The sequence below is a fragment of the Vicugna pacos genome, chromosome X (assembly GCF_048564905.1).
Source record: "Vicugna pacos chromosome X, VicPac4, whole genome shotgun sequence".
NCBI classification, from domain to species: domain Eukaryota; kingdom Metazoa; phylum Chordata; class Mammalia; order Artiodactyla; family Camelidae; genus Vicugna; species Vicugna pacos.
In genome coordinates, this window is record NC_133023.1 from 38665210 (window position 1) to 38809388 (window position 144179).

The 144179-nt window shown below is 40.5% G+C and overlaps 2 protein-coding genes, 1 long non-coding RNA gene and 2 pseudogenes across 5 annotated transcripts; 2 read left to right on the plus strand and 3 right to left on the minus strand.

The window, feature by feature from the left end:
- The first annotated feature begins 24833 nt into the window (after positions 1-24833).
- ZNF157 (zinc finger protein 157) lies at positions 24834-38617 on the plus strand. The gene is made up of 5 exons (XM_072956251.1): positions 24834-24914; positions 26724-26875; positions 35637-35763; positions 36061-36156; positions 37083-38617. The coding sequence occupies exons 2-5, from the start codon at positions 26804-26806 to the stop codon at positions 38108-38110; spliced, it is 1323 nt and encodes a 440-aa protein (XP_072812352.1). The 5' UTR covers positions 24834-24914; positions 26724-26803; the 3' UTR covers positions 38111-38617.
- Positions 38618-39673: 1056 nt separating this feature from the next.
- LOC102545078 (rRNA methyltransferase 2, mitochondrial pseudogene) lies at positions 39674-41358 on the minus strand (annotated as a pseudogene).
- A 13591-nt stretch (positions 41359-54949) lies between these two features.
- LOC116277758 (U2 spliceosomal RNA) lies at positions 54950-55090 on the minus strand (annotated as a pseudogene).
- Positions 55091-55895: 805 nt separating this feature from the next.
- ZNF41 (zinc finger protein 41) lies at positions 55896-94354 on the minus strand. 3 transcript variants are annotated; one of them, XM_006213428.4, is made up of 5 exons: positions 94231-94354; positions 78509-78739; positions 70089-70215; positions 69771-69866; positions 55896-59912 (listed from the first exon to the last, which is right to left on the minus strand). In XM_006213428.4, exons 2-5 carry the CDS (start codon positions 78578-78580, stop codon positions 57871-57873), a joined length of 2337 nt encoding a protein of 778 aa, XP_006213490.1. In that variant the 5' UTR covers positions 78581-78739; positions 94231-94354; the 3' UTR covers positions 55896-57870. The 3 variants fall into 3 exon arrangements, with proteins under 3 accessions (XP_006213490.1, XP_015102737.1, XP_015102736.1); XM_015247251.3 differs by having other exon boundaries at positions 70089-70231; XM_015247250.3 differs by lacking the exon at positions 94231-94354 and adding an exon at positions 93465-93948.
- Positions 94180-103973, plus strand: LOC140691882 (uncharacterized). Its single transcript, XR_012067510.1, has 4 exons — positions 94180-94298; positions 100209-100273; positions 101839-102037; positions 103157-103973. It is a non-coding gene; the product is annotated as an uncharacterized lncRNA (long non-coding RNA).
- Positions 103974-144179: the final 40206 nt, after the last annotated feature.

Consider the following 144179-nt stretch of genomic DNA (forward strand, 5'->3'; position numbering starts at 1 on the left):
AGTCCAGACAAAACCAGAAAAATTATAGCCATATTCACCAGTTCACTCAGTAACCAATCCTTTTAATTTTTTAATGAAGCCATCAGGTTTTTCATTAGGATTCTTTAATTTCCTACCCGGTTCAAGGGGTATGATCTGAAACTTATCAGAGATATGTACTTGTCAAAAGGGCCCTTCCTATGAGTTTTCCTGAAGATGAAGCACTTTTGCGAAAGCATCAGAGTACAGTTGAGACAGGAAGGAAGTGGGCAGGGCACTGCCATTCAAGGAATAACACAGCAATCACACCAGGATGGCAGAAGATTCAACCCCCAGTAGGCACTGAGGCTCAAGATGGTGGGAGATTTGACTTCTAGCAGACCTTGAGCTTCATTATGTGCCTATTGTAATATACTAGCATGGTGAATAACACGCCCACAGGCGCCGTGACAGTCCCACGGCTAGCCACAAAAGGTCAAAGAGTGGAAATGGCCAACTTCCTTGGAATCCCAGCTCCTTCCCCAGGTAGTTAGACTGGTCTTTCCACTTACTAGCATATGAAGCTACCGAGCCCATTAAAAAGTGGCAACGCAGCGCCTCCTGGCTGACTTTTTGCTCCCTCCTCTTCAGAGGTGGCCCGTGCTCTGTCTGTGGAGTGTGTATCTACTTTTACTCTAATCTGAGCACCCAACCCCCACACCTCATTGCCTTTCTGTTGCCTTTTGAAACAGTCTACACTCTATGCACTATGTATCTCTTTAAATAAATCTACCGTTACTCAACTGTGGCTCGCTCTCAAATTCTTTCCTGAGTGAAGCCAAGGACGCACACTTGGCAGGGCTCCTCCCAGGGACTCAACCTAGATCTGGGACGGGGCCCTCCTCATGCACCACATCTGTTTTTCTTGCATCACAATCCTAACAGTTTATAAATGACAAAAGACTTAAAAAGGCACAAATACCCAATTACAATGTAATCGATAAAGAAAACTTGGTTACAGTAACAAGTTATGACTGATTATAATCTTAACCCTTAAAAATCTAAAATCTGTGGCAAAAACCAAAAAGCAATTGTTAACTGTTTGTCATACCAGCATTTCCTGATTGAAAAACTTAACGCTTTAGTTTCCGTCTCCTAAGCAAGCAAACTTAGACCCGCCCAGCCATTAATGTTTCAATATTTTATCCTATTTGAAATGACCCAGATAGTCCGTGAATTCTCTTCATTGAACTTAGTTTAGTTTCAAGTGACAAAAATCTAGAGGAACCATTTTAGACAGACATTCCCCAAACATAATTATTCCTATAGGTTTTACCTACAAGCTCTTGTCTTATTTACATTTCAAAGGCACAGGAAGAGAAGTACCAGTTCTTTCTAGAAAGCTAGCTTAAACAATTACAAAAGAATAGCAGAGCTTTTTGGGGCCACCGTTCTCCACATCTCCCAGTGGCCCCCATTCATCAAGGAAGCCACCAAAAGGCCCCACGTGTTAGTGGACAACCCCTGGGGGATTCCCCCACCCCCAAATTTCAGGATCAGCCCCGGAACTTTGGGGCCCCACAAGATATAGATGGTCCCCACAACTTTCCATTCCCCATCCTTTTTTTCCCAACCGCTCCACACTCACAGGAGTTTCCTCAGTTACCCTGGCTGCTCCGCCAATTGTTGGGCTGCACCTCACAGGTCTACAAGCCCTGTACTCACCTGACTTTAGGACCAAAGAAAGAGCCTGGAGTCAGTGACAGAGAAGTCAATAGATTAATGGATGGGGGAGCTTACCTGTCTGAAGCGAGGTCCTGGAACAACTCCTCACTGTGTGCGGTGGATGGTGGGCAGGACACAACAAGGGGAGGTTAGCACTTATAGGGGGAACTGATGTCAGGTGGGCTCATCTGTTACCATGGAAACCAGCAGAGGGGCAGGCCCCTCACCGTCCTTTGATAAGAACAATCACTAGCTGTGGCCTGGGGCGAGTATGTAGGAAGGTGAATCAGGTGAGCAGGGTGTAGGTGCAGCAGGCACTGGTCGAGCAGGGGGATGTACAGAGAGCAAGAGAACAGCCATCTTGGGTGGCCTGACCATACAGGAGGGCACAAAGGGAGTTTCTGGGGGTGCTGGTAAGCTTCTGTGTCTTAATCTGGGTGTCATTATGTGGGTATGTGTTGATTTTGGAACAATCCAGTCAACTGTTCACTTAGGATTTGTGCATTTTTCTGATAAAAGCTTCAATGAAAGGTTTAAAAAAAATCTATGGAAAGAATAAAACATTAATAGGAAAAATGTCATGGGAAAAATGTACTTTATTACAGATAACCTAATCAGGCTCAACACTGTTAGTAGTGTTGACAGAAACAAAACAAAATAAAACAAAACAAAACAAAACAAAACAAAAAACAAACAAAAAAACACAACCTAAAAGTTGAGAATTATGTTTTATTTGGCAGACTTACTAAGGACTATAGCCCAAGATACAGGCACTTAGGCACTCAGGTAGCCCTGAGGGACTTTCCAAAGAGGTAAGGGAGGAGCCAGGGTATATAGTTTTTTGCTGAAAAAACCAACCAACCAACCAACCAACCAACCATGTGGTTGAACTTCAAATATTACTGCTAATCAACACACACACACACACACACACACACACACACACACACACACACACCCCTCCCCCCAAAAAAACCCAGTGGTCTCAAGTTAATGATTTTAATGCTTTTCTATATATGGGATGAAGCAAGAGTCTGGGCTCACTGAAATTATTCCTTTGATATGGGTATTAACTATCTAGCACCATTATCCTATTATTCTCCAGCCTGAATCGCCTCAGGGAACGCTGTCATGATGGGGGGTGGCTGCTGTGGCTGATGGCTTGATGGTGAGCAATATTACCTGTTTCCCAGAATGGCCGCCAACATTCTTTGTTTGCTGAAATGGCAGACAACATTTTTTGTCCGCAGTGTCTCTTCTTGGTCATAAATACAACCAAGGTTTGCGAGGCATTTCATGACCAGTTTGTCTCATGGCGGTAGGAATTCTCATTCCTGTGTCAGATGAGGATTTCATTGACAGGCCACTCCATGTGCTATGTTTTGGTCCTGTTGATAACCTAAAATTTTCTGGATCCTCTGTCTTACTAGTCAATTATGATCCAGGAAATGTTTTCCTTGTTGCTTCTTCCCATATCTAGAGTTGCACTATTAAAATTTTTCTATATAGAGTTACATATATATGATCAATTGCCCGAAGATGTTTAGCCATCATTAATTTTGTTGGAGGCCTGGTTACACATTGGTTAATGCGAGAGACAACGATCTTATAAAATAGACAGGATACAGCTAGTAATATTCATAAAGTAATAGTACAGCAGAGAGAGGCATAAGGCATAAATAATTTGAAAACAACAAGAGAGAACAAATTAAAATCATGATAGTATAATTAGTTGTAATCTGGGAGCCAGCTGGAGAAGCCAAATTCTGGAGGGATCAGGTAAACAGAAAAAGATAAACACTTCACCTTCGTTTATAAGGGTAAACATTATCAACTTGTTGTAGGTCATATTGTAAGAGGAAAGGTTTTCTGGAAAACCAAGACTAAAAACTAGTATATTTCAGAAAAAGTCATAAAACTGTAAATCATATTTATTAGTTTATTCAGTCCCATGTAATTAATTCCTGTTGCTCTCAATGAAATCATCAAGTTTTCATAGAGTTTTATAATTTCTTAATCAGTTCAGTAGTATGATCTAAAAGTCATCAGAAACTTAACATTTGTTAAATAGTTCTTTTTATGAATTTTTTTTTAATATTTTTTACTGAGTTATAGTCATTTTACAATGTTGTGCCAAATTCCAGTGTAGAGCACAATTTTTCAGTTATACATGAACATATAGATATTCATTGTCACATTTTTTTTTCCCTGTGATCTTATGGTCATAAGATCTTTATATATTTCCCTGTGCTATACAGTATAATCTTGTTTATCTATTCTACAATTTTGAAATCCCAGTCTATCTCTTCCCACCCCCGGCCCTTTATGAATCTTTTTGAAGATTTTCATCTTATAAAAGGATCAAAGTAAAACAATGACTGTCTATAAATGACAAAAGACTTAAAATGGCATGGTTTAAGATCTGATTACAATTCAGTTGACAAGAAACTTAGTTATTTATGTGACATACAACATTTTAGGATAATAGCTAGAACATTATAGCATTATATCAGATTTTTAGCAATTCCATATACATTCGGGAATATCTATATTAATGGCATTTATCCATACAATATAGCCTAAGAAGATTTTATCACTACTTATTTGACATTTCCCATATAGTTTAACATACCAAATAAACCTAATTAATTTAATATTTTTCTTCAGGATGTTTCAGTGGCCCTTTGAAGCATCTCAGAGTTAGCTAGAGGTCAAAAAGCTTTATTTAGAATTTGACTTGGGGAAGTTTGTCAAAGATATCAAAAGGTTTTTAAGAATGAGTAGGTGGAGCACAAGGGATTTTTTAGGGCAATGAAATTATTCCATACAATACTGTAGTGGTGGCTACATGTCATTCTGCATTTGTCAAAACCCATAGAATGTACAACATCAAGAGTGAACCCTAATGTAAACTAGGGACTTTGGTTGATAATAATGTGCCCATGTTGGTTCATTGATTGTACCAAATATGCCACACTGATGAGGGATGCTGAGGGGAGGGGAGTATATATGTGTGGGTGGGGAGGGCTATGTGCAAACTCTGTATTTTCTGCTCAATTCTGCTGTGAACCTGAAACTGCTCTAAAAGAATAAAGTCTATTTTAAAAAAGGTTTTAAAAACACTTGGTCTAATAGGATCATAGGTCATTGTGAAATAATACTTATTCATTCAACCGAATGAAGTAACAATAAAAGATTTTTAAGACAAATACAGATCATTTAGAAGGAAAAGAATCTCACAATCTTTTATTAAAAGTAGTTCAACATTCCAAGAAAACTTTGTTCTCTTAACAGAGAGAAAAGCAAACTTGAGTCCTGCAGCAGCTCGCCCTAAATAACAAAATTCGTTTACCTAATTGACTTCAGGCCAGTCCTAGTCCGAACACACACAAAATCCTTCTCTTCGGGCTCCCTTTCCACAAACCTTCCACAACTTCTCGTATCTATATTAGTTTATCTCTCATTTTCCTTCCCATTTAGAAATAACCCACTCTAGTGTTACAGAAATGACAGGCCAGCAAGAAACAAGCACCACACGGAGGGTTGGAGTACTCAGATTTATTACGCCGCCGGCGGGCTCAGAGGGGCTTCTGCTCCGAAGCTCTGAGCACCTCCAAGACGTGCGCGTGGGGTTTTATGGGGTTAATTACAAGCTTGGGGTATTCGGCCAATAGGCATGGAACAGCTTTAGCAGCATCATTATCACAAAAGTAGAGGCAGGGAGGCAGCAAACCAACATTTCAAGGCCAGATATGTCTCTCTGAAAATCCAGCTGGCTAGCAAAAAAAAAAACCAAAAAAAAAAACCAAAAAAAAAACATGAGCAGGGAATCAGCAAACCGACACTTATTAACTTAGATTCACGAGTTAGCCCAGCCTGGCTTTTCCTTCACACTAGGACAAAATTGCTTTCTTCTCCTTAACAAAATGCATTTCCTTTCCTTATGCTTTTTTTTTTTTCCTGAAAATACACATCCTACTTTCCTTGCATACTGAAATGTTTCCCTTATTATCCCGGTAGCTTTAATTACATATATTACAATTTTAATCCTTAAAAACTTTAATCTCCAGTGAAAACTAAGAAGAAAGTAATTGTGAACTGTTTGTCATACCAGCATTTCCTAATTAGCAAATTTAGGAACATTCCACATCCTCTAAAAACACACATCTTTTTTTAGCCTAATTTCTTTTTTTTTTAATATAGTACAAGAGATGTGTCTAATAAACCCAAACATCTTTAGTTTCTCTCTTGTGAGGAGACAAAAGTAGGTAAACTTAGACCTGTTTAGCAGTCAATGTTCCAGTACTTCATCTTATTTTAAATGATCTGGATATTTAATAAATTTCATCATTTAACTTAACTTAGCAAAACTCTAAAGTTTCAAGTTACCAAAAATCGAGAGAAACTATTTTAGATAGATATACCCAAAACATAATTATTCCTAAAGAATTCACCTGAAAACTCTTATTTCATTCGCTCTTATTTTATAACTTATGATAAACTTTGCAACCAGAAATAAAATGGACTTGGGAAGGAGAGTACTGCTCAGCGGTGGAGCACTGTGCTTAACGTGCACAGGGTCCTGGGTTCAGTTCCTAGTACCTCCATTAAGGAAAAAAAAAGAAAGAAAGAAAGAACTTGAACTTACTGAATGAACTTCAGTATCCTAGGTGCAGTAAAGTTACCATTCTCAATGTTGATGACTCCCAAGATACAACAAGTCTAAACTAGCTTTAATACAAGTTAATGTTGAATATTTCCTAGATCATGTGAACCTTAAATTTATTCTGGCCAGTTTCCTTTTTATGTAGAGATAATTCAGTTTGTAAACACTTACTTTTTGGCCCATCCAACCTTAGATAGTGTCGTATCAAACTTTTATTTTAATCCCATTAATGTTCATTTTATTTATCCCATTTCTTAATGACAATCTAAAGATCTCTTTCTTCTTTTGGTATGAGTCCCTTTAAAATTGTCACCTTGTTGGGAAGAGGGCTCTAGACTTTCCATCAGCTTCTTCTTATTCCCTTGTTAATCAACCTAATTAACAATTAATCTAATTTATTCTTGTTGTTAATGGAGGTACTGGGAATTGAACCCAGGACTGTGTGTGTGCTAAGCGTGTGCTCTACCACTATGCTATACCCCCACCTCAGATTAATCTAATGTGCTATTAGCATCTGTAAGACCCATTGAGGGGAAGCTGAGACCACAAATAAGGCTTCCCAAGCCATTTTTTGGTTTGTTTGTTTTAAACTAAGGGAGTTGTTAGGATAGCCATATATATATCTTCTAATTTGTTTTTTCATGGGTACCAATAAAACAGTTGTTTATAATGAGAACTCTCTAAAAAATTACCAATTTAGAAGTTTCTCCAATTTAAAGGATCCATTGTCTGGCCACTGATGAGTAGTATCTTACTATATAGCAATTCAAACCAATAAGACGCAAGACGTACCCTCATAAGAGAGTGCAAAGGATGGAGCCTTCACAAGATCTAAAAAGTTTACGCCCCCAAATAGTTTAAGAAAGCAAAGGGCCTTCACTGTACAGGTGGATGCAATGAAGGTTAAGATGATAAGGGCTCTTTATGGGCTGGGACCACTTATGACAAATTTCCATGTGAGTTAGTACAGCCAGACAAAAAGACTGCTTGGAATCCCAGTCTATTCAACTGGCTGCCAAATGTACACTATATAAATACCTTCCAGATGGCAGAGACCAAGCTCTCAAAACACAGAAATTAAAAAACACTTAAGAAGATTGGTAGAACATTCACATCTCAAAGACACAGGGAGAGAAATGCAAGTTCTCCCTAGAAGGGTTTTTGTTCCTTTAAGGTCAGACATCTGAAAAGGCATTTTATCAAGCTGGCTTTTACTAGATGTGCATACAAAAAAATTAATTTTAGAATGCCAAAAGAACCCCAATTTGGCCATTTTTAGGGTTCAATTTCCTTTAATTCCCAATTAAGCAAGTACTTGTAAGTATAAATTCTGTATATACAAAATAAAATCTTCCCAGGGTCTCTTAACTAAGGATAACCCATTCAGTGTCTTTCAACTGAGCAAAATCTCCCCAGTATCTTTCAACTGAGGAGAACCCAGTTACCTCTTAAGTTTCAAGGAAAACCTACTCCTCCAGCAAGGAGTTTAACACCACTGAATAAAACTTAGAATCATCAGCCAACAATGGGAAATCCAAGACCCAGGAGAGATTCACCTAAATTTTTCTGAAATCTCTAAGGAGGCAGACAGGCATACGAGTCCTCTGCTGGTACCAAGACCCCGAATCTTTGTAGAGGTGAAGGAGAGAAGTCTGCTCTGGGTCCCTTCATGGTCCAAAACTGTTGACTGAAAAAAATGCACAACCTAAAAGTTGCAAGTTATGTTTTATTCGAAGACCTTACTGAGGACGATAGCTCAGGAGACAGCCTCTGAGAAAACTCTGAGGAACTGTTCCGAAGAGGTAAGGAAGTGAAAGAGAAATAATAAAATGGCCATGCTTAGGCTAACTAATTCCTGGCCTTATACTTGCCATTTGCTTTTAAAACGGTTCGCAAATCTGACTGACTGGACACTGCTCCCAGCCCCAGCCCCATTGTTACAATTAGAGTTATAGAGTGATTAATTTCCCTGTTTGTTTCACCTTACTCTGGCAATTGAAATTTACAATCATGTTTGGATTCTGAGTCATTCCCCCAGGAAGGGAGTCACCAGACTACAACCTCAGGAGAATGACCAGACCCTCTGAAGTCCCTCCTGGCACCTAATGAGTCTGATCAGATAAAGAAGGTCGCGGGCTGATGACCCTCCAGACCACCAGATGGTCCCATGATGCCAGACAGACTCGCCAAGATTTAGAGGGAAGCTTCACCAGAGACTCTTGTTGATTGATATCCCTTTTTACTCTCCAATTTGTTCACTATATAATCACTAAGCCCCAACCCTAAGACGGGTTCACAGTTTAGAAGGCACTAGCCTGCTGGGAGTCCCCTTTGCCCGGCAAAGTAATAAAGCTGCCTCTTTTCTTCTAAGCTCCAAGACCTAGTCTTTGGATTATTCGGCTCGTCAGGGACAGGGGCCAATCTTTTGGCAACAGATGGAGCCAGGATACATAGGAGTTGTTCTTTTTTTTTTTTTTAATGGAGACACTGGGGATTGAACCCAGGACCTCGCACATGCTAAGCATGCACTCTACCACTGAGCAATACCCACCCCACCATAGACGTTTTTGCTTAAAAAAAAAAAAAAAGCCCCAGGTGACTGAACGTCAAAAAGATTACTACTAATCACAAAAAAACAGACATCTCCAGTTGATTGTGCTCTTCTAACTACGGGAAGATGCAAGAGTCTGGGATCATTGAAATTATTCCTTTGATATGCATCTTAATGATATAGGACCCATATCTTGTTTTTCTCCAGCCTGAATTCCCTTCAGGGTGCACTGTTGGGGTGGCCTCAGTGGCTGATGGCTTGATGGCAGGCAATATTCATTGTGTACCAGAATGACAAGCAACTTTTTTTGTTCACTGAAATGGCAGGCAACATTTTTTTGGTCTGCAATCCTAAAGATTTTCTCTTACGATCTTTTCTAAAAGTTCTGCAATTTTACATTTTTTTGTGTAAGATCATGTGTAACATTTGAAGCTTCTTTTTTTGGCCTACTGATGTCCAGTTGGTCCAGCACCATTTGTTGAAAAGGCTATCCTTCTCCATTTAATTGCTTTGCAACTTTGTCAAAAATAAATTGGCCATACTTGTGTGGGGCTTTTTCTGGGTTCTCTGTTCTGTTCCATTGATTTCTGTGTCTGTGCTTCCACCAATACCACACTGCCTTGATTAATGAGGCTAAATAGTAAGCATTAATATTTTACTTTCTTCTTTCTCAAAATTGTTTTAGCTATTCGAGTTCCTTTGCCTTTCCATATAATTTTCAGAAAATTATTGTCTATGTCTGCAAAAAACTTTGTTGGGATTTTGATAGGAATTGCATTAAACCTGTGAACAACAACAAAAAAAATACGGCAAACCATATCAGTAAACAAAGAACGCTGAAGCCATCAAGTCATCAGCGGCTGCCGCCACCCCCCAGGGAAGACAAGCCTGCAGCCCGGGCCCTGCAGCCACTCACCATGGTGCACCCTGAGGGGACTCAGAATAAGAAAGGACAGGATACTGGCCCTAGATAGCCAGGTGCTTGTCAAAAAGATGGATTCAATGAGCCCAAAAGTTTGCTCCCTCCCATACAAAGAAAAGCACTAAATTCTTTAACTTGAGATGCCTGGTTTTGGTTTTCTTTAGTTAATAAGTAATCTTTTAACGTTCCAACTACCTGGTCTTTGTTGTAAAGCTCCTACATATCCCTGCTCCTCCCCTACCTCTTCGGAGCAGTCCCTCAGAGCGATCTGAGAGGCTGTCATCCCAGGCTGAGTCCTCAGAAATGTCCACCGAATAAAACATTACTCTCAACTTTTAGGTTGTGCATTTATTTCAGTCGACAAACCTATATATTGATCTGGGGAAACTCGGCATCTTTACTGTGTTGAACCTTCTAATTTCTCTCTCTCTTTTTTTTAAAAAGAGCCATTTGGTATTAAAAACTTAAAAAATTTTTTTTGGTGGTGGGGGGTAATTAGGTTTATTTATTTTTTGATTTTTTTTTTAAAGTGTAAGTACTGGAGATTGAACCGAGGACTTTGCATGCCAAGCATACACTCTACCACTGAGCTCTACCCTCCCCCCCCCCGAACCTTCTAATTCCTGAACACAGCATGCCTCTCTACTTGTCTTTTATCAGCCTTTTGTAATTCCTATCACGTGGATCTTTTACATGTTTTGTCAAGTGTATACCCAGGTATTTCATTTTCTTATGACTGCCTATAAATTGTATTGTGTTTAAGATTTCAGTTTCAGTGTGGTTATGGGGAGTATATAGAAATGTGATTGGTTTTTGCATGCTGATATTGTATCTAGTGACCTTGCTAACTCCCTGATTAATTCTAGAACATTTTGGGGGTAGATTTATTGAGATATTTTACGTAGGCAATCATGTCACTTGCAAATAGGGGTAGTTTTATTTCTCCCTTACAATCCGTATGCGTGAATTCTTTTCCCTGTGTTATTGTGGTGATTAGAACTTCTAGTACTATGTTGAATAAGAATGGTGAGATGAGGTATTCTTGCCCTGTTCCCTAATTTAGGGGGAAACAATTCAGTCTTTCATCAATAAGATGATAGCTGTTAGTTTTTATGTAAATGCTCTTTACCTAGTTGAGGTAATTCTCTATTCCTAATTAGCTGAGAGGTTTTTTTTTAATCAAGAGTGGGTGTTAGATTTTATCAAATACTTTCTGTGCATCAATCAATATGATTGATTTTTCTTCTTTAAACTGTATTGTATAATAAGAAATATATTTGGTCTTTGTGCCTGGTTCCTGGCACAGAACTCCTAAAACCCTTGGAATTTCCTGAGTGACAGGAATGTCTTTTGTTATTCATAGTGAGTCCTTTCCCTCACACCAGAGTTTATTTATGCAAATAGGGTGATTAGGGTGAGCCCCCGTACATATAGCATCAGGATTGGGCTGGTCACCAGAAAAATCAAGTGATTAAACGGTTGGAACTTTCAGTCCCACCTATCAACCTCCAAGAAGGGGAGAGGGGGCTGGAGATTAAGCTCCATAAAAACTCTTGAACAAGGAGATTTAGAGAGTTTCCAGGTTGATGAACACATTGAAATGCTAGGAGTGCTGTGGACCTGGAGAGGGTATGGAAGCTCCCTGCCCACCCTTTACCTTGCCCTATAAATCTCTTCCATCTGGCTGTTCCTGAGTCGTATCCTTTGTAGTAAACCAAGAAATGTAACTAAAGTGTCTCCCTGAGTTCTGTGAGCCATTATAGAAGACCTCAAGGAGGGGTTCATGGGGACTCTCTATTCATAGCCATCAGTCCAAAGGTTAGGCTTATGACTGGCATCTGGAGGGAGGGCATTCTTGAGGGATGGAGCCCTTAAGCTGTGGGGTCTGCGCTAACTCTGGATGGTTAAGTGTCAGAATTAAATGGAATTGTTGGATCCCAGTTGGTGTCCAGAGACTTGGAGAATTGGTTGTTGGTGTTGGTTGAAAATTGATTGATTTTCAAATATTAAACAGCCTTGCATACCTAGAATAAATCCCACTTGGTCATGGTGTATAATTATTTTTATACATTGTTGTATTTAGTTTGCTAATACTTTGTTGAGAATATTTGTGTCTAAGTTTGTGAGGGAAATTGGTTTACAGTTTGATTTTTTTTAAAGAAAATTGGCTCTGTTTTTGTTGTTTGTTTTTTGGTCAGGTAATTCTGGTGTCATGAAATGAGTCAAGAAATATCTTTTTTAATAGACTTTATTCTTTTAGAGCAGTAAGAAATATTTTCTTCTATTTTCTGTAAGAGATTGTGTAAAATTGGCGTTAATTCTTTAAATGTTTGGTCTAAGTCTTCAGTGAAACCGCCTGGATCTGGACATTTCATTTTCTTGAACTTGTAAATTACAAATTTAAGTTATTTAATTGTTGTAAAGCTATTGAGATTATCTGCCTCATCTCAGTTCAGTCTGGGTAGTTTGCGGTTTTCGACCATTTGGTACATTTCTTTTAAGCTGTCAAATTGATGAGTGTAAGGTGTTTTGTAGTATTCCCCTAGTATCTTTTTAATAGCTTCAGGATCTGTAGTGATACCCTCCATTTCACTTCTTATATTGGTGATTTGTGTCTTTTTTCTTTTTCTTTTTGTCAATCTTGCTGACAAAATAATTTTGTAATAGATATAGTTGGGTTGTGTTGTTTTTATGCCATTCTAAAAATCTCTGTCTTTAAATGGTATATTTAGATCCTTTACATGTAAGGTAATTATTGATATGTTAGCACGTGAGTCTTCCATTCTGTTGTTTGTTTTCTGTTTGTTTCCTTTGGTTCTTGGTCCTCTGTTTCTTTTTCTGTTGCCTTGCTGTGGATTACTTGAATATTTTTTAGTTACATCATGATTTATTTAATAGTTCTGAATGTATCTCCTTCCTTGTATAGTTTCATAGTGGTTGCTCTGGGTATTAAAATGCACAAATGGATTTATCACAGTCTACTGTGTGTTAACTATGTCTTTTTATTTTCTGTTTTCTGATTCTTTTGATATCTGGGGCCTTGCTCAGCCTAGAGGGACTGCCTCTCCCAGGATTAGCCAATTCCCAGAGATAATAAGCAACATGCCCCTGAGCATACCTTTCAAATGCTAACCAACCAATCCACAGCTCCTACCCCTAACTACCTCCTTCATCAGACTGTCACACTCCAGGCCACTATTCACCTCCCCTAATCACCCCAGGGCCAGACAGCTAGGGACAGCCCCTACATCCCAGAGCTCACTTCAAACTAGCCAATGTTGAATGTGTTTACCCAGCTTTACCTATTTCTTTCTGTGGAAGCCACAATAAACCTCTGGCTCACTGTATTAACTTCCTAGAGCTGTCATAACAAAATATCATTGACTGGGAGGCTTACAGACATTTATCTTTTCAAGGTTCCGGAGACTAGAAGTCCAAAATCAAGATGCCAGCAGGATTGGTGTCTGGTGAGAGCCCTCCTCTTAGGTTGCAGGTGGTGCCTTCTTTCTGTATGCTCGCACGACCTCTTCTTTGTACAGATGCATGAGAGAGAGAGAACATGAGTGCTCTGGTGTGTGGGGTTTTTTTTTTTTTTTTTGTATAAAGGTAGATTTATTTAGAGAGATATATCAAAAGGCAAGAGAAAGGCCACGAGGTGAGGGGGTTGGGTGCCCAGATTAGAGTAAAAGTAGGTACACACTCCATAGACAGAGTGCAGGCCGTCTCCAAACAGAGAGAGAGAGAGAGAGAGAGAGAGGCTGGTGTCTTTTTTTAAAATATGAAAAATACGTACTTTTTGATTAGTTTTTTGGTTTTTTTTATTTTAAATATTTATTTTTATTGAAATATATTTGACATATAACATGTAAATTTAAGGTGTGCATGTTGATTTGATACTTTTATATATTGTAATATGATTTCCATTGGAGTGATAGTTAGCACCTCATGTCACATAATTGTCACTTCTTTTTTGTGGTGGAAATAATTAAGATCTAGTCTCTATAATCATGATTATAGTACAGTATTGTTGTCTATGGTGTCTCTTATAAGGACATCATTCCTATCAGATCAGGGCCCCACTCTTATAACCTCATTTAACCTCATTTACTTCCTTAGAGGGCCCCCTCTCCAAGTACACACTGGGAGTTAGGGCTTCAACATATGAATTCTGGAGGGACACAAACATTTAGTCCCTAATATCCATGTTTTCCTCTTACTCCCTCTGCCTCCTTACTGACCCTGATGCTTGCCTGTGTGGCTCCCCACCATGGTGTACTGTTCCCCTTCCTCTTGGCTTCTATGAGTATAGCAAACTCTCTTTTCAGTACCAGTTGTCTTCTGATCTGTTGGCCTTACTGTACCTGAATAATAAGAAAACTTCTATTTAAAAAAGTCCTTGTACTAACATTTTACCTCTTTTAGTGAGTTATAGAGACTTCACTTCCATTTAGGTCCTTTCCCTTCCCCACTTTTGTTTCAATCATTAAATACAATATATTAAACTCATGAAGAAAAGTCCATTGTGTGTGTCCATATTTCTGCTCTTTTCCTTGAGAAGAAGCTTCCTGATGCTCCAAGAGTCTTTCTTTTCTCATTTCCTGTTTTTTGAAGAACTTCCTTAGCCAATTGTTAAGGGTAGACCTGCTAGCAACAAATTCTTTATGTTTTCCTTTGTCTGAGTATGTCTTTATTTCATCTATTTACGTGTTTGTTTGTTTATCACTGGTTTACTATAACAAGATATAACTCAGGAACAGCCAGATGGATGCATAGGGTAAGGTATATGGGAAAAGGGTGTAGACCTCTCATGTCCTTCCTGGGTGCACTACTCTCCCAGCACCTCCGCATTTCGCCAACCTGGAAGCTCTCTGAACTCTGCCCTTTTAGGTTTTTAAGGAGGCCTCATCACATTGGCTTGGTTGATTAAATCATTGGCCCCCCCGGTGATTGAATTTACTCCACAGCCGGTCTCCCCTCCCAGAAGTCAGGAGGTAGAACTGAAATTTCCAACCTTCTAATCCCTTGGCAACCAGCCCCCATCCTTAGGTGCAGTCCCAAAGTCACCTCATTCACATAACAAAAGACAACTCTATTGGTCTCATCATTTAGGAAATTCCAAGAGTTTTAAGAGCTTTATGCCAGAAACAGGGGTGAAGACCAAATATTTATTTCTTATTAGAACACACGATATCACAGTCTACCCCCCGGTCTTCAGCACAGATCACTTACAGCAAAAGAATCATAAAAGTCAAAAGATATTAGCACATTATTAGAACCCCATTCAGGCATTAATAACTATACAGTCCATCATCAGATCATACGAAAATGTCTTCCAGGGCGAGGCCGCTCAGGTTTGCAAGCTCCAATTTGATCTTGTCAGATTCTAAAAGCAGGAGTGGTGTCAGCAATATATGGCTTCACCCTTTCAGGCATCTGGTATAATTAAGCTAAGAGACAATATCACCTCTTGCTCTGAACCTCTTTTGAGATGTTAATATAATACTGGATATTCCTCATTACATAACCCATTTATTTATCCATCCCTTTACCCTCAGCTACTATTTTTCCTTCTCTTCATTTATACCCAAACTTTTCTACCTTTGGAAGGGACATTAGATTTGGCCACGGTGCTGGTCCAGGTTGCAGGCAGCAATACCAGTCTAGCAAGCCCTCTCCCCCTCAGTGCACATCTACTCAGATAAGGTCACACAAGTGCAGAACTAGTGGGCTATCTTTACCTCCAGGCAATAGAGCGGCCTTCCCCTGTTGGCCCCAATTTTGCCAGATGGGGTGAAGGCACATCCTGCTCCATCAGGGCCATTAGGAATTCTGATACAAAAGTTAAAAACAGAGTTACAGTTTCTTGCTTAGAAATCACCCCTGCTTCCAGCCTTTGTAGTTGCAACCCTGATTCTGCAACCATTGCATCGAGTAGGAGAGGGAAAAAAAAAGTTGAGGTGATGTGGGGAAGAAAGAATATCAGCCAGCACCTTCCCCATGCCCTTTCCACAGATCCACAAGAAAAACAGAGGAATCTATCCAGTAGGAATGTTACCAAACTGTACTTGGGTCTGTCGCACAGCAAAGCTAATCTACTTACACCAGATTGTGGTGAAGGAAAGTACAGATGTTATTGCCAGGTACGAAGCAAGGAGAATGCACAGCTTATGCTCAAAAGACTGGAACTCCCTGATGGCTTTCAGGGAAGAGGTTTCAAAGACAACATCTGGAGAGAGAGTTGAAACTCATGGAATTTCTTCTTATTGGTTGGTGATGAGGTAACAGAGTGAAGTTTCAAGAACCTTAATTATCAATCTTTTGGTTCCAAGCAGTCTGTAGTCTTCTTGTGGTGAGAATGTAGTCACCATCCTCCACCTGGGTGAGAGTCTTAGTTTCTGCAGAACAACTCAAAGGTAAATGTCAGATGGACACTACTCAGAGTACTAGTTTGATAAAGAATTGGAACAGGCAATTAATACATTGGTTTTCTAAAACAGGGAGAAAAAAGCACGAAGGGCTGGCTTGTATGACTTCCTGAATGTGTGCCCAGACTCAACATGAATATGAATAGAGCAAAAGGAGTGGAGTGTTCCTGAAACTGAGCAGGACCCTGCAGAGCCTTCCAGGGTAGAAAAGCCCCCTCCATATGCCCTGTTTCTTGTTTGTGGAAAAAGACTTTAATCTCCTACACCTTCCTTGAGTCCCAAAGAGTAGTTACTAATTAAGGAAGTGGGAGAGTGCAGAAACAAAGGAAAAGCAGTTAAGCAAGAAAAATAATGATAGCTTAAACTATAGTTCAGTGATAAAACAGTGCTGGCTCTTCCTCAAAGAATATACATAACAATATCTTTAAGTTCTTCCGCAGGAACTAAGCATCCCCCACAATCCCTGCCTCTTGTTTATGGCTGAGCAGAATCTTTGGAGATGGCTTTTTGGGGGGAACACTGGGTCTACCAGATTGCCAGCATTCTGATTAAAAGCAAGTTTCCTTTTTGTTACCAAGGCTGTCGCCCTCAGGATTATACCCCTGTCTCTCCCTCAAATAGAAACCAATCACTCTTATCTATGTCTCAGGAAGCAGCAGCAGAGAAGAAATAAGAACTGGTTAGAACCAACTGAGCCCAAGGTGGCAGAGGATTTGTCTCCCAGTGGACCTTGAGCCTCATTATATGCTCATTGTAATATATTAGTATGCTAAGTGACATATCCACCAGCGCTGTGGCAGTTGATGATTGCCATGACAACAACTGGAAAAGCCCATACAAGGATGGGAATAAAGGCGACTGGCTCCAGCACACCCGGAAGGAGGACATGATGGCAGAAACCTCCCATAAAAGTCCATGTGGCCTAAACCCAGGCCAGAGCTGTCTTGACCCATGGATCTCCGCTTGAGCACCTTCCTTTCCTTTTCCCTGCTCAAGCACTTTCTCTTTCCTCTTCTGAGCAATAAAACAGCCATTCACTTTGTTCCTCTGTCTCTGCTGGGAATTCTTTCACAGCCAGTTGCAAGGATCCACACTTTGGTGGGCTTCCTAATTTAGGTGTCTTTGTATCCGTTAACACCACCAAGGAATCTGCCACGTAGCCATTTGCAGGCTCTGTCTCTTTTGTTGGCAGACAGAACAGTTGTCATTGGCATTTTGTGCCTCAGAGGCTACAAGAGGACTACATCTAGATTCACCCCATCTCTGCATTGCTGTAGTGCCCTCATGTCCACTCATTTCATGGACCAAGTGGCCACGTTAAGCGAGCACGGGGGATATCTGCTTGTCAATTTCAGTCACTTTCCAAACCTGGAAAGGGGTTCTTCTGATGGGGATCAACCTGTCCAACCTTAACATACTTCTCTAATTTCCATATGGCTGTGCCCTATTCATTAATATTTTAAAATTGAAGCATAGTCAGCTTACAGCATTTTGTCAATTTCTGGTATACGGCATAATGTTTCAGTCATACGTATGCATACATATATTCCTTTTCATATTCTTTTTCATTATACGGCACCATTAATTAATAAAGTCCAATAACAAGGTAGTAAGTACCCCTGAAATGGAAATTCAAAGTCCCAGGAGTCATCACTAGGAGATGTTCACAGGCTTTTGCCCAGACTAAGCTTCATGTAGAGCTATTACACAGAGAATTTGTCCCTACCAGCTTCTCTTCTATACTGTGGACTCAGGCAGTCTTACAGATTCCCATTTAACATGTCCAATTACCATAGCTTAAAGGGCAGATTTACATGCCTTCTGTTTTACAATGTTACATAGGGGAAACTTTCCCCTGTCAGATACAATCAGATAAAAAGATGCAGCCACTTCACATAAAGCCTGTTTAAACATACCAATCTATAGACTTTTTTTTTTAGCTTCCTTTGTATCATTAATGTCTTGTTTTTTATGAACTATTTTATTTTTTCTGCTTTTTAAAAATATATTTTTATTGAAGTATAGTCAGTTTACAACGTTGCATCAAAAATTTTTTTGGGGGGTAGGTAATTAGGTTTATTTATTTATTTTAGTTTTTTTAATGGAGGTGTTGGGGATTGAACCCAGGACTTTGTGCCTGCTGAGAAAACACTACCACTGACCTATACCCTCCCTTAGATTTTTATCTTAATTACATTCTGTCTATAAAAAATTAATCATCTTCCCCAAGTTAGAATTCAGGCTCCTTTTATATTAAAAAGGGAGGGAGTACGCTTGGTTGTTGCAAACTTCTTGGTGCAGGAATTCTTTGTTCTTGGAATCCTTTGTTCCTGTAGCTGTCCACGTGGGTCAGATCATGGTGTCCTTGTAAACCTCCAACAAAACAAACATTATTTTCTATTCTGCAATTTGTTATCTTTATATGAATGGAAAAGTGTTAATATCCTGAAAGGTCAGAGCCTTGAGAATAGTCTGTTCTGTATGTTTCAGGCTATAGATAACATTCTTTTACAAAAGGTGCAGAACCAGCAAGACTAAGCCTAGGAAACAGGGCACAGGGTTAAAGTCAAAGGAACAGATCTAATATGGAGTCAGATTTGTTCTTTTACAATGTCAATGAGCCCTGAAAAGGTTCCTTTTCCACCCTCTGACTATTTCACCCATCCTTGTGCAAAAGGCTCAGGGAACACAGCAAACAGTCAATCCAAGGGACTCTGGCCCTTTTGTCAATCTTTAACTTGATTAATATGCCCAATAGCTGCTTGATAGTTGTGTTTAGCAGGAAGGAACAGGGAGAAAATGGGTCTATGCTATCTCATCTGGACTGGAAACTATTTTTTAACCATCAATGCCTCTTAGGTCTGACCTCAAACTCAAGCCTCTGTTAACTCTTCCACTATCAGTGCTACTTCGATCTGTGCTTGAATGTGGGTTTCTGTTAACAATTCACCATCAGGGCTCATCTTTATATATCTTCAATCCTGGTCTCTACCATTCATGCCCATCTGGTCTACAACTCAAAACCATGCCTCTTTTAACTTGACCACCATCAATGGCATATTGCCTAGAGTTGTGCCATTTGACATGGCAAACACTAGTCATATGTGGCTATTGAGCACTTGAAATGGGGTTAATGAGACTGATAATTCATAATTTAAAATTTTATTCGTTTTAATTAATCAAAAATTTAAAATAGATACTCAAGTGGAAGATCCAGTGCTTCAATAAAGTGCAACACAACTTTGGATTAAAAGATCTTTAATGGGGAGTGGAGCGTATAGCTCAGTGGTAGAGTGTGTGCTTAGTATGCACGAGGTCCTGGGTTCAACACCCAGTACCTCCATTAAAAATTTTTAAAAACCTCCATTAAAAAATAAAAAAAGCAAACCTGATTATCTTCCTCCCTCCCCCCAAAAGTAAAAGATTTGAAATGCTGTCCTGTCCCTATTAACCACAAACTGAGCTTTGAGATCAGAGTCACCACCTTTCCCTGGCAAACCTTTCAAATACTTAGCCACCGTTTAAAAGAAAAACTGTTCAAAATGTAACGACATACATTTTGGTAATATTAAACATTTCTTCTGTTAAAAAATACTCAATTCAGTTATTGGAAAACTTTTAAAGTATGTTTGGAACAACTTATGAATATTAATCTACATTTTCATCTGTAAATTTTATGAAGTCTAAATATAAATCAAGTATTTCTCCTGAAAATTTAGCATTCACTTGAGGAGCGTTGTACGTGTAAAATAGACATCTGATTTCACAGACTTTCTCCAACACAAAGAGTGCCAAATATCTCACTAATAATTTAAAAAATTGATTACATGTTGAAATGATAATGTTTTGGATGTGTAATTTAAATGAAATATACTATTAAAGTTAATTTCATTTGTTTCTTTTCCTTTATTGTGTCATCTGTCTGCAGCCCCTCGTGCTAAGTTGCCTCCTCCTCTTCCACCTGTGTTGGATATTGAGGCTGCTGCTCTGTGTCCAAGTGATTTACATTCTCCAGGCAAGAGTGAGAGGTTTCATCCTTCCTGATACAACTGGGAAGAGCAAAGTTATTTCTGCACAGTAACAGGGATGTTCCTGCATTTCACTGGGCAGGGAGACTAAAGTCTGCCTCCCACAGAGAGCCGCTGGCCAGCTGCACCATCTGCCCAAAGAAACCTCAGGTCTTGCTCCCACCCACTTCACTTCCACTTCCACTTCCCTCACGCATCTATGTCTTCTATCTGTCCCCCCTCAGGCTATGCACTGGCTCCCCCTGGCATTGGACAACGAGGACCTCGCTGATTTACAGACCAGGCAGCCTCATGTGACTGGGGAGGCCAGAACCTGATTCTTACTCTGCCATTGACTAACTGCGCCTTTTGTCTACAGCCTCTCAGGTGCCACTTTAGCTGCCTCCTTTCACATGGCAATGGGGGTTACTACCTAGCAACAGTTTAGCATAGGCTGGAGAGGCCAAAGCCCAACTTCTGCAGTCATTGGCTAACCAGTTGCCTGTAGCAACTCAGGCTAGACCCCATGTCTCTCTCACTCTGCACATAGCAACAGGAGCTTCTCCCTAGTAACAGGCTGCTGCTCCATCCCATTGGCCACCAGAAACCATATCCCACCTTTCATACACAGCCATTGGCCAGCTGTACCATCTAACTACAATCCCTCAGACTTGGTCTAGACAAGAGAGCTCAAATTGCCAGCTCCCATTAACTCTTGCATCACCACTGCTCATCTGGTAGGAGTTTGAATTTGTCATTCGTTATTTAATCCATCACCTACGACTCTCTGGTCAAAATCTAAAATCCAGGCTCCTGTTAATATTTCCACTACCTCTGGACCAAATTTCAATCCTATTAGTATTTCTCTAGCCTGACCTATAATCAAGAGCCCTGATAATTCTTTCACTCTTGATGCCCTTCTGGTATTGTTTAGCATTCAGCCTTCAATGAACTATTCCTTCATCACTGGCCCTCTGATCTGAAACTGGAACCCAAGCCTGTTAATTTTTCCACCATCAGTGCATGCTAGGACTGATCTCAAACTTGACCTCTGTGAACCTGTCCATTCCACGTTAATGATCTTGATAAAGGCCATCTGATAAAGCCCACAAGGGCCACATCCATAGTCTGACAGAAATGGGTTTATTAACTTGCTGCAGTAAGGGAGGCCACACATCATAGACCTGTGGAGGATCTCACTTAGGGTGGCCAAATTGTCTCAGTTTTGCCCTGGACTTTCCTGATTTTAGCACTGAAGATCCTTTGTTCCAGTAAATCCCTCAGTCCTGGGCAAACAGGGATGATTGATCACCCTAGTCTCACCAAAGAAAGAAAGATGTAGGATTACTATAGGATGTTGGGGAAGAGTGGAGTTTAGTTAAAATTTAAATGAAGCAATGTTTTGATTAGCCCAAAGCAAAGTAAGTTGGTATGTAAAAGGGTCAGTGTCAAGTCTGGACTGTGAAGTGGATCCAGGGTCCTTTTTATTTAGAAACACTAAATTAAAAATAGATGTGACATGAGGACCTATTGTAGAGCACAGGGAATTATACTCAATTTCTTGTAATAATATATAATGGGAAAGAATCTGAAAAGAAAAAATACATATGTATGTATATGTATAACTGAATCACTTTGCTGTACACCTGAAACTAACATTGTAAATCAACTACACTTCAATAAAATTAGAAAAAAAAATAGATGCAACGTGTTTGCTTCAGATGCCCCTTATTTGAAGCTCTGAACCTGCGTTGGAAATTGAATCTGCTTCTCTGTATCAAAGTGACTTGGATCCTCCAGGCAAGAGTGGAATGTTTCATTCTTACCGATACAATTTCCAATAACAAAGTTTCTGATTGTCTATGATTTTAGAGAACAAGGTTTTTTTTGTTTTTTGTTTTTTGTTTTTTTTAAGCAGGGCTGGGACTAGGGTGAGGCAAGAGAAACACTCACCTCAAAGTGCAAAATTTCAGGGGGCACCAAAAAAAAAAACAAAAACAAAAAACAAAAAACAAAAACACCCTCAGCAATCAAAATAAATGGCATTTTAGTGCAGTACTTTTCAAAGTCAAAATTAATGTAAAAAATCCATGATGAATAAAATACCGAAACTTTTAATGCCTGAATTAGTTATCTATTGCAGCATAAAGAATGACCCTTAAACATAGAAGTTTAAAATAGCAAACATTTATTATTTCCCAGTGTCTGTGGGGTCAGGAATTTGGGGGTGGTTTGGCTGCGTGGTTCTATCTCAGGGTCTCTCCTGACGCTGCAGTCAAGTTGTTATCTGGGGCTTTCTCAGCTGAGGCTGGAGGTTTCAATTCCAAGGCAGCTCATTCACCTGGCTACAGGCTAGAGGCCACAGTTCTTCAGTGGCTATTGGCAGGAGTGCTTGGCACATGGGTCTCTCCAAAGGCTGCTTGAGTGTCACTATGACAGCAGCCGGCTTCTCCCAGAGTGAGTTATAGGAGGGAGACAGAGAGAGAACACAAGATTGAAGTCACAATATTATAATCTAATTTCTGAAGTGACAAATCATTACTTCTGACCTTGAACCTGGGCTTCCGTTAACTATGCCATGTCTGTATCCCAGGAAAATACTAACTTTTCCATCATTAATCTCTCTGGTTTGATCTAAAAATGTCTGTTAATGATTTTCCCAGAAATCACCATCTTGTTTTAGAGGCCACAAGCCCAGGTGTGTAAGCAGAATTCTAACATGAATGAGCTTTAAGCCACAATGGTCCAGTTCTTGAACTTTGTCCTCTGTTAGTCTATAAATATCATTTCCTTTCTGGTTTGAACTTGAACCCATGCACCTGTAACAGAGGTCTGTTTTGGAGGGCTAATCAAAAGGACTATAGGGAGGGTGTAGCTCAGTGGTAGAGTGTGTGCTTAGCATGCACGAGGTCCTGGGTTCAATCCCCAGTACCTCCTCCATTAAAATAAATAAATAAATAAATAAACCTAATCACCCCCCAAATAAATAAATTAAATTAATTGTACAAAAAATTAATGTTCTAAAAGCAAAAACCAAAAACCCCCAAAATACCTTTAAAAAAAGATTAGAGGGGTAAAAAAAAAGGACATTGATGGTAGGAAAGTTAGCCATGGTCCAATAGTTGAGATCTAGACCAGAGAGGCATTGACAGTGGAAAATTAACAGATGCCTAGTTTCTCAGTTGACACAAGAAGGGCACATATGGTGGAAGAGTTAGCAAGCAGTTTGGATTCAGGGTCAATATGCAAGGACACTGATGATTGAATCATTAGTAAAGACCATAAATCCAGATCAGAAAAGTGCAACATAGGTGTTGGGAGAGTTAAGAAAGGCCCAGATTTGAGATCAGCTCAGAGAGGCATTGATGGTGAAAGAGAACAGAGCCCAGGATTTGAGACCAGAAGTCACAAAGATAGTGAGTTTTGGAAATTTCTGTTGATGTGTGTGTGTTACAGCAATGTTCTCACACTTGCCATTCTGTCTTCCATCCAGTTCACAAATACTGCAGGTGGAGACAGAGAAAATGGGATCGTTTGAGAGGCTGACACTCAAATTCTCCAGATTTGTCGAGCTGAGGCCCAGGGAGAGGAAATGAATGTCCTTAGGGTGCCCAGCAAGCCATGCCTAAGCTTAGCCAGGGTCTACCTGCTGGGTTTGAAACACCTTCAGCAGAGTAAAGAGCCTGTCTCATAAGCTTCGTGCAGGAGGGTATATATACTAGGACCAGGCTTTAAAGAATGTGTATAGGAGTTCAGAGGTGAAGAACACCCAGAAATCTCTTCTCCCCCGAGTCAGTAGCAGCTCCAGAATTTCCATACAAGAGAGGCTAACCTGGTTGGCAGGTGTGGGGGGCATGTCTTGATGTATTTTCATCGAGAGTGTGCTTATAACATTTTCTAAATATTTTCCTATTGATAATTTGCTGGAAAACATTAGTTGTCCATATCTAAGGCTAGTATTATTATTCCTAGCTACTATCATTTTAGTGGGGTAAAGGAGATTGAGGGAGATTAAAATCTCCTCCTTACTAATTCCAGTACATCAAAAGGAGACGGCCCCACCTTGGCTCCTCCCCTCTCTTCTCCAGTGGTATCGCCCAGAAGAAGACCTGACTTTACTTACTGCCTCTTCCCCAGTGGTCTCTCCAAGGAGAGGCTTGTACCACCCTGACTCCCCTCTCTTGCCCAGTGGTATCAACCGGGGGGGGGGGGGACTGAACCATTCTAACTTCTTTCCTTAGTGACATCGCCCAAGAGGAACCTGTAGTCCTGACTACACCCCCCCCCCCCAGTGTATCTCCCTCGAGGATCAGGATGGGGTTTGACACTCCTGCTTCTGTAAACTTTGAACAGACCTATAGGACCCCGTTCCAAAGACCAGCAATCTCTCGGAAGCTTGCCTTCAGGAAGTTTTTCACCCCTGACCGACAGCCCCCGGCCCCGCCTTCCATGGAACAGCCCGCTGTACGGCACGGGCCCCAAGATGGCGGCCCCCACGGCGGAAGGGCCCCGGCGCAGCCATGCTCCTCGCCCGGCGCCGCGGCTCCGGGACAAAGTCTCTGCAGCCCCATAAGCGCACCTTGTTCAGAGTGAGTAGACCGCAGCCTCACAGCTCTTGTGTGATCGTGTGCGAAATCAACAGCCCCAGAAGGGGCAAGAGGTGAGGACAGGAAACGGAAGTGGCCCTCGGAGGCTGTTTTAAGTCTTGTTGGCGGGCGCCGCTAAAGCGGGTGCATGAGGGTTTGTGGCGTGACAGTCATCAGTGGGTTTTGAGGTGATGGCTTTGTTGGCTTTTGAGAATGACAGACTGTCAGTTTGTGGGATCAGTTGGTGGAGAAGTAGAGAATCTGGTGAATGGGAATATATGCGAGTCACGGATCCAGGCTTCTGAGGGAGTCAGTTTTTAGATTCCTTGCTGCGTCTTGTCAAGTCCTAATAGTGTGTGCTTTTAGATTTTTCCCTCAGTCGCCCCAGAGATTTGCTAATTTTATTAGCCTTTCCAAAGAATCAACTTTTGGGCTTGTTGATCCATTCTGATGTCCCTTTGTTTTCTATTTCCTTAATTTCTGCTATCTGTACTATTGTCTCTTTATCTAACTTCTTAAATTGGATGTCAATTCTTAATGTTCAGCCTTTCTTTGTTAAAAAAAATTTAAGAACATGAATTTCCCCTTAAGAATCTCTTTAGCTGCATTCCACAAAATTTTATATACACCGTATTATTATTATTGAGCCTTGTATTTAGTTTTTCTTTTTTATTTATTCTTTACATTACTTTACTATAATGATTTTGGGAGGGTTGACATTTTTCTAAAATCTTTTTATCCAGGGATATGGTATGTCTGTGTGACTATTTTAGATTTGTCAGTTCTTAAAAACTTTTAAAACTGTATAGGTGCAGCTCCTTCAAAAAGTTCATTTTACATATTCTATATTTTTCTTGCTGTCATTACGAATGGATTTTTTTCTGTTTTCATTTGATCATTGTTATTACAGAGGGAAAAAAACTATCCGCTCTTATAATATTATCTTGTATCCAGCCCCTTATCAAATTACCCAATGAATTCTGGTAGAGTCTGGTAGCTTTTCTCTGTGTAAAAGCATATCACTACCAAAGAAAGCTACATTTTCACTTCTTTGCAATATTTATTCTGATTATTTCATCTTCTATTGTGTGAGCTGCAGCCAGAAAAACAATGCTGAGTTGGATCAGACATCCCTATCTTTTTATTGATTTTAATGGCCATTGCTTCATCATTTTACTTTTTAGCATAGTATTTCAGGGCTATGTGTTTTGTAAATGATTTTTGTGATATTTAAGTGATTTAATTCTAACTCATTTTAATTTGAGTTTTTATTAGGAATGACTGCTGAATTGTGTCAAATGCTTTTTTTTGGTGTTAGGTTAAAAGCAGCATGTTTCCTACCCCCTCATATTATTAATGTTGCATCGTCTGGAAAGAAGAGGCTGAGAGCTTCCCTGTAGAAGAATTTAAGAGGGATTTTTCACCCTAAAGTGGCAAAATAGTTCAATTGGGCAGAAGAGCTCCCTTTCCTTCAGATTACCAGGTTTCCAGGTTTTCTGCCTCCACCGTCACCCACCAGGGATCCCATGGACAAGTCCTTCCCCTGCCTACCCCATGGGACTTCAGCACCATTCACTGCCTCAGTTCCACCCTCTCCCTCTCCCCAAACCCAGATCTGCCTTGAACCTAGAATTGAGGGATGGGCTGGCTGTGTAAAGTGTGAAGCACTCCCTGTGGAGCCACCAAAGAATGAGACTCTGAGCTCATTAATTTGACTCCAAATCTTATGATTGTTTCCATAGTCCACCCTGACTAATACTCAAGTGAGAGTTGCTGAACTCTGCGGGGTGAATGTGCAATGACACTGATGACATGGATACTGTCCTTTTAAGACTTGGTGTCTCTGTGGAGCTGCTGACTTTTCCCCTTATTGGAGGCTGCAGGATCTTCCATTCAGTCTGACTGCAGCCCACATACAGAGGCCTCTCCAGCTTTGGAAGGTGGGCTGATACCCAGAGTGAACATGCCAGCTAATGGGAAATCACCCCAGAGGTTTCCTGCCCTGGTTCCAGGACAACCTGGCAGATCATTTGAGGTAAGGAGGAGGAGCCTACTTTCCCCCCCTATTTTTCTTTCTTTTATTTTTTTAGACAAACTTCAGTTTTGAGATAATTGTAGATTCAAATGCAATGTATTCTTTACCCAGTTTCCCCCATTGTAACATCTTGAAAAATCTCGGTACAATATCACAGCCAGGAGATTGACATACAGAACATTTCCATCCCCACAAGGATTGCTCAGTGTTGCCCTTTAATAGCCACTTCCCTCCTCCCACTCTCCCTCCTTAACCCCTGGCAACCAATAATCTGTGCCCCAATCCTATAATTTTGTCATTTCAAGAATGTTACATAAATAGAACATACAGTAACCTTTTGGGACTGGCTTTTTTACTTGGCATAATTCGCTGGAGGTTCATCCAGATTGTTGCATATATGAATAATTTCTTCCTTTTTATTGCTGACTAGTATTCCATGGTATGGCTTTACCAGTTTGCTTAACCAGTTACTGGTTGAAGGACATCTTGGTTGTTTCCAGTTTTTGGCTGTTATGAATAAGGATGCTATGATTGTGTAAGATTTTTGTGTGGGATGAATGCACATGAGTGCATTTGCTGGATTGTATGCAAAGAGCATTAAAACAATCAAGTGATTTAATGTTTTAGTACAGTTTTAGATTTACAGAATAATTGAGAAGATATGGTTTCATATACCATTCTGGGCACCACCCCCCTCCTCTGGCACACAGTTTCCCCTATTGTTAATATGTTGTATTAGTGTGGTTCATTTGTTGCAATTAGCCGATATTGATTATTGGCTATTAATTATAGTTGACAGTTTAGAGTAGGGCTCACTTTTTGTGTCTCATATTCTGTGGGTTTTGACAAATGCATCATGACATATATCCATCATGCCAACCTGTTTCATCTGTGCTTTAGCTGTTCATCCGTCCTCTCCCTCTGCCTGAAACTCTGGCATCCACTGATTTTTTAAAAGTATCTCTTAGTTTTGCTTCTTCTAAAATGTCAAGTGGTAGAGCGCTTGCTTAGCATGCATGAGGTCCTGGGTTCAATCTCCAGTAGCTCCTCTAAAAATAAATAAACTAGTTACCTCCCCCCAACCAAAATAAAATAATTAAATAAAATGTCGTATATGGAATCATATGGTCTGTGGTCTTTTCAGATTGACTTTTTTCAGTTAGCAATTTGCACTCAAGTTTCCTCCATGTCTTTTCATGGCTCGATAGCTCATTTATTTTTATCACTGAATAATATTCCACTGTCTGGCTGTACCACAGTTTGCTTATCCATTCACCTATTGAAGGACATCTTATGAATAAAGCTGCTGTAAACATTTATGTCCAGGTTTTTGTGAGGACATAGTTTTCGATTCATTTGGGTAAATAACTAGGAGTGTAATTGCTGGGTCATGTGGTAAGACTGGCTAACTTTATAAGAAACTGCCAGACTGTCTTCCAGACTTTTTCACCATTTTTCATTCTCACCAGCAATGAATGAACGTTCTTCTTGTATCATATCCTCACCAGCATTTGGTATTGTCAGTTTTTTGGATTTTAGCCATTTTATTAATTGTGTTTTGGTATCTTATTATTATTTTAACTTGCAATTCCCTAATGAAAAATGATGTTGTATATGGTTTTACATGCTTATTTGCCATCTGTATATCTTCTCTGATCAAGTGTCTAGTCAGATCTTTTGCCCATTTTTTGATGTGGCTTGTTGTTTTCTTATTGTTGATTTTTAAGAGTTCTTTGTATATTTTATTTTATTTTATTTTATTTTATTTTTCTTTGTATATTTTAAATACAAGTTCTTTATCAAGTATGGGTTTTGCAAGTATTTTTCCCATTCTGTGGCTTTCACAGGGCAGAATTTTAAAATTTTAATGAAGTCCAACTTGTCAAGTTTTCTTTCATGTAATGTACTTTCGGTGTTATATTTGAAAACGTTGCTAAACCCAGAGTCACTTAAATTGTCTCCTGTTATTGGCAGAAGTTTTATACTTTTGCATTTTACATATAGGTCTAACATCCATTTAGAATTAATTTTCATAGAAGTTGTAAGGACTGCGTCTAGAAGTATTGTTTTTTGCATATGGATATTCAATTAGTTTCAGCACCATTTGTTGAAAAGGCTGTCCTTTCGCCGTTGATTTGCCTTTGCTGCTTTGTCAAAGATCAGTTGTCTGTATTTCCCTGGGTCTGTTTCCTGGCTCTCTATTTGTCCCATTGTCTATTTTTACCAATACCATACTTTTATTTATTGTTTTTTAAATTGAGATATAGTTGACTTACAATATTATATTAGTTTCAAGTATACAACATGATTCGGTATTTGTATATACTGTGAAATGACCACTGAGATAAGCCTAGGTGACGTCCATCACCATACATAGTTACGGGGTTTTTTTTTTCTTGTGATGAGAACTTTTAAGATTTATTCTCTTAGCAACTTTCAAATATGCAATACAATATCATTAACTATAGTCATCATGCTGTAGATTACATTCCCATGACTTATTTATTTTATAACTGGAAATTTGTACCTTTTGGCCCCTTTCATGCATTTTACCCACTCCCCACCTCCTACCTCTGGCAACCACCAATCTGTTCTTTGTATCTGTGAGCTTGTTATTTTGTTTGTTTTATTTTGTTTTAGATCCCACATATAAGTGAGATCATATAGTATTTGTCTTTCTCTGTCTGACTTATTTCACTTAGCATAATGCCCTCAAGGTCCATCCAAGTTGTTGCAAACAGCAGAATGTCCTTCTTACTCATGGCTGAATAATATTCCATTACGTACACACACACACACACACACACACACATATATATGTATATACACATACATACATACATATATCACATTTTCTTTATCCATTCATCAGTTGGATGGACATTTAGGTTGTTTCTGCTTCTTGGCTGTTGTAAATCATGCTGCAGTGAACATGGGGGTGCATATATCTTTTCGGGTTAGTGTTTTCATTTTCTTCAGACAAATACCCAGAAGTGAAGTTGCTGGATCATATGGTAGTTCTATTTTTAATTTTTTGAGGAACCTTCATACTGTTTTGCGTAGTGGCTGTCCCAATTTACATTCCCACAGTGCACAAGGGTTCCTTTGTCTCCACATCCTCACCAACACTTGTTATTTGTTGTCTTCTTGATAACAGCCATCCTAACAGGTATAAGGTGATATCTCACTCTGATTCTGATTTGCATTTCACTAATGATTAGTGATGTAGAGCATCTTTTCATGTACAACAGGACATCAGGCCAACAGGCCATCTGTATATCTTGTCTGGAAAAATATCTGTTCAGATCCTGTGTCCATTTTTTAATTGGATTTTTTTTGGCAATTGGGTTGTATGAGTTCTTTATATATTTTAGATATTAACCCCTTATCAGACATATGATTTGCAGATATTTTCTCCCATTCAGTAGGTTGCCTTTTCATTTTGTTGATGGTTTCCTTTGCTGTGCAGAAGCATTTTAATTTAATGTAGTCCCACTTGTTTATTTTTGCTTTGGTTGCCTTTACTTTTGGTGTCAGATCCAAAAAAATCATCACCAAGACTGATGTCAAGGAGCTTACCCCCTATGCTTTCTAGAAGTTTTATGGTTTCAGGTCTTACGTTCAAATCTTTAATCCCTTTTGAGTTAATTTTTTATATGGTGTAAGATAGTGGTCCAGTTTCATTTTTTGCACGTGGCTGTCCAGTTTTCCCACCACTATTTTCTTAAGATACTGTCCTTTTCCCATTGTACAGTCTTGACTCTTTTGTCATAAATTAATTGACCACATATGTGTAGGTTATTTCTGGGTTCTATAGTCTGTTCTGTTGTTTGTATCTGTTTTTATACCAGTACCATACTGTTTTGATTATTGTAGCTTTGTAATATACAATTGATCCTTGAACATCACAGGTTGCTGGTCTTCTTATATGTGGATTATTTTCAATGGCAAATACTACAGTCCTACATGGTTCACAATTGGTTGAATCTGTGGATACAAAGAAACTGGGGATAAAGGGGAACCAAGTATATGGAGGGCCAACTATAACTATATATTTTCAACTGCACAGAGGGCCGATGCCCCTAATCCTGCATTGCTCAAGGGTCAACTAGTTTGAAATCAGAGACTGTGATGCCTCCAGCCTTGTTCTTCTTTCTCAAGATTGCTATTGACACAACATTGTAAACTGACTATAACTCAATAAAAAAAAAAGATTGCTAGCTCGTTGTAATATTTAACTTATAAGTCTTGCTTTTTTAGCTTTGTTAGATTTATACTTAGTGTTTCATACTTCTGAGTGTTTGTAAATGGTTTTATATTTTTTATTTTGGAGCCCATGTTTTCATTGCTAACATATAGCTAACACATTGGTTTTTGTATGTTTATCTTGATTTTTGTGACCTTGTCATTTGGAAAAAGGGACAGTTTTCTTTCTTTCTTTTTATTCAGTATGCCTTTCATTTCCATTTCTTGCCTTATTGCACTGGTTAGAACTTCCGGCATGATGGTGAATAAGGGTTGTGAGAATGGACATCCTTGCCTTGCTCTTGGTCTTCAGTCTTTTACCACTGGGTATAATGTCAGCTATGGTTTTGTTCTTAGATGCTCTTTATCAAATTGAGGTGCTTTCTCTATTTCTATTTCTATTCAGGGTTTTGCAGGAATGAGTGTTAGGTTTCCTCAAGTGCTTTTTCTACACTGATTCATATGATCATGTGACTTTAAAAACCCTGTTAATGTGGTGGATTACATGGATTGATTTTTGAATATTGAACCTGTCTTGCATCCCTGGAATAAACCCCGGTTGGTCGTGGTGTAGAATTCTTTTAATATATTACTGAATTATATTTGCCAATATTTTGTCCAGAAATTTTGCCTCTATACTCATGAGTGATATTGGTGTGTAGTTTTCTTTTTTGTACTGTATTTGATTTTGTAAATGATAGTCAAAAATCTTCCTCTTCACGCTCTAAATAGTAGTGCTATTTGGAGGCTGATGATTCTGGGCAATGCATGGTGACTTTTTCCTGATCAGTACTTTACCCTCCTCTAACTCTTCCTTCCCAGATCTTCCAAAAGAGAGTTAGAAATGGCCACATCCCCAGCCAGTTTTTGTTGGTTCATTTATTTACTTGTTAATTTTGTTTTCCTGTGGTGTTTAGGAAGCTTCTAAATATAAATAGGATAAATATTAGGATAAAAGGAAGTTAACAGAAGAAAATATCAACACAAGTTTTAGAATGTAGGCATGTTGGCCAACAATTGTTTACAACTAGAAACTTTGAAAGTCTAAATTTATTGCTGATATTCTGACATTCCAGTCAGACATATGAATTACAATGCCCTCACAGAGAAATCGATAATTCCTCTCTAGTAAAGATTTCTTGATACTCGAGAGTCCAGAAATCTTTTGCTAGATCTCCATATGAATCATGGAAACCGTGTCTTCTATTATAACCTCGTCATAAATGCTATTACAGATCTCCTGTGGCGTTTTTCTTTTTAAAAGGATTTTTTTTCATTCAGTGTTTAAGTAAGATTAAAACCTACAAGATTTTGTGTCCAGTTAATGAGTAATAAGAGAAGGGCTGAATATGAATTATCATCTGATTGGATAATTAAAATGTGTCTGACCCAGAGTCAAATTACTCAGTGATATACCAGTAACTTTGTGTGGGATTAAGAGTTTTAGAGCAAAATACCTCTAAATAAAGCATGCTGTCTGAAAGCATAGGGATACTGTGTACATGAAATACTGCATAAGAAAGCTGATGGAAGCAAGTTGTGTCTTTAAACTTCTAACAGTTGGTTGCCATATGCAGGAACTTTATTTGTATTACTGTTTGATAATATAAATAATACAAGTATTTCTCAATTCTCTTGTTTTATTTTATGATGTAATTACTGCATGTATATGTTATATTTGGTGTGCTTCTTTCTCTATTGAGTGTTTCCTCTAAATTTTTTTTTGGTAATTAGGAAGGTTTATATTTTTATGCTGGGGGTTACCTTTGTGTTCATCCTTTTTATAGTACTCTTAGTCAACATTATTTTTTTTTAAAGTTACATATTTATTTATCAAATTGTATATATTTAAGGTGTACAACATGATGATTTGATATACATACACATAGTGAAATGATTACTACAGTTAAGTTAATTAACGTATCATCTCCTCACATAGTTACCATTTTTTGTGTGTGATGAGTATACACCAGAAATTTACTCTCTTACCATATTTCCATTGTTCAATACAGTATTATTAAGTATAGCCATCATGCTTGTACATTAGATCTCTAGACTTTATTCATCCTACATAAATGTGACTTTGTATTCTTTGAACAACATCTCCCCATTTCCCCCATACCTTTGGTAACCACCATTCTACTCTTTGCTTCTGAGTTCAATTTTTTTTCTTAGATTCTCCTATAAGGGAGATCATATGGTATTTGTCTTTCTGTCTTATGTCATTTAGCATAATGTCCTCCAGGTTCATCCATGTTGTTGCAAACAGCAGCATTTCCTTCTTTCTCATGGCTGAATACTATTCCATTCTATATATATACACCAGATCTTCTTTATCCATTCATCCATCACTGTACACTTAGGTTGTTTCTGTATCTTGGCTATTGCGAATAATATTGCAGTGAATATGTGAGTGCAGGTATCTTTTCGGGATAGTGATTTCATTTCCTTTGGATATATACCCAGAAGTGGGATTGCTGGATCATATGGTAGTTCTAGCTTTAATTTTTTGAGGAACCTCTACATTGTTTTCCATAATGGCCGTACCAATTTACCTTTTTCTTTCTTTGTTTGTTTCCTTTTGCGGGGGAGGGTAATTAGGTTTATTTATTTTTAGAGGAAGTACTGGGGATTGAACCCAGGACCTCATGCATGCTAAGCATGCACTTTACCACTTGAGCTATACCCTCCCCTTTACCTTTTTCTTTATTAATCTTTTACCATCTAATTTGTCTCTCATCTATTACCTATACAGCAGTCAATGATTTTATTCAGTTTCCCCCTTTTTCTTTCCCTGCTCCTCCCATATTTTAGTTGCATTTTTTTCCTACTTTGTCAGGACACTTAATGTTTATAGATTATCCTTTAACCTGTGACCCCAGCCTTGTTTTAGCCTTAGCTTTCCAGTTAAATATATGGAATGCCCACTGTCAGTCCTTTGGCCAAAATTTTCCCATTCACTGTTTTTGGTCAAAGCACATCATTTAGTATAGTGCTATCCAATAGAACTTCCCGCAGTGATGGGGATGTTCCGTATCTGTGCTGCCCAGCACTGTAACCAGCCATATGTGGTTATTGAGCATTGGAAATGTGCCTAGTGTGACTGAGAAACTGAATTTTTAATTTTATTCCACTCTAATTCATCAAAATTTGAATTTAAATAGCTACATGTGGTTAGTAGCGACCATATTAGACAGCACAACTCTAGCAAATTCCCTGAGAAGAACACACATATTTTGGCATATTTAAAACTTTGTCTAAAGGCCTTGACACTTGCAGGGTATCTTGCCTGGATATAATTTCTTTTGTACTTTGTTCCCTTAAGTTTCTTGAAGATGCCTTGCTTTGTATGTTGTTTTTGAGAAATTGATGTCAATCTAATTCTTTTGCCTGGAGACCCTGAGGAATTTTTTTCCTTGTCTTTAAATTCTAATAGTTTTATCAGGAGATTATCTCAGAGTTCCAGGTCAATTTTCCTTGGTACCCAGTGGGCCCTTTGATTGATTGTGTTGAAGTTTGTTTTATGATCCAGGATATGGTCTAGCTTGGTGAATATTCCACGTGTACTTGAAGAAACAGTTGATCTCTTAGTTTTTGAGTGGAATGTTCTACAAAGTCATTGGTTGATTGGTGGTGTTCAGTTTTTCAATAGCCTGGTTGATTTTCTGTCTATTAGTTCCTCTTATAAGTAAGAGAGGTGTTGAAAGTTGGCAGCCATATTTGTGGATGTTCCCATTTCTCCTTTCAGTTCTTTCAGTTTAGCTTTGTGTATATTGTTGTTTCCCCAGCAACTGGGACAGGTCTAGGCACATACTGTTAACTTAGTAGTCAGTTGTCTTTCCTTCATGAATTGAAAAATTAATACACTAGCAGGGCTGTTTGGAGTTTTCCTCCCCCAAAGGATAATATCAAGCAAGACAGAGTCAGGCGTCCGGTGCCCGCTAAACACTGGCCCTTGCCATCTGCCTCTACAAAGATTGGGTCACTAGCCACTGCAGTCGCTGACCTTCAACACACCCTGAAAGGAGCTCAGGGTCGAAATGAGAAATGAGGCACTCTGTGCTCTGGGAAAACTTCTCTGGCAGAACAGGCCTTCAGGTAGATATTTTCGGGAAAAGATTTTATGAGCCTAGTTTCTTGCATCTTCTTATATCTAGAAAAGCTTAAAACCATTAACGGAGACATCTGCTCCTCATGGTTAGCAGCAACCTTCTGCCAAAACGTGTGCTTGATGGCACGTATCCCCCTTCAGCAAAATCACATATGTACTGACCTCCCCCATCACCTCTTTGGAGCAGTGCCTCAGTGCTACCTGAGAGACTGTCACCCGGGCTATGCTCCTCATTTGGCCCCCAATAAAACTTAAGTCACAGCTCTCACACTGTGCATTTTTTTTTCCGCTCGACACCAGTGTAGCTTCTTCTAATCAATTGTCAACGGTGCTCTGTTGAAAGAATTAGTTCCCACACATCATTTCCACGCGTCCCATTCTGATCATTGCAGATTGTTGTTACAGGGATCTCTGTCATTCGAAGACGTGGCTGTGGATTTTACCCGACAGGAGTGGCACAGGCTGGACCCTGCCCAAAGGACCATGCACAAGGATGTGATGCTGGAGAACTACAGCAACCTGGCATCTGTGGGTGAGGATTATAGTCCTTGTAACTCCTGGTAGCACACGCTTCCTTTCTTGGTTGCTGTACTGTGTCCAGCCTTTGTAGAGTTCAATGACACTTTAGTTCTAGATTGAAGGCTCACAGACGATTTATCAGTTTGGGGCACCAGGAAGAGTGTGTGTGTGTGTTCTCACTTCCCCCAATGAAAGGTTTAAAAGGGGCCCCCTTCCTTGTGCAGCTCATGAAGATGCACCTTTCTCCTCCATCAGAGGCCCTAAAGCTCAGACAGCTTGGCCCACGTCCTGTGCCATTTCCCATTAACAGGCCTCTGCGTGGCCAAACCAGAGATGATCTTCAAGTTGGAACGAGGGGAAGAACTGTGGATATTAGAGGAGGAATCCTCAGGCCATGGTTACCCAGGTGAGTGAGCAAGAACTGGGCAGACAGAAAATAGGGGAATTAAGAGCTTAGGAATTCAGATCAAAGGTTATGTTCAGGCAGTGTTTTTCAGGAATCTCTTTTCAGAGGCCCTCGCTCTTTGAAAACGACTGGAGGACTTAAGGTCTATATGCTTTAGGTACCTAAATCCCACAATCCAACATCTTGCTCACACTGGAGTGCTCTCTCCTATTTTATCTTGATTCTTCTGGTCATTTACCACTCTTCTCTTTCCCTGCCTGCCTCAGCTTAGACATTTATTTTTAGCTAGTCTGTCTCCCTTTAGTGTTCTCGGTTGCCTTCCTTCCCTCCGTTGCCTTGGATGCCTTCTGTAATCAAGCACTCATTCCTACATTCATTCAGTCATCCACCAAATCTTAAATGAGGGTCTGCTGTACCCTGGTCGCGTTCTAGGTGTGGGGATCCGGTGGTGAATAAACTAATATCCAAGTTCTCTTGGAGCTTGCAGTCTAATGAGGGAAAGAGACCAGAAACAAACAAATACATAGTGTTTGGTGGAAAGAAAATCAGTGCGAGATAAGAAGGGTAGACAGTGATGGGGTTTGTGCTTTTGGGGAATGAGGTCAGGGAAGACTCTTTGGTGGAGTTAACTTTAGTGCGCCAACATCAGTGAAGTGAGAGAGTCAGAGCCACATGGAGTATTCTGGGCAGAGAGAGCAGTAAGTACCAGCCTGGTCTGAGTGATATATTGTAGGAATAACAAAGACGTTTGTGTGGCTTAAGGGTAGGTGGTGAGAGTCTTAAGAGGTGATATCAGAGAATTTTAGCTGGGGCCCAAGTTACGTAGTTTCACAGGCTCTGTTAAGCACTTTTATTTTATACTGTGACAAGGGGAAGCCTATGTTGGGTTTTGAGTGAGAGTGATCTGATCTGATTTGTTTTTAAAGGCTCTCTGTCACTGCTGTGTGCCAACAATTCTGTTGGTGGTAATGCCCTCAGTCATGATAATGACCTTCTTCAGCATCAGAAGATTCAAACTTTGGATCAAACTGTCAAATATAGGAAAGCCTTCTACAAGAGAACGGGCTTTGTTGGACATAAAAAAACACACACAGGAGAGAAAAACTTTGAATGTCACGAATGTGGGAAAACTTACTGCAGGAAATCAAACCTTATTGAACATCTGCGAATACACACAGGAGAGAGACCCTATAAATGTGGTGAATGTGCAAAAACCTTTAGTGCACGATCATACCTCATCGCTCATCAGAAAACTCACACAGGGGAAAAGCCCTTTGAATGTAACGAATGTGGAAAATCTTTTGGCAGGAAGTCACAACTCATTCTACATCGGAGAACACACACAGGAGAGAGACCCTATGAATGCACTGAATGTGGGAAAACCTTTTCTGAGAAGGCAACCCTCACGATCCATCAGAGAACTCACACAGGGGAGAAACCCTACGAATGTGGTGAATGTGGGAAAACGTTTCGTGTTAAGATATCCCTTACGCAACACCAGAGAACTCACACGGGGGAGAAACCCTATGAATGTGGTGACTGTGGGAAAAACTTCCGTGCAAAAAAATCCCTAAACCAACATCAAAGGATTCACACGGGGGAGAAACCCTATAAATGCGGTGAATGTGGGAAATTCTTCAGAATGAAGATGACTCTCAGCAATCACCAGAGAACTCACACAGGTGAGAAACCCTATCAGTGTAACGAATGTGGGAAATCTTTCCGCGTGCACTCATCTCTCGGGATACATCAGCGAATTCACACAGGAGAGAAACCTTATGAATGTAATAAATGTGGCAACGCCTTCTATGTCAAAGCACGCCTCGTTGAACATCAGAGGCTGCATTCAGGAGAGAAACCCTATGAATGTAGCGAATGTGGAAAAATCTTCAGTATGAAGAAATCCCTTTGTCAACACCAGAGAACTCACTCAGGCGAGAAACTTTATGACTGAAGTCAAGGGAGAAATGCCTTCTATGTGAAAGTATGCCTCAGTGACATAATCTTTGAATGTCAAGAATGTTGGAAAGTCTTTGGCCAGAAAACCAACGTCACAGAACATCAGAGAACTCACGGAGGCCAGCCCTTGCCTTGTACTATGGAGGAAGCTTCTCTAAGAAGACTCCTGTCACCATTTGACCAAGCCCTTTGGGCCATCTGATTACCGGGGCACACATAGTGCACCTGTAACAATTTGGCTCCTACACTGGTGTGGAAATTGATTCGATCCCCTTAGGGAATGGCTCGTTTTCATTCCATTTGGATTTCCCTAATTAGTGGTGAGGTTGAACATCCTCCAGCTGTTGACTGACCATTTGTTTTTATTTCTTCTGTGCAATAACTGTTCATAGCCTTTGCTCATTGTTTTCTAATGGGCTGTTTATCTTTTACTTCTTGGTTTAAATGTTGTTTTTGTTGTTGTATTTAATATATGAGAATATAAAAATCCTTTTTTCGGTCATGTGTGTTGCAAATACCTTCTCTCAGACTGTGACTGGTTCTTTAATTTTGCTAACTCTTTTGCTGAGGTTTTTTGGGGAGGGAGGGGAGGTAATTAGGTTTTATTTATTTATTTAAAAAAATTTTTTTTAATGGCGGGACTGGGGATTGAACCCAGGACCTCGTGCATGCTAGGCACGCACTCTACCACTGAGCTATACCCTCCCCACTGAGGTTTTATGTTTTGGTGTTAGTTTCAAGGTGATAATAATCTCCTATACCCTTCTCTAAAGTGAAGGTTTTACTTTGAACATTTTTTTTCTCTTATAGTAATGCAATCTATATGGTTTTATAAAGCTGCTTTGAGTTCCTGAAAGAGGAACTAAAAGAACACAACGTGTTGCTGCTTGCTTTGGCAATTACCTTTAAGTCAAGTCTTTGGAGCCTGGAGTATTACAGTAACATTTCCAGCGGGAATAACAAAGCACAACCACTCCATGCATAATTCATACCAATTCATACTTAATTGCTCTGGGAACTCTCACTGCTTGAAGAATGGACGTACTTCCAGATCATTCGCCAGAGGGAGGAAATAAATCCCCAGGTGGAAATTTCAGATTTTTCTACATTATACTGTACAATCAAAATAATACCTGGAAACCTGTGGGTTGTGTTTTTGGAGCAATGATGGAAACCCGTTTCTCTAATATACTAACAGTGGGTAAAATAAGAAAGTTACATACTAGGTGTCTGTGTGTATGTTTCTCTCCCTCAGGGTGTTTGTTTTCATCCTTCCCTCAGTCTGTCTTTTCATCCTTTTATCTTTGCCTGTCTCTTTCTCACCATAATTTCCTCTTCACAAATCATGTTATGGAGACTTTTTTTTTTATCACGTGTGGTGGCCACTGAATATAGTTTTGTCATATCTTTTTGGCTTAAGAAAAAAAAAAAGGACCCCTATTTGTCCTGCCTTCTGCATCCCGGATCAACCTAGGGTGTGTCTCCCCAGCCACAATTCAGAAAAGAGCTCAGGAGGCTACATTTGCAGTGAAAAAGCATCAGAAATGGCAGAAGCAGCTCAGTCCTTCACAGACCGGCCCCCTTTCCCTCTTTGATACTGCGTGGCCAAGGGGTATATCTCTGATGATTCTTTCCAGCTGGCTTCAGGTTTTATAGCCCTTCTGTTCTGAAACTCCTCTGCCAGTCTCTTCTGTAACCAATGGCTTTGACTTCCAGCCTAAGTTTTACAAAGGAATGTTCCCCCAGGATGCAGGATGTCTGGAGCCAGAAAGGGCCATCACAGGCTAATGAGCCTGTCATGGCCGAGCCTCTGGGTCTCGGTGGCATTGGGTGCTGTGTCATTAAGAATCACATCTGCTCTCCTACTGGGAAGCAGTTCTCGAGTTCTCTGGACAGTTCTTGGGTCAGTCACATCAGCAGGGCACAGAAAAGTTGCTCCTTCCAGGGGTAATATGTGAAGATCTTCCCCAAGCACGAAGCCAACAGGAGCACTGGGATCTGTGCCATGCCAGGAGCCGCCTACAGTCTAACACCCGGAGGCCTGGCCGCAGGCTCTGGTGCCTCTAATTCAGCTCCAAGAGCTGCAAGGTGCTTCGACACCAGTAATTCTCCGCCTTCACAGCCTTCACAGCCTTCACAAACCAGCCCTTCAAATGTTGTGTCAGCCACAGATGCTAAGCGCCAGTGTGACCCTTGTCGCAACTCCCAGCGGTGTGGAACCTTTGATGCTGAAGAGAAGCCCACACCAGCTTCAAGGACGTGATACAAAGTTTCACTGGGCTCTGAAAGACTTGGACAAAACCCCAGGAGGACAGGTCCTTGCCTCGCTTAGTTCCATGACTTCGGCGGCTAGCACAGGGTCTGACCCAACTGTCACAATTCTTAATAAAATCGACCTCAACCTGTGTGTAATTGAAGGGCAATTTCCAAGTCTCTGTGGAAAAGTGGGGTTTTTAAACAGTTTATCAACTGCCATGAGCTATCCACACCTCCTTTCATGTAACTCTCAGAACCACCCTACAAAGTAAGCTCTATATCCATTTTCTGATGAAAACAAAACAAAACAAAACAAAACAAAACAACTATCACTATCCCTGTGGCTCCAGGCTGAAGTTCCTTCAGTGCAAAAGCCTGCTGATGAGATTTGGAGGCAATGTTATCAGGAATCGATGCTTTCAAAAGCCGTAAGGAGTCTCAAGGGGAGAGGGCATGGAGTGGTCCTGGGCGTCAGAACTAATTCCAGAGGTGGGTGGAGGGGCGGAGAGTGGAGATACACACCCCAAATCCGCCCCATTTGGGCAGCTGACCTCCAGCCCCATCCCGTGTCGTGGATTCAGCCCCATCGGCCTCCCCGTTCTCGGAAACCCGTGCCACAGGCTTCGGGCCTGCGGCGCCCACCTCCCTTGCCCCCTCCTCGTTCCAAGGCCCTCCACCTGCAGAGCCCACCTCACCTGCGCCTTTCCAAGGCCCTCTCCAGCTCTCTGTCTGACCGTCGCTCCTCTGGAGCCTTGGCCAACTGTTTACTTCACGTTGGCAGTTCTCACCTAGTCACCTAGCTGGGGCTGACCGCGTCCGGGCCTGGACGAGCTGGGCCCCTGAGCCCCCTTTCGGCCTGGAGACCTGGGGCCGGCCCCTGGCCACTCCCCCCCCCCCCACGCGTGCAGTAGGTGCAACATAAATGCCCACCGCCGCGCCCACCCACCGCCCCGCTGGCCGCCCGGCTCACCCGGCCATGGACGCCATCCTGCTCCAGACACCGGAAGTGCGGGCTCACTTCCGGCTCCTAACTTTCAACATTTACGATTTTAATCCACCCTAAGTTTTTTCTGTATAATGTAAAGTCTGCAATATATAATGCTGTATTTCCTTTAAATCCTTTACATCATATTGTTTTTAAAGTCATGAGGCTTGCTTTTTTTCATAGAATGTTACCTTTCCAAAATCTATCCATGTTGATAAATATAGGTCTGGTTTATTTATTTCTCTCTCCATTCCCCTAGTGAAAGATGTTTGTATCGTTTCTGTGCTTAGTGTTTAAATCTAGAAGTGGCAACGATGGGTCATAGGGTGTAGGCAGTATGCCAGTTATTAAGCTATTGTGCCCCAGCTCCAAACCCAACCTTCTATACTGTGCTTCGTGATGCTGTGGCCATGACTCTAGAAAACACATTTCTGTCTTGTCAGCTGCTGCTTCCTGTTGGACCTTGCCCATAAGAGATACTCAAAATGACTGTTGAGCCTGGGGAAGGAAAAAGGGACATGATCCTTTTTCCCCCTTCCTGTTGGCTCCCTGTTCATCTGATTGTCAGCCCAGCATTCCTTCTTCACTTGGGTAGCAGCCATTCCTCATGTTAGCAGCAATTTAATCTAGTTTTCAGTTTTCCAGCACTAACAGCTTTATGGTACCCCCCCCCCGGAGACACTAGCGATAGCTGGCTGGTGCCACCTCCTTAGAGGTATGAGTCCCAGTCACAGGAGACTCTGCTTCCAACCTTCTATGTTTAAATTCCGGTTTCTTCCCTTGTTACCCTAGCCCAGCTGCTTTCTGCAGTTGCTATCTCCATAATAATTTTAATGTTCTCCTTTTGTCTCTTAAGTTATATGATTAATAACTTCATAACTAGTTAAAAATTCATTATAATAAGTTCTCTCTGTTAAAATAACTGGTATGGTTTCTGTCTCCTAGCTGGGTTCTGATTGATACAGAAGTTTTTCAACTTGACTAAATATTGAAGTTTTAAAAAAAAATTGTACTAGTTTACACTGTCACAAGCAGTTTGGGGAAAAGTTTACATTTTCACGCATATTCACCAGGACTTATTCTCTGTTGTTTTTTAAGTTGTTGTCAATCTGAAAGGTGTAAAATGGCTTTAGGCCCTTCCATCCATGAATGTGGTGTGTCTTTTTATTTTTTTTAACTCATCTTTTTAATTTTAAATAGTATTTTATGGTTTTTTCCAAGAAATTGTCTTTGAAAGTTAATCTTTTAATAGAAAATTTGCTCAGATACATGTATATACATACATTAAAAATGTAATGATGTATTATGGGGTATATATATTTATATGTAATATACATGTGTGTATCTATATGTATGTATCTAAGTGTGTGTGTGTGTGCACCTCCCCAGAAAACACTTTTGTTTTATATGTTTATTTCATTTTATCCACCTATTCACCACTTTGGCTAGTCTTCATTCCTTTCTGCGTTTCTTCCAGGATCCTTTTCTTCTTTGCCTGAAAAATACCCTCCAGAGTTTCCTTTAGTGGAGGTCTATATAGTGACAAAACTCTCAACCTTGTGAATGTTTTCTCTTGTACTTTTCTTGATAAGCAAAAGTGAATTCTTCACCTTTAGTACTTGGTAGCACTATGCCATGGTACACTGATGTTAAATTAAGTACTTGTTTTGCTTTTTTTCCCCTGAGCATTCCATAATGATTATGACTACCCAGGGTATTTGAATTAATCACCAGATGCCCCCCAATACAGCATACATTTGAATATATATATATTACACTTTCTGCACTTTGTATATAGCATGCCGTCACCCTCATTTACTAAGTGTTAGTTAAATTTATCAAGATGCCATCCCTTAGTTCTTCCAATCTGCAGTTCATCCATTAAGAAAAATAAATTTGATACTTTAAAATTCTTCTTATTATGGAAAATATCAAACATAAATAAAAGTAATCTATTGTGACAGAAAGCAGATCAGTGATTGTCTCTGGGGTAGGAATTAACTCATAAGAGGTAAGAGGGAACTTCCCAGGTGATGGAAATATTCTGTATCTTGACTGGAGTGTGTGTGGATGGGGTTACACAATTGTTATCAAATGAGTAAACCTAATAGGGGTACACAATAGTTATCAAATGAGTAAACCTAAGATTTGTGCAGTTTATTGTATGTAAATTAAGTCTCAATTAAAAAACAATAATAAAAAATTCCCCGTTCCCATACCAGGAGTCAGATGCGGGCTGCCTGGGAGAAAACCAAGAATCTCGACTGCTAAATCAGATGAAAGACACTGGCAATGGGAGACTGATCCTCCCAAGGCTTTAGAAATGGTTTTGCTCCACGAACATGACCTTCACTAAGGTCTCATGATGGGTTGTGCTGGCCCTCCATTAGCTACCATCCTACCATCACTTATGTGGTGATCCCTACTGGCCAACACTACTGAGTGTGTTTGCCTTCCAATAGCCTAAGTGCAGTCTCTCCTGATCCTCCATTTGCTAACCATGACGCAGTTTTTACCCCCACGACATGTCAGCACCATGTCTACTAACACCTCGTTAGCTTATAGCAGTTCTTATCACTGCCTTTAGTCAAGAGCACAATGTCTGCTGATCTACCATTAGCTCACCGCATCTTGTCTTATCACAACTCTTTGTTGCAACAGTCTGCTGACCCCCATTAGCCCAGAGCATCATGTCTCACCACCCCTTTTAGTTGCCATTACAATTTTTGCTGACACTCATTTGCTCACAGCATAGTGTCTTTTCACTCCTTTAGCCTCCAGCTTAGTGACTGATGATCTTCTATTAATTCAGTATTATGTCTTTTTGCCCTCCTGTAGACTCAGCCTACTGACTACTGACCTCTTGTTAGTTCCCAGCGATGTGTCTTATCACCTTTCTTTAGACCTAATGCAGTGGCTATTGACCTCATGTTGCCTCTCACCATTTTCTGTTCATTCCCCATTGGCCACCATATAGTATATTTAACCCAATGAGTTCTAATCACAGTGTCTGCTCATTCTACATTAGATCCCATCCCTGTGTCTGCTGATTTTTTATTAGCCACCAATAGTGTCTTTGATGACCATGAACCCACAACACAGCAAAGTTGTACCAATATTTATCAGCTGTTCCCCAATTAGCCACCAATATGGTGACAGATCCTCTTGAACCCCACTGAAGTGTCTGCAGAACTCACATGAATTTGTCACTCTATCTTCTGATCCACCGTTTACCAAGTTCCAAGTTTTTAACCTGAGGAGCCAGCAGTGTCTGCTTTCCTTTAAATAGCCCATGTCTCTGTGTCTTCTGACCTTACGTTATAGCCTATCAGTGTATCTGCTGACCATACATTAATGTCATCTGATTTGTTAGACACCTGCACAGAGTACGACCTCCTTGAGGACCCAGCACCATGTTTTTTGTCCTTAACAGCAGCCGAATCCCTGTGTTTGCTGCTAAATCCCCCTCCCCCATCTTTAACCACAAGTCTTGTGTCTTTGACCCGTTGAGGCCTGAGTAGAGTCTGCCGACCTTAAATTAGCTCCCAGCACAGTGTCTGTTGATCCTCCATTAGGCAGTAGTACAGTTTCTTCAATATGCATGAGGTCCCAGCAGTGTATTTGCTGATCCGACCTTAGCTACCATCACTCTCTGCTATTCCCCAATTAGCCACAAGATCGGAGACTAACCTCCATGAGCTTCCATCACAGTATCTGCTGAATCCACACTGGTCTCACCTTGCTGACTGTGCATTAGCAATGCGTACAATGTCTTTGACCTTCATAAGTCCCAGTCACAATGTTGCTGACCTTGCACTCACCATCATCAATCACTGTGCCTGTTGGTCCCCCATTACCCACTAATACAGTGTCTGAATGCAGTGATGCCCCAGTACGGTGCACGCTGACCATACACTGGAACCCATCACTGTGTTTGCTAACTCTATACTAGCCTCAACACTGTGACTACTGACTACCAGCCACTAGTTTAGAGTCTTTGCCTCCTGTTTCTCAATCACAGTATCTATTGCTGATAGTATATCAATTAGTGTCTGCTAATCTTGGTCACAAGGAGAGTGTCTTGGATCTTCATAAAAAATCCAACTAGTCTCTGCTGACCCCACATTAGTACTTTATCGCTCTGCTGATGAGCCATTAGCCACCATTAAAGTGACTTTATCTCTATCCCAGCATCAGCCCATTCGCCACCCCCATCCCTGTGGATGCCAGTCCCTCAGCCCCTAATACGATATATTGACCTCATGAGACCCAGCATAATATCTGGGACTCATGAGAGCCTACCCTACATTAGAGCCTTCATGGTTTCTGATGATCTTGTATTAGCCACCAGTAGTGTCTCTGACCCATGTGAGTCCCCATAACCATATTTGCTGGTGCTATATTAGCTCCTATGACTGTGTCTGCTGAATTCCTGCTTGTCAATATGGAATATTTGAGCTGTGATTACTCCCCACAGTTTCTGATGACCGTATATTGGGATCAGTCATTGTTCACCAATTTCTGTACATTGGTTTATTGGCTGTTTCAATTACTGTAATTGTTCCTTAGACTCTGGTGGCCCCCCAGTCCTTCAGACTGCTTTCTTACTTTTTTGCTCCCTGCACTCTCTTCCTTGGTGTTTTTCGCCTGATCCTCAGGGTCTATTCCCTGTTGCTCTGGCTCTTTTGTAGCCCCTCTGTCTTTCAAATACAAGGTCTGTTTTGTGGTCTCGCCAGATGTTTGACGATCCCTCTGTTTCTCAGGTCCAGACACTATCCTCTTGACCTTCCAGCTGTTTCCTTGTTTTTCTGGCTGTTCCCGCAGCTCGAGAGTGTTCCCTTATCTCCCTGGCTGTCTCCTAGCTATTTCTAGCTGTTGTGTGACACTTAAGGATGTCTTCTTCTTCCATTTGGCTGTTCTAGAGTCTCTCTGGCTGTCCTCTAACTACAAGGACTGTTTTCCGGTCTTCTGGCTGTTTGATAGTTTCTCTGACTGTTCACATCACTGCCGTGACTTTTCCCTGGTCCCTGGGGCAATTTCCTAGTATCCTGGGATGCTTCCTCAGCCCTGACCTATTGTCTGGAACCACAGACTGGTCCTGTTTCTTCTGGCAGTTCCCCAATATCTGAAATAGGTTACTTTACCCTCTCCGTTGTTACCTCAATTCTGGGTATGTTCACACTTTCTATTACATTTTTTTTCTGGTTTTGCCAACTGTTTCTCAACACCAAGAGCTGTTATACACACTGGATGTGGCCGGGAGCAAGTGGGAGTCGCAGGCCCCAGAGGGAGTACCTTCCTTTAAGGTAGATCCCTTTAGAGGTGGCTGCCATGGAGAAGCAGACCCTACAGAGAGGCTGTTTAATTCAGAGTCCTGGTGTGACTCCTGGCAGGATATCTGTAGTCCTGGAATCACTGTGTGTCCTCTCATTACCCTTCTAGAAGATCCATTAAGGTGAGTAAAATGAGTTACCCACCCCCCAGCATTCCGTGTGCCTGTATGTGATTCTCTGCTTGGCAGAGACTCTCTGATGGCCAAGAGGAAGCTCGTGGGGGTGGTGGCCCTGCGTGATGTGCAGTGTGGGGTCCAGCTCAATGGACTGGCCCTTTCCTCACCCAAGCCTCAGTACTTCTCCCTAAAAAATGGGTCTCACAGTCCCTACCCAGAATCCTTTTGAGATCTGTGCTAGGTTTGGAGGATGGTTCATGGAGGTATTCACCCCTTGGATTTTTTTTCAGGTCAAAACACAAAACTCTTATAATAATAATTTCGTGTAGTATTACTAACAGTGATTTAATTGCTAGAAAAGCAATGTAGTGTAATGATGAGCATGAACACTGGAGCCGAATCTGTATTCAAATCCTGCCCCTTAATGGCTTCTTAGATATGACACCAAAAGCACACACTATAAAACAAAACGGAAATAAATTGGACTTCATCAAAATTAAAAACTTGTGTTGCAAACAATACTGTCAAGAAAGTAAAAAGTCAACCCACAGAATGGGAAAAAATATTTCCAAATCATATAGCTGATAAGGAATTTGTAGCTAGAATACATGAAGGACTCATAACTCAATAGTAAAAACATATATAAATAACCCAACTTAAAAATGGGCAAAGGATCTGAATAGGCATTTCTCCAAATGAGATATACAAATGGTCTAAGCACATGCAAAGCTACACAACATCATTAGGTATTAGGGAAATGGAAGTCAAAACCACAATGAGATAATACTTCACAACAACTAGTATGGCTAGAATAAAAAAGATAGATAATAGCAAGTGTTGAAGAGAATGTAGAAAAATTGGACTTGTCGCACATTGCTGATGGGATGGATGTAAAGTGGTGCAGCTGTTTTGGAAGAAAGTTTGGATGTTTCTTAAGACGTTAAACATAGAGTTATCAATAAGATGATCTAGGAATTCCATTCCTGGGTGTCCAACCAAGAGAAAGTAAAAGATATGTCCATACAAAAACTTATACACAAATGTTCACAGCAGTATTATTCATAGTAGCCAAAAGGTATAAACAACCCAAATATCCACTAGCTAATGAATGGATGATCAAAATGTGGTATATCCATACAATGAAGTATTATTTGGTAATAAAAAGGAATGATGTACTGATACATGCTACCAAATGGATGAACTTGGAAAATATGTTACTTGAAAGAAGCCAGTCACAAAATACCATATATTATATGATTCCATTTATATGAAATGTCCAAAATAGGTTAAAACTATGGAGGACAGAAAGTAGATTAGTGGTTGTCTAGGGCCATGGTGGGGGGAGGTGGGAGAAATGGAGAGTGATTGCTAATGGGTTTCTTTTGGGGATGATGAAAATATTCTAACATTCTATGGTGATGGTTGCACAACTCTGTGAATATACTAAAATTAATTTAATTGTCATATTAAATTGGTAAAATGTATTGTATGTGAAATGCATCACAATAAAGTTTAAAAAATATTATAAAAATAAAAAGATATTAACTAGATCAGTATTTTAAAATTTGATTCCTTGTAATATTTTTACAGAAAAATATTATTTCCTGCTTACAATTTTGAGAAAAAAGTCCTGCCTTTTCCTCGTCCTAGCTGCATATTCTTGGGGAAGTCATATTACCTCTCTTTGCCTCAGTTTCTATATCTTTAAAATGGGAATAAAAATAATACCTAATTCATAGGGACAATGTGAATATTAAATAACATCATATACATAAAGTGCTTAAAACAGAGCTAGGCACCGAGTCAGCTCTCTGTATTAGTTATTACTATTACTAATAACTAATTAGTACTAATAATTACTAATTAGTAATAATAATGGTAAATATAATTTAACTTATAACAGTAGTGATAAATCTTAGTAATACTCCTTTATTGTCAATAATGTTTTATTAGGAATGATAATTTACAATATTGGAAACAATGTATAATATTAGTAGTAATAATTTCATGCCCCCAGCACCTTTAATTCAACTCATAATTTTGACACTCTCTCCCAAAGACATTACAAATATTTAAAATGCTCATTTGTAATGTTCTTCTTATGATGAGGCTCATACACTAATTTCTAGTGTACAAATCCCCCGACTGACAAATACCAACATTTTCAAAGACTTCTGAAGACAGCCACTCCCCAAGTGATAATATTCCTGCTCCTATTTCCAAGTAAGGTTACATTCTGAGGTGCTGGGGTTAGGTATCTTTTTGAAGGACACAATCCAATCCATCACAGTTCCTCATTATGCAGTCCTCACTGTGGACAAATCCCCGTGTTTATAAATCTCTGCTATTGCCAAGAACAGATGACAAATCACCAAGCTTTCTGTAAATAATTCCCTTGAAAAGTACCTTCTCTTCTGTGTGGCATGTCCCCTCTTTCACAAATACCGAATAGGAAAAATACTGTATTAGTTCTCTATCGCTGTGTAACAAATTACCACAAACTTAGCAACCTAAAACAGCACCCATTTAGTTAGGTCAGAAGTCCAAGTGAGCTTGGCTGGGTTCTCTGCTTAATGGTCTCACAAAAACAAAGTCAAAGTGTTGGCCACACTGGACTCTTCTCTGGAGGCACTTAGGAAGAATCCATTTCAACCTTATTCATGTGATTGGCACAATTCAGTTCCTTGCAGTTGTAGCACTGAGGTTTCCGTTTCTTTGCTGGCTGTCAGCCAGTGGTGGTTGCTCTCTGCTTCTAGAGGCCAGCTGCCTGCCTCGCCGCCACGTGGGCCTCTTTGTCTTCAAACTCAATGAGGGCATGCCAAATGCTTCTCATGCTTCCAATTTCTCTGGCACCCTTTTCTGCCACCAGCAGGAGAAAACGCAACATTTCTAAAGGGCTAATGTCCTTAATTAGATTAGGCTCACCTGGATAATCTCCCTATTTTGAGATAGACTGATAAGTAACCTTAATTACATTGGTAAGATCCCTTTTGCTATGTAATGTAATATAATCATGGAACTACATCACATTCACAAGTTCCATCCACAATCAAGGGGAGGAGCTTATACAAGGCTGAGATGGATATTGGAGGTCATTCTTAGAATTCTGCCTTACTGCAACCACTTTTGCCCTATCTTTCTATTCACAAATATTCCACTGGCATATCTCCACTGATGATCCCCATTGGCAAATCTCCCCATTCACAAATATCTTCTCAGAAAATCTTTCATTCATTAACCTGTTGGGAAAAAAATCACCCTATTTAAAAACAACCATTAAAAGATCTCCATTTATGACCCCTCTTGGCAAATCTCACCGAGAAATAAAAACAATTGACATGTCACCAGTACCTGTCTGCCACTGAAAAATCTTAAGCATAAACATCCATTGAAATCTTTCTTATTTTTAATCCCTGTTGAAAAATCTTTTTATAAATAACCTCCCTAATGCATACTCCACTGTTGTTTGCCTATTGAAAAATCTCTATATTGTTAAACATCCACCTGATGGTATGACCTATCCGTGACCTTTGATGACAAATTGCCTTGTTTTTAAAACACTTGCCTATTGGCATATGTCGTATTGTCCACCTCATTTTCCAAATATACCCATTGTAAATACCCCTGTTGATATACACCCCACTGACAATACCTATTGTATATCTCCTCATTTATATACACTCATCAATGTATCCTCGATTGATAGCTCCACATTTACCAGTATCTATATTTATAAGTACCTCTCCCCACCTAAACAGGTATTCCTCCACTGATGATCACTGGTGACAAATCTCTTTATTCTTAAATACTCACCAAAGGCATATCACTCACTGACAATTGAATTTACAAATCTCCTCATTTGCAAATACCTGCCCACTGGAATTTTTTTTACATTGGAAATCCCAGTTGAACATCAGTTTTCACCTACTGGAGACTTCTCTCTCATTGACAGCCTCCATTGACATATCTCCCCTGTCTTAAATTCTTCTCAGTATATCCCACACTGATGAGCACTTAATAGATACAAGTTCCCCATTTATCGATACAGGTTCATTGGCATGCTTGTCTCAGACTCAGACTACACTATTCCTCATTCATAAAAATGGCACCAACCCAAACATAGCTCTTATTGATGACTTCTGTTGACAAATCTCCATTTATAAATACCCACCTGTGACTTCTTTCAGCCAAGATGGAGTCCTAGGGACTGGATTTACCCTCATGCCTGGAATGAATAAACAGCACAGAAATCGGACAAAATACATTGAGGGAAAAAAAAACCCATACTTTCTTGAGAGGGTTTCTAGGGCACTACACAGAAAGGGGAAACTGAGGAAGAGACTGGTGAATTCCCTAAGTTGAGAAGGAACTGGGAGTCTAGGGAGAGCAAGGCAGCTAGAATTTGTATACGCACCACTAGAGTGGAGAAGACTGCACAGAGCGAAGCCCCAGGTGATCTGCCTAGGGTCCTCCTTGGGTATTCAATAGAGTACCACCCATCACACGTGTGTGAGGAAACTGAGGCTAGGGAGGGAACCATCTGATAAGATAAGAGGAAATGGTGGTCTGATGCTCACACAGGGCTGTGAATAGTGCCTGTTCTCAACAGCCAGACTGGAAAAATAGGGCATTAGGCAGAGAATTCAGGAAGCTATTGCCTCAATAGCAGGGAATAATTAGCCTCAGGCTGAGCTCTGCTCCAGATACACCTAAAAATTACATTCGCAAACTCTCCAAGGATCAAACTGTTTCCAAGTAACTTAGCTGTGTCCCAGAACAAAACTCCACATGATTTATAGATATGCATAAAGATCCAGTATCCAGCAAAGTAAAATTCACAATGTCTGGCATTCAATCAAATATTACCAGGCATGAAAAGAGTTAGGAAAACAGGAAACATAATGAGAATAATCAAGCAATCAACCTACCCAGAACTGACACAGAGGTTAGTATTAGCAGACGAGGACATTTAAAAAGTTATTGTAAATGTATTCCACGTGCTCAGAAAGTGAGTTGAGACATGGGAAATGTTTTAAAAGACCCGATTATAAGACTTCCACTTCTGGAAAAATGGAGCAGGTACTTTTCCCTATTTCTCCTGCTAAGTACAATGAAAAACTCTGGAAATGATATTTATAAAACAAACATAAGATGACTTTGGAAGGTAGAGTGAAGAAGGCAGACTGGATAGGGACCTCAGGACCCAAGAGAAAAGAGCACATTGGTTCCATGGGTTTTCTTTTTGCCTCATACATCCAAGACTCTGCTGGAGAACCTGGCAACCTAGAAATGCCAGTGGGCTTGGGAACAAGAAAAAAGACCCCACAAAAGCCTGTTTTCGCTAGTAAAAGAACCAGGAAACGGGCAGCCTAACAATGCGGTAAACTTCCAGAAGATGGTTGCTTTACTGCATTCAAACAGTATAGAAAAAAAAGTGACCCCACTCCCACCCATGTCAACAAACGCCAACTGAGTTTATATTTTCACCCTCAACAGACTGTAAAAGTCACGCCAAACCCCTGCCGAAGTGATGTCAGAAAAAATGATGGAGCCAGGAAGTTCGTCCTCAGTGGGCAGTAATAAGCCGTCCCCTGCATGGTGTCAGCAGAGACCATGCGGGGAGCCTAGACTTCCTCTCTCACATGTCAGTATCGAGGCACGCCTCTCCTTCCTCCCAGGGGGTGTCATTGGAGGCCACGTGGAAAGCAGCAAGGAGGCACTGCTTCCCCTTCCGGCCAGGGAAACATCAGTGGAGCCCTACTTGGTGGTGGAACTCCTAGCCTTGCCCTGCAGTAGCAAGGAGCCTCCCTGCTCTGTTATGAACAGAGGCTGAGTTGGGGGAAGCTAGACTTCCCGCCATAGTTGGCAGACTTCCTAAAGGCCTAATGTAATAAATTGTGCCTTCACCCCATCTGGCAAAACTGGGGTTGACAGTGAATACAGCTGTATTGCCTAGTGGCTGAGATGGTCCCTTAGTTCTAGATATATGGAATGATACCCTATCTAAATGGGAGGGGGCTGAAGGGGAAGCATTCGCTAAACTGGCGTTGCTGCTGGCAATCTGGGCCAGCACAGTGGCCGAACCTGTTGTTGGCAACAGTCCATGCTATTGTCACACGTCAATGCCAGGAGAGTCATGCTGTCTTGATTCCATGGGAAGAGGGCATCTTTTCCCTTAGTTGATTTTCATTTTAATTTGTACCTTTTCCCTGTAAGAAACTGTAACCATGAGTATAATAGCTTTCGGTGAGTTCTGTGAGTCCTTCTATCAAATTCTCGAAAGTGAGGGTGGTTTGGGGAACCCCCTGAACTTGCAATTGCTGTTAGTGGTGACAGTGGTCCTGTGTGGACTCTTCCTTCTAACTGCTGCACAAGAGAAACATATAAAGATCAACTGCTTTTCTATATACCAGTAATTAACAATAAGAAATTGAAATTAAAAATGAATACCACACAATAAAGTGGAAATAAGACAACAACAAGTAAAATAGCAGCAAAAATATGAAACACTTAGGGAATAATTTGTCAGAAGGTGGGAAAGACCTGTACATGGAAAACTACAAAATACTGTTCAGAGAAATTGAACAAATGGAGAGATATACCTTATGTATGAGTCAGAAAACTCAATATTGTTAAGATTTCAATTCTCCTCAAATTGATCTATAGATTTAAACCAATCCCAAAAAAAATCACAGCAGCTTTTTGGTTATTGCCGAAATGGACAAACTTATTTTACAATTTATCTGGAAATGTAAAGGACCTACAATAGCCAAAACAACTCTGAAAAAGAAGCAACTTCACTGAAGCATAATTTAGGTTCCACATTTAAATCGTACAGTTCAATAAACTTTAAAAAAACTTTATTCTTAAATGTACAATAGACTCCAAGACACCACTTCATTCTAGATTTAGGTGGCAACAAATGTTATGGCAGGGAACGAAGATGTTTAAACAGGAATGGAATTAATGATCACCTCAATGACCTTTATTAAATTTACCTAGTAGTGCGACCATCACCACAACCAAGTTCTAGAACATTTTTATCACCCCAAGAAGATCCCTTGTACTGATTAAGTTAATGACGATTCCCATTCTTACCCCCAGACGACCACTAATTCATAGATCTCTATAAATTTTACTTTTGTGGACATTTCATATAAATACAACATGCAAACACAATATTAGATCTTTTTGTGTCTCGCTTCTTTCACTTAGCATAATATTTCTGAAGTTCACCCATGTTGTAGTATTTATTAGTAGTTGTTCTTTTTTATTGCTGAATATACCATATTTTGCTTATTTCTACTTACCCATTGATGGACATTTGGATTGTCTCTGCTTCTTGTCTTGTATGAATAATGCTGTTACGAATTTTCAAGGGCAAGTGTTTGTGCGAACATGTATTACTTATCTTTTGGGTAGATAATAGAGGTGGCACTGCTGGGTCCTAGGTAAATTTATGATCAACTTCTTAAGAAACTGCCCAATTTTTCCAGAGTGGCTCTATCATTTTAATGCAGTCATACCAGAAATGTAGGAAGGTTCCTGATTCTCCATACCCTTGCCAACATTCATTGTAATTATCTTTTTTATTAATAGCCACTTGAGAGCATGCAAAGTGGTACTTCCTTGCGGTTTTAATTAGAATTTCTCTAATGACTAATACATTGGGCATCTCTTCATGTGCTTATTTGTATATATATTTTTGGTGAAATAGCTCTTTAAATCTTTTTGCCCAGTTTTAAGCTGGGTTGCTTGTTTTCTTTCTATTGAGTTGTAAGAGTTTTTTATATATTCTGGATACAAGTCCTTTATCAGATACACGGTTTACAAATATTTTCTCCCAGTCTGTGCTTTGTTTTTTCATCTTCTTAATGGTATCTTTTGAAGCTTAAACCTTTTTAGGTTTGACGAAGTCTAATTTATCATTTTTTCTTTATGGAGCATGCTCTTGGTGTTCTATATAAGAATTCCTTGCCTAATGCGAGGTCACCGAGATTTTTCTCCTATGTATTCTGCTAAAACTTTTATAGTTTTAGCTTTTATATTTATGTCTCTGATCCATTTTGAGTTAATTTTTACTATAGTGGGAAGTAAGACTTACATTCATCTTTTTGCATGTGGCTATGCAATTATTCCTATACCAAATTTTGAAAAGACTTTTCTTTACTCAATGAATTGCTTTCACACTTTTGTAAAAAAAAATATGTTTACCATAAGCATCAGGGTTTATTCCTGGACTGTCTGTTCTACACTTGATCTTAGCCAAAAGGCCGAGAAGCGATTGGACTCTCTGTTCTATTTCATTGATCTATGTCTCTATCCCCATGCCAGTACCACACTCTCTTAATTGCTGTAGTTTTATAATAATTTTGAAATTGGGAGGTGACTGTCCTCCCACTTTGCTTTTTGGCAAATTCCTTTTTGCTATTCCTGATCTTTTCTATTTCATATAAATTTCAGGATTAGCGTATCAACTTCTGAGGCAGAGAGCCTGCTGGAAATTTAATAAAATTGTATTGAATCTGTAGATCATGTGATTTTTCTTCTTTACTCTGTATATATAACATGGTAGATTGCATTGACTGATTTTTGAATGTTGAAGCCGTCCTGCATTACTGGAATAAACCTCACTTGGTCATGATGTATAATCCTTTTATTTGTTGCTACATGTAATTTGCCAATATTTTGTTGAAGATTTTTACATCTATATGCATGAGGAATGCTGGTCTGTAGTTTTCTTTTCTTGTGATGTGTTTGTATGGCTTAAGTATCAGGGTTATACTGGCTTCATAGAGTTGAGGAGTATTCCTTTCTCCTCTATTTTCTGAAAGATTTTGTCGAGTGTTGATATTATTTTTCCTCAAGTGTTCAATGCAATTAACCAGTTAAACCATGAAGCTTTGGGCTTTTTTTTGTGTGGGAAGATTTAGAGTCATGAATTGCTTAATGTTGCTGGTGGGATGTAAAATGGTGCAGTCATGTGAGGGCCATGCCTGGGGTTCAGATCTGAGATATCAGTCAACTGTCTTGGGAAGATCAATGGTGGAATTGGAGGAGAAGGAAATAAAATTAAAACCACACTGAGAATAATCTTTAATGAAAAAATATGAAAATGAATATATGTATGAATAGGCATGACTGGGACATTGTGCTGTACACCAGAAATTGACACATTGTAACTGACGGTACTTCAATAAAAAAAAACCCCTCTACACTGAGATATCACTGTACACCCACCACAATAGCTACAGTAAAAAAGATGGAAAATACCAAGTATTGGCAAAGATGTGCATCAACTAGACTCGTATACTGTGCGGGTGGGAGCGTACACTGGTGCAGCTACTTGGGAAAACCGGTTTTATGAACTAAAGCTGAGCATATGGATACCATATGACCTGGCAGCCCAAATCCTAGATATATACCTAACAGAAGTTCATAAATATGTTCACCAATAGATAGGTACTAAAGTATTTATAGCAGCACTATTCCTAATAGCTCCAAGCTACAAACAACACAAACGTCCATCAACAACAGAATGGATAAACGTATCACAGAATATTCACAGAATGGAATATAATGCGACAATAACAATAAATTAGCTATAACTACATTCAATAACGTGGATGAATCTCACATTTATAATGTGAATGAAAGAAGATAGATATTAAAGAGTGTATTACTAAAATATAAAATATAATTGTTCGACTCAATTTATATAAAATACCAAGCAGAGAAAACTATTTAAGTCAGAGTAGTGTTTACCTCTGGGGGAGGTGGACAGTAAGGCCTGGACGGGGAGCACAGGGAGTTTTTCTGGGGTGCTGGTCATGTTCTGTTTCTTGATCTGAGTATGTTCATTTTGAGAGAATTCAATGAGCTGTATGCTTATGATATATACATTTTCTGTATGCATTATACTTTGATAAGAAGGGTTTAAAAACAAAATAAAATTACATGCTAGAAAGCCCCTTTTCTTATGAATATTGTAAAAAAATATTTAAGGGAAAATGAGAAAGGGTCTATATACCTGTGCTTAAAAAAAAAGCAATGCTCTTTCTAGAGAATTCATCCAGTTATTCAACTATAATAAAGTACAGTTATATCTTAGGCTCACCAACTATTATCCAACATGGCTTTATCCCATAGAAATCTATACAAAATTACTCTTAATGTGCATGTAGAAAATGAACATATCAAGTTAACTAAATTGGAAAAAAAAACAATCAAAACTTGATGCATTGAAACCCAATTTCTTAACTATTCTTTTACAAAGACGAATCCCAAAGAAAGTGGAAGCTTCAGTGGAGGACACTGGAAGTCCAGAGTACTTGGCTCAGTTTCATTGTCTTAGGGTCAGTTACTAAGGGGACCAGAAGTCTACGGTTGGAGGCATAGGTTAGAAGGTATGCCTCCTGCTTTCAAGTGTGAGTCACCTGCTGCCACAGTATGGAATTAATGAGGGAACAATTGCCACCTTTTCTGTGTCTTAAATGTCAATGATCACAATACCTCCGGGCTTCTACTCACAGGTTTCCATTCCCAAATAGGTTTTTGCCTTGAATTCAGTGCCCTGGAGGTGTTTGGACAATGAACACTCTTCTCCCCACCCTAGAAATCTGAACAAAAAAATGTGGCCAATATTGAGTACTTTTACATACCAGGGTATGAAGAACCAATCAGTGCTGAATTTATAAAGTCCTTTATCCAAAAAGCAAAACATAAGAGATAACAAGTCATCTCCTAGGGGGTCTCCATTTCTACCATTTGCAGGAGATTGAGAGTCCCTGTGTGAATCATGAAACCAAACAGGGCTATCACTCAAATGCTTTATCGAAGCATCTCCCTACGCATACAGTTGCATATCAACAGTGGTGATGCAGGTACTTGTATTTCCAACTGGCTGAAGGAGACTTGGCTTTGTCTGCCTTTTCTTCACTTAAGCTGCCTGTAGAGTGTCACATCTACTTCCCCCCTGCACAATGACTGCAGCGCCAGGCACCCCTCTTCCCCGCTACGAGACAGCCGATGCTTATCCAGTTATGACTTCCAGCTGAAGGCATTTTCAGTCGCTGGCTTTATAGAGTTTTTCTCCACTGTGAGTTTTCTGGTGTTTAATGAGATTGGATCTGTCATTGAAGGCCTTCTGGCATTCTGTACAAGCATAGGGTTTCTTTCCCGTATGAATTATCTGATGCATACTTAGCGTTGCTTTCTGGATGAACGCTTTTCCACATTTAGTGCATTCATAGTGTCTCTCTCCAGTATGAGATTTCTGATGGATAGTGAGGCGTGACTTCCAGGTGAAAGTTTTCCCACAGTCACTGCATTTATAGGGTTTCTCTCTAGTATGGATCTTCTGGTGTGTTATGAGATTTGACCTATCCGTGAAGGCCTTTCCACATTCAGCACATATATTGGGTTTCTCTCCTGTGTGAATTTTCTGATGCACCCGGAGCTGTGATTTCTTAGTGAAGCATTTCCCACAGTCACTGCATTCATACGGCTTCTCTCCAGTATGAATTCTGTGATGTGCAATGAAGTGTGATTTCTGGATGAAGGCTTTTCCACACTCGGGGCAGGCGTAGGGTTTCTCTCCTGTATGGATTCTCTGATGCACGCTGAGTGTTGATTTCTGGATAAAGGCTTTTCCACATTCGTTGCATTCATAGTGTCTCTCTCCAATATGAGATTTCTGATGTATTTTGAGGCGTGACTTCCATATGAAGGCTTTTCCACAGCCATTGCATTTATAGGGTTTCTCTCCCGTATGTGTTTTCTGGTGTTTAATGAGATTTGACTGATCACTGAACGCCTTCCCACATTCAGCACACATATAGGGTTTCTCTCCAGTATGAGTTTTCTGATGTGTGGTGAGATTTGTCCTATGAGTAAAGACCTTTCCACATTCTGTACATATATAAGGTTTTTCTCCTGTGTGAATCCTTTGATGCACGTGGAGCTGTGATTTCTTAATGAATGATTTGCCACAGTCACTGCATTCATAAGGTTTTTCTCCAGTGTGAATTCTCTGATGTGTATTGAAATGGGATTTCTGGATGAAGGCCTTCCCACATTCAGTGCAAACATAGGGTTTCTCTCCTGTGTGAATTCGCTGATGCATCCTCAGGGCTGATTTCCTTGTGAAGGCTTTCCCGCATTCACTGCATGCGTAGTGTTTCTCTCCAGTATGAGTTTTCTGATGGATATTGAGGTCTGAATTCTGGGAGAAACCTCTTCCACATTCACTGCATTCGTAAGGTTTTTCTCCGGTATGAATTCTCATATGTCTAAAGAGATATGATCTGTGGAAAAAGGCTTTTCCACATTCACTGCACGTATAGGGTTTCTGCCCGGTATGAATTTTCTGATGTGTAATGAGGTTTGACCTGAGAGTAAAGGCCTTCCCACATTGCGTACATATAAAAGGTTTCTCTCTTGTATAAACACTTTGAGGTACCTCAACGTGTGGCTTCTGAGTGAAGATGTTCTCACTTTTGTTGCATTCATGGGATTTTTCTCCAGCACGAATGCTCTCATGATCAAAAAGATGTGACTTTTGGGTGAAGCTCTTTACGTATTCAGGACATATGTAAAGTTTCTCTCCAGTACGAATTTTCTGATGGTGGGTGAGAACTTGTTTGTGGCCAAGATGTTTTTCACATTGATGAAGTTCACATGAATTAGCAGTCTCATTCCTTGCAGAGGAAGAGTTAGGGGCAAAACTGTTACCATTTCCAAATCTCTTATCAAAGTTCTTTGTTCCACTGCTTTTATTATGATTATGTAAGTTTAGAGTGTGCTTCAAACTCTTTCCAAATGTGTCAGAGTTATGGAGCCTTTTAATTGAAGGAACAAGCCTGGTCCCCACATGAATTATTTTTTCAAGGTTTTTACATTCATAGCCCCTCTCCTTAATCAATACTTTCATGTGACTCAAAGGGTTCTTTTGGTTTTCTTGATATCTCTCTAGCTGGTCATTATCTTGCCACAGTTCTTCTACAATGGAACACAGTGAATCTTTTCCTATGGACTGACCAAATTTCTCACAGTGGAATGAAGCTTCTCCAGAAGTTCTCTGTTGTTGGCTTTGCCCCATATCCTCATCTAAAACGAAAGAGAAAAAAATGAAAATGACTCAAGAACACTTAGCAGAGAATAGAGGGTACGTGTAGTTTGGACAGGATGAGCACAGAGAACTGGAAGAGTCCATGTGACAATAATGAAAATAGCAGTAATGTTGTAATGTGCCATTCTTCTAGAACGCTTACCAGATGCAAAGCGATTATATACCATTTATGAGGCACCAGGCACTGTTCCAAGTGCTTTACACAAAATAGCTCCTTTAATCCTCACTAAACTCTAAGAGGTAGCTATCATTATCAACCGTGTTTCATGGATGAGAAAACAGAAGCACAGAGAAGTTATGTAACTTGCTGAAGATCAAATGGCTAAATAAGTAAGAGATGGGATTTGAACGCTGGGAATCCATATCCAGTATGTAGGAAGTCTGGATGGTGAGGAGAATACTCAGAAGAAGCATGCCTGTTGAGGGTAAGCCTGCATGGAAGAAATAGTTCAGAATATATGTCCTTATTGCATATTAGCTCTAAAACCTTACTAATCTCTCTGCTTCCTCTTGCTTTTCCTTCTGAAAACCATTATGAGCATCCACATTAAATTTATATTCCTCTGTATCTACAGGAAAAATATATACTTCCAACAAGTGTCAAATAGAAGAGGGCAAAACATCTATGGCAGAAACTGCAAGCCATCCACCAAAGTCTATCCGCCTCTTCTTTTACAGTAATAGAACGCAGCTGGGCGTCACATTTACAAGTCTCACTTTGTTCTCACCCGTGGAGTATGAGCAGAAGTGATATGAGCCACACTAGGGCCAGGCCTTAAGACAGTGGACCAATCTCCTCCATTTCCTCCTTCCCCAGCCCGGAGGACTCAACAGTGACCCAACATCAACCAGACAGCTGACAACAACGCCCTAGGAGATGGCAGAGCAATGACTTGGAAATGTGGTCCGTGAGTGACCCATCAGGATCAGAGTTGACTTGTTGAACGGACCCACTCACCTCAGAATTCTTATGTAAGAGGGGCTATACGGAAGTATTAAGCTTGTTGTTTTGCTCCTCTGTGAATATTCAAAACATACTGTCCTTGATATCAGCTCCAAATTCAGTACACCCCTAGGGAGGTTATATCTGCTGTAAGTGTATAAAGCAGACATGGTACCACTCATATTGCTACTCAGCTTGGCACAGTTTTGTGTTATAACAGAAAGAATTAACACACAAAGGCTGAAGTGGTGAACATTTCATGCAGTTGTCTTTCCCTTTCAAATATAATCTATGGTCCTTTAAATTCCCCTGAGCAGACACTTGAAGAATCCTTCTGAAAGAGAGCAAAATCTCCTCCTCTGCCTCTCTCTCCAAATTCATTAAAATGAAGTTTACTATTTTCCACGTTTGGCCTCAGAAAACTGAAGAATACGTGTTCCAGTTCATCGATTTATTGTCTTTCAACCCCAGATTCACCCTTCCTTGCCTGCTCTACAAAAATGGATCCGAGTCTCTTTTCCTTTGCCATCTGGCGTGACATTGAACCTTCCCAACACGGGGTGATGGAGAAACACTGGAGGGAGGGGTTTTGCTTCTTGGTTCTCGTGGGCTCACTCAGCAGGCTCCTCTGGCAAGGGCAGCTTGTCTAGCACCGGGGTCCTGCAGTGTGGTGGCTTCACCGACATCTGGCTCCTGATGCCCACACAGCTCCTCAGGCATGCTGATCTTGCAGTGTAGGAGACTTCTGTAGCACCCAGCTTCCGCAGCTCATAGGGCTTCCCAAGCACCCAGCTTCTGCAGTGCATTACAGCCAGCAGCACCCAGCACCCTGCAGTTTACCCGGGCACCCCTCTCAGATGATGTGTAGTGGAATCTTTCCGATGAGACACTTCTCGATGATTGGCTTTCTCTGGAACCACAGCAGGGCAGATTTCCAGCAAGTTCTACCAGTGCGGCATGACAGCAGCTCTTCTGCCATGCTGTGAGCCATGGATGTGCCCTCCCTACAAGGTCTGGATTCATCCCTGGGAAAAAGGGGAGATGCTTCCTTGGGTGTGCCTTCACACCCCTTGAGGTGCTCTCCCTCACTAACCTACTATTCCTTTATCCTTTAGACTTCTCTTTACTTTTACTAGGTAATCCCTTGTTCCTTCAATCCCACTATAGCTAATAATTCTTTTTTTTTTGTAAACAACTGTTTAGCGTATTTACATAAATAAAATATGAGGTCAAAATATCCATAGAGAACAGAAAACTGTTTCAAAAATGACCCAGATTTAGAAAGAAAATATAACTTAGGGAATAAAAAATATATGTAATTAAAATGAAAATGTCCCTGATGCATTTAACTGCAGCTTAGACATAAATGGAGAATTATTTTACCTGAAAATAATTTGAAAGAGAAATATTTATTCTAAGTGGTAAATTTGTTCGCATAAAGTTGTTTATAATATTGTCTCATCCTCTTACTGTTTTCAGGCTCTCTTGTTGAAACAGAGCAAGACTTCGTGGGGTCCTCCTGGGTACAAATCCTTCCTATGTCCGTCCTTCCTTCCTTCCTTTCTTTTCTCCCTTTCTTTCTTTCATTTTTTGGTGGGGGGAGGTAATCAGGTTTACTTATTTATTCACTGTTAGAGGAGGCACTGGGGATTGAACCCAGGACCTCACGCATGCTAAGCATGTGCTCTACCACTTGAGCTATACCCTAACCCCCCACATCCCACCCTCCACCCTGGTTCTTGACTCCAGGAAATTGGCTTCATTCAGCTTCCTTGACCTTCCCTGAGTTTTAAAGGGCAAATTCAAATAGTTGCTTATCAGGAAGGGGAGGAAATGCAGAAACAAAGGAGGAGCAGTCAAGAAACAATAGTGCAGGGGGACTGACATTCGGGTTGTTTCTAGTTCTTGGCTGTTATGAACTACTGCTGTGAACATTCTTGTACGTGCATCCTTGAACACCTGTATGCAGGTTTTCTAGAATAAGTATCCAAGAAGTAAAATTGCTGGGTCCTAGAGGAAAACACATCTGTATACAATCACAGAGGCTGCATCCTGTACAAGCAGAGGTGGTACCACTTCTATAGATAAGGATGTGAATGGAGCCTTTGGGATTGTATACAGATGTGCTTTCCTCTAGGAAAAGTGTGGTGACTTTGACAGAAAATGTGTATTTCAACTTCAGAAGAAAATGCCAAACATTTTTCCAAAGTGACTTACCAATATATATTCCCACCATTAATATATGAGAATTCCCACTTTTCTACATCTTAACCAATTTTTGATGAATCAGATTTTTAATTTTTTTTTGCCAGTAGAGTGTATAGAACTATTCATGTGGCTTTAATGTTTATTTCTCTGATTGCTAATGAAGTTAAACATCTCTCCTTTGTTTACCGGCCATTTGTATTTCTTTTTTGAGGTGCTTATGTCTTTTGTTCATTTTTCTATTGGACTGTCGGTCTTACTGATTTATAAGGGTTATTTATATACTCTGGACAAGAGCCATTTAACAGTTATATCTGTTACAAATGTCTTCTTCTAGATCCTCTTTCCATTTTCCTCTACTTTCTTTATATGAACTGAAGAACCTAATTTTAATATAGAGAGTAGAGTTAGAGATGTAGAGATTCCAGTTAGTGCTCTTTGTGTCTCATGGAATCTTTCTCCAGTCACAAGTTGTAAGGTTATTCTCCTGTATTATCCTACAGCTGTATGGTTTTGCCTTTCACATTTCATCTAATATACCTGGAGCTGTTTGATTTTTTTTAATGTGGTATGAGTGAAGGACTATTTTATATTTTCCATTATGGATCCCCAGTTGTCTCAGCACCATTTATTGAAAAATCTCTCCTTTCCCCTCTACTCATAGTGCTACCTCTGCCATAAATCGAATATCTATGTGTGAATGTGTCTATGACCAGACTCTCTTCTATTCTTTTGTTCCAGTTGTCTCTCTGCACTAGTGCCCCTCTGTCTTCCCGTGTATTTCTTTTTTGTTAATTGCAGTACGGTCAATTACAATGTGTCAATCTCTGGTGAACAGCACAATGTCCCAGTCATACATATACATACATATATTCGTTTTCATATTTTTTTCCATTAAAGGTTATTACAAGATATTGAATATAGCTCCCTGTGTTATACAAAAGAAACTTTTAAGAAAATCTATTTTTATATATACTGGCTAACATCTGTAAATCTCAAACTCCCAAATTTATCCCCTCCCACCCTCTTTCCCTAGGTTTACTATGTCTGCAAGTCTGTTTCTGTTTTGTAGATGAGTTCATAGTGTCCTTTTTGTTTTTAGATTCCACATATGAGTGATATGGTATTTTTCTTTCTCTTTCTGGCTTACTTCACTTAGAATGATGGTCTCTAGGTCCATCCATGTTGCTGCAAATAGCATTATTTTATTCTTTTTATGGCAGAGTAGTATTCCATTGTATAAATATATCACAACTTCTTTATCCAGTCATATGTCGATGTACCCCTCATCCTCATTATTTTAACTTTAAAATAAATTTTGTGGTCCAGTTGAAAAAAAAAGAGAAAAGAAACAACAGTGCAGCCATGGTGCAGGGTCTGGGTTCCTCCTCAAGGAACATACATAACAAAATACCTTTGCATTCTTCTGCGGGAACAAAGACTCCCACCCAGTATAGCTAATATTTCTTTATGTTAAACTTTCCCTGTTCAAATTGGTATGTGATTTCTCTCTCCTGATTAGGAAACCACAATAAGTTATACAATAAGAAACAGGCTCTTAATTATACAATAAAAAACAGGCCCTTAATTCTGGGAACTTTCGAAAAACAGAGAGCTAAAAGCCTTAGTTACCACAGTCTAAAATCTTGTGCTTTTCTCTGAGTTCTGTGGGATAGAGGATGAGGGGGAAAAAAGGGCCATGCATTTTGGAGTAACTGAGAGCCATTTCATGAAATAGGGAAATCTGCTCACAAGGTGAAAATGTATCATCTGAGTAGCTAGAGTACAGAATAGAGAGTCAGATTCAGGGAACACTATCAAATATGGCAGACATCAAGAAAATGTTGAAAATACACAGCAAAAGAAATAATAAAAAGAAAAGGCAACCTATGGAATGGGAGATGATATTTGCAGATCACATATCTAATAAGGGGTTAATATCCAAAAATATATAAAGAACTCATACAACTCAATAGCAAAAAAGAAACTGATCAAAATATGGACAGAGGAATGGAATAGACAGTTTTCCAAAAAAGATATACAAATGGCCAATTGGTACATGAAAAGGTGCTTGATATCAGTAATCATCAGGGAAGTGCAGGTCAAAACCACAATGAGATGTCACCTCACACCTGTCCAAATGGCCATCATCAAAAAGCCAAGAGACAACAAATGCTGATAAGGGTGTGGAGAGAAGGGAACTCTTGTGCACTGCTGGTGGGAATGTAAACTGGTGCAACCATTATGGACAACAGTATGGAGGTTCCTCAAAAAATTAAAAATAGAACTACCATATGGTCCAGCAATCCCACTTCTGGGTATATATCCAAAGGAATGGAAATTCAGATCTTATAAAGATATCTGCACTCCCATGTTCATTTCAGCATTATTCCCAATAGTCAAGATATGGAAACAACCCAAGTGTCTGTCAGCGTTGAACGGATAAAGAAGATGTGGTGTACATATACAATAGAACATTATTCATCCATGAGAAAGAAGGACATTGTGCCATTTGCTACCACTTGGCTGAACCTTGAGGGCATCATGAAATAAGTTGGAGAAAGACAAATACTGCATGGTAGCATGTGCAATCTAAAAAAGCCAAACTCAAAGAAACAGACAGTTGAGTGGTGGTTACTGAGGACTGGGGGGTGGGGAGAGTGGAGAGATATTGGTCAAAGGGCACAAACTTCCAGTAATAAGATGAACAAGTTTTGGGGATCTAATGTGCAGCATGGTGACTATAGATAATGATATTGCATCATATACTTGGATGTTGCCTGGATAGTAGATCTTAAATGCTTTTACCACAAAAAAGGTAACTATGTGGTGGCATGGAAGTGTTGGCTAAGGCTGTGATGGTGATCAGTTTTCAACATATGGATGTATCAAATCAACATGCTGTACACCTTAAACCTACACAATGTTATATGTCAATTATATGGCAATAAAGCTTGGTAAAAATATCATAAAATACAGTATACTTCAGGATAAATCTGAAAAAAGATGCACAAGACCTGAACACTAAAAGGTAGAGGACATCACTGAGAGAAACTAAAGAAGACCCAAAGAAATGGAGACATGTTAATGGATTGGAAGAGTCAATAATGTTAAGATGTAATTCTCTCCAAACTGATCTATAGAGTCAATGTAATCACAATCGAAATTCACCTTTACAGAAATAAAAAAGAACTGACTGTAAAATTCAAATGGGTATACAAAATACTTAGAATAGCCAAAACAATTTGAAAGAGAAGAATGAAGTTGGAGGATTCCTACTATATGATTTCAAGTTTATTGCACAGCTACACTAATCAAGACAATGTAGGAATGGTGTAAACATAGATGAATAGGTCAATGGAACAGAATGAAGAGTCCAGAAAGAGACCCACACAGATATGGCAACTGATTTTCAAAAAAGGTGCAAAGGCAATTCAGTTGAGAGGAGGATAGTTTTTTAAATAAATGATGCTGGAATGATTGGATAGCCATGTGCAAAAAAAGAAAAGAAAAAACTCTGATCCACACCTTAAATCACATATAAAAACTAATGCAAAATGCATCACAGAACTGAATGTAAAACCTAATTTTTTGGTGACTTTGGATTAGGTAAAGATTTCTTAGCTACAACACCAAAAGCACGATCCATGAAATAAGAAAAAAGATAAATCAGACATTGTCAAAATTTTAAATGCCTCATGAAAGACACTGATAAGAGAATAAAAAGAAAAAATTTGCAAAACATGTATCTGATAAGTAACTTATTGTGAGAATATATAATGAATTTTCAAAACTCAATAATAAGAAAACAATGTTCCCTGTAGAAAACTGGGCAAAAGATTTGCACAAACACTCCACCAAAGAAGATAGACAGATGTCATGGAAATGCTAATTAAAACCACAGTAAGATACAACTATTCTATTAGAATGGCTAAAATTTTTTTAAATGGACAATTCCAAGTGCTAGTGGGGATGTCGATCATCTGGAACTCTCACACATAGCTGGTTAGAATGTAAAATTGTATAGGCACTTTGGAAAATAGTTTGGTGGTTTTGAATAAAGTTAAACATATACTTATCATACAACCCAGCAATCCAACTCCTAGATATTTACCCAAGTGAAGCGAAATTTTATCATCACACAAAATCTGTAAACAGATGTTTATAGCACCTTTATTCATAATCATCCAAATTTCCTTCAGCTGCTGAATGGATAAACAAACTGTGGTACATCCATACCATGGAATACTACTCAGCAGTACAAAAGGAACAAACTATGGAAGACACAACAGTATGAATGAGTTCTGAATGTATTACGCTAAGTGAAAGAAGCCAGGCCCCAAAAAAGCTTCACACTGTATGATTCCATTTATATGGCATTCTGGAAAAGGCAAAACTATAGAGACAGAGAAGAGATCAGTATTTTCCAGGGCTGGAAGTGGTGGAAAGGAGCAACAACAAAGGGACCTGGGCTAATTTTTGTTCTATATCTGGACTGTAGTCGTGGTTACATAATTCTATGCATATCAAAACTCACAAAATTATTAATATAAATAAACCTCATAGAATCATAAAAAATTGTTAAAAATGGAGTTGAACTGAGGTTATACAAAATATACAAATACATGTTTGAGTTGGAAATACATGGCCATGCTGTTTATTTCTTTGAAAGAAGAGTTTAATTGTCACATACTAAGTCATGGGGAATGATTGTAGTTCATTTCATAAAGCTAATGTCTAGATACACAGAATGCTTTAGGTAATGAAATCTGCCATTAGCATTTAAAATGAATTAAAAAAGAATCAGCAAATGTAATCAATAATAGAAAAATTATAATCCAGGCATAAAAAATATGGAGCTATACATACATATATATATATATGTATAGCTCCATATTTATAAAACTGAATCACTTTGCTGTATACCTGAAACTAACAGGGCATTTATAAATCAACTACACTTCAATAAAAAATAAATTAAAAAAATAAAAATATAGAGCTGGCTTTGGGTGATATTAAGGGAACTGAGAAGATGAACTGAGAACTAAAAATGATATTTGTAAGAACAGAAAAGCAGTAGGAACGGCAGCGTGATTAATTAAACAATGAAAGATTCATGAAACACTGACAGAATGTGATAAAACTTGGAAGGTGAGGAGGGTTTCTGATATGTGAGGTGATGATTGCAAGTTCTGATGTACTAAGGATCAAGAGAAACATCTCAAGGGAACTTTCTGGGTAGCAAAATGTAGTACTAAAGTACCACAGAAAAAAACAGATGTTTTTCTGTCAAAGCTCATGAGGAGATGTCAAAAGCAGAGTCATCAGAATTTCAGGATGGATGAATCCTTGCATGTATATAAAGACAAGACAGGTGAACAGTAGACAGGGTCTGTAGGGTGACCTCATTTATGGGGATAATGAAGAAGAGAAGGCTGGAAAAGGGGGCAAATATTATACTGGATGTAAATCAGGCTGAAACAGACAAGAAACTCAATCAAAACAAGGGGAACTGGAGCAAGGTCACTTACAGGAGGGAAACTCAGAGACTGCAATAGGTCAATAATGAAACGCTCAAACTAGGTATTGGAGAAATGCCAAATACAAAATGATACCACCTCATACCCACTGTTGGCCAAAAAATGAGAAACTTTGGTATTACTAACTGTTGGCAAAAACTCTAGGAAAGCCAGAAGCCTCGTGCACTCTTGCTGGCACGAGTATAGATTAGCATGGCCAATCCAAGAATAACATGGTGGTGCTCAGCCAAGTTTAGGATCAGACTAGGCAATGACCAGGCAGACCCTCTCTTCTATATACAACCTTGAGAAATCCCCACACTCCATGAAGGAACATTTATGTGCAAATTTATTGTAGAGTTGTTTGTCTGAGCTGGAAGTTCATGAAAATCATCAGGTGAATGGTTAAATAAGATGTGGTGCTGGCACACTGTGGAATACCGTGCAGCCATGTGAAGGAAGGAAGTCAGATGAACACACTGCAATAGGTTGCTTTTTTGGTTTTTTTTTTTTTTGGAGTGGTAGGTAATTAGGTTTATTTATTTATTTTTATTGGAGGTACCGGGGATTGAACCCAGGACCCTGTGTGTACTAAGCACACACTCTACCACTGAGCTATACCCTCTCCCCCATTACAAAAGGGACAGACCTTAGGGATGAGTTAACAAAAAAAGGAACAGAATTAAGACACATAGCACAATGTAATTTATATATTCTAAAAATACATACTTATATACCAATACTCAGGCTTTAGGAGAATACCACACAAATTCAAGGATCAAACACAATGGATCAGTTGCCTGTGGGAAGAGGCATAAGGGATGGATATGGGGAATTGGAATAAAAGGGAAGAAATTTAGAAATACTCAAATGTAACAAGGAAAGAACCTAAGATAAGGGGGTGGGAGTGGAGTAGGAAGAATAAATAGTTCCTAGATAAGATAGGGAGGTATTTACATGACACAGGGTACAGAGATTAGGGACAGCTCTCTTGTCAAAAAGCCAAGCAGAGAAGACAATGGATATTGGCAAGAGTCATACTTGGAGATGGCATCTAGGTATTGAAGGGGCTTCTGTCAACTCTCTCCAGGTTATCTTCAGAGCCTTTCAAAGGCTATCAGCCTCTCCTAGAAGAACTGACATCCACTTCCATGTCCCCCATCACGCACCTGAGCAGCTCTGATGTGGGGTTTCCTCCTCCAACGTCCATGGACCTTCTCCTTGCTCCAACTTGAAGATGACCTCTGGTTTGGGAACTTGGTACCCTGTTAACAGGACACAATACATGATTGGGTCCAGCTAATTTGGTTTTAGGGGCCTTTCAATGACACTGCCATTTGCTCTTCAGGGAAGTAATCCCATTTCACTGGGAATAGAGTAATAATCACAGAAGTGCAAAAGGACTGAAGAATCTCAGGTAAATCAAGGGCGACGCCATCCCACACTCTAGAGCACTCGGTCCCAGGTGCACAGGGCAGCTTGCTTACCCACTGAGCACAGGTGGCTGTAATTCTCCAGGGTCACATCCCGGTACAGGCGCCTCTGAGCGGGGTCCAAGTGCTGCCACTCCTCCCTGCTGAAGTCCACGGTCACGTCCTCAAAGGACACGGAGACCTGGAACAACACAATCCTGTTCAAGGTGACAATGGGCAGCACTGGTGGATGGAAGTTGTTTTTAATGACTTTTACCATCATGTATCATGTAGGGTTTTTACTCATTATCTAGTTTTGCATTTTAGTTTGTGACAGAAAAAAAAACTTATTGAACTATCTTAATAGTCACTGTGAATTACATTCATTCATTTATTCACTCAGTCCTTCTCTTTTTCAAGAATGAGGATTAAAATCGACTCTCTTTAGTGCTCAAATTAACGTAGGAACTATATACAATACGTTTACTGGTTGATTATGTGCCAGGCAATGGCAGTATAGAATTGAATAAAACATAAAACAACCAACATAGGGAGACACAAAGGGGGCTAAAAGGCATTTGGAAGGAACACATAGGGGGGAAGGCAAAACAGTACAGCCTTTAAAAGATAACATAGAAAAAACATAAAATATACAAATATCTCCATGATCTTGGATCTAGGCAGTGTGGAGGTTCCTTAAAACACTAAAAATACAACCACCATATGATCTAGAAACTCCTGGGTATATATCTGAAGAAAATCAAAAACACTAATTCAAAAAGATACATGCACCCCAATGTTCACAGCAGCATTATCTACAACAGCCAAGACACTTAGAAGCAACCCAAATGTCCATCAACAGATGAACAGATAAAGATGTGGTGTGTATATATATACACAATGGAACACTACTAAGCCATAAAAAAGAATAAAATTTTACTATTTGCAACAACATGGATGGACTTGGAGGGTATTATGCTAAATGAAATAAGCCAGACAGAGAAAGACAAATACTGTATGATATCACTTATATGTGGAATCTAAAAAATAAAACAGACTAGTGAATATAACAAAAGACAAACAGAGTCATAGATATAGAGAACAAACTAGTGGTTACCAGTGGGGAGAGGGAAGAGGGGAGAGGAAATGGAGGGGTAGGGAATTAAGAGGTACAAACTAATGGGTTTAAAATAAGCCACAAGGATATATTATATAGCACAGAAAAATAGTCAATATTTTATAATTGTAAGTGGAGTATAACATCAAAAATTGTGAGTCACTATGTTTGTACACCTGAAACTTATGTTATAAATTAACTACATTTCAATACAAATTGTTTTTTAAAGACTAGCAATATGAAGTATTGAAGAGAATGTGGTGCAGTGAGAACTCTCATGTTGCTGATGGTGGTGTAAATTGGGACAAGCATACTGGAAAGCATTTGTGACTTTACCTGGTTATGCTGAAACATGCATACACACGGACACAGTGATTCCAACCACAGAAATATGCTCAGTTGGAATATGTTGTGCTCATGTGCAACAAGAGGCATGTTCAAGTGTATTTATAGCAGCATTATTCAAAATGTGTGCAATATTTCATGCTAAAGAAGTTTAAAATTAATAGTAATTAAAAATCAGTGTTCAACCTAAAAGTAACCCTATCCTACTATCTTTGGGAGAAAAATATTAAGGATATTTTCTTAGCTGGTTTTATTTGTATAATCTCTAAGCATATAAAACCCATCCACACACTCACGAACTAATCAAGACGGGTATTTGGTTAGGGAGATCTGGGGGATAAAGGGAGAGGACCATGTGAATGTATTACCTATTAAAAATTAAGTTAAAAATTACCAATGGGTCCAAAATGGAATAGATACAATTCTCCCTACTTCTCCTGCTATGTACAGCTAAAAGCTCTGGACGTTATGTATAAAACAAAGATAAGAAACTGTCCTTTGGAGAGAAGGAGGCTAACTGGCTAGGGATCTTGGAAACTCAGGAATGACACAACAGTAATTTCCCTGAGTTTTTTCTTTTTGCCCCATATATCTTGGACTAGGTGCTAGAGAAGCTGGCAACCCAGAATGCCAAATGATGCGGATAAAAACAGCCCCCCCCCGCAGAAGCCTGCTCTCTCTAGCCAAAGGACCAGGAAAGGGGCAATGGAGCAAGACAGAAAAAATTTAATTACTGCCCTACTCCAGCCAAGCATCACAGGAAAAAAAACCAAAACTGTGGCCCCCATCCTCATTCCCATCAGCGAAGGCTGAGTGGGGAGCCTAGATTTTCATCCCTGCCTGCAGATAATGAGGCCCCTCTCCCACAGTATCAACTTAGGCTATGCCGGGATCTTGAATTTCTACCCCCCAACCCAAAAGCCTTTTTGTCTCCCCACGTGGGTGATGTCAGAGGCCAAGTAGGGAACCTGGCACTAAGAAGGAGATTCTCCCCTTTTTTTTTTAAGCAGAACAGCATTGGAGAGAGCCTGCTAAACACAAGATTTAAATGATATCCAGAGTCTCATCGTTCCCAAAATACCCAGGACATAACTGAAGATCAGGCAGGAAATCAAGATATTCTCAGATGAAGGCGAACTAAGAAAATCTGTTGTCGGCAGACCTACTCTAAAAAAGAATGGCTAGAGGAAGTTCTGTAAACAGAAAGGAAATGATAAAGGGAGAAATCTTGGAACATCAGGAGAGAAGAAAAATGGAAGCAGAAAAAATATGAGTCAATACAATACTTTCCTCTTCCTCTTGAATTTTCTAAATTATATTTGAAGGTCAAAGCAAAAAATCTAACATTTTCTGATGGGGATCTCTGTGCATGTAGAGGAAATATTTAAGACAGTTATAAACTGGCCAGGATAAAGGGACTTAAAGGGAGGTTAAGTTTTCTACACTTCACTCTAACTGGTAAGATGTCAACACCAGTAGAGATCTCTGTGGTGATGGAATAGTTCTGTATCTGGTTTATTGCACAGGAATCTACATGTGTGTAAAATGGCAGAGAACGACACACCACAGCAATGTCGGTTTCCTGTTTGTGACACTGTACTTTAGGGATGCAGGATGTAATCGTTAGGGGAAACTGGCTAAAAGGCAACCTGAGACCTCTCTGTACGATCTTGGCAACTTCCTGTAAATTTACAATTATTTCAAAGTAAAACATTTGAACAGACTACCAAATGATCCCTGGAAAGATTGGAGTAGGGGACACAGCAAAAAAAGATTGAGATGCTATTAAAAAGGAGCATTCACTTCTTTCTTATCTCTCTGCCCACCTATGTACCTACCTAATAGTGTATGGACGGGTCACTTCCTACTTTAATCAGCAGATAATAATCTATTACCATCATGATTTATTTTGCTACTCAAATTATCTCAGATTTGGCCACAGGGAGCTCCTTCAAAGTGGCTCATGGGTCATTTTGACATGTTCCCATCTTTTGAGCACTTCATTACTTTCCAGCACAATGAGTTCTTCCAGAATCATTTTGTACTTTCTGTGTTCTAACCCTCGAGTCAGTCATTTCTCCGAGAAGCTCTAGTTCGTATTAGTGACAAATGGTAAATCAAGGTGTGCTCACTTTGCCTGGCATATAATTGTCCTTTCAGTAGTCAGAGCAAGGAATGTTTTTCCTTAGAGCAGAGTGCCAACTAATCAATGCAGAAGAAATGCTGCAATTAGAAAAACACCATTAGGGAAACAGCACAGTAATTAATTGTTACAGGCAAGAATCATCCCTGGATGTTACAATCAGTGGACAAAAGCATGAGAACCAGGGTAGTTACATAGTCTCAAACTATCTCCCTACAAAATAATGATTAATTACAAAGAGAAAGATAGCAGCTTTACCTGACAGACACCATCTTAGCCAGGCAATCAAAGTTAATATCACCAATAAAGGATAAATTGATATTGAATGCTTATTGACATGAGGCATTAAGAACACAGCATCATTTCTGTGATATGCTTGACAAAAAATGAATAACCTGAATCTAATTATGAGGAAGCAAGAAACAAACCCAAATTGAGGGACATTCTTCCAAATGGTCAGTGTCATGAAAGTCAAGGAAAGGCTTAAGGAACTGTTTCAGATTAAAGACTAAAGGGATGTGACAACTAAATGTCATATATGAATCTGGACTGGATCCTGGATTGGGGGTGGGGATGCTATAAAGGATGTTATTATGACAACTGGGGAAACTGTATTTATAAACTGTGTTAGGTAATTAATGCACAGCAAATATTAGATAGTATTAGATCAATGTGAAATTTCTTGATTTTGATAACTGCACTGTGATTATGTAAGAGAATGTCTTTGTGCTTAAGAGGTACACACTGAAGTATTTCATGGTAAAGGGGAATTATGTCTGCAAGTTACACTTCAAATGGTTCAGAAAATGAAGTTTTAAGTATATCTGTGCCCCTGGCCACCTCAGCAGGTTCATTTCAATATTTATTTTTGTGCTGCTTTTATCATGATATAAATTATTGAGAAGAGACCCTATGTGGTGGCCCCTGTTTGTGCAACACGTGGCCCACGCCTGCCCGTCCCCTCCTGGCCACACCTAATTTATTGCTGTACATCTCTGCTGTGACGCCTTTGTACCTGTGCAATAAAGAGTTTTCTGGTTTCAGATCCCCCCCTCCAAAAGTATATCTGTGTGTACACACATGTACACATAACATACATAAATTGAGACAAGAATGAAGGCAAATATGGCAAAAGGTGATAACAATTAGTGATTTTGGATGAAAGGCAAAAGAATCAAAAGTTTCAAAAGAATGAATGCTTTAAAACTCACAGGAGAAAATACAGGTGAATATTTGTTTAGGCCTTGGAGTAGATAAGGATTTCCTAAACAGGAAGAAAATGCACTCAGTATCAAAGACAAGATCTAGTGATTCAACAATAAGGAAATAAGAAACCTTTATTTGATGATCAAGAGCTTAGGCTAGGAGCCAGGCAGACCGGCTCCTATGGAAAGATCCTTTGTCCTTTGGGGGCCTTTATTAGTGAGTGTTCAGGGGCACAGAGCAGGCAGGGAACTCATGGTACCTCCTCCTCCACCAGCATCTCCCGGAGGCAGATCCACAAGCACTGGGCTGTGCCCAGCACTTCTCCACTCACCAGCTCTCCTGAGCTGAGTGTTGTTGACAGCAGGACCTCCAGCCGAGCCTCTAGCAACACACCTGACCTGCCTCCCGTCATCACCCAAGGGCACTCACCCAGGGAGAGCCCCAGGGTCAGGCTTGAGGGAAGCGCTCCTCCTGCCAGCCCATCCTCCGGACCCTTGCTCTTGTGGTGACCCCAGGACCGCCCTTTGAGCCTTCTTAGTTCTCTCTAGACCCAATTCTTCCCTGCTCCTTGGGCAGTCCTGGAATGCATCTCTAATATACTCTCACCTGATGCTCATGCATCTGACTCTTGGACCGCACTTTGCGCAGTGCTGGTCTACCTGGCTTCTGGCCTAGGCTCTTGATCATCAAAGCCCACTGCTTCTATGTGCTCTGTGCCACGGCTGGATTCTGTACTTTCACCTTCTCCATCATTTACATTACATGTGACCTTTAGCTGGTTCCTCTGGTTGCTTCTTGGGGAGGGTGACCAACTGTCCCAGTTTGCCCAGGACTTTTCCTGTTTTAGCCCTTCAGTCTCACATCCCAGGAAACCCCTGTCACCTTATCCCAGGGAACTCTGGAAGCTCCCCAGCCTCTCCCTGGCTTCTGCAACTGCCCCTTAACCTCAGTGCCCACTACATGGGGCCTCTGGCTGCTAACTAGCTTTGGGAACAGACGCTATATGCCTTCTAGTTTTTCTCTAGTCTCTCTAGTTGTTCCCCAGCCAGCCAGGCTGCTATCCAACACCAGATACACTTCTGAGGCCCACTTTGCAGCTCCCTAGCCCTCTGGTTAGGTCTGGGACCCCCAGTGAACACCCAGCACAGCTTTACTGTTCCCTCTGGCTGTTCCGCGACCTTAGTGACTATTCCTGGTTGTTTGCTGCCCTGGCTCCTCCTCAGCCTTGGAGGCCTTTGCTGTCTCCCCAGCTGTCCCATGGGCCCATTCCTGCCCTGCCCCTCGAACCTATTCTGCAGCCTCAGCAGCTGCTCTCTGCTCCCTCTGGCTGCTGCCTACTTCCAGGCTCATCTTTTTTCATTTCTCCCCATTTCCTGTTCCCCGGTACCTCTGCCTTTCCCCATCCCTTCAGACTCTCCTCTGCCTCTTGGTACCTCTCGAAGTGGCTTGTCTGGCAGGCTCTTACCCAGCACACCAAGCCTTTTTGCTTTTCCATTTTAGCTGAGTCTTTGGTTTCTTCATCCTTCTGGATGGCCCCTGTTCCCTCTGGTTCCTGTATCTCCTGGTCCCTCCTCCTCTTTTGAAATCCCTCTAACTGTTCCCAGACTCTCTGGCTCTTCCTTGCTCCCCACTATTACCACTTCTCCAGCCCCACCGACTGTTTCTTGGTCTTTCCGCTGCTCCCTGGCCTCTGGTTCGTGTTTCCTGTTTCCTTTGTTTATTCCATTGCATTCCCACCTGCCCCCTGGGCCCCTGGGCTATCCTCCAGCCTCAGTAAGGGCACCATGGTCCCTCCAGCTGTTCCTTGTGGCTGTTCCTCATCCGTCTTTCTCTTACTGACCCCTCTGCCTGTTTTCCAGCTTCAGCCACTATTTCTTAGCCCAAGTGGTTGCTCCCCATTCCTGGGGACGTGTTTATTGGTTCCTTGCTATCTCTGCCCATTCCCTGGTCTCTAACATCTAATGAAAAAACCAAGAACCTAACAAATAAATCAGTGAATAAATAATATTCCACCAGGGTCTTGGTCATGTCCACCTCTTCTTGCAAAGGGGGCAGAGATCTGTGGTTGGGAAGGAAGAAGTGAAAGGAGAAATGTGCCTTGAGGAGATAAGAATCATTCATCTAGAAATTCCCACACATCAGCAAGGGGCCATGTGCAGAAGGACTGGGGAGGACCACACTGTTGTGGCCCCAACGGGTGGGTCTGTGACCGATATAATGGAGCAGAGCCCCAACAAGGACAATTTTCCAGAGTGGCAGGGCACTACTGTTAGGTAGCGATTTGTTTACCATTCAATGCCCCTATACTGTTCACTCAAAATGTAATTTCAGTGACTTTAGCAAAAAATATTTAAGTGTAAGAATTTTGCCATAGCAGTTTTAATCACAACAGAAAACCTAGAACACCCTAAATTCCCATGTAGTGGATTGGCGAAATTAATTATAGTTTATCCAAAGGATATGCATCATGTGTGTATGAAGCAAAATCTTTACTGTCTAGAAAATTATATTCAACTGTCAAGTTAAAAAGGAGACAACCAGATATTATGATTTCATTTTTAAACTTGAGCTCTGTGATGTATATGAATGTGCCATGTATGCATGCTCACAGCCTCACACGTCTACCCACACACGTGCGCATATAAAGGAAAAAAAAACACTGTAGGGAAATATAGCTAAATGTTAACAATGGTTAACTTTGGGTAATGCTGAAATTACAAGTGATGCTTTATTCTCTTCTATTTGCTTACCTGCATTTTCTAACATTAATTGTGAAATGATGAATTTTTGAAATAATACAAAGCAAAAGAATTTTTTAAAGTGTAATATTATCCTAATGACCACATGACCCTGAGCCCTTGTGACAACGAGCCCGTCCCTAGAGGTGACAGCATCCACAGGACGGTCGGGAAGAGGGAGGTGTGGGGCAGGCTCTGGCTCCCACTTCATCTTCCTCTGTTAACAGAATCTCGAGGGGAACTTCTACTGGGAAACTTGGTCTTGGCTGTAGTGCGGTGAGGGTGGAGGACCCAGTCGGGACACCTGGTTCCAGCCCACTGCCATCACTCACTGTCCCAGAGGCCTGGGCAAGTCACGTGACCTTCTCAGGCCATTTTATTCATTTTTGAAAGGAGGTGGAAGAAGGAGAAGGGCCCTAGAGACTGCAGTCACCCTACTGCCCCGCCACCCACTAAGTTTCAAAGAGAAGGGGTTTTTCTGCCCTAGGTCAGGACAGAGGAGAAATCAGCAAATCCCCAAGGGTCAGGGAGAGAGGAAGCGCTGGTGGGGATCAGCTGAGCATGCGCACTGAGCCAGTGGGGAGTGAAGGGTCTGCACTGGGTGTCAGAGGGGTAGCGTCTCCCTGGCTGGGACCGGTGGATGCCTCTACTCAGACCTCACCTGCAGGGAGCTGCCTGTTCCACCGCTAAGCTGTGAGGCTGACCCTCCCAACCCACTTTTCTTCCATCAGCCACATCACATTTTCCACTGAAACACTCTGGATGTGGGATACCAGACACGCAGTACTCACACAGTAGGAAGGAGGTGATCCCTCCAGGGGGGCAGTGAGTCCAGAATCTGCCGCTTCTGTGACCCACCTGCCCTTGCCCTGAGGCCCTGGTGACAAATCCGGGCCATCTCCTCACCGAATGAACTCCTGGCCCCCGGAGCCCTCTCTCTCCTCACCTCACACACGCTGCCATGTCCCTCCGCAGCCAGCGCTGGGGGCCACTGGGGACAGCTACGGTTGGCTGGCATCTTCCCACTGGGCCTCAGCCCTTGGGCTCTCCTGCGGACAACTCCACTCTTTCCAGGAGCCCGAGGCCAGGCGGGTCCGTGGACTCAACCAGAGCTGTTGAGTCCTGTAGCCTTCCCTAAGGGGTCTGGCCCAGGGGCTCTGCAGAGACTCCAAGAAACCTGGAAAGACAGTGTCCACATGGTCAGTCACTCAGCATTCACTCCACAAACATTTCCTGGGGGCATCAAAGTACAGTTTATAGTACCGGAATCTGTGGTAGAGAAAACGTTCAGTAACCAACACCAACTATTAGTGTAGAATATGGAAAAAAAAAAAAACCTCATGAGATTTGGTGTAAAACGAACGAGAGTTTGAATTCCAGCTCTTCTGTATTCTAGCTAGAACCTGGGGAAGTTACTTTAGTCTGAGTTTTTCACCTTCAAACTGAGGATGAAAACACTCATTTCATAGGGCTGTTGAAGTTAAATGACATGTTTTTAAAGCACTCACTCCTATCTGGCACCAGGAACACACTCCACTGATATTAAATATTGCTGTTATTATAAGGCGCAAGGAATGTTTTAGTTAGATACCTCACTTAGTTTTCATACTCATCCTATGAACTGTGCATTCCTTTTCCTGTTACTCCCATTTGCCATCTAATACATATTAAGAAATTTGCCCCAAGATCGCTTAGATTAGGGGGAAGGACAGGGATTCAAACCCAGGTCTGTCTAGCTCCAAAGTGCATTTTCTTAACTACTGTGCCATATGGTATTCTATATGTGACCAAATCGCAATAAACATTATTTCTGTTTCCTGCTGCCTTCAGCTCTGACTGAAGGGTCACCATGCCACAGGTGTATAAACCAAGCTTCTGTATAATTCAGTGTACATTCTGGGCAACTTATAAAGCCCACCCTCTTTTGCCAAGGATGAAAACATAAATAACTTGTCCCCTCTCCCCCAGTTCCCATGTGGACCCTGAAAGTCAGCATGTTTGCATGCGTTCCTAAATCGGAAACGTACACTGTTTGACAAAAACTGTGTCCCAAATGGTGCTGTCAACTGGTTTCCATAGACTCCTCCAATAATCACCAACACAGGTAACACAATCTTGATAGAAAAACCAACCACTGATCTGCTTAATGCCCCTTGGGGGCCAAACCTGAACTCCCACAGGACTCCATAATTCACAGCCCATATAGAGAATCAGTGACTCCCATAATCCCCTCAAAAATAGACCTTCTGTTCCATCGCATATTAACTCACAGAGTCCTGCAATTACTGATGTCCACAGGTCCCAATCAATGACTCCTCTAGGGTCCCTAAAAGCTGACTCCCAAAGACTTGTAATCCCAGGCTTACAAATGATCACTCACCACCTCTTGTTCCAATTAATAACTGTCATGGACTGATCGATGACTTCAGATACTTCAGATGACTTTAGATCTCCAACCCTTATAAAATCTCAAGAATTTCTACAGAGCTCCCAATCACTTATCCACAAACATCTCTAATTATTTTTCTTCAAGGAGTCCCCAAGATTGTCACTCACTGCCCCAACACGAATGACATCTACAGGCCCTGGATTATCTCATCCCACTGGACTCTAACTCACTGATCTTCCCCCACGGAAATCTTCCCAAAATCCTTCACTCTCAGAGGAACCAAATCACCCCCCGAGTCTGGTTTGGTACTGAATGTAAAGGATAAAAAGAAAACTTAAAACACTTCCAGGCAGAAACAATATGTTATTTACAATGGAAAGAAATACATATTTACAACAGCACTAGACTTCTTATTTACAACAATTCAAGCCACATTAAAAGAAAAAACTACAAATTATTGAGAGAAAGGGACTGAGATCCAAGAGTTTTAAGCCCATCTTAGCTTGATACCATTCTTCTGCTCGAGCAAACGACAGACAATTTTAGACATAACAAGCATTTATAGCATTATATGCCAACATTAGCATCTCAGGAGAATAGTCTAAACAATGATAAATTAAATAGTAATAGACACCTCAAAATCAGAGGAAAGCAATTTTGAGAAATGATTATTGCAACTGACATAAAATTATAACTGAGTAAAGAAAAATAATGTAATTGGGCGTTTAGAACAAATAAGATTATACTATTAATAAGTGGAAATTTTTTAATACCCTGGGGAATTCTACTGAGTGAAATGAGGAGAAGGCGAATTATGCATCTCTATTACTAGATCCAAATAATATTGCTACATTATTTGAACTTAGAAATAGAGAAAATATAGATAACCATTTTGTAAGGAAGGTGAAGGCAACTGTTTGCAGAAATTGATAAAAATAACCAAAATTCCAAACTGTCAGAATTCTGAAATAATAAGAACCTAGAGGGGAATTAAGAGAAACATGACCAAACCAGCTAAAAAAGGAAAAGAGAAAGTGAGGAAATATCAACCAAGTAAAATAAATAGTAAACACAAAATAATCGGGGCATGAAATCAAACATATTAGAATTCAACTAAATTGAATGAGCTGAATTCTGATGTAAAAGATAAAGACCATGGGATTGGGTTAAAAAATATAGTTGCCACACATCTAAAACAAAAAGACAAAAATGTGAAATGAAGCATTGGACAGAATATGCCATGGTATTTACTATTCTTTCTATTCTGGTCTGTCTTAGGAAACCGTTGCCTGCCTCAGGGTCATAAAGGTGTTTAATGTTTTCTTCTAATAGTTTTACAGCGATATCTTTCACATTTAGATGTACAGTCTTACCAGGAATGAACTGGTATGTTGTATGTGTTAGGGTCAAGATTCATTTCTTCCATGTCAATATCAAGATGATCCAGTACTACTTACTAAAAGGATTACCCTCTTCCCATTGCTCTGCAGTATCACCTTGAGACTGTATATGTGGGGGTTCATTCCTGAACTCTGTATTTCCATTGGACTATTTGTCTATTCTTTGACAAGTACTATATTGTCTTAATTAACATGCTTCATATTAAGCTTGGATATCTAGAGTAAAGGATTATTAAATTGGACTGCATTAAAAGTAAGGATTTCTGTTCATGAGAATACAAAATTAAAAGTGTAGAGGCAAATCCCACCGTGGGAGAAGACAACCAATTCATATCTCAAATCTACCAAGAATTCCTAGGAATCAATAAGAGAGAGAGAAGAAGAGCAAAGGATCAGACACATCGCAAAGATGATATCCACACGGCAAATGAACATAGGAAAAGATGCTCACATTCATTAGTTAGCAAGAAAATACAAATTATAGATACGCCTCCATATCCACCAGCAATGGCTTAAATGAAAAGGATGGGACATAAGCAAGAGCTGGCAAGGGTGTGGAGCAACTGAAACTCATAAATTGTTTTTTTAGGAGCATAAAATAGTACAAACACTTTGGAAAGCTCTTTGGTAGTATCTATTAAAGCTGATAGAGTGAGTGCTTGGTGTGCACAAGGGCTTGGGTTCAATCCCCAGTGCTTCCGTTAAGGGAAAACATTTAAGGAAAACAAAACAAAACAAAACAAAAACCACCCCAAAAATCAAGCTGAACATATGAAATATCCTATGACCCAGCCATCCCACTCCTAGGTATGTACTCATGAGAAATGTGAGCATATGTTTACCAAAAGACAGGTATGGCAATGGTCACATTGGCTTTATTCAAAACTGAAAAGTACACAAATGCCCATCAACATTAGAATGGATAAACAAGTTGTCCTTTATTAATACAAGGAAATACTACACAGTGACGAGAATCAACAACCGCTACACACAATGTGCACAAATCTCATCTCATGAACGCTATGTTGGTCAAAGAAGCCAGACTCAAAAAAGAGCAATCAGTCAATACTATATGGTCATGTTTCCATAAATTTCAAAAACATATAAAACTAATTCATGCTGTTAGAAGTCCAGGTGTTGACACCCCTTGGGAGGAAGTTAGCAATGGGAAAGCAATACGGGGGAGGGCTTCTTGAGTGCTAGTAATGTTTTATTTCTTGATCTGGGTGGCTGGTTGTGCAGGTTTGCTCAGTCTGTTAAAATATCATCAAGCTAAATGCGCATAATGTGTGCGCTTTTCTGTAGTATGTTATAACTTAATGAAGGTTTTTTAACATATACAATACACCAGGCAAATGTAAAAAAAAAAAAAAAGGAAAGCAGGTCTAGAGATATAATTATTGAGGTGGAAATTAAGGTCCAAAGTGCTCAATAGATTAACAAAAAAAGGAGATATATTTTAATAGTAAAATATATAATAAAGGAGTGCCAACTTGCATAAACCTTTAGGGTTGTTTGACAAAAACGTATAAAGCCAGCACAAATGCATGGAACCACATGAAGTCTTAAAAAAAATCACAATTTTGGGGACTTCCTCTTCTGGAGATGGAGTAGATATAATCTTACCTAGTCTTCTTGCTAAATACAACGGAAAACTCTGGACATCATATGTAAAACTGGAAGGAAAATTCTGGAAGGTGGAGTGAAGAAGGCAGACTGGCTGAGACCTAAAACATGACATGGCAGTGAGTTCAGTGGGTTTTCTCTTAGCCTCATACATCCTACATTTGGTGCTGGAGAAGCTGGCAACCCAGAAAGGCCAACGGGTGCAGATAAAAACTGCCCCAAGAAAACCCTGCTCTCTCTAGTCAAAGGACCAGGAAAGGGGCAGTCTAGCAAGATAGGAAACTCAGTTTTAGACAGTGAAGGTTCTACTCGAGCCAAATACAGAAGACACCGCGGCCCTAACCCCATGACTAAAAGCAAGGCGAAGTGGAGAAATTCCCAGCCCTGTCAGACTGTAAGAAGGTGCCCCCAGCTCCCAGCCCCTTGCCAAGGTGATGTCAGAGAAAGCCTCGTAGCGTGTTGCATCTTTCTTCCTTGCTGGGAAATAACAGCTGCCTCCTCCCCCCAAACCCTCGGTAACAGTGAAGACCAAGTGGGGAGACAGGACTTCCATCCTCACCCAGCGATTACAATGTATCCTTCCTCCTTCCTGCTGAGGTGATGTGAGGAGATCTACTGGAGCTCTCACCCAGGCTCTGCAGTAACAAGGGCGCTTCTGCCAACAGCCTTAGTGGACAGCACACAAGAAGCAGGTGCCTGCCCACCCCCGGCCTAGGTGGTATCAGCAGAGGCTTAGTGGGGAGCTGGAACTCCCACCCTCACTGAGCAAACACAAGGAGTCCCTTAGCAAAAAAAAAAAAAAAAAAAAAAAAGAGAGAGGCCAAGCAAGGACCTAGACCTCCATCCTCACCTGTCAGGAATGATGTGACATTTCCCTTCACCAAACAGAGCTCTGTCAAAGAAAGCCTATTTAAAACATGAGAGTCAAATAAATTCCGGAGCCTAATAATATAATACCCAAAATGTCCCAGACATAACAACAAAAAAATCAGCTGTCATACTAAGAAGAAGGACAATCTCAACTTGAATTGAGGAAAGACAATGAACAGATGCCAACACTGAGATAACACAGATGTTGGAATTATCTGACAAGGATTTTAGAGCAGCCATCATAAAAATGTTTCATTGGGCAATTATGGAAAAACACTTAACACAAATGAGACAATAGAAAATCTCAGTAAAGTAACAGAGGATGTAAAGAAGAGCTAAGTGGAAATTTTAGAACTAAAATATATTGCCACTGAACCAAAAACTCAATGGATGGGCTCAACAACAAAATGGAGAGGACTAAAGAAACAGTGTGCTTGAAGACAGAATAGAAACAAACCAATATGAACAACCACAGGAAGAAAATTAATTGAAAAGAAATGGAGAGAGCTTGAGGGACATGTGAGACTATAACAAAAAAGATTTGACATTTGAGTCATTGGTGTCTCAGAGGAGGGGAGATAGTACAGGGTTGAAAAAGTATTTGAAGAAGTAATGGCTGAAAATATTGCAAATTTGGCAGCAGACCTCAACTTACAGATTCAAGAAGCTGAATGAAACATAAACAGAATAAAACAACAATAAAAATCCATGCCAAGACATATCATAGTCAAACTTCCGAAAACTAAGGAGAAATTAAAAAAAATCTTGAAAGCAGCAGGAGAGAAACAATGCAATTCTCTGTAAAAGCAAATAATTTGAATGACAGCAAATTGCTCATCAGAAACTAGAAGGAAGTGGTACAATATTTTCCAAGTGCTGAACTGTCAGCCTGAGATCCTCTCTCCATTGAAAATATCCTTCAGGAATGAAGGAGATCTCAAGACATTCTCAGATAAAAGAAAACTAAGAATTTTTTCTTTTTTACCAGCAGACCTACCATAAAGGTTAAAGGAAATTCCTTAAAAAGAAAGGAAATTAGAAAGGAGGGAATCTTGGAACATCAGCAAGGAAGAAAGAATATGGGAAGAACAAATATTTGGGTAAATATAACATACTTTCCTTCTCCCTAAGTTTTCTAAATTATGTTTGACAGTGGACGCAAAAATGATAACATCATCTAATATGGTACTCAATATATGTAAAGGAAATATTTAAGACAATTATAGTATAAATAGGGGAGGATAAAGGGACATAAAGTAAGTAAGGTTGCTATACTTCCCTGGAAGAGGTAATATGATACTAGTAGATGTTGGTAAGTGGTGTATATATTACACGATAAACAGAACATCCAGTAAAAAAAAGCTATATAAAGAGATCCCTTTAAAACACTGCAAATAAATCAAAATGGATTTCTTTAAAATGCTCAAATAACCCAACGAAGGATAGGAAAAAGAAGAGACAGAATAGAGAGAACAAACAGAAAACACAAAGTATGACAGACTTAAACCTTAACATAAAAATAATGACAAAAAGTATAAATGTAAATACATCAATTGTAAGATAGAGATTGGCAGAGCAGATGTCAAAAAATCATAACCCAACTATATATTGTCTATAAGAAATTTACTATAAATATATGGATATATGTAGGCTGACAGTAAAAGGATGGAAACAATATATCATGCAAACACTAACTGAAAGGAAGCAAGAGTGGATTTGTTAATATTGGATAGAGTAGACTTCAGAATAAAGAAAATTACCAGGGACAAACAGAGACATTGCATAATGATAAAAGGGTCAATCTACCAAGAAGACATAGCAATCCTGAATGTACATGCACCATGCAACAGAACTGCAAAACATGTGAAAAACAATTTGATAGAACTGAAAGGAGAAATGGACAAATTCACAATTATGGTTGGAAACCTTAACAGCCTTCCTTCAACAATTGGTAGAATAACTAGACAGAAAATGAGCAAAGTTATAAAAGAACTCGAGAACACCATCAACCAACAGGATCTCGGGGACATTTATAGGGCACTCCACCCAACAATAGCATAATACACATTCTTTCCAAGTGTCCGTGGAACATATACCATATAGACCCTATCCTAGACCATATAACAAACCTCAGCAAATGCAAAAGAGTTGAAATCATATGTAGTACATTCTCTGACCACAATGGAATCAAACTAGTAATCCGTAAGAAAAAGACGGGAACATCTCCAAACACTTGGAAACTAAACAACATACTTCTAAATAATCCAAGAATCAAAGAGGAAGTATCAAGGGAAATGTAACTGAGCAAAACAAAACTGAACTGGACAAAAATGAAAATATAACATATCAACATATCAAAAGTTGTGGGATACAGCTACGTTGGGAAAGGCAGTCTTGTGCAGATAGTCCTTCAACTCCCACTCAGAATGGGCCTTGGGCCTGGAGTTCTTCTTTACCAAGCGAGAAAGAGCCCTCACAACCTGCGTTGGGCTTATTGCCTTGTGTGGGAATATCTTTCCCTATTTCAGACTCAGTGTGTGCTATTTTGTTCTGCTGAAACTTGTACATCAATGGCCCTCAGGCACGCCCTCAGCTTTCAGTATTTCAGAGTCCATGGAGGAGGAGTGGGAGTCCTTCCTCTGTGGCATGAGAAGGGTGAGAGGAGTATCTTACTTTAATTGATATTTCTTTGCTAACTAATGAAGCTGAGCATCTTTTCCAATGCTAATATGCCATTTGGCTGCTGGGGGACCTGCTAGCAATGAGGAACCAACGCACACTTCTGAAACTGATCTTGCTCTGTCTCTTTTCTATATGAGCAAAGTGTTGTTCCATCCAGTGCTTGACTGTGTTGTACTTTCCTCGGTAACTCTGATACCAAGACGCAGTGGGCAGAAGTGTCTGGAGTCCTCCCCTGGGATTGATAACCAGTGTGCAAGTCTGCTTGACAAGCTAAAGAGGCATTGTGAGGAAAATTTATAGCATGAAATGTGTATATCTGAAAGGAGAAAAAGCCTTAAATCAATCATCTAAACTCTCGTTTCAAGACACTAGAAAAGAAGAGCAAAGTAAACCTAAAGCCAGCAGAAGAAAAGAAACAATAAAAGTAGAAGCAGAAATCAATGAAGTTGAAAACGGGAAAATAACAGAGAAAACCAATGAAACAAAGAGCTGGTTCTCCAAAAAGAACAATAAAATAAACAGTAATACTGACAAAGGAAAAATCAGAGAAGACGCAAATGACTAATAGCAAGAATGAAGTGGGATATCCCTACAGACCCCACAGATATCAAAAGGATAATAGAAAATACAATGAACAACTTTACACACATTAATTTGACGACTCAGATGAAAAGGATGAAGTCCTCAAAAAGGACAAACTACCAGAAAAGAACTCTTCCCATGTGAAATAGTTCATTTGAATAGTCTCATAACTATTAAGGAAGTTGAATTTACAATTTAAAAAATGACCAAAAATAAGAATAACTGAATCACTATGCTGTACACCAGAAACTAAGACAACATTGTGAATGGACTATACTTCAATTAAAAGTAAATAAATAAATAAAATCTCACATACACACAAAAAACTGAAATAGAAATCTTCAGGCTTAAATGGTTTCAGTGGAGATTTCCACAAACTTCAAAAAGAATGAAAACCAATCCCACATTCTCTCACCCAGAAAACAGAAGAGGGAATTCTTCCTAACTCATTCCATAGAACCTGACAGCAAAACTAGACAAAGAGTACAAAAAATACATGATCGATGTGCTAATGTTTTCCTGCTGGGGATATATGTAGTTTGCACAGCAAATTTTTCATATTTCATCATCACCTGTATTTGAAAATAGGATGTATCTTGATGAATTATTTCATTCTCTAACCCTCTCCAAAAAAGTACAACAAAAGGAAACTACAGAACTTCATGAACACAGATGCAAAAATTCTTAACAAAATATTAGCAAATATAATTCAGTAATACATAAAAAGAATTATTCACTATGACCAAGTGGAGTTTATTCCAAGAATGCAAGACTGGTTCAATATTTTCAAATCAAGTCAATCAATACAATCTACCATATTAACAAGTTAAAGAAGAAAAATCATACGGTCGTATCAATTGATGCAGAAAAAGATTTTGACAAAATCCAACACGCATTCGTGATAAAAAAAACTCTCAGAAAACTTGGAATAGAGGAAAACTTGGTCAACTTTTAAAAATTCTACCAAAAAATACAACTAACATCATACTTAATAGTGAGAGACTTGAATGTTTGCCCCTTAAGATCAGGAACAAGGCAAGGATGTCAACTATCACCACTCTTACTCAAAATAGTAATAAAAGTTCTAGCCAGTGCAGTGAGGCAAGCAAACAAGATAAAAGGCATACAAATAGAAAAGGAAGAAATAAAACTGTCCCTATTTGTAGATGATATAATGGTCTACACAGAAAACCCCAAGGAGCCTGCACAAAAACTTCCGGAAGTAGTAAGTGGCTTCAGCAAGGTTACTGGATACAATAACAATACACAAAAACCAGTTGTATTTTCTTGTACTGGCTTGCAGAGTCATAAGGCGTCCCAAGAGTCAGTTTGTCAATGTGTTCTGAAGGAAACCTGGGACACAGCCAAATACAAGCAAGGTTATCCTCAGACAGAAATATTCCTAAAGAAAAGTGCAAAATAATCACACTGAAACTGAACTACATGAAATCACGGTGAAGTACTAGGAGGATGGTTTTCGTGTGGAGTATAATTAAATAATCTTAATTATTTTTTATTATCTGCTTCCTTTCAAAATCAATTTAAGGAGACTGTTGGTAATCTAAAATAGGGAAAATGGACAGTCTATGTATTTGCTAAAGTTGATGCAGAACTTTCAATTAAAACAGTCATTGTATCTGATGGACATAGATAGATACATAGAAAGGCATACTCCGTCGTGGAAACAAACAAACAAAAAATCCATTTCATTTTTATATACTACAAATGAATATAATGAATTAAGTTAAAATACAATACATCACTCAGAAAATGAGATTTTAGGGATAAATGTAACAAAACATGTACAGGGCTCGTATGCTGAAAATGACAAAATGCTGATGAAAGAAATCAACAAAGGTCTAAATAAATGGATAGAGATACTGTGTTTATGGCTTGGTAGCCTCAACGTAGTAAAAATATCAATTCTTCACAAGTTGATATACAGACAATATAATTTCTATCAGAAACTCAGCAAGAATTTTTGGTAGATATAGGCAAAATTATTCTAAAATCTGTGTGGAAAGACAAAGGATCTAGAATAGCTAAAACAATTCTAAACCAAAAGAATAAGTGGAATAAATCAATCTACTTGACTTTAATACTTTTTATTTAACTACAGAAATTAAGACAATGTGGTATGGATGAAAGGATAGATATTTAGATCATTGAAACAGAATAGAGGATCCAGAAATAGCCCCACACAACTAATTATTTTACAAAGGTATGAAAACAATTCAATGTCTTTCCAACAAATGGTGCTGAGGTAATTGGATATTCATAAGCAAAAAAAGAAAAAGCAACAAAAACAAATCTCATTCTAATTATCACACTTGATAAAAAATTAACCCCAAATGGATAAAAGGTTTATTTGTAAAATGTAAAACAACACTGTTGAAAGACAACAGAGGAGAGAATCATCAGGTCTTAGGGCTTAGCGAAGAGTTCTTAGATATGACATGATCTCTAAAAGAAAAAATAAATTTGACTTCATCAACGTTAAAAATTGCAGCTCTGGAAAAGACACTCTTAAGAGGATGAAATGACAAGCTGAAGACTGAGAGAAAATATTCACAAACTCCTTAATTGACAAAGACTCGTATCGATAACATATAAGCTCTCAAAACTTAACATTGAAGAAACAAACAATCCAATTAGAAAACAGGCAAAAGACATAAGAGGCATTTCACCAAAGAGGATACAAGGAAGGCAAGTAAGCACGTGGGAATATGTTCAATATCCACAGACAAGAATATTCTAAAATTTATATGGAAAGGTACAGTCCCTAGAATAGCTAAAACAGTCTTGACAAAGAAGAATAAAGTGGGAGAACCACTCTGATAGATACTAAAGCTTATTGTATGGGTATGGTAATCAAGACGGTGGTTTTGGCAAAGGGACAGACACACAGATCAATGGAATGGAACCTTAACACCAACACGTTAAAGGTAGTACAAAGAAAAAAAAAAGAAAACTATAAATAGTTTTCTTATAGTGGATTTAAAATGCTTAAATAGATTTTTTACTAAAATATTAGTAACTCAAATCCAACCGTGTCTCATAAAAAAAAAATCTGCCTTGACCAAATAGAATTATTCCAGGAAGGCAAAGACGAGGCCATGTTACAAATCAATATAATTCATTACAACAACCAATTAAAGAGAATAATACCATAAGACTATTAACATCAAAAAGCATCTGACACAATTCAGGAACGATTCCTAACAAAAATACAAATTAAAATAGGAACAGTAAAAAAAAAAAAAACACTGTGTAAATATTACAATGACTACCAAAAAAATCACCAGAAAATATTATGCTAAAAAAAATGCCCAGATCAGAAGACTTACAAAACGGCAATATTCCCCCAAATGATGAACAGTCAACACAATCCCTATTGAAATCCCAGCAGGGCATTTTTGCAGAGGGCAACAAGCTGATTCTAAGATTTATACAGAAATGCAAGGGACCCTGAATAGCCAAAACACTGAATAAGAACATAGTCGGAGGACACACATTTCTCTATTTCAAAACTTGTTACAAAGCTACACAAATCAACACAGTATGGCACTGGCATAAAGAAGACATACAGATGAATGAAATAGAACTGAAAGTTCAGAAATAAGCCCTTATATTCATGGTCAATTGATTTTAGACAAGGATTGTAATACAATTCAACGGGGAAAGAAAAGTCTATGACATCAAAAGCACAAGCAACAGCAATAAAAATAGATAAATTAGATTTCATCAAAATTAAAAACTTTGGGGCCACAAGGCCACCACCAAGAAAGTGAAAAGACACCCAGAAAAATGGGAGAAAATATATGCAAATCTCATTGTCTGACCAGGGACTTGTATCCAGAATATATAAAGAATGCTTACAACTCAATGATACAAAGACAAATAACACAATTAAAAAATAGGCAAAGGATTTGGATATTTTTCCAGAGAAGGTATACAAATGGCCAATAAACACATTGTCTTAGTGTGTTCAGGTTGCTATCACGAACTACCAAAGACTGGGTGGCTTACACAACAAACATTATTTCTCACAGTTCTGGAGGCTGGGAGGTCCAGGATCAAAGTGTCAGCTGATTTGGTGTCTAGTGAGAACCTGCTTCCTGAATCACAGACAGCCATCTTCTTGTTGTATCCTCACATGGTAAAGGGGGCAAAGGGGCTCCCTGGGGTCTCTTTTATAAGGGTACTAATCACCTCCCAAAGGCCTCATCACCTAATACCATCATATTGGGGATTAGAGTTTTGGGGGTATATAAACATTCAGTCCATTGCACACATGAAAAGATGCTCAACACCAATACTCATTAGGGAAATAGAAATCAAAACCACAATGAGATAGCACTTTACACCCACTGAGATGGCTAGAATCAAAAGAAAAAAACCAGACAATAACAAGTGTTGATGAGCATGTGATATACTGGAACCTTCATACATAGCTGGTGGGATGTAAAATGGTGCAACCATTTTATAAAAGTTTGGCAATTCTTCAAAGGTACCATATGATCTAGCAATTCCACTTTCAAGAGAAATGAAAACATATGTCCATACGAAAACTTGCACACATATGTTCACAGCAGCATTATTCATAGTAGCCAAAAAGTGAAAACAACCTAAATGCCCATCAACTGATGAATGGATAAACACAATGTAGTATATCCAGCAAAGGAATATTATGCAGTAATGAAGTATGAAGTACTGATATATGCTATAGCATGGATGAATCTTGAAAACACACTAAGTAAAAGAAGACAGTCACAAAAGACCACGTATTGTTTAATTCTATGTATATGAAAAGTCTAGAGCAGGCAAATTTATAGAGACAGAAAGTAAATTAGTGGCTGGGTAAAGTAAACTAGAGGTATGGGGTGGGAATGAAGAATTAGTACGATGTTTGCTTTTGGGGTGATGAAATGCTCTGAAATTAGATTGTGTTGGTAGTTGCACAACTCTATGAATATACTAAAAACCACTGAATTGGAAGCTTTAAATGGTGGCATTTATAGTAGGTGAATTATATCAATAAAGCTGTTGGAAAAAAAAAAGATCATGTAGCTAGTAAGCGGCCATTCAGGATTTCAAACCCAGTATCTGGAAAGGGAAAGGTACTCAATAAATGTTTGTTGAATGAATGAATGAATACCCTTCAATTTCAAATTAGCAACAAAATAGGGGTACCTTCTATCAAGTATCACTCAACATTGTTCTAAAAGCTCTAGCTAATGCAATAGGAGAAGATGAGGTAATCAGAATAAATATTTGAGAGGAAGAGAGCATCGCTGTTACTTGGATGTGACATGATATATCTAGGAAAACTAAAAGACCATAAAAGGCAACTAGAATTCACATGAGAATGTGATAACTGGATTGGATAAGAAACAAAATATAAAAAAGAAATAAAACTTTAAAAATCGGTCTATTTTTTCTATGGAAATAGAGAAATATGCTATTCGCCATAATGATGAAATCAAATGTGAAATAGTAAGAATGAATTTTTTTAAAAAAGGTGCTGAATCTATAAGAAGAAAACTATAAAATATATAAAAAAGAAAAAACCCAAAGAAAAGAAATAATGAACTCAAGGGCAGAAACTAATGACACAGAAAACAGAGATACAGGAGGACTAAGAAGGTCAAAAGTAGGTTTTTGAAACAATCCCATCTCAGTCCTTGGACCACCTATCACTGACCTCAAGAAGTAGCATATCTGATTCCATAGGTCCCTCCATAACTAGTCCCAAATAAACGTATCACTCATTCCACAGAACTCCATCACTCACACCACAGAAACCTTGGCCATCCACCCAATAAACCCCATTATACACCTCATAGACTCTGCAACACTCACCCCACGGCCCTCATCACTCACCTCAAAAACTCCCCATCACTCACTCACCCACTCTGTAATACCCACAGGCTCTCCACCGTTCACTCCACAGACCACCCATTACTCTCTCCAGACACCCTCATCACTCACCCCACTGAACCCCCATCATTCATCTCACGGACCCCCATCACTTACCCCACTAACCCCCATGACACCCCATCATTTGCTCCAAGGACCTCCATCACTAACTCCACAGAGCACGCATCACACTTCAGAGACCCTATCACTCACACCACAGTCCCCATTCCTTTCTCCACTTACCCCTGACCATTCACCCCACAGCCCTTTGTCACTTATCCCACAGATCCAGTCACTTATCCCACATACCCCATCAGTGGCCTCCAAGGATCTTCATCACTCACCCCACAGACTTCTCATCGCTCACCTGACGGGTGTCCCCTGCTCACCCTATAGACTGTCATCACTGACCCCCCAGACCCCCCATCACTCACCCCACAGAGTACCATCACTGAGCACGAAAGCCATGTCCTAATACCCCCATAATTATGTCAATGCTTCGCTGGCCCTAAATCGCCGCCTCCGTTAAACTCAGTCCCGGAGCCCTAAGTGTGGAAACTGCCTCTGCTGGACGCTCGCGTTCCTGGACCTCGCACTGCACATGCTCAGTGCCGGCGTGGCAGCGGCCGTCCCTCGCGAAGTGTCAGTGCGGGCGCGTGTCTGGGTGTGTCGGAGAAGAGGCGGGCTTTCAAATTTTCTTTAGTGACTTTGTCAGGCCACGAACATGGCTGTTCCCTTGGGAGTGTCTCTCCGGGAGTCGCCATCTTGGGAGGGTGGGCAGCTCTGAGGCGGCAGAGCCGGAGGTCCGCTGCCCGAGCTTCCCCGCTGGGGCCGCCCAGGTGCGAACCCGGCCCAGCAGAGCCGGCTGCGGCTCCCGGCCGCCTCCCGCCGGCGCCGCATCCTCCACCGCCACCCCGAGGCGCAGGCCGGGCGCCGGGGCTCCTCGGCGCTCTGGGGCCCCGCCCTCAGGCTGCAGCCCCGGGGAGCCGCGGCATCTTCGCCCGTCGCCGGCCCCCACCCCTGTCCCCCCCGCTCCCCGCATCCTAGCTAGAAAGCCTCCTCCAAGCCGCGGGCCCAGACGCTGGCCCGCCCCTGCCCCGGGCCCCTGCCGCGGCTCCACTTCTCCCGGGTGCGGAAAGGCCCCCTGATCGGCGCGGGCGCCTCGCGGAGCCAGAGCCCGGGGCGCCGCTACGTGCCCACCTGCCGGCGCCTCTGTCCACCGGTCGGCTGAGGGCATCGCCCGGCTCCTCGGCTGTCACCGACCCTGGGTAGTTGCCACTTGGGGAATGGGACGTGTCAGATTTAGGCCAGGAAGCGGAAGTCGCCCGCAGCGAGAGTTTAACCTCTCTGGGCGCGGGGAGCTGAGGTGACTGAGCGCCAGAAACTTAAGTATCCGTGGAGGGAGCCATGGAGGGGCTTGTGACCTCAGTGGTGGGACATTTCATCCCTTTTTTTTTTTTAAATCCAGTAATCAGCCCTCCCGGTTTTCCTATAGAAGCATGGAGGCTAAAGTTCTCTTTTAAAGTTCCAAGTTTTGGTTTGTTTGATTTTCCTTAGTGTTCAGTCTCAAGTGCTCATTTTGTAACATTTCCCCCCTTTTGACTCAAGAATTATTTACAAGTCCAGTGTCGAACTTGCAAAAATTCTTCGAGACTCAAAGAGCAAGGGAATAGGTACTTTATTCAGGATGCTGCCACGAGGAGAACCGCCCAGGGCAGTGTCTCCTGGAGCACGGAAAATTTTATGTGGGAGGGGAATTTTAGAGGAGAAGGAAACAAAAGCAGCTCAGTGCCAGGTGCACGTTTGGTGGGCGTTGGCCCGCAGGTGTTGGAAAGCTGCCGAAAGGAGCAATTTTCGATTTAGCACATCATTCATTTGTATCCTGTTCTCAGAATTAATGATTAAAGGAGGAATTTACAGGGAGTGTAGAAAATTGTACAGTTCTTGACACCGGTTTTCATTTCCTCAAACACAAAATTAATCCTAATGTTAGTGATTTCTAACCTAATTGCATTGTGGTTGGAGAACGTTGTCTGAATGATGCTGTCTTTGAAATTTGTTGAAACTTGCCTTAAGGCTCAAGTATCGACCCAGTTTTCGAAAATGTTTCATCTCTTGATTGAAAAGACTCTGTATTTTCCAGTTGTTGGGTTTAGCCTATTTGTTTATTGGTTCAAGCTTATTAGTTGGGCTGTTTAAAATGTGTGTCCTTCCTGATGATTTTCTTCTGTTTGTTCCTTGAGTTACTGAGAGACCAGATCTCCCACTGTATTGATAAGTCAGGTTTTCTTTCCACCAGTCAATTTTTGCTTCCTACATTTTGAAGCCTTATTATTAAATACAAGTAACGATATTGTGTTGTTGAATGGATACAGCCAAATCACTAACCCAAAAGACTGTAATATTTCCTACTCCCACCAGCAAAATGTAAGTTCATCAAGGCAAATCTCCTCTAGCACTGAATGCTGATGCTCAGATTTTTGCCAGTCTGAGGGTTAGTTTAACCACTTTAATTTGCATTTTCCTGACCACTTGTGCAACTGAGGAAATTTTTCTGTTTGTTGACTATTTAGATTTTCTCCTCCACAAAACTTCATATCCTTTGTCCAACTTTCTTTAGAGTGATTTGTCTTTTTCTTATCAATTTGTAGGAGCTCTTTGTCCATTAGAGCTATTAACCCTTTGTTAATTGCTTTCCAGTATTCTCCCCCTAACTCTTTTCGCCCTTTGCCTTTTATACATGTCCTTTGATGTATAATTAGAAAAATGTATTATTTCATCAAAAATAAGCTTTCTTTTCTGGCTTCTGTATTTCCTGTCTTGCATGGTCCCTCTTTCCATTCCAGGTAGTCCTAAAAAGATAGTCTTAACATTTATTTCACTTTTATTGTTTAAAATTTTCTACTTAAATCTTTAATCTAGCTGAAATTTACTCTGGTGTATGTTATGAGATCGAGGTCAAGCTTTGTTGTGACTGTGTCAAATAAAAACAAACCCAGACTTTGATAGGGCAGGACTAATTAGAAAGAAAGACTCTTGCAGTAGGGAGAAAACTCCCAACTCAGAAATCTGCAAGCATTTCAAAACCAAACAGAAAAAGGCTTTTCTTTTATAGGTAGGGTTAGGTCGAGGCAAGCCAAGAAAAGCAGAATCTGCGGAGGAGAAGCTGGACAAACAGGGGAATGACCAGCGGGGTCTGACAGGAAAGTACCCACTGTGGTCAGCCGATTCCCAGGAGAAGCTGAGAAGAGGGGCACGTTCCACGTTTTTTGGTGCTTGCTCAGGCTTGGGGGCAAGCAGAGTTCAGGAAACTGTAGGAAAGAGAGAAACCTGACTCAAGTTTGGCTAACAAGTATTTTGCTAGGATTAACCAGTGTTTATGAGGCAAACAATGGGAATTTGGAGGGTCTGTATCCAGGTAAACAAGGGGTATCCATGAGTCCAAAGTCATCTAGGCAAGGGAGATTCTTTGCAGTAAGTCGTTTTTCAGAACACTAAAGAGTAAGGAGATTTCTCGTTTTTTTTTTTAATCGAAGTATAGTTGATTTACAATGTTGTGTTGGTTTCTGGTGTACAGCATAGTGATTCAGTTATATATATATTCACATATACATATATATTATTTTTCATATTCTTTTTCATTATAGGCTATTACAAGTTATTGAATATAGTTCCTTGTGCTATACAGTAGGACCTTGTTGTTTATCTGTTTTGTATATAGTAGTTTGTATCTGCTAATCCCAAACTCCTAATTTATCCCTACCTGCTCTTTCCCCTTTGGTAACCATAGGTTTGTTTTCTATGTCTGTGAGTCTCTTTCTGTTTTGTAGGTAAGTTTATTTTTGTCATTTTTTTAAGATTCCACATATAAGTGTTATCAAATGGTATTTTTCTTTCTCTTTCTGGCTTACTTCACTTAGTATGGCAATCTCTAGGTCCATCGATACTGCTATAAATGGCATGTTTTATTCCTTTTTATAGCTGAGTAGTATTCCATTGTATAAATATACCACCACTTCTTTATCCAGTCATCTGTTTAGGTTGCTTCCATGTCTTGGCTATTGTATATAGTGCTGCTGTGAACATTGGGGTGCATGTATCTTTTTGAATTAGAGTTCCCTCTGGATATATGCCCAGGAGTGGGATTGCTGGATCATAGGGTAAGTCTATTTTTAGTTTTTTAAGGAATCTCCATACTGTTTTCCATAGTGGCTGCACCAAACTACATTCCCACCAGCAGTGTAGTAGAGTTCATAAAGGAATTTCTTAACCTTCACTATTTACCAGGATCACAGGGCTCAGGTATAATTCAACATTATCAGCTAGCACCATCTATGGAACATAATGCCCTATAACCACTGAATTAAATGTCATTTCTATCATATAAGGTCACAAATATATTTAGCTTGATCTGTACTCAGTTGTGTGTCTGTAATCTATTTGACTTCAAAGAATTTCTGTTCTTGCAGATTGATTTTTCTGGGAACTTTCTGAAGTTTAAAATCATTTCATCAAGTTTCAAAATGAATGCTACCCCCGCCCCCCCAAAACCCTCAACAAAACAAAACTATTGTAATTCTGATTGGAACTGTATTATATTCATAGAATAATTTGGGAAGAGTTAGTGCTTTTTATTATAATAAACTTTTATATCTAAGGATTTGATATGTCTCTATTTGATTATGTCTTGTCTTATATGATGCAATAATAATTTATAGTTTTCTTCTTTTTAACATTTTTTTAATTTTTATTTTTGGGGGGGAGGTAATTAGGCTTACTTATGTATTTATTTTTAGAGGAGGTACTGGGGATTGAACCTAGGACCTTGTGTATGCTAAGTGTGCACTCGACCACTTGAGCTATACCCTCCCCATCAATATAGTTTTCTTCTTATAAGTCCATCATCTTTTGATCAAATTTACTCTTGGGTATTTATAATATTTTTGTTGTCATTGTTAAGACTTCTTTTTGCTAATCCTATCTACTAACTGCTAGTATAGAAAGGAAATACTTATTTTTATAATTTTACCTCATATTCAGCCCTTTATCAAAAATACCTCAACAACAATTCAGGTAACTTCTTAGTATAGTGTCTTAGGTTTTCTAATTGTACAATCATATCAGATTTAGATAATGTTCTCTTTTATCTGATATTTGATATGATTATTTCTTCTTTTTTCACTGAATTAGCTGTCCACTCTGGTAGCCACTGAGCTTATGTGGCTATTTAAATTTGAATTTACTGGAGCTAAATAAAATTTAAAATTCAGTTTCTTAGTCACGTAGCCACATTTCAAGTGCTCATGGCAACATATGGCTCGTGGCTACTATATTAGACAGCATATTTATAGAATACTTCATCATTGTGAAAAGTTATATCAGACTTTGATGTTGAGATAGGACCTTCAAAATAATGTTGACTCCCTTACACCATACACAAAAATAAACTCAAAATGGATCAAAGACTTAAACATAAGACAAGATACAATAAACCTCTTAGAAGAAAATATAGGCAAAATATTACCTGACATACATCTCAAGAATGTTCTCCTAGGGCAGTCTACCCAAACAAAATAATGTTGAAAAAAAAAACGTTGAGATGTGATAAAGAGTACCCCTATCATGTTGCCAATTATAATGCAAATTATTTTAAATATTTTACCAATAATTTAAAGCTTTCTGGCAATTTTTGGAAAATGGTTTTCTCAATTTAAAGTAGTTTCATTCTATTGCTATTTTGAGTTTTTATTATTAATATAATGGCTACTGGATTGTATCATATACTTTTTAATACTAATTATGTGGCTTTTCTAAAGTATTGGTGTAATGAAGTATGTTGACTGATTTATAAATATTAAATCACACTAACATTCCTGGAATCATCTTAATGTTATGGTGTGTCTTTTTCTCAAGATATATCTGGATTTATTTGATATGCTGATATTTTATTTAGAAAATTTCAGCTATTTTCATGAAAGATTGTCTCTAGTTATCTTTTTTTTTTGCAATATATTTTAGTTTGGGTATTAAGGTTATTCTTTTAAAAAATAAATTGGGAAAATTTTATCTTTCTCTATGGTCTGGACTCTATAGACCCACTTAGTTCTAATTTATTTTGAAAAATGTTTCTTAATTTCCAACTGGTTAAGGTATTTTGGTAATATTTTAATTTGTTTTTGTTTTTGTTGGACCTTATCCGAGAATGTGATCTGCCAAAGCCCTGCTTTTAAAAGTGTATCAATCACAGACTTGTGGTTACCAGGGGGGTGGAGGATGGGAAGGGATAGACTGGGATTTCAAAATTGTAGAATAGATAAACAAGATTACACTGTATAGCACAGGGAAATATACACAAAATGTTATGATAACTCACAGAGAAAAAAATGTGACAATGAGTGTGTATATGTCCATGAATGACTGAAAAATTGTGCTGAACACTGGAATCTGACACATTGTAAAATGATTATAAATCAATAAAAAATGTTAAAAAAAAGTGTATCAATCATTTCTCTGAGGCAAAGTTAGATAATTGAATGTTTTTTTTTTAATGTTGCAAGGACATAGGAGTAGAGATTACATAGTCTGTTTGTAAGATACAAAGTTCTTTTTATATCTTTTAAAGGTAGCTTATTGATTATAATTTTCATGTCTTTTTAACCTTTAATTGCTTTTGTTTAGCTTGATTTATCATACTCTGAAAGAGGTATACTCTCCCATTATATATTATGATTTTAAAGTTTTGTTCCTTTTCTATGAATTTTTGCTGGTATTGTTTGTATTTGTATAAATATTTACACATATTATATCTTCATCTAATATAAACTTTATATTACATAATCTCTCTCTTTTTTTCTTAATCTATTGAATGCTTTTGGCCTTGGACTTTAACTTGATAATTATATCATGAGACCTACTTTTATTCTGCTTGCATTTACCTGATGTATCCTTACACGGTGTTTAGTTTTGCCTCTTTATTTTAAATGTGCTTTTAGGAAGCAACACATAACTCTTGTTTTTTAACCCAATTTCAGTCTCATATAGGAGAACCCAGTCGATTTCATTTGTTAACGATACGCCTGATTTTGTGCCTTCCAACGGACTGTTTCTCTTTTTCTATTTTGTTGTTACTCTGTTTTGTTTTGGTTTTTTTTTTTTGAGAATTATGTTTTATTTGGCAGACATTCTGAGGACTTCAAGCCCGGGAGAGGCCTCTTAGACAGCTCTGCGGAACTGCTCCAAAAAGGTAAGGGAGGGGACAGGATATACGGGAGTTTTTGCAAAAAAAAAAAAATTGTAATCAACATCAAAGGAATACTGCTAATCACAAAAACCAAACATCTCAAGTTAATGACTTTAAGAGGGGAGGGTATAGCTCAGTGGTCGAGTGCATACTTAGCATGCATGAAGTTCTGGGTTGAATCCTCTGTACCTTCCTTAAAAATAAATAAATAAACCTAATCACCCCCCCAAAAAATTTTTTTTAAAAAATAAATCAAGTTCATGATTTTACTGCTTTTCTATATATGTGAAGTTGCAAGAGTCTGTGCTTATTGAAATTATTCCTTAGATATGCATCTCCACTCCCTAGGGCCAGTATCCTGTTTTTCTCTATCCTGAATCCCATCACGGTACACCTTGTTACTCTTTTTCAGTTTCTTTACGTTTGCTGTCCCTATTAAGTTCCTGTTCATTCTCCTTCTCCCTCTCTTAGTAATTTGGAAGGTTAACTCTGCTTATCAATTCTGCTGGTGATTATCTTTCCATTACTTACAAACATGATTCAGATTTTCTCTATTGGTCAATTAAACACACACAGACACACACACACACACACACACACACACACACACACACACCACAGAGAGATACGTTATTTGCCTTTACTCTCAATCTCTCAGGAATATGAGCCATATAGAATATTTTCACTTCTTCATTCTACCCTTGCCCAAAATTTCTCTTCTTTACTGAGATAACTTTTTAAAAATTAGAATGGATGCTGGTAACATGGTGAGAGCAGAACAGGTTTTATATCTCTCTTCATGCCAACATACAAAGAGACAGAGCAACCAAACAGCAAAATCAAAATGCATGGACAACACTCACAATGAAACTAGAGACCACAGTGTCCCCAGTATAGTAAGATTTTCTGCAGATGTAATTGCCAACAATATTTCCGTCCTCGTTAGTGCTTGCCACTCCTCCCATCAGGTGTGGAGTGTATTTTTTCACTTTCTGTGTCTGGGCTGACCTTACGTTCTGTTTCACCAATAAAACACAGTAGAAATGGCATTCTGGGGCTTCTGAGCCCAGGCCTTAAGAGGCCTTGAGCTTCTGCTTTAGTGAGAGAGGAACCTAGACCCCCTGTGAAAGTGTTCTTCTGTCCTTCTGAAGACTGAAGCTCTGAGATACCATTTATCTATTTATTTTTATGAAGTATAGTCAATTTACAGTGTTGTGTTAATTTCTGGTGTACAGCATAATGATTCAGTGATACATACACATATATTCCTTTTCATGTTCTTTTTCATTGTAGGTTACTACAAGCTATTGAGTATAGTTCCCTGTGCCATACAGTAGGACCTTGTTGTTTATCTATTTTATATATAGCAGTTAGCATCTACAAATCCTGAACTCCCAATTTATCCCTCCCCACCCCCTTTCCCCCTCTGGTAACCATAAATATGTTTTCTATGTCTGTGAGTCTGCTTCTGTTTTGTAAATAAGTTCACTTGTGTCCTTTTTTTAGATTCCACAGGTAAGTGATATCATATGGCACTTTTCTTTCTCTTTCTGGCTTACTTTACTTAGTATGACAAGGAGACACCATTTTAAAAAAGAGGCCATGGGCTTGAGAACTGAGGCCCCAACTGACAACTAAGACTAAGGTTCCAGTCGTGTGATGAAAGCATCTTGGATCCTCCAACCCCGTCCCAGCTGCCTCAGACATCATATGGGGGAAGAAACAGAGTCATTCTCACTGAGCTCTGCCCAAGTTTTTCACCCAAAGGTAAGCAATCAAACGGTTATTATTTTAAGCCCCTAAGTTTTGGTGTGGTTTATTTACACAACCATAGACAGCCAAAATACCCATGAAACACAAATTACATGTGGATGAGGACAAGTCACCAACAGCCACCAGAACTGCATGGTATAGTTATCGGTGTAGGAAAAAGCAGAGGGAAGTAAGGGGCATTTGTCAGATCCGAGAACAGGAGAGTGCCAAAACAGTCAACAGGGATGGCAGGCCAATTTGAATTCCGCAGCTGAAACTGAGAGCTGTTTTGCTCCATCCAGTAACAAGTGAGTGTAAGGGGTCTGCAGTAAGGTCTGAAGGGGCTGTAGCAGCCTAATTCCTAAGAACTCTTCAGACTGACTGTGCTTAGGGGACCCCAAGACCACCCACAGGTTCAGTGATTCACCAGGAGAACTCAGGGAACTTAACAAAGCTGTTACACTCATTGTTATAGTTTATTACAACAAAAGGATAGATTTAAATCAGCAAATAGGGCAGAGTCCAGGAAAGACCAGGAGCAAGCTTCCAATTCTCCTCTCCCAGGAGAGCCATCTGTCCAGTGCTTAGTTCTCCAAACAAGACGTGGGGTAACACATAGAAGTGTTGCCAACCAGAGATGCTCACCTAAGCCTTGGTGTCAGAGTTTTTCTTTGGAGCCAGTCACATAGGCATAGCTGACCTTAGCTGCCCGGTCCCTCCAAAGTTCAAGCTGATTCTGGATGGTCCAAGACCTCCACCATCAATTACAGTTTTAGAATAAACTATATGGCATGGCTCATGGACTCAGGTAAATGAAGATATTCTTAACAGGCAGGACATTCCAAGGGCTTAGAGCTGTCTACCAGGAGCTGGGCAAGGGCCAAACCTTTCTTTAGAATTTGCAAGGTTTGGCCAACCCAGACCTGCTGAGTTAATCCTTTATTGTACACTGATCCACAAGGGCTTTCTTCTAAGACAGGGATCTGTGCCGAGGAGAAACCTCTGGGGGTAAAATCAAAACTGAGCAGGTTAGGATACTAGAAAAATAACTGCATTTTTTCATTTCCTGTGGCTGCTGTAACAAATTACCTGGACCTGGGTGGTTTAAATCAACAGTAATTTATTCTCTCACAGGTTTGGAGGCAAATAGTCTGAAATCAGCATCACTGGGCCAAAGTGAAGGTTTCAGCAGGGTCCTGCTCCATCCAGAGATTCCTAGCATTCCTCACTTCTTCTGAGCCCTCACCAGCAGTGCCTTCAGCATCAGTATTTCTACCAACAGTCTATTTTAGGCAAACTAGGCTTTTTTCTGTTGTGCTCCTTAACATTCTTCCAGCCTCTACATATTACCCAGCTACCCTATTCCAGAGCCATGCCCACATTTTTAGCTGTTTGTTACAGCAACACCCCACTTCCGATACCAAACTCTGTGTTCGTTTCCTATTGCGGCTGGAACAAATTGCCACAAACTTAGTGGCTTAAAACAACAGAAATGTATTCTCTCACAGTTTTGGAGGCCAGAAGTCCCAAATCAGTATCACTAGGGCAAGATCAAGGTGTTGGCAGGGCCATGCTCCCTCTGGGAGCTTGAAGGAAGAATCCATCCCTTGCCTCTTCCAGCTTCTGTTGGCTGCTGGCATTCCTTGGCTTGTGGCCACATCTCTCCAATGTCTGCCTCCATAGTCATATTTTCTTCTCCTCTTCAATTTGTGTGATTCCCCCTTTGCCTCCCTTTTATAAAGACACTTGTCATTGAAGTTAGGGCCCACCTGGATAATCCAGGGTCATCTCATCTCAGAAGTCCTTTTTTGGGGGGAAGTTATAGCCCTTTGATAGAACGCATGCATAGCATGCACGAGGTCCTGGGTTCAATCCCCAGTACCTCCATTAAACAAACAAATCTAATTACCTCCCCTCAAAACAAAGAAACAATAAAACAAAAAAAATTTAAGTCCGTTTTTTTTTTTTTGCCATATGGTAACATTCACAGGTTTCAGGGATTAGGACATGGGTTTCTTTCAGGGAGCTATTATTCAGCCTACCTCAATAAGGAAAGAGGATGTCCAGTTCAAAGTGGGGGAATAGAGTCAAGAAATCTCAGAAACAAGTTGTCATAATCTTTAGCACTATGCAAAAACAACAGAAGAGGGAGCTCTGACACTTGAGAAACTACCCTGAACCCCACCCACTTCCAAAAGTTAAGGACAACTATTTTCATATAAAGAGCAACCAAAATGTACAGAAGGCAAGTCCCATACAGTGTTGCTGTAAGAATAAAAGAACGAGGGGTAGGATACCAACCTTAGAGACAATGAAAACATGCCAGAAACATGCTCACAGAAGAGATCAACACTACAGCCAGCTATTTTGAACAAGCTAAAAGACATTAAGAAAATGGTTGAGGAGAGGATATAGCTCAGTGGTGGAGCACGTGCTTAGCATGCACAAGGTCCTGGGTTCAATCCCCAGTACCTCCGTTAGATAAACAAATAAATTAATTAATTATTAAAAAAAAACCGTAATTACCTCTTCCCCCTTCCCAAAGAAAAAAAGAAAATGATGCAAGGGAATGAAAGGATAACATAAATCAGTATTAGAAAATTTCAGAAATAACTTGATAGATCTCAGGGAATATTTGGAAAAAAAGGAAAAGTCATTTCAGAATAGAAGACTAAACTATAAGGCGTGCAAAGCAAATAAACGCAACACATGATGGCTTAAGGGAAGTAGAAGACGAAAAGGAGGAACATGTTTCTTAAGAAAAAAGAAAGAGAAAGATTTGAGGACAAATGACGAAGGTAGAAAAAGAAGATCCCATTCAAGGAACTGATACAACATTGTAAACTGACTATAGTTCAATTTTTAAAAAAAGAGAGAGAGAGAGGAAAAAAAAGGAAGATCTAATTCATATACCATAAAAGTCCCTGATAAAGAAAACCAGACCAAGGGAACAAAACAAATACTAAAAACTGTAACTCCAGAAAACTTCCTGGAATAGTAAAAGACAAAGTAAAACTGCATACGGACAGAGCACAGCAGACTTCTTTCTGCTTCTGGCCAAGGTGGGGGTAACAGGGACGAGATATACCCTCCCACCTGAAACAACAAAATTAATGATAAAATATATGAAACAGTGGTCTTCGAGACATTGGACATCAGGCAGTGAGGAGCCGTGATCCTTGAGAAGGGAAACAAATGAAGTGAGCCCTACAAATACTTCAGCCTGGGTAGAGCTTCCAGTCACAGCGCTGGAAAGAGGAACTCGAGCGGAGCCCAGTACTCTCCCTGAATTAAGGAGATGGACCTAGGAGTCCAAGGAGACCAAGGCAACTAGAGTGCACATGGCACTGGAGAAGAGAGAGATACAGAGAAATAGAGGGAGCTCCAGAGATCTGTAGAGGGTCCTGCTTGAGTCTTCAGCAGAGTAAAGAACCACCAGAAAGGGTCAGAGGGAATAACGCCTGGAGTTCACGAAGGATTGTGAATAGTTCCTTATCTCTCCAGGTAGAGTAAAAGACCTCATAACTCACAGGGAATTGGGTAGACTACTTCGAAGGCCTGTAGTGGGGGCAAAATTAGCCCTAGACTAGATGCTGCTCTGGCCCTGCCTGATAAAGCTTAAAAGCAAGACCTGAAGAAATCCAACTATTCCCAGATAGATTAACTGTGTCCCAGGATAAAGCTTAACGATATTTATAGGAATATAGAAATATCCAGCTCCAAGCAAGGTGAAATCCACAATGTCTTTCAACCAGTGAAAAATAACCAGGCATGCAATGAACGAGGAAAACATAGGACACAGAATTTGGAGCAAAGTAAATCGATCAAATTGACCATGAAATGACACAGATTATGCATCAATAGTGAAGAACATTAAAACCACCATTACAACCCCATTCCAAATGTTCAGAAGCCTAGATTATGCAGAAAAAATTTCTAGATTAGAAGATTTTTTTTAAAGGCTCAAATAAAAACTTATGGAGATGAAAACTACAATATCTGAAATGAAAAATAAATGGATGGAATTAATAGCAGATTAGACATTTCTGAAGAAAAGAGTAGTGACTTTGAAGGCATAGTGATAGAAACTATCCAAATTGAAATGTAGAAGAAAAAAAGATTGAAAAATGAATGGGGCTCAAGCTACTTAATATGTATGCAGTTGGTATCTCTGAGCAGGTGGGAGATAAAAGGGGAAAAAAAAACATTTGAAAGAACATACCATGTACCTGGAAGTATCCACCCAGAATGACCACCCCCAAGTCATATTCTCATAAATTATTGGACTTTAAAGATAAAGAAAAAGATCTTTGGAGCATCTAGAAAAAAAAAGAGCAAGTGATTTATGAGGGTAAGAAAATTAGATAGTCGCTAGACTTTGATAGCAACCCTTTATGCCAGAATAAAGTGGCGTAACACTTAAGATACACAAGGAACGAAACTGTGAGCCGAGAATTTACACCATGAAAAACTGTCTATCAGCTATAAAAGACATGGACAAAATGTCATCAACATGCAAGAACTCGAGAAATATTGTCCTCGTACGTCCTTCTAAGGAATCTATTAAAGAACCAGCTTCAGAAAACCAAAATGATTAGTGTTTGACCTAAGGACAGGTGGTAAACACTGAACTAAGTACTAAGATCAAACAACAGGAGGAGCGGGCATAGCTCAGTGGTAGAGCGCATGCTGCATGAGGTCCTGGGTTCAATTCCCAGCATCTCCATTAAAAGAGAGAGAGAGAGAGAAGCCAAACAAAAAGATCAAATAACAGTTCAAAGGGAGGGTTTAGAATGTAATGGCTCAGGTAATGTAATTACAGTGCAACCGGGGAGAGTATATTTATTTTTTAAAATTATTCTTGATAATTGTATCAGTGGTGGTGGTATACTATAGTACTGTAATTCAGAGACTGAATAACACGTGTCCCCGGAGAGGGGTTATCAAGACGGCTCTCCTTCGAAAGACCAGCTCAGAGGGCTGGCCCTTGGCTGGCGTCTGGGAACTTGAATTTCAGGAAGATTCCCACTATTTCCTAACTGAAGAGGGTGGCTCGGCATGCCTCGACTGTTTGTGCAAACACTGTGATTTATGCCAAACATCTGCTTTCCTTCTGGGGAACTTGGTACATGCTCAGCAGAGGGTGCCTGGTGACTAAATCCCAGTAAAAACCTTGGACAGTGAGTCTCTAACTGGCTTCTCTGGGCAGAACTATCACGCACGCACGTAATGCTGTGTTTTTCGCGGCTGCGGGAACAGCAAGTTCTGTGTGACCCCTCGTGGAAAGGAGACAGCAGAAGGAGACCTGTGCATGGCATCCTCCTGGATCTTTTTCCTTGGCTGATTCAACCGCATATCTATTTGCTGTTGTAAACCTTAGCTGCAAATACAACTATATCCCCAGTCCTATGAGTCCTTGCAGCGAATCACCGGATGTGGTAGCAGTGATGGGACTCAATAGAACAACACTGATTCACTGACCGAATATGGCTACAGCATCACTTAGGAAGAAGGGAAAAAAAGGGATGGGGTGTGACAAAATCTTGGTGACTAGGTGCTTTGGGGTTACCTACAGCAGCTGAGCTGCCATCCCTCTGGAATTTGAGAACAATAAATCCAACCATAGGAGTTGGCTTGCTCCATCCCCTGGCTGCTCTATCTTGGCCAAGCAGCTAAAGGGAGGGAAAAGGGCAGCTCAGCTGATGGTTTTTAATTTTCTCCTCCAAGTGGGAGGAGAAAGGGCCCGAATATTTCCCCCTCAATGAACTTCATATGAACTGAAGACAATCAAAATTAGTTTGTAGTTGCTCTCTCCTCCAGATAGGAGGGGAAGGGTCCTGAAATTCAGGAAGGTGGGGTTTGGGTGGACCAAAAATGTTAAAAGTTTGTGTTGCTGTCTCCTCCAAGTGGAAGGAAAATAGTGAAATCAGTTCCCACAGCTGGAGCAAGGCTTTAGATAAATCAGAAGGATACAAACGAATGAAAGAAACAACAAAAAGCTACTCTAGCTTTTCTTCTGCTTAGCAGCTGCCCCTGCTCCACTGCAGCCCCTCCTCATTTTGCAGCCTGGATCACCAGGCAGCTACAATGTTAACCCTGTAAATGCTGATTTTACAGCCAGAGGTTTGAGGGAAAAAGGGACTTCTGTGTGTGCTGTCTGAACATTTACTTTGCCCACTTTTTTTTTTGGAAACTGAGGTAGAGTTGATTTACAATATTAGATTAGTTTCAGGTGTACAACATAGCGATTCAAAAATTTTATAGATTATACTCCATTGAAAGTTATTATGTATATGTATAATTGAAATATTATGCTGTTCACCAGAAATTGACACATTGTAACTGACTATACTTCAATTAAAAATAAATTAATAGTTTTATAAAATACTGGCCATGTTCCCTGTGCTGGACAATATATCCTTGTAGCTTATTAATTTTATACAAAGTAGTTTATGCCTCTTCATCCCCTCCCCCTAGCTTGCTCCTCCCCCCACTGGTAACCACTAGTTTGTTCTCTGTATCTGTGAGTCTGTTTCTGTTTTGTTATATTTACTAGTGTGTTTTATTTTTTAGATTCCACCTATAAGTGATATGATACAGTATTTGTCTTTCTCTGTCTGACTTATTTCACTGATCATAATACCCTCCAGGTCCAAGAGGGGAGTATTTAGAAGACTTTGTACTTAGGGCTTTCGCTCTGGGCACATGATGAAAGTTGATGTAAGATGTTAATATGTTTCATTTCATCAGTATAGACAGATCATCCTGACAGGGAAAGCTGCAAAGGAAAAACAAGTGTGGATCACAGCTCCCCTGTTTTTTTCTGTCTGTAGGCTGATGGCAGTTTAAACTATTTGAGTATTGGAAACAGAACAAGACCCCGTGATGAATGATTTTTACCTATTGGAGCCTCTGGAAAAAAGGAGACAACATGGAAATAGAGGCAATCCTCAGCTGGAAATGTACTTTTGGAGTTTTGAAATCCAGCTTTTAGTTTGCTAACGTGTTCTCGTTGAAATGAACTGCCTGGCCTGTAGAGGCTGCTGGTTTTCCAGCCCGACATACCCATTTTTGAGTGAGTCTGTTTGAACTCTAAAACTGACAAGCTACAAAGGGCTTTTAGAAATGATACAAATGAACCTATACACAAAACAGAAACAGACTCATGGACACAGAAAACAAATTTATGGTTACCAAAGAGGAAGAGGGGGGAGGGATAAATTAGGAGTTTGGGATTAATAGATACAAACTACTACACAGAAAATAGATAAGCAACAAGGATTTACTGTATAGCACGGGGAACTATATTCAATATTTTGTGATAACCTATAATGGAAAATAATCTGAAAAAATATATATGTAACTGAATCACTTTGCTGTACACCTGAAACTAACACAATATTGCAAATCAACTATACTTCGATTTTTAAAAATTGAAATTAAGACTCACAGATCTAGAGGACAAATGAGTGATTGCCAGTGGTGAGAGGGAAGGGGGGAGGGGCAATATAGGGGTAGGGAATTAAGAGATACAAAACTATTAGGTATAAAATAAGCTACAAGCATATATTGTATAACATGGGGAATATAGCCAATATTTTAAAATAACTATAAATGGAGTATAACCTTTAAAATTGTGAATCACTATATTGTACACCTGTAACTTATAGACTATTGTGCATCAACTATACTCATTCAAAAAGAGCTTTTAGAAAAGCTTGGCTTGTTACTTGGCCTGAGAACACAGCTCTCTGGCCCTTCCTTGGCTCGGCTTTGCTGCTATTGAAGAAAAGCCGCTGGCTTTTTAAAAATATCCTGGATTCACAGATCCTAATTGCCTGGGCCTGACTCGAAGCTGAAAGCTGAAACTGTCTTCTGCAGCTGTTTCAGCCTCGCTGTGAGCTGTGCATCTCGAAGAACAGATTCCAGATTCTGGATTTCAGACCGTCTCTGTGGAGCCAGAACTCCAAAAATAGGCTGAACGTGATGTTTGATTATCATACAAATGCTGATGGGAAAGGGCTTGTTCTCTGAATTTGAGATGCTGATCATCTCTGTATTTCTTTTTTGGTGGTGGTGGTGGGGTGGGATTAGGTTTATTTATTTATTTTTAATGGAGGTACTGAGGATTGAACCCAGGACCTCGTGCATGCTAAGCACATGCTCTACCTCTGAGCTATTACTGCTCCCCACCCCACCACCACGCCCCCTACCACCAACCTGCCTCCACCCCCGGCTCTGTTTTCTGATATAGAGACTACTTGTGTGGTTTACCTGGGGTGACTGTTGAAAGCTACAAGGCTGGGGAGTACATCACGGGGAGTGTGATAGCCCCCTACTCCCCACAGATGGAACTCGAGACCTCCCCCCGCCACTGTGTCACTGCTGTTGAGTTGCTGTGTTCCACTTTCCAAAGGGCTTACAGTTTGTACCAATGAACCAATAGCCTGACTCTACCTCCCTTATCTCTCTCTTGCTACACACACTTTAGCAAGGCGTTTGATGGTTAAATGTAGCTGCCCCCAGCAAAGGGTTGCTTTTTTTTTTCTCTAGCTACTCACTGGGGAAATGATCAGGGCGAAAGGAGTGGGAGGTTATGCAAAATCACTTGGGGGAAAAAATGGAAAGTTCAGGATTCTTCCTGACCAATTCCTGAACGTGATGTGTCTTTCTGGTTAAATTGTATAAAAATATTTTCCTGGGAAAATATGTTTCCTTCTTGCATACAACCCTTCCAGACAAAAGGTCTAGAGGAGGGTGGAGTGATTGGGAAATGTAAGGTTATGATCACTCAATGAGACACACTGATGTCGTAACCATGGAGAAATCAAGAAAAAGCTGGGGAGCAGAGAGGGCATTAATCAGCTTCATTTTTCTGAACTGCTCCTGGAAGCTTTCCCCTCTGTCTGAAGAAAGATGCCCTGCGATGTTTCATCTCCAAGCTGCTGTGAGCATTTGGAATGCAAACCGACTGTGAGCCTTCAGTCACACCTGACAGAGCTCTGACCATGGGACCGCAGGGGTAGCTCCAGCCACTGCGCTTTGCCTGCAGAGCGCCTCCAAATGTAGTCCACACAAGGGGTGGACAAGCCCTGAATGGGACAAGCCAAATGATGGAAACTGGCTGCCTTCAAGCCACCTTGGGGGCCCCATTAACTCTGTGTCACTAGTGTCTGTCCTGAAACCAAAGCCTCAAACGAATTATTCAAACTGGACAAGGGAGTTCATCTAAGTCCCTTAGATGGTGGGACGTCACACTGGGGCCCCGGTGAGCTGCACTGCCTTCCTGATGTATGTCCTGCTCAGGGCGCCCTAGCAATCGTGAACTCTTTGTTTCCAGGGGTGTCACGTGGGCCCTCTGGGATGGCACTTCCTGTGTGTGCTCCCTGAACATCCCAGCATGGCCTCAGACCCCGGAAGACTTTCAGGTCAGCTTCCGCTTAAGGAACATAGTCAACTGTGCTTGAACAGATGCCACAAGCCAGGCTCCCCCCCCCACCCCAAAAGATTCATCTAGAAATTTAAGGAGGAAGCCACCTGGCTTTCTAAGCTAGATCTTTGTGGTGAACAGGATTTGTTTTAATTGGTAGAATCTAGGACCCCTAGAGGGTATAACTGAGGTCAGTAGCACAGGTTGGTCTCATCCTGATGCATGGGGTCCTACTGATGATTTTGCTGTAATTGCCTTGGCCAAGGGCCAACGGGTGAACAATCCAGAAAGGGGTTAAGAGAGTATGCCTAAGACCGCTGTCTTTGAAAGGCCTCCTTGGAGCGTTAGCCCTTGGCTGGGAACTTGCATTTGGAAAGTGTTCCCAGTATTCCTTAACTGATAGGGACGGCTCACTTGCCTAGACTCTTGTGCAGTGTGATTTATACCGTCATCTGCCTTCCTTCTAAGAGTCTTGCCATTTTGGTACGTGCTAGGCAGAGAGTGCCGTGTGACGAGCCCTCAGTAAAAACCTCGGGCATTGAGTCTCTAATGGCTTCCCTGGGCAGAAACATCACACGCGTGTTGCTGCGTTTTCGTTGCTAGGGAACAACGAGCTCTGCATCACGGGAGAGAGACAGCAGGAGGAAGCCCGCACGTGGCATCCTTCAGACTCTGCCTGTGTCTTTTTCCCTTGCCCATTCTGTCACATATCCTTTTGCTGTGATCAAACTTAGCTGTGACTACAACTATATACTCAATCCTGTCAGTCCTTCTGGCAAGTCATTGAACGTGAGGTGATTCTGGGAACCCCTAACACAATGGGATAAATGAATGAATAACTATCATCCCCTGTATCTTTGAGAAGCTGTATTTTTGGTGTGGAAGAAAGGAAAGACAGATACAATGGAGACGAGGTTAAGTAAAAACAGACCAAAAAAAAAAAAAAACCCCAGCAAAAAACCAACTTAGATTCTTGAATTTGAATTGGAAATACCAGGATGATCTCATAAGATAGTTTATTAAAAAAAAGAATGTGTGTGTTCATATGTGGAAATACCAGGATGATCTCATAAGATAGTTTATTTAAAAAGAATGTGTGTGTGTGTGTGTGTGCACTTTCTAGCTATGTCTGCGGAAGAGGCCTAGAAACAGTGACCAACTCAGTAATAATCCACAACCTGGCACCCAGATTGTGGCCTTAAAATACCATTTCCCATGAAAAGAAACCAACATTTCTTAGAGAAACGACTGGTTCCAGATCTGAGACTGGAAATGTACAAGATGACTCTGGAATCTTGTCATCATAGCAGATGGTGAGGAAGTGTTCAAGGCTTACTAGGGTCAGGGCCAAAGGACCTGGGAACCAGCTTTAGGAATCTTCCACTGGCCACAGATGAGACAATTTGAGCTTCAAGAAGATAATAATTGCGATTTGACTGAAACCCATCTAATATGTTCAGATTCACAAATTCACAATGATCTTTAATAAAGTAGTAACCTTTGGAGGGTGATAGGGAATCAAATCATTTTTTTGAAAACTGGTCAATAAAAGGAAAAGAATAAATCATTTATCTGAAAACTGGTCAATAAAAGGAAAAGAATAAATCATTTATCCTGCCTTTCCTATGGGAACTGTAGCATCGGTAACCAAATGACAGATGAGTGAAAGCACCTTGCTAAAAGTATCGCAATTAATAAATGGGAAAGAATTGTTAGAGTTTGAGTATCACCATTTCACAACGACTAATGAATGGTGGATCTAGGCTCGGAACATCTCAGCTGCTAACATCACAAAAAGAATGACAATTGGACATTATGTGCCCCTGATGAGAAGACATGCTGCTCCCTGAAGTCTTGCTAAAGAGATCAAACCTCAATCAGATATGGCCTCTGCATCCAGATGCCTGTTTGCAGGAAACAGAGAACAAAAAAATATGCTGCACTGCATGTGAAATAACAGAAAAAAATATATATGTATAGGTCTCTGCCCTCAGTTTCTGACACCGAACTCCTAAAGCCCTGGCAATTTCCTAAGTGATGAGAGCACTTGAAGCATCTTTTGTTCTCACACTTGGTCTTTTATCCTGGATCCTGACACAGAGCTCCTAAATCCTTTGGAATTTCCTGGGTGACAGCAGTATCTTTTGTTTGAATGAGGTGACTCTAAGTGGGTTCCTGGATAGGGGTTGGTCACCAGAAAGACCAAGTTTTGTTTAGAAGCGTGACGTTTTCAGCCCTACCCCCATTCTCCAGAGAGAGGAGATGGGCTAGAAATGGGGTTCATGGTCAATCATGGCTACGTTATGAAGCCTCCATAAAAATCCTGAAAGTATAGGGTTTGGAGAGCTTCTAGGTTGGTGAACACGTGGACGTGCTGGGAGAGCGGCACACTTGGAGAGGGCAGGGAATCTCGCCTTCACACATACCTTGCTCTACATACCCCTTTCATCCGGCTGTTCATCTGTATCCTTAATCATATCCTTTTAAAAATAAACTGGTAAACAATGAGTAAACTAGTTTCCTGTGAGCTTCTCTAGCGAATTAACTGAATCTGAGGTTTGGGTCATAGGAACCTCTGATCTATAGCTAGTTGGTCAGAAGCACAATGGTTTGGACATGCAACTGACATCTGAAGTCTCATAGGACTGAGCCTGTGGGATCTGATACTATCTTCAGGTAGGTAGTGTCAGAATTGAGTGAAATTGTGAGAAAGCTGGTGTCACAGAGAATTGCTTCGTGTGTGTGTAGGGGGGAAACACCCACATATCTGGTGTGAGAAGTGAGTGTGGTAGCAGTGTGAAAGTACAAGAGACACACAAAGGAGTAGTGTAGGTTTTTTATACACTGCACCACACGTGGGCAACCACCCAAATCTAGGCTGTGGAAAATCCAGACTTGAGTGAGAAACTTGAGACGAAAAGAGACATCAAAATCTAACAATGTTTCTTAACAGGCAAGACTAAATTCTAAACTACAATGTTTGGAACGTACACCCGTGTGATATAATGATAAAGAAATTCAAGGCAGTAATTGCTATAAAGTCAGGGTGATGGTTGGTGGGTTGAAATTGGGTGGGGCTTCTGAGGTGAGTGACAAAGTTCTTTCTTGAATTCAGTAGTGGTTACAAGGGTGTTTGCCTTATAATAAACCATTAAGCTATACTTTTGTGTTGTGTGGCCTGTATTTATATTTTGTTTTACTTTAATAAAAGTATTCAAGTCCTGGGCTACTATTGTTTTTTCCCTTATAGTAGAGAATATTTATCTTAAATGCCCAATCATCTTCCATTTTATGCAAAAACGGTGCAAAACTCTTTGCTCGTTACTGTTTTCCTCCTATTTTGAGATTTCTGTTCTAAGGTTAGAGAATTTTGTTGCATATTTTCCTCAAGTCCAGAACATTGATGGTAAATTCTCTGTGCTCTTTGTTTAAAAATATCTTTGCATTTACCGATAAGAATTTTCATACTGTTCTTTTAGATAAGATGAGTGGAAATGAAGTAACTTCTTTCTATTCTTACACCTAAAAAGAGGAAGGATCAGAATTGAAACTTGTGAATTTTACTCAGAATTTTGAGGTATTTCCAGTATTTCATAGTGAGTAAAATCTGGAGTCAATGTTAACTGAACTTAGTATATTGTTTCTAGCACTGTGGCCTCTATCAAGTACCCTCACAATATTGTTGCCCAGTAAATCTAAAAATTAAAAAAAAATGAACTGTGGTAATACACACCAGACATTTACCAGCTTAACCATTTTTAAGTGTATAGTTCAGTCGTGCCAAGTATTTTCACAGGGTTGTGCAAGCAACCAATCTCCAGAACTTTTTTTTTTTAACATTTTTTATTGATTTATAATCATTTTACAATGTTGTGTCAAATTCCAGTGTTCAGCACAATTTTTCAGTCATTCATGGACATATACACACTCATTGTCACATTTTTTTCTCTGTGATTCATCATAACATTTTGTGTATATTTCCCTGTGCTATACGGTGTAATCTTGTTTATCTATTCTACAATTTTGAAATCCCAGTCTATCCCTTCCCACCCTCTACCCCCCTGGTAACCACAAGTCTGTATTCTCTGTCCATGAGTCTATTTCTGTCCTGTATTTATGCTTTGTTTTTGTTTGTTTGTTTGTTTTTGTTTTTTAGATTCCACATATGAGCGATCTCATATGGTATTTTTCTTTCTCTTTCTGGCTTACTTCACTTAGAATGACATTCTCCAGGAGCATCCATGTTGCTGCAAATGGCATTATGTTGTCGGTTTTTATGGCTGAGTAGTATTCCATTGTATAAATATACCACATCTTCTTTATCCAGTCACCTGTTGATGGACATTTAGGCTGTTTCCATGTTTTGGCTATTGTAAATAGTGCTGCTATGAACACTGGAGTGCAGGTGTCATCCTGAAGTAGATTTCCTTCTGGAAGAACTTTTTCATCTTGCAAAACTAAAACTCAGTACCTGTTAAACACCAATGCCCCATTTTCCCCTCCACCAGCCCCTGGCACTAACCTGCTGTCTGTGTCTATGAATTTGACTACTCTAGGTATCGCATATAAGTTGAATCGTATAGTATTTGTCTTTCTGACTGTGTTATTTCACTTGGTATAATGTCCTCAAATTTCATCCCATGTTCTATATTCTGACATTTTTACAGCCAGCACTTTAGTCTATTTGGAATTCATTTTTTCCACATGCAAAAATATTATTTTAAAATTTACATACAGTAAAATTGACTTGTTTTAGCGTGTAGTTCAGTGAGTTTTAACACATATATTGATTCCAAAATCAGTATACAGTACACCTAAATCAGTATACAGAACAGTTTCAAGCCCCCCAGACACTCTCTTATGCTGCTCCTTTGTAATCAAACCTCCCCTTCATCCCAGTCCCTGGCAACCAGTGATCTGTTCTCTGTCCTATACTTACGCTTTTACCAAAAAGCCATATAAACAGAATCATCGGGATATTTTGCTCAGGTTATGGTATGTAACCTTTTGAGTCTGGCTTCTTTCACTCTGCATAATACTTGGAGATTCATCCGTGTTAATGCACGTATTGATGGTCCATTCCTTTTTATTACTAAGTAGCAGTACTCAGCAGGAGTTGTATATTTCTTTGTATGAATCTATCAGAGTGCGTTTATACATTCACTCACTGAAGGACATTTGGGTTGTTTCCAGTTTGGGGCAATTATGCATAAAGCTGCTGTAAACATCGATGTACAGGTTTTGGTGTACACATAAGTTTTCATTCCTCTGTGGCAGAGGCCAGCAAACTATAGCCCCGTGAGCCAAAACCCGCTCACTGCCTATTTTTGTAAATAAAGTTGTATTGGAACCGGCCACACTCACTTGTTCACGCATTGGTTGCTTTCCTGCTATAATGGCAGAGTTGGGTAGCTGCGCAGAGACTGTGTGGTGTACAAAGTCTAAAATATTTACTGCCTGGCCCTTTCTGGGAAAAGTTTACTGACCCCTGGAGTTCATAAAGAATTTTATGCCAAGTTCTTCCCTCAAGGGAGGGAGGGAGACCCCACCCTCCTGGGACCACAGCTCCACTTACTGGAGAGGAAGCTTCCCTTCCCTCAGTTTTGGCTCCTCTGAGGTCTTTGGCCACTGTTGATGCCACCATGAGATTGCTTAGGGTCCTGGACACAGGAGACCAGAGAAAATAAACAGAAAAATAAAAATAGTGGGGAATTTCCACACTCTGAGCATTGGACATTCTCTTTCCTATTCCTGAAGTCAGAACTAAGGGGCTTCTGGATCTCTCTCTGCACCACAGTGCTCGCTTCTGGTTTCACCCTGCGTTTAGTTCTGGCTGGAGAATACTGGAAGAATGAAAAAGGTAAACTCGCCACTGTTTCAGTGATACGTCAGATTCTTGTCTTCTTCCCCAGTCTTCTGCCACTCTACTTTTCAGAGCCCTCAAATAGCTGGTCCATGCATTTTGTCCAGGTTTTATAGCTGAACCAAATCTGTGACCTCTGTCTCGCCTGCAGCGGGCAGCCACTGATGTCTCTGCTCAGATTTTTTTCTTGTTTTTTTTTTTTCTTAAGACTGGCTTTCTAGGGGTCACCTCCCCATGTCTGTACAGCTTAATGTTCATCAAGAGATTGATCAGAGGTTGTGCAAAAACATGTCAAGCCATGTTTGACTTGCTTAGCTGCCAGAGAGTACATTCAAACCTTAGGCCTTTTACAAGTCTGCCCTGGCTTTTGTTTCTCACTGGGCTTGCTCATTGTCTCCTCTGTGCGAACACAGGCTCAGTAAGACAGAGATAGATAGATGGATGGTTTGCGTCTGTTTTGATCTCTGCTGCACATGCGCAAAGGCGCCTGTCTGCCTAAGGTAGTTTATCAAGCCCCCTATGGATGTCCCATCACCCAGATCTCCTCATTAAACTCCCAGCAGACCAGTCCATTACTTGCCCCAAACAGGCTGTAAGGTCCCACTAATGGCTCTGCCGGCCCCCTACGTGTGGTTGCTGCTGAGACAGCCACTTAAACCGGCCATGCTCCCAATCATGCTAGCCATCTCCAGCAGCGGCACTGAGGACTGTGTTTCCCTGGTTGGCCCCTGCCCTGGTTGAACGACTCCACCAGCAGCGCTGAAAGAGGGAGGGGAGCCACATGGAAAAAAACCACCACAAACTGCACTGCTACGAGCCACAGTCTAGCAGTTTTGATGAATAAAACACTTGTTTGCAGAATGCGTTTGGTCAGTTTCCAGAATACTGTAAGGGTTGTTTTTGACAGTTTTTTTTCTCAGCAACCCTAAGTTGCTTTTGGGAGCGAGGAGTCACCTCTTTACTCCATCCTGCCAGAAGCAGATGTCTGCCTTAAGTTTTGTTTTGTTTAATTTTTTTTTTACATTTTTTATTGAATGATGCCTTAAGTTTTATACAAGCAAAAATAATACAAGAAAGCAGCAATACCTGCCACCAGCCCCAAACCTCACTGGGGCAGGGGTGCTTGGCTCTTCACAGACATCCTCAAGACAAAACATCTGCTAAGACTCCACACTTTCCCATCAACCACACGCTCATCCTGAATCAACTATGCCCCACCGTTATCCTCCTCTGTATTTTAGAACTGAATTCCCATGACCTTTAACCTCTAGAAATCCAGTCACCACTCCACTGGGATGTGCAGGGCAGTGGTGAGCTGCATAACGAGACCTAATGTGCTTACAAAGAAAAAACTTCTTCCATTTTGTTATTTTCAAGCTTTCCATTTCATGTTAAGTATTTCCTCTCTAAACTGGACATTGCTGTACGTCGTTCATATATCCGATCTGAGATTCTCTATCATTATGACGTCAATTTAATCATTTATATGCAGTGCCATTCTTTGGCCTTATTTCTAGACCAATGATTCTCAACAGGGGGCAATTTTGCCTCCTCAGCACCGCCAAGGGACATTAGGCAATGTCAGGAGGTACTTTTTGGTTTTTACATTGAGGAAGTGATGGTGCTGTTGGCATCTAATGGGAAGAGGAAGCCAGGGATTCTGCTAAACAGCCTACAATGAACAGTATGGCTCCCCACAACAAAGAAATTGCTGTAGATGTTTTGGGGTGTCAGGGAAGGGGAAATTTCCCCCCCACCCCTCTTGAGTTCTTGTGGCTGGACTAATAATAAAATTGACAGATTAACAGGAGAAAAAGAAACAACTTTAATTCATGTACACGGAGCTCTTATAGAAATAGGACCTAAGAAGTTGCTAAAAAAAGCAGATTTTATATTTTGTAGACAAAGAAACAATAAATTTCCCTGAGGGATTTCTATGAGGAATTGACAAGACAAAGAAACCTGGGTTTGGGGTGCTTAATTAGTAAAGAATCTAAACAGAGTTTGGGCTTGGGGTAGTAAATGAAAGGCATAGCAGGGTTTGTTTGTATAGGTATCTTGGCCCAAATTCCCTGTCTCTGACGATAAGGGTGTCCTGCTAACTCCAGAGGCAGAGAGTGTACCTTTCACACGGGAGATTTATTTCCTGTTTTCCGGGAGACAGAAAGGAGGGTCAACGTGTTCCTCTTGCATTGTCCGTTTCTCAAGTAACTTTAATTCAGAGTAATCAATATGCCATTGAGGCATATTTTGGGGCAGCGTGCCCTGGGTCCCTACAGGGGTTATACATTCTATTTCTCAATAACTAAATCCCAGAGATGCAGTCATTGACATTTTGGGGCTGTGAATCACTGACTCACTGCACACCCAGTAAATAACCACCAAGAATGCTCCATCTGCTGATTTCCAGAGGCTCCGAATCACAGCTGTTGATGAACAAATACTGATCCAGAATTGCCTCTTCTGTGTCCCCCAGGAAGCCCACTGGCTTGACCCTCAACCCTCTTAAGTACAGACAATCACTAAGAGGCATGGATTTCATAAGACTAAGGCCCCATACAGACCATACGGAACATAAGTCACCCTGTAGTCACTAGACATATAGACCCTAACCATTGACCCCTCCAGAGCATCCACATCCCAGACGCCAGCCCCTAATCACTGCCTTACAGACAACCACAATCATTGACTTCCAAAAGCCTCCCAATCGTTCACCTACACATTTCCCTCAATCAGCAACTGTCACAGGCCTTTAGTTGCTTTAAAGCAAGAGAACTCCAGTTTCCTGACTCTTAAAGACACCCAACCCGTGACACCAACAGATCCCAAATCATTGACTCAATAGACACCTAAGGCTGGATATCAGGGACTCCTACCTCTGACCCAACAGACAGCAAATAGCTACATAGATCCTTGCCCAGTGAAGTCTGAAGTCCACTAATCACTGACCCCCGCCCCCCCCCCCCCCGGAGAGTCCAATCACTGATCCCCCACAGAATATTAATCACCAAGAAGATATACAGATGGCAAATATGCATATGAAAAGATGCTCAACATCATATGTCATTAGGAAATTACAACTAAAAACAACAGTGGGATACCATTACCTACCTATCAGAAGGGCTAACATCCAAAATACTGACAATACCAAATGCTGGTGAGGATATGGAGCAACAGGAATTCTCATCTGCTGGTGGGAATGCAAAACAGTACAGCCCCATTGGAAGAATTTGGCAGTTTCTTGCAAAGCTAAATATAGTGCCACCATATGGCCCAGCAATTGTGTTCCTAGGTATTAATCCAAATGAGCTGAAAATGTATGTCCACACTAAAACCTGGACAGGGATGTTTACAGTAATTTTATTCATAATTGCTGAAAACTGGAAGCAACCGAGATGGCCTTCAAAAGGTGAATGGAGAAACAAACTATGGTACATCCACACACTAGAATAGTATTCGGCAATAAAAGGAAACCAGCTATCAAGCCATGAAAAGACATGGAGGGACTTTAAATGCCCATTGCTTAGTGGAAGAAGCCAGTCTGGAAAGGCTACATGCTGTTTGATTCCAACCATATGACATTCTGGAAAAGGCGAAAAGATGAAGACATGTACACCCATGTTCACAGCAGCACTATTTACAACAGCCAAGAGGTAGCAGTAACCCAAGTGATGGATAAATGGATAAACAGATGTGGAAAGACAAATACTACATGGTTCCACTTTTATGAGGTATCTGAAGTAGTCAAATTCATAGAAACAGAAAGTAGAAATGTGGTTACCAGAGGCTGGGGGAGGTGGAAGTGGGAAGTTGTTTAACGGGTACAAGGTTTCAAATTTGCAAGATGAAAGAGTTCTTGAGATCTGTTGTACAACAAGGTGAATGTACTTGACATGGCTGAACTGTACCCCTAAAATGGTTAAGATGGTAAATTTTACATTATTTTTTATCATAATAAAAATGTTAAAAAATTATAGTAAAAAAGGTCAGTGGTTGGTAAAAGAGTTTCATGAAGTTGGGGAAGGAGGACTAGATGGAGCACAGGGGATTTGTAGGGCTGTGAAACTGTTGTGTATGATACTGCAATGCTAGATACGTCATGCTACATTTGTCCAAATTCATAGAACTGCACGAAACAAAGGGTAAACCCTCAAGTTAGCTTTAGTTAACAATGTATCGACATTAGCTTGTGAATTGTAAGAAATGTTCTTTGCTAATGCAAAAGGTTAATAATAGGGGTGATGAAATAAAATGGATATTTGAAGGCAGGACAAGAAAAAATGAAACATAAAATTCCCTCTCTGTGTTTATTCGGGCCACCTCCCTCCACCCCTAATGTGCAGAGTGCATCTGCATGACACATTAACCAGAGCACCTAAAAGATGGGAGTGCCTGCTTGACCATAAAAATCTATTTTTTTCCTTTCTTCTGATGCCGGCAATGCAATTTCTTAAAATAACAGCCTTCTTTCCAAACTCTGTAACGGGTCATGGTGACTTCCTGATCACTCTATACATGCTTATCTGGACTATGTATCCGTATTCTTGGTGAACTTTATTAAAATATCAATATGTCATTTTGATGTATGACCTTTTGTCTCAGAAATGTGTGTGACTAAGCCTTCAACTTCTAACATGCAGAACAGTCCTCAGAGCCTTCTGAAAGTCTGTTTCCAGGCTTATAATCCTGTTTGGCTCAAATAAAATTCCCCTTTTTAATTCTTAACTTGCTTGTTAATTGAACTTTTGTCAACAAGGGAAACTGTGAACCATGGAGAGACAGAGTATATGGGGAACTCTGTATGAGCTGATCAATTTTTTGCAAACCTAAAACTGCAATAATAATAATAATCATAAAATTTGGGGGGAGGATATAGCTTAAGTGGTAGAGCACATGCTTAGCATGCACAAGGTCCTGAGTCCAATCCTCAGTACCTCTTCTAAAAGAAAAAGTAAACCTAATTACCCTCCTCCCCCCAAAAAGATAAATAAATAAACATGAAATTAAAAAAAAGAAAAAAATCATAAAGTTTATTAATTAAAAGATGAATGCAAATGGTGTTGGTCAAACAGTTTGTTGGATTCGTTCTGCTTTGTGAAGCGTGTTTTCAAGATCCAGCCATATTACCTAGTCCTTGTCAGTGTTTGTCCACCAGTGTCAGATACCCAGGCTGCTGCCAAACAAATATATGTACTCATCTGTGTTCCCTGTGAGGACAAGATTTGCTCAGGGATACTTGCCTAGATTCAGATTCCTAAGTCATAGGATTTAGTTTTACTTAAAGTAGTGCCAGCGACTGGAACGTTGAGCTGTACACCAGAAACTGACACATTGTAAATGACTATACTTCAATTTAAAAAAAAAGTAGTGCCAGATGGCACTCTCAAAGGGCTGCTCTCACCCCCTGGGCATGAAGTTCCTCTGTCCCCTCATCCCTGCCAAAACTTGACATGACCTAGCTCTCCAATTTATGATAAACTTGTGGGTATAAATAATATATCATAGTTGTTTTAACTTGCATTTCTCTAAATGTTAATGAGGTCAAATATCTCTTCATATGTTTCTTACCAACTCGTTTGTGAACCGCCTGTCATCTTCCTTCCCTAGTTTTCGATCAGAGCTCCTACCTTTTACCGTGGTTGCTGATTTGCAGGAGTTCTTGTATATACTAAGTATAAACCTTGGTTGGTGTTGGACATTTCAGATATCTTCTCCCAATTTTTTACACATCTATTAACTTGGTCTCTGGTTCCCTTAATTGAACGGAAATACTTTTGAAATGTAATGACACGCATCAAACTTTTGCCCTATAAATTGTACTTCGTGATTTTCTTTAAGCCATTCTTCACCCCTCCTAAGCAGGATTACCCTCTCCCAAGCTTTATTGGGATATATTGACACATAACATGGTAAAAGTTCAAGGTATACAACCTGTTGATTTGATACATTCATCTTTTGTGAACTGATTACCACCATAGCATTAGCTACTGCCTCCATCCTGTCACATAATTACCATTTCTTTTTTTGTGGCGAAAACATTTAAGATCTACTCTCTAGGTAGCATTTAAATATATGATACAGTATCATTAGCTATAATCACCAGGCTATACCTTAGAGCCCCAGAACTTGTTCATCTTAGAACTGGACGTTTGTAGCCTTTGACCAACATCTCCCCCATTTCCTCTACTCTCAACCCCATGGTAAACACTGCTGTACTGTTTCTCTGAGTCTGACTTTTTTAGATCCCACATACTAGTGATGCCATACAGTATTTGTCCTTCTCTGTCTAACTGATTTCACTAAGCATAATACCCTCCAGGTCTGTCCATGTTGTTGCAAATGACAAGTTTTCATTCTTTTTAATGGCTGAGTAGTATTCCTCTGTGTGTATGTGTATATATAATCTCATGTACTTCATCCATTCATTTGTTGATGGTGAACACTTACGTTGATTCCATATCTTGGCATATGCAGCTCTCTCTATGAGATCCTGATTTCCATTCCTTTGGATACATACCCAGAAGTGGAATTGCTGGGTCATATGGTAGTTTTATTTTTAACTTTTGAGGAAACTCCACACTGTTTTCCACAGTGGCTATATCGATTTGCATTCCCACCAACAGTGCACTAGGGTTCCCTTCTCGCCACATCCTCGCCAACACTTGTTATCTCTTGCATTTTTGAAGATGGCCATTCTGACAGGTGTGAGCTATCTCACTGTCATTTTGATTTCCACTCCCCTGATGGTTAGTGATGTTGGGCATCTTTTCATGTACCTGTTGGCCATTTTGATATCTTCTTTGGAAAACCATCTCTTCATTTCCTCTCCCCCATTTTAAAATCAGAATATTTTGTTTTTGTTTTTGCTGTTATTGTTTTGCTATTGAGTTTTATGTGTTCTCTCTGTATTTTGGATATCCCTCTTATCATATATATAATTTGCAAATATTTCCTCCCATTCCATAGGTTGCCTTCTCATTTAGTTGATGGTTTCCTTTGCTATACAGAAGCTTTTTAGTTTGATGGAGTCCCACTTATTTACTTTTGCTTTTGTTGCTTGTGCTTTTGCTGTCATATCCAGGAAATAACTGCCAAGACCAAAGTCAAGGAGCTGTTTTCTTTGAAAAATTTTATGGTTTGGGGTCTTACGTTTCAGTCTTTAATCCATTTTGAGTTTATTTTTGTGAGTGGTGTAAGATAGAGGTCCAATTTCATTCTTTCATCATTTATTTGTCCTTTGGATGTTCTTGGCTCTCTTGTCAAGTATTAGTTGAGTGTACATGTGGGAGATGATTTCTGGGCCCTTTGTTGTGTTTCAGCGGTCTCTGTGTTTAGTTTTATGCTAGTACCACACTGCTTTGATTACTACAGCTCTGTAGTATAATGTGAAGTCAGGAAGTTTGATGCCGCCAGCTTTGTTCTTCTTTCTCAGAATTGCTTTGGCTATTCAGGGTCTTTTGTGTCTCCATACAACTTTTAGGATTGTTTTTTCTATTTCTGTGAAAAATGCCATTGGAATTTTGATAGGAATTGCATTGAATCTATACATGGCTTTAGGTAATACAGACATTTTAACAATATTAATTCTTTCAATCTGTGAACACAGAACGTCTTTCCATTTGTTTGTGTCTTCTTCAGTTTCTCTCATCAAAGCCTTGTAGTTTTCAGTGTACAGATTTTTTACCTCCTTGGTTAAATTTATTACAAAGTATTTTATTGTTTCTGATGTTATTGTAAATGGGTTGTCTTCTTTCTTTGTCAGATGTTTTGTTATTAGTGTGTATATAAATGCAACTGTTTTCTGTATATTGATTTTATATCTTGAAACTTTACTGAATTTGTTGATCTAGTGGGTTTTTTGGTGGCGTGTTGAGGATTTTCTATATATAACATCATATCATCTGCAAACAGACAATTTTACTTCTTCTTTTCTGATTTCGATGCCTTTTAGTTCTATTCTTGCCTGATTGCTCAGTCTAGGACTTCCAGTACTATATTGAATAGGAGTGGTCAGAGTGGGCACCTCTGTCTTGCTCCTGATCTTAGAGGAAAATCTTTCAACCTTTTTACCTTTGAGTATGATGTTGGCTGTGGGTTTGTTACATACACAGCAGGCAAATTCATCAAGATCTATCCTTTTAAATGGCTGCATACTATTCCATTATGACACATTAAGTCTGTATCATAATTTATTGAATCATTCCCTTATTGAATTTCCCCCCTATTTACCATTTCAAAGGCCTGCATTAAATATCCTTGGAAATATATCTTAATTTACTTCTTTTAATATTTCTAATGATAAAAAGTAATATCCAATCATTGTAAACAATTAAAATACAGAAAAGACCATTTATAATGCAACCTCTCAGCCTCTATCAGTTTTTTTTTCTCTTTTTTTAAAGCTATTTTCTTTTTTTTTTTTCCAGCATGGAGAGGTAATTAGGTTTGTTTGTTTGTTTTAAATGGAAGTACTGGGGATTGAACCCATGACCTTCTGCATGCTAAGCACCTGCTCTACCACTGAGCTGTACCCTTACATCTCCCAGCCTCTATCACTTTTGATGTTTTTTGCACATATATTCCCAGCCTACAGTTTGGGCAAAACACCCAACATTATGACAAAAATCTCTAGTATTATGCATTATCTTGAAAACTACTTTTAAACATGTTTGTTATTTTATTAATAAATAAATAATTTATTTTTATTTATAGAGATTTTCAATCCTATATAAAAGAAAAATACTAGTAAATTGACCCTCACGTATCTATCACCCAGCTTCAACAATTATCAACATACAACTAAATTTGTTTTATCTGTACTTCAGCTCCCCCAGTGGAATATTCAAAAGTAAGTCTCAGACACCATATCATATTATAGATAAATACTATGTTATATATCTTTAAAGCATAAAGACTCTTTCTTTAATAACATAACCACAATACCATTATCACACTTAAAAATTTAGCAAAAAATCTTTAATATTATCAATGTTCAAATTTCCCAGATTGCCTCATAAGTGTCTTATTTACAACTAGATTACTCAAATGAGAATCTAATGTTGTTCGCACTGCATTTGGTTGATATGATTCGTAAGTATCTTTTCATCAATAACACTCCCCCTCCTTTTTTTTTTATTCTTGTATTTCATTTGTTGAAGCATCCTCATCACTTGTCTGAGAATTTCACATTCTGGATGTAGCTCACTGCAACTCCATTGTGTCCTACAATATATACCTCTGGCCCCCAGATTTCTTATAAACAAGTATTAGAGGCTTGATCAGATTCAGGTGAGATATTTTGATAAGAGTATTTCATAGCAGATGCTGTGCATTTTTACTTATATTTATCCACACACACGTGACATTGCCTTGTGCCTCTTTTTGTGATGCTAATATTGGCCAATGGCCTTGGGTATTGAAAATTTTTGTTTTGTTTTCCTTATCAATATAATGTAGATACATTTCAATCTCCTGGCTTAGCTAGTCAGTCTATAGAGGAGACATACTGGAGTTCTCTTTTGGATCCTTATACGGTACAAACTGCTAGCACGGTTGCAGTTTGCAACAAGAGGTTGCGCATTTTTTGCAATTATTCCCTGCTACCCATAAGTTTCATAGTAATATTAATGAGTTTTCTCAAATCTCTGAGATGCAAGTTATCTATATGTTCAAGAATGAACTGTCTAAAATTCACTTTGGAAAGGTCTTCTTATGCCTCTTAAGTATCTAAGAATGAATATGCAACTTCAATGTTACGTCTTTAGTCTATTGTTAGGTTCCAGAGTAGCTGGACATCTACTCTGACATCCCAAATGCTTGACAAGCCAGCCTTTTGCTGGAAAAAAAAAGACAAAGAAAAGGAAGCAAAGGAGATTGTGTGCTGATTATATTTGTAAGGAAATCTTTAAAACATATTTTTAAAATCACTTGTGTTTTAGTCTAGCATTGCTATGGTGTCTTTAAAGTCCCTATTGGAAAGCAATTTGACGATACTTATCATTTACCACACCAATGTTCATGGCATTTAGCATGTTAGCCTCATGTCTCAGAATTTTTCCTTTAAGAGTTACTCAGTATCACTAAAAACTGTATGTTTAAAATTTAATGAAAATATCATTCACAATAGACCCCTAAATATAGAAAACCCTGTATATACAGTTTTGTTTAAGTAAGTTATGTTAAAGCAACATGCTGTAATACTGTTCAGATAAAAGGAACAAAATGTTTATTTTTTCAAAATCCAATGAATTTAATTGAGCAACTACCATATAGTGTTGACTGTATAGGAATAAAACAACAAACAAACAAACAAAATGAAGACCCTGCCCTCCGGGGCTTACATCCTAGTAGCTAGATGAGGTTAACGTTGCCGTAAAAGCAGCGAAATATTCAAATAACAACAGCAAGGAGACTGAAGCTGAGAAAAAAGGGAAAGGGCTGAAACTACAAATCTCGCGATGGCTGGTAGAGAGATGCCAATTAAAACGTGGAAGATCATGACATCACCTCATTTTCATGATGACATTCACAACTGTTGGCCTAAAGCTAGTCTGAACACAGGAGGCCATAATCCTGTGGTTCTGCTATGAGATGTCCCAGCAAAAGGCCCTCTACTCATGCCAACTGCTCTCACATGCCAGGACTTGGGTATTTCCTCCAAGACTAAGGCCACGAGGGTGGTACTCTCCGGAGTACCTCGGGACAGTAGATGTTATTGACCCGGGGCACACTTTCAGGACACAGACGTTAAATAGTGCAGTAGAAAATGTAGAACCTGAAAAAACCAGTTGCATCATGACAACATAATATACTAAGATAGATATGTGGAATGCACCTGAGAAAGGAATGTGAGTAATAAGAATACTTTTAGGCTATTTCTATCCTGCCAGTCAGGGTCCTGGCAGAACACAGATAGCACCCTCAAACTAATCCTAGACTTTTTTTAGTCCTCAAGGGGGCTAAGAAAATGGCAAAAGTATGGGCAGGGGTAGGGAAGCCACAAAAAGTGTGCAGGACCCTGGGTCTGAAAACCTGAATCCCTAAAGGACCAGCCAATGGCTTGTAGCAGGGAGGGGAGAGAGACCGATAGAGCCAAGGGCTGCCTGCCAGTAACTTGGAAAGAGACACAGGTCACGCCACAGGGACCTGATGTCCTCAGACAGCAAGTGCATGTGGGGATCTCAGGTGCCACTTGCTCCCCAGACTAGCTCGGTCCCTCCCGATGGTCTCTGCAGTGCATCTCCCAGCCCTGCTGTCCCCCCTTCCCATGGGCTGCCCACCCCAGGCTAACTCCAAACCCGGTCAAGTCAGGGAAGGACCGACCGTGACACACAGGAGGGCATCTCCAACTGGTCCGGATATTGTAAATATTTACACACATATACACACACTATTTCTCCAGTTCCATCTTTACATGTACTCTCTCTATTGGTCTGTTTCTCTGTTGTCAGTCTACATATATATATATGTGAATATGCATAATACTACATATACATGTATATTTATATATATTTTAAAAGTCTGGGGATTTTATCAGGGTAATGAGAATACGAATGCCTTTTTAAAATGTCTTATGCTGTTCTGTTTACTCTCGTAAACAATCGACATCCATTTATGAACAGAAAAAGTTATACAGCCATTCACATTTTCAAAAAATGTATCCAAAAGTCCTGCCAATAAAAATGACTTCTAATTGTTCTATTTAATTTCCAGAGTCCTTTGCTCCCCCAAAGTTTCTGCCATTACTTGTGGGAGCACAAACTTGGGTTAACAAACTTTGATATTGTAATAATTGCTTTACCAAATCATATTCTCACCTTTATCTAAACACATAAGAAATGTATAATCAAAACCAATGCTTTCTATATTTGTCATTATACTGCTATTTCAAAGCAAAATGTCTAAGAGCATAAAAAACTAAACTCTCAATACCAGTCACCACCTTATCTATGGAATTTACCCCAGTTGCCTTGAAGCTGCTTTGCTAGCAGAAAACTGCTACAAACTGTCTCCTTGCCGTAAAAAGCAGAGACATGGTTTGGTCGCTTTGCTTAGTTCGAGGTCATAGATTCAGGGCTGCTTGTGCTTATGGAAAACCATAACTCGTCCCCTGCCCTAACTGGCAGGACGTGCTTCGCTCATCAGGCGTAGGTGGATGGTGTAAGCTGCTCTTGCTCACAGAAAACTGTGGCTTAGCCCTTAGCTGGGAACAGCTGGGCTGCTTCGCGTGCTTAGACGATTTCTGATCATAGTATGGAGCCTGTGTGGTGGCCTGGGTTGGTTTTCATTGTCAATTATTCGGAACACTGTAACCTTGCTCAGGATTGTTTGAGGCTTAAAATAACCATTCGTACTATCAATATTGTAACCTTCTCGCTAAGTATAAATTAAGATTATAATGTTTCTGTTTTTCACGAACTGAAACTGCTGATCTGCATCCCTGCACGTATACCATGCCCCTTACTCATTCCTATGACGTATTTCACTTTGATTCTTTGTTTGACTATTCTCAATAAGTACAAGAGCTTTGGAGGAGCTCGGGGAGTCAGTCGCTGGCTCCCTCCCACTCTCTTGACCTGATAAAGTCTTGAGTAATTTCGTTCTTCTGCGGTGGAACTTTTGCTGGACAAAACCCACGACGAACAGAACCCACAATTACTTACTTATCCTGAGCTTTTTAATTAAAACCTAGTAAGAAGCCTTGTAGTAAATGGATCTCAAATCATATGTAACCAATTCCTATGTAGCTCACGATGAGAATGGAGACGGGGGCGTATCATGGGAGTTATAATCCTGGATTCTGGGTGAGAGTAATAGAGGTTTAAAAACCAACGTCATTGTCTTACAGCCCCTATAACCTCAGAAAAGCTACCTAATCCTAGTTTCCTCACCTCTCAAATAGAAGTATTGACACCTAGCTGACAGGATTGTCATGAGGACTGAGTAGGGTACTGTAGCAGCAGGTGACCATGCACTGAGGGGCTGCCTGAGCCCGGCAATGGGGTGAGGGCTTGATAAGAATTACCTCATTCAATCCTTTCAATGACCACGCAGTGGGCATTATTATTGTCTCCATATTACAGGTGACAAGACAGGTTTAGAGTGGTCCATGCCTTTACTTAAAGTTACATCATCAGTAAATGATCGAATCAAAATTAATCCATGGGTATTTTGCCTCAAGAGCCCCAAGTTCTTTTTTTTAAATCATTAAAAAAAATTTGAAGTATTTATTGATTTACAAGGTTGTGTTCGTTTCAGGTGTACAGCAAAATGGTTCAGGTATATATCTATATCTATTTTTCTTTTCTTTTATAGATTCTTTTCCTTTATAGGTTATTAAAAGATGTTGAATATAGTTCCCTATGCTATACAGTAGCAGAAGGACACTGATTCTTAATGAAAAAGAATTTAATCTTAAATCAGGATATTTACCAGTATCCAGCTGTGTCGCAACAAATATCAACCACACATGCTGTTTCCTTCCCTATATTTGACATCTTGTAGTTGGCTAGAGCAGTGTAAGAAGCCCTGGTGGACACTAAGAAGATGGTTTCTTCATGTCTGTCCCTCTCCTGTGTGCCTTGGACCGGTCATTTGTGACTTCTCTTTTCTCAGCCTGTAAAATGAAGGACTTGGCACTGAATGATCTCGGAGAGCCTTTCAGCTCTGAAAACATTCTGTGATATTGAAAGCTTCAGAGCCCCATGTTCTCAACAATGTGCTTCCAGAAGGCTCATAAAACACACATGAGCTGGCATGAGGTGAATGCTTAACAAATGGTCACTGTTGTTAAAGATGAGTGATGAAACAATTGGATACAGTTGACATAGTTCATAAACACCTGCTATGCTCTCTCTTTCAACACACTGTATGAAAGAAAAACTGTGATGATTTTGGCTCTATGACTAGACACACTTATTCTCTAAGATGACATCGTTGAAAATGATATGCCGGTGTTTCATCTTTAAATTAAGTTAATGCAAGATTCCTCATCCTGCCTGTAAAAGAATGGAGAATTCCTAGACTTTCTCTGTCCCATACTGTAGCCACTAGCCACAGGGATTGAGACGTGTAAAATACAGGTGGGACTTCAATGATTTTGTATGAAAAAGGAATGTACAATATCTCATTAATAATTTCATATTGTTTCCATGCTGAAACAATGTAACTTAGGATATACTGGGCTAAGTGAAACGTATTCTTAAAATTAATTTCACTTGTTTCCTTTTACTTTTTATAAAATGGCTACAGGAAAATTTATTTATGTGGCTTGCAAAATATTTCTACTGAACAGCGCAAGTCCTGGCAGGGCCTGGCAGTGAGGCCTGAAGCAGATTAGACATAATCATGGTTTATAAAATTCTAAATCCTGTTATAAAACCAAATGTCAAAATATGATCAAAAGAACTATTATATTATAAAATAAACAACAAGGTCCTACTGTTTAGCATAGGGAACTATATTCAATAATTTTTAATAACCTATAATGATAAAGACTATGAAAAAGAATATATATGTATAACTGAATCATGATGCTGTACACCAGAAACTAACACAACACTGTAAAGCAACTATACTTCAATTAAAAATAAAAATATAATAAAAAAGATTAGTATGTAAAATTATTATAGAGTATATTGATAATTGTATGAACCATAAACCCTAGTTTATATTAAAAATGATAAGAAATGGGGATGGAAAGGGACATGACAATGATCAGATCAATGTTAGTTTCCTTCTTTTAAACAGATGAGCCTCAAAAAAGCCATTTCAATCTTAACTTTGACTATCAGAGAAACACTGTGGTTTTTTTTTTTAAATCAGCTTTTCATTTATTTTTTTCTGGTGTCTACATACACACACTTTAAAAAATGTTACAGAAGAGTGTATTATAAAAGGCAAGTTAGTAATTTATTTCTAAACGAAATGAATACTTCTCTTAGGGTTTTTTTTTCACTCCTTTATGCACTCAACCAAATATTGTGGCTTTACACCATGTGTTCTTGATGTTGAGATACATATATTTCACATCCTAATAATATTCTGGATCAGAATTTGGCATGTAGAGGAGAGGGTGGGGACGGAGGTTCTGGTGGAGGCTGTGACAGTGGGGCTGAGTGTCAGGTCAGCCTGGGACACTGGACAGAAATATCAGCCAAAGAAAGTTGAGGGGAAGAGAAAAAAATTACCAGTGTTGATTCTTGGCCACTTGGTCACCTCCTCCCAGCCACTTGTCTAGCAGCTGAAGGCAGGGGTCGAATTTGTAACAGGAAGTGTTGGAGCCAGAGACCCGGCCCCACCCTTCCGGCTCCTCGGGCACAGCCAGGTCCTGACTCATCCTTCCATTTATTCCAGTCACAGTGACAAACTGGAAGAGAAGGGACATGTCAGGTGCAGAGAATGTAGGAGGAGAGGAGAAGGGGAGTGAGGGGAATCAAATAGGAGTGGCTTCTATTTCTCACTGTCACTTCTCCTGTTTAGTTTGTGGCCACTTGGCCCCATCCCCCAGGGAGCGCAGACCCAAGAGGCCAGTGTGCTTCGGGCAAAAAGGCAGCTCTTCCAGCAGCTCAGCCCCACTGTAGCCAGAGCTGTAAATCAGGTCCTGTGCACAGCATGAGACCACTCTTTGCTGCCCCAGTGGGTTAGAAGGGCGAAGACAGAGCACCCCTTCATATTTGGACAGAAGATGCTAAGTTTGTCCTTTTGCACCTGTGTGGGTCAGGACTGAATTCGAATTCTTCACCTGCCATCCTAGGCCTGATATACTCAAATGGAATTTACTTTTAGTGGCTATATATAGCCTGGGCAGTGTCTGAAAGTGACCATAAGATGGATTATACAGTTTGAAATTAAACGTGTATTTTAAAACCTTGCTCATCGGTTTGCTGATATTTTGAAATACTGGTGGCCATTTAATGAATATTGTCTTCCGTGCCTGTGGGTTCCAACGAAGATGGAAAATATTAGGCAAGAAAGTTCCAGAAAGTTCCAAAAAGCGAAACTTGATTTTGCCGCTCTAGCAACTATTTACATAGTTTTTACATTGTGTTCGGTAATGTAAGTAATAACCTAGACTTGATGTAAAGTATGCGGGAGAATGTGCATAGGTTATATGCAAATACTACACAATTTTGTATAAAGGAATTGAGCACCTGAGGATTTTAGTCTCCATGGGGTTCCTGGAACCAGTGCCCCGCTGTTATCAAAGGACAAATGTATTAAGCACCTGATATGTACCTGGCGTTGTTACTGTTTCCAAACTCAGGTTCGGTTGCTCACCACTCAAAAGCCAATAATCGGGAGGCAGACGTCAATAGAAAGAAAAGGTGCTTTAACCAGAAAAGCCAGCAATCTGGGGAGAAAGTGGACTCGTGTCCAGAGACCAACTCTGAAGATTCTGCTCGGCCATGACAGTTTTTAAAGGGAAAAATGGGGGGAAGAATCTCAGTGACTTGTCGAGGCAGGAGGTTGGGTTCTGCATCCTTCTCCATTGCGTGCAGATAGCTGACTCTCTCTTCAGATGTTATCTTGCCCTCGTGATCTGCCTGCAGGATGGCCAAGGGGGCTGTTGGGGGTAGAGACCTAGTCATTCTTTAACTGCTTCATTCTTCATTCTTACTTATTTTAATCTAGGAAAAGAATCAACAGGTTAGGCAAGGCATGGTGTGCATTCAGGACAGCATAAGTCAGGAGTTAGTTTCAATTGTTTAGTCATCTCATTCCTATAATTAGGTTTTTTAAGGTTACAGAGGGACAGGAATGGGTAAACAGGAAAGGGGCAGGAGAGCTGCTTTCATCACCTGTGTGTCTTTTTACTTCAATCGCACCCATTACACCAAAGGCGTCTGTTAACACATCCAGGTGCTCTGTATTGCCCATCAGGGCTCAGGACCCAGGACCCAGGGGCATGGGTTGCTGAGTACCATCAGCGGGCGAGGAGGATTGGGGAATGGAACGCTGCCCCCCAGGAAGCACTTACCGAGAACCCCTAAACCCCGGCCGAAATGTGAGTGCTTCCAATGCCAGGCGTGGAGATTTCTTCAATTCACCAGATCAGTTGAGAGATTCTTAAATATTTTGAGCAGAGAAATATTAACAGGAGATTATTTCAAGAAGACTATGGAGTAAGATTTTTGGGTTTGGGGGATGTGGTTGGGGGTGGGGATCATAAGGCAGGGATACCTGGGCAGGCACAGGGGAAGGGGAGCAGAGAATGGCAGGTTGCAGAGATGGGTAAGGGTAGATCCAAGGGCCTGAGGGTGGGGGACAGCTGACGTGGCATCAATGAGAAAGCCCTCTTGTCCAACTCCAGCCCTGCCCAGGCTCCCCCTCCTGCCCAGCCACAGCGCCGGATGCAGCTTGCTTCCTTTATTTGTAGAAAGGGAAGGCTTCATGTTCTTTCTGTATGCATTTCTATATAATCTATCAATATGTAAGATCTGGAAAAGCATTATCACACATGTACCAAATCATTATTCATATTTAGGGGGAGTTTGGGTTGTCATACCTTTTCTGTGTATAGTTAACATTTTTACACGTGTCTCTTGCATTGTTCATTTTACTATTACATGAAAATCATTTTCCCATGATGTTACCTGGACTTGCTAAACGATATTTGTAAAGGTTTCCGAATATTTTTAGAAAGACTGTCTACCCTTGGATTCCTTAATTTATTCTTCTCCAACGGTGATTTCAAGTTTCCTATTTTACAAATAATGCTTGGATAAATAACTTCACACACACACACACGCACCTCTATTTATCTTCGCATCATCTAGACATCAAAGGAAGATGAATATAGAGGAGAAGATGGAGGAGGCGGGGGAGGAGAGGAAGAGGAGGGGAGGAGGGCTACTCCCTCACGTTAAGAACCCTGGTTCCGCGGAGTGGAGCCCGCAGTGCGCACGACTGTCACCAGGGCAGTGGCTGCGGATCGGGGCGGAGCGGCCCGGAGCCTGCAGGCGGAGGCCAGCCCCCCATACTGCGGAGAAAGGGGCGGGCGCCTTGCCGCAGTGGCACTTGGCCTTGGCCTTTGGCGGTCTCTGGCTCCCCCTGCCGTTCACACCGCGCACCTGCAATGGGCAGCTGCTCTCAGTCCTTTCCCGTTGCCGCCTTCGCCTCCTCCATTTTGCTTCTGCATGGCTTTTTCTTCACCCCTTGGTCCCCTGTTCCTCTCCAGTCGTCCGCTTATTAATTTAGGGCTCCCAACTCGAGGAACCCCTTGCGGAACTAGCTGCTGTCGTCAGACTGAGGGAAAGAGCAGGCCTAGATGGAGCCCAGGCGGGCAGGGACCGGGGGCGACAGGGTCCGGGCCCCTCCCAGCGCGGTGGCAGCGGTGGCGGGAGAGAGGCTGATCTTGAGCAGTGGCCGCTGGCCGCCAGGGCCCGGGACCCCTCTTTGCGGTTCCTGGTCTCTGGCTTTCTGGGCCCCCTGTATGGGGTGCTGTAAAGGACCGAGCCTGGTGGGGGAGGGTCCATGGGGAAGGCACAGCCCTGGGCCCCAAAGCCTCCTCCTGCGGGCAGAGGAAGTGGGACACAAGAGTCAGGGGCCTGGGGTCTCTGTGGTGGGGACCTGCCGTTGTCCAAGAAAAACCAGAGCTGGACAGTAGTTAAAATGGTGAAAACGGATTTTATTCAGGACTATTGCATCAGGACTGTTGCAATAGGGTAAAAGAGACCTCAATATAGTACCAGGTTTAATTCTGAATACCGAATGGGCAAGTGAGAATTTATCACCAAGGAGCAGTGGGGGCGAGGAGCGTATCAGTGGGTGGAAAATTACTAAGAGGAAATGTCAGGGGTAAGGTGGGATTCTGGCTCAACCCATCTAACAGGAGTCTTGCTGAGGGCAGCGATGGTGATCAGACATCACCTGGGGAAAGGTGGAGGGTGAGGAACCCAGCTATCCAGGGTGATCAGCTATGGAGAATGAGGTGTTCTGGCTATACTGACTTAAAAGGATTCTTACTAAAATTGGACAGTGCAGAGATGAACACAAAAGACGAGTCCTAGTTGAAAAGTTCAGGGGAGCGTGAGCAGAGTTTGGTCAAGAAGAGAATCTTTGTCATAACTCCATGGTCCAGGACCCTGGAAATGCCCAATGGTGGCACTTCAAGATGGCAGGACAACTGTTCAGGAGCGGGTGGAGGGGCTTGTGGAGGATAGGAGGCAGCCCCCTCCCCACACCCTTTGCTGGTCTCTCCAGCCTAAGCTGCCAGGGACCAAAATTCCCCCTTTCCCGATTCAGAATAACCTCAAGTCCAAACCAGTCTCCTGGCCCAAGGGCTTTCTCCTGGTCCAGCCCCTAAGCTGAGTCAATCCACGTGGGGCCAGGAGGAACCTCAGTGACTCTCCACAAACCCAGTGTCAAGTCACCCCAGGTGGGGTTCAGTTAACATCCCATCTCGTCCAGAATCCCCACCTACATGCCTCTGGGTGCCTCTTGTGCTTGGACCAAGCTATTGCTCCTGCGGTTCCAAACCAGAGACCAGATGGGCCTGACCCAAGACACCTAGGAAGGGTTTCCAGGAGGGGGATGACTCCCAGCAGCCAGACATGAAGGTGGATTCCAGAACCCACCCGGCTGCCGCCCCAGGGACCCCACAGACCTCCCAAGCAGAGGCAGTTCAACAGGAGGGCTGCCTGGAGGAGGCGGGGGTGGAGAGCCACAAACACTAGAGCCCAGTGATTCCATCCTGGACACCGATTCATTCACACAGCTTAGATCTCAGAGCTTAGACATGGGCTCACAAAGCCACACTTCACAAAGCACACAGTTTCCCCATCTAGCCTTCTATCCACTCATTCACCAAGTATGTAGAGAGCTCCTGGGCTGTGGGGATGCAATGGGAAATCAGAACGAGGTCAGAGGAGGAACGAGGAAGATGACATTACAGCCCAGTGCAGTCAGGGCACATGTCCAGGGGAAGCTGGGAAGAATTGGTCAGGAGGGGAACAGAAAAGGTTACTCCCCAGGAAGTCACGTGAGAACAAAGCTGCGAGCGGTGAGCAGGGATTTGCCAAGTTAGACAAAGAGGGGTTGGGTTCTCTTGGCAGAGGAAGCAGGTATGTAATGGCCCCAGGTCCATTTCACACGGCCCAAAGCCGCCCCAGAGCAGGGGCAGGAAGGGGGGGTGTGGACTGGGCGAGGTGGGCGGTCGCCAGAGTATAAAGGACAAAGCGAGGGGTAAAGGAGATATTTGTTAGGATTTCCGCAGAAATATTTGACCCAAGCCAAGTGTGAAGCAAATTGCTATTCTTTCTGGAATGATTTCTTCCCCTGGAAGAGTCTAGTGACCACCCAAAGTTCTGCCTCTTGGTTTGGGAGTCTCAGCTGATCAGTGACCCGCAGTCTCTCCAGCTTCTCAGTACCGCTGAGTGGGGAGTGTCTTCCTGGCTTCTCCTCTGCCCCACGTCCCAGCCAGGACCTGGGTGACTGTGGGGCTGTGGATGGAGCAGGCCAAGTGCAGGGAGCAGGTTGGCCTCTCCCATTTCCCTTTTTCCCTCAGAACCTGAGGGACATCTTGGTAATGAGGTGGAGCTCAGCCTTCTTGAAAGTGACTTTGTTTCCTGCCTGTGTTTAACTGATGTCAAAAGTGACAGCAAGGAGTTGGGGGGTGTGGGCAGACAGGGCCTGACTGGCTCTCAAGAGCTCCCTCTTGGCCTTTGACCCAGACACTGGGTACCGTGACTGTCACTTATTGGCGTTCTTTGTTGCCATTGGTGTGTTTGAGTAAAGTTTGAAATCTTCTAACTTTCTCAAGGCAAATAACACAAAAGTCTGGAAGCAAAGAACAGTTGAGGAAATGGAAGTCAGAATCCAGGCAAGAGAGGATGAAGACTTGAATTAAGGCAAGAGGCGTGGGGAAGCAGGTAGACACATTCCCCTTGTAAGCTTCTTGTAAACTTGAAATTAGGATGGAGGAAAGTAGTCAGCATGGTGCCCGGCATACAGTAGGTGTCAAATAAGTGCTAGGTTGCCTCCTCCATGGCAAGGTTCCAGAAGGATGCCATTCTCTTTTCAGCTCTGAAAATAGCTTCTGGAAGCAAGGGAGCAGAGGTGGTGACCAAGTTAGCCAAGTGGACACACCCTTCTGTCACTCAAGGGCTCCCTCCGAGGGTGAAGGTTGCCATGGGGGCCTCCGATGGTTCTCTGAGTGGTTCTCAGATCCTCACCCTCCCACCCCAGTGGCCCCTCACCCAAACTTGGCAGCATCCCAACCCCCTGTCTAGTTCGAATTCAGCCAAGCTCTGGCATGAGGTTGTCTAATGCAGGGAGAGGCAGGTCTTGTTTGGAGGAGCTGGGGGATTAGGGCCCCCAAGTCAGCACTTGCCCACTCCGACATCCCGCCTGTGGAAGCCAGGTGCCTCTGCCAGGAGGAGGAAAGTGCCTATAAGTTGGTTGCTTCCTTCTCCCACAGTCCAGCAGATTGTCCCAGGCCGGAAGGGGAAGAGATCCTGCCTACCTGGAAGCTGCTGGCATTGCTATGCCCAGAGTTCAGAGCCCAGCATGGCTTGGAGGAGACCCGAATGTGATCCCATATCCCTGCCAGGAGCGCCTCCATCCCAACCAGCTCTGGGCCTTCCTGACCCTCTTGTGACCTCAGCCTCCGCAGCCTGGGGCCAGGCTGGTACTTGGGGCCCCTCCCCAGCTCTCACCAGGGAAGTTGGTTCAAGGGTGGCAACATGAATTGCAGATAGTTAGAGATGAACAGAGGCGACAAGTGTCCTGGAGGCAGACAAAGAAAGGTGGGAAAAGGCAAGAATCTCTAGCATTCAAGTGTAACATTTTGCTCATTATGCCCTCATTACAATCAAATTAGCCTTGCAGATTAGAAGCACCCATCATGCACTGATGCCATAACACTTCCGACCCAGACTAAATAAGGACAAAAATCCCTCCTCCCCTCAGGAAGGTGGAGCTGGGATGGAAATGACCCCAAACTCCTTCCTCCCCAATGAATATTCCACCCATTCATTTTTATGTATGTGACCAGCTTGCCAAAGAAGCTCCGTGCAACTGCTCACCTGAGTCTGCCCGCTCACCCCTTGAGAGCATCCTACCACTTAAGAAATCCTCACGTTATTTTCTTGACCTCCATGTCTCGTCTCTGAATTCTTTCTGCGACGAGACAAGAACCTACTCTCCCATAATAACTCCACATGTCTTTCCTGACCCACTTGCCAACAGAGAATGCTGAGGTAACATTTGATGTGACTTCCATTCTAGATGATCTTTCCACAGCCTGCAGACAAGATAGTCTGTCTCCAAGCCACCAGCTATGAGGGGTGACCCAGAGCTCCACTCCCTGGCCCCCCCCCACCCCACGTCAAGCTCACCCTGGTCCAGGGCTCAGTCCCCTGCCTGCTTTGGGGCTCTGCCCCTCCAGCTCTCAGAATCACAGAGAATGAACAGTTCAGTTTGTCTGTGTCAGGGTGGCCCAGGGCCAGGCTGCGACATGAACAACTGATGATGCAGGAAAGAAGAAGAGCTAATCATTTTCATCTGGAAAGATTTTCCTGTTTCCATTTTTTCCCCTTTCGCTCTATAATAGAAAAGGGATTGCTAGGACCAAGGCCATAACTCTCCTTACGTTTTCTTATTCTACCAAGTGAATGTTCATTTCTTTCCAAGCAAGTTATTTTCTCCTCCCAAACCTGCATTCGTTCTACTCCGTCTTGGGCTCTGAATAGCATCATTTCTCATTCATGCTACTTTGAAATTTGAAAATGACTTTTGTCTGGTTGTGCTCATTTTCATTTCTTTTTTCACAAGGAGGAAGAGCATTTGCCCATAGCTGTCAATCACCTTAATACTTGTTTGCTCAGGCCCTTTGTCACTTTACCTTTGGAGTATCTACTGTTGCTGTTGTTGCTGTTGCGTTTTTAATGAAGTAGAGCTGATTCACAAGTGTTGTGTTAGCTTCTGGTGTACAGCATAGTGATTCAGTTATACTGTTTTTTTTTAAGTTCTGTTAAATTAACTTTTTATGAGTTCCTACTTGGTATCATGCAGGAACTGTGCCTGCGGGGCCACAACAGTACAGAGGTGAAGGCAACACATGCCTTACCCTTTAGATGATACCCTTTGTGGGAGAGCAGGGCTTCTAAGGAGATCATTTCAACACTGTAGGAAGACGAGAGTTGGCATCAGGCACAGGGAGGGAGAGCATTTTCCCATGAAAGAAGTTACCAGAGCCCAGGAGGGCTAAGGATGAAGGAATAAGAATGAACCAACAGAAGAAAACAGGGAGGAATTCACAGGCAGGAAGGACCAGAGGAATAAAGGCCCCGGGATAGGAACCAGCACTAGATGCAGAAGATGCCACAAAGCTGATCAAGGCTGAGGTGGGAGAGCGGGAGGGCTTGAAAGATGGGGCAGTTGGGTCTGGGAGGGGCCGGAGTATGAATAGCCTTGAACTACACTTGAAGGAGTTTGGACTACTTTTTTGGAGATGGGGAAGAGCTATTGAATGGCTTTTAGCAGAAGAATGACATGGCAAAGTTTGTCTTCAGATCTGATGCCTCCAGCTGCAGTGCTGACAGAGCCTAGGAGAGGGATTTAAAATAGAAGGTGTATTAGTTTGCTAGGGCTGCTGTAACAAAGCACCACAAACTGGGTAGCTTATTGACAGAAATTGCGTGTCTCAGAGGCTAGACGCCTAAGATCAAGGTGTCAATACAGTTGGTTTCTTCTGAGGGCTCTGAGGGAGAATCTGTTCCACACCTCTCACCCAGCTTCTGGTAGTTTGCTGGCAACCTCTGGCATTCCTTGGTTTTTAGAAGCATCACCCTGACCTCTGGGTTTATCTCCGCATGCTGTTCAACTCTCCCCTTTTTTATAAGGACATCATATTGGCTCAGGGCTCCCCTTTAATGACCTCATTTAAACTTGATTACCTCTGTAAAGACCCTGTCTCCAAATAAGTTCACATTCAGAGGTACTGGGGGTTAGGACTTCAACACATGCATTTTGCAGGGACACTATTCAGTCCATGACAAAGGGGGAGCATAGATTAGAAGCGTAGGACTTTCACTAAAGCTGTAGAGGGACAGACCAAAAAGAGGAACCAGAACAGAATTCATTTGTGGATATAAAATCCACAAGTCTTGCTGTTTCACAAAATGTAGGGAAAGGAGAGTTCAACTTCCAGGTTTGGGGTGCTTCCATCTCAGAGTTATTTGAGTTTTAGGATCAGAGGAGGAGGACGGGGGACTAGAGAAAATTGGACTGTAAAGTGACAAGGTCATTCTAGATATACTGAGTTTGAAAGATCTGTGGGACAGTCCCATAGGTCAAGCAGGAGAGAGATCAGAGCTGGAGACCTACATTTGGTGGTGAGAAGGGCGGATATGTTCACTCTCTTGACTGTGATGGTCGTGTCACTGATGTATATACACCAAACTTAGCAAATAGTACACTTTCATATGTGCAATTTATTTCATGTCAAGTATATCTTAATAAAGATGATTTTTCAAAAAAAATGCCAAATAACTTGATTTAAAAATGGGCCAAAGACTTAGAGATAGTTCTCCAAAGAAGACACACAAGTGGAAACCAACATATACAAATGGTATGTGAAAAGGGAAATGCAAGTCAAAACCACAATGAGATATCACCTCACACCTGTCAGGATGACTATTACTAAAAAAAAAAAAGACAAGTATTAGCAAGGCTGTGGAGAAATTGAAACCCTTGTAAACTGTTGGTGGGAATGTATATTGGCACATCCACTAGGGAAAAGAGTATGGAGGGTCCTCAAAATATTAAAGATAGAACTACCATATGATCCTGCAACCCTATTTCTGGGTATATATCCAAGAGAATTGAAATCAGGATCTCATAGAGATATCTGCACTCCTGTGTTCATTTCAGCATTATTCACAATAGCCAAGATATGGAAACAACCCAAACACTCATAACAGATGAATGCATAAAGAAAATGTGGTGTCTGTATACAGTGGAATGTTATTCAGTTTTTAAAAAGAAGGAAATCTTGCCATTGGCAACAACTTGGATGAACCTAGCGGACTCTATGCTAAGAGTAATAAGCCAGATGCAGAAGGACAGATCCTGCATGACTCTACTTACGTGAGGTATCTAGAGTAGTCAAAGTTATAGAAGCAGAGAGTAGAATGGTGGTTGCCTGGGGCTGAGAGGAGGGGAAAATGGGGAATTGTTTCTTATCAGGTATAAAATGTCAGTTATGGGAGATGAATTCTACAGATCTGATGTAGAGCATAGTACCAATATATAGTCAAACATAGATACCATAGAAGTTAACAATAAGGTACTGTACACTTTAAAATATATTAAGACTCTAGATCTCTTGTTAAATGTTCTTATTACCAAAAGAAAAAAAACACACAAAAGAATGTAAGGAAACTCTTAGAGGTGATGGATATGTTTAGTATCTTCCTTGTGGTGATGGCACCACTGGTGTATGCGTATGTGCAAAGTCAGTCTACATTAAATATGTGCATTTTGTGGTATATCAATTATGTCTCAATAAAGCTTTAAAAAAGAAAGAAAGAAAATGCAGGTAATTACATAAGACTTCACGAGGACTTAAAGGACCGGGCTTGTACTCGCTGCCTACATGGCGGCTGGCACTTAGTAAGCCCTCAATACTCTCCTGTTTATTAACTAGAGGGTAAGGACTAACTCACTGTCTCCGCAGCTCCCTGCGGAGACCCCCAAACCCCGCCCCTGTCGCCAAGGAAACGAGTGTCAAGAAGGCGCCTCCCGGGCTCCACAGCGCAGGCAGCACCAATGAGAGACGCCCACGGTCTTGAAAGGACGGGGAACCCGGGCGGGCAGGAGGCGACCCGGAAAGGAGGGGACTAGGCAGCCGGCAGAGATGCTGGAGATCAAGAGACTGGGAGAGAAGGATGGCAGAGGGGCCGAGAGAGAGGAAGATGTTGGAGGGGGCGACATTGCGCCCAGGGCAGAAGCGGGGTTTCTTGGCTGCTCCCAGTCAGATCCCTCCGGACCCAATACCTGGCAGTGATTTGACAGATTGCGAGCTCCTGACCGGAGGAAACAGGGACTCACCAATCCCGTGAGCCGTCTCCTTGCTCGTCAAGTAACCTGTCCCCGCCCCCCAAGCAAAGGAAGGCATTCATTGGTTCGGCCCGTAGATCTTTCCTGAACCCTCCATCTATGTCTGCAATTGGCAAAGTGCAAGCTCACCCTCTAAAGCTAAGCCCATACCTTCTTAGCGGCCAATGCTAGGGCGACGGGAGCGCCTGGCGGGGATCTCAGGCACTGCAAGAGGAGCACTTAACTGTGATCAGAGGCACATCTTACCTTGTCCTTCACAAACCTTCATTCAGGAAGAGCTGAGTGTTGGACCCCCGGAGGAATGAAGAAAGTATCTACTAGTGGTTTCTAAATACCGCTCTCCGCTAAAAGGATATAGGGCTCTTTGCCGAAATGGCTTATTTTATGGCTGGAGCCGGGAAGTATAAGATGGGCTTGGAATATCTTGTGCCAGAAAGTAAGGACTTGCTCAGAGAGTAACTGGGACATGTTAGAATGCTACCGGAGGCAGCTTGAAGGAGCTCTCACTGGGCCAAGTTTAGACAGTTTTGTAATAGGGAAGAACAAATCTGACTGTCTATTAGATCTGTTTCTTTTGCTTTAAGCTTTGTATTCTATTGCTTGTTAATCACTGAAAGGACATTGCCTGTAAACTGAAATTATACATAATGGCCCATCTCTGGGAACTCTGCCTCCCAGGTAATGAGTATTAAGCTGAAATACCTTAGTTTAGCTCACAGAAAATATCCTGATTAGGCCCACCTGTGAATGACTACAGGCAGGAAGAAATGAACGTCTCCTCTCTGGAGTCTGGCTGGAACCAG

Bases quoted from the DNA above. Each gene is read 5' to 3' on its own strand.
- ZNF41 (XM_006213428.4), bottom strand. From the start codon at position 78,580: ATGCCAGCCAACCGTAGCTGTCCCCAGTGGCCCCCAGCGCTGGCTGCG. The intron at 70,216-78,508 runs GTGAGGAGAGAG...GTGTTGTTCCAG, and splicing joins GACATGGCAGCGTGTGTGAG to GTCTCCGTGTCCTTTGAGGA. The intron at 69,867-70,088 runs GTAAGCAAGCTG...TCCTGTTAACAG, and splicing joins CAGCCACCTGTGCTCAGTGG to GGTACCAAGTTCCCAAACCA.
- ZNF157 (XM_072956251.1), top strand. From the start codon at position 26,804: ATGCCAGCTAATGGGAAATCACCCCAGAGGTTTCCTGCCCTGGTTCCA. The intron at 35,764-36,060 runs GTGAGGATTATA...TCCCATTAACAG, and splicing joins CAGCAACCTGGCATCTGTGG to GCCTCTGCGTGGCCAAACCA. The intron at 36,157-37,082 runs GTGAGTGAGCAA...TTGTTTTTAAAG, and splicing joins CTCAGGCCATGGTTACCCAG to GCTCTCTGTCACTGCTGTGT.